The sequence below is a fragment of the Lygodium microphyllum genome, chromosome 26 (assembly GCF_053477565.2).
Source record: "Lygodium microphyllum isolate KBCC chromosome 26, Lygodium_microphyllum_v1.1.10, whole genome shotgun sequence".
NCBI classification, from domain to species: domain Eukaryota; kingdom Viridiplantae; phylum Streptophyta; class Polypodiopsida; order Schizaeales; family Lygodiaceae; genus Lygodium; species Lygodium microphyllum.
Window position 1 is genome coordinate 117,391,354 of NC_141160.1, and position 144,179 is coordinate 117,535,532.

Consider the following 144,179-nt stretch of genomic DNA (forward strand, 5'->3'; position numbering starts at 1 on the left):
ATTACACTGATGGCCATCACAGGTGTTGGTTTTTGGGGATTCTACATGTGACGATGGTCTTGCATGATGATAAAGGACAATATTTTAAAGTTAAGTATTGATGAAGAGCTGATAGCACTTTCATTGGAGTCTTCAATACCTACAATTGAAAACCTCTCATATGATCTCTCCCTAGGGGTTAGTGCTAGTCTTCTTATCATGCACAAGATGTAGTTTGAGTAGTTTGGGAGACAGGTCGAACTCTAAGCAAGCTGGGAGTAATTTCCTGCACTTGAGAATCCAACCTATGTATAGATTGTGGTGCAAATATTATGTGAGTGCATGTGCACACTTAGATATTACGTAGTTAGAAGATTGTTGGTCAGGTTCCTCGTAGCAATGTGTGGATGAAAAAAGGGTTCAATGGGGTGGAAAAAATTATTGATGTTGAGGAGAAGTACACTTGAAGACTTCTTAAGACATCATTTGTGATTTTGACAACATGCTGTAGCATACTTGAGCTCATTAACATTTTAGCTTTTTGTAGCTGGTGGCTACTTATAGTAGTTGAAGAGTACCATGTACTTTCCACGGTTTTCCATGCCTTTCTTACCACTATTGATTGCAATGACACTTAGATGGAGTGCGAAAAAGAATTGTGCAAATGGTTCAGGGTGACAGGTCTAACCATAGGGGAGACGAGCTCCCTAAGTATGTCTTGCCCTTGATGTGCCCTGAACAATTGTGGGGGATGTGTAAAGGGCTAGGGGACTAGGGATAGAGCTAGTCGACCAAGGTCACTGGGCGTACCCAAATTGAGGACCCCTAGATGCTGTGCTGTGATCGTGAGTGCTTGTTTTTTTCTTTTCTTTTTGTTTTTCTTTTTTTTCTTTTTTTGGGATAAAATGAATACATCCAATGGAATATATTGAGGCTATCAGCCTTTCATTTGGATTGAGAAATGTCGAGATCCAAAGACTATGAAAAATAGATATTACAAATATGATTGTGTTACTAGCCTCGATGCTAGAGGAACAATTGTTGAGATGGAGAGATACACTTGAGATTTTGCAAACCTCTTTGTAACATGTGAGACATCGGTACAATTGAGGTAGCAACTGGAATGAGACAAGGAACAACATAGCAGTTGGTGAATTGAATCCTGGTTGATGAAGAAACATTTGTCATTGCGAAGAGCATGGATCCTACCCTGATGCAGAGTATTTTTGGCCAAGAAAGAGAGAGTAATCGATGACTATGCTTTGGGCCATGCTCAAATGAAATGTGTGCTTTCTATAGGGGTGATTTTCTCTTCTCGTGGGGATTCCGTCATGGCTCTTTGTTCTTGGTATTTCTGACACTTTCTCCATAATGGTTCTTTGTGGGGTTGGTGGTCTGTCATTGAACACTTTCGTACAGAGACCTGTGTCGTCCTGCATTCACTTGGCAACTCATGAGAGTACATGCAAGTCATATGCTTCAACCATAATGAATAGGTGCAGCTCAAAGAGAGATCACTTATTTGAATCCCATGATGTTGACTTCAATGCATATCAAGTGCGCTTGATTATCATTGCTTGTGTTTGTGTTGGCTTTGTCTTTTTTTTTTGTATTATCTATACACAGTTACAAAACACATTGTTTATTTATATACACGTTTATAAATCCATGTCACTTCGTGAGAATAAAAACCAATTGTAGAACTCAAGATTGTACTAGAGTGTGGCACATGCATCTAGTACTTGTGGCAGCCAACTCAATAAAAACAGATATTTTGTAACATCGAGTAGCATGGTACCTTGTCCTAGTCTACTGGCAACATGTATCTCCTCCTCAATGAGAATTTTATCAATCAGAGATTTTCTTGGCTAGTTTTTGGCTAAGTCCATATCCCAAACGGCAGTTAGTACTCGAAAGGAAGTTGGCACCACATAAGTTGGGTCTCTTTGAGATCGCCATTTGGCCAGTCACTCCTCTAAGACTGTCATAATCTGGGCTCCAAGTTCGGCCATTGTAGCACGGTTTTCAAACCAACGTTTTTAAAATTGACTTCTTTGACCCTCTGATTGCTGCTTTAGTTTCTTTATCTCTAAGAGATTTGGCTAGCAAAGCACTTCGTTGAATGCCACAGTTAAGCGTAGTTCGTCGGCCTCCTCATCAAAGATGAGTTGCATGTGTTCATATAGGAGCTTATCATAGTGCTCATTAAGATATTTTCGCTCTTCCCAGGATAGCAGATATGGCAAGTATTCCTCAAGCTGCTCCCTAGGGAATGTGCCCATGTCTGCAAGGACGTAGACACGTGCGAATAATTTGAGTTTAGCATCCAACTCAGTCAAGCACTCTGTGACACTTCTATGTTGAATGAAGGCTTGCTCAGTTGCTATCTCATGCAAGGTTCTGGGAGTTTCCCTAGGCTTTAGCATAGCTCGGGGCTCAGGCCTAGATGAACGAGATTGGTCAATGCTAGGATTGCTCATGTCCTTGAGGTTTTCATGTTTCTCTTGAGGCTTTGCTGCTATTTTGTCATGGTTCTCCTTGGATGTGACTAGTATAGTTTTGTCAACCTATTGTGACAGTGTTGTATCCACTCTTGATTGGTCAATGCAAGTTCTGTTGTCGGTGGATTGAGTATTGCAAGCAACCGTTGATGGTAATGGTTGCTTTGACTTATCAAAACACATGGATATGTCTGAGGTTTCACCGCTATTAGGAGAGATGGCAATGGGTTCATTTGTGGGTGGACTCGATGCTTCATTCCTTAGTTCTTCAGCACCCTTGGTCTCAATCTTCTTGGCGTCTACCACCACTTGCAACTATTGTTGTTTTCATTGTTTTCTCTTCTTTTTCTTGGGCAATTGAAGTGTATCCTTTAAAGACTTAGGACCCTAAACTAGGTCAGTCGTTGATGTGCTTGGTTGGGCCTCAACCTTATCTTTCTCTGGTATGTCCTCATGGGACCTAGCCGCAGCTTGCTAAATAGCCTCGCAAGGTTGTGAGGGTATAACTACCTCTCTTTGTGGAGAGTCTAGCTCTTTAGCCAATTCTCTTTCATTTAGCCCCTCATCCAATTGCCTTGGTAGTTGCTCCTGGTTGAGCATTTGCTCTAGGCTCTTGTCCTTACCCATTGGAACCTGCCTCCATTGCTTCTTATTAGAGCGGGTGTTGTGTTTAGAGCTATTTTTCTCTTGCTCTGGAGGTTCAAGTGACTGTAGTGTAGAACCAAGAGATGGTTTAGGGTTCATGTCATGTAGGCTTGGATGAAACCAGTTGAAGAAGTTAGGGTTGTATTGATGGGAAGCATAGAGATCTAGGATTATAGGGTCTTGAGTGAGGCAAAAGACATATGCACTAACATCAAGAACCATGCTCCCTACTCCTAGCTTACTAGCCACATGTAGGTCTTCTTCTAGAAGAAGCTTATCGCACAAGGGATGTTTTTGGACAATGGCAAAAATTTGGACCTCATGGACCATTGCCAACACTCGTAATGAGGTTGGGCAACGTACGTGGGATCATGTATTGATGTCCAAAGGACTTTCCTTTGCTCAACGAGTGTCATTAGTCGGTGGCCAATTTTGGCTGCCAAACTCTGATTTGAGTACCATTTCTGCACAAAGTTACATGGTCCTTTCCCTTTTCGTTCGATTGCTTCAATCTTTTCCTTGTTTGTCTCACATTGAGCAGTATAGAGTGAGAGTATCAGGTGCAATTCTCTAGTTGTGGCCTTTGGGATATCCTTTATGACTTCTTCAATGATGGCTACATAGCGAGAGCAAACATGTTGTTGCTCATCCCAAGTCCCAAGTCAAGGGTTCAGCTATGAGCTTTGTGTGCTCTGGTGTTGCCCTTCCAACATGGACGTATGCACGTGTGATGGCTATCAGCTTTTGATAAAGCTTCATCATGCACTTCATCTTTGGTTCATTGGTCAAATGCGCCATCTCCTTGGCCAAATCCTTGAGAGATTTCTCCTCAAGCCTAGGCTTTAGGTGCTTTGGAAGTGCTGGAGGTGTCAAGGATGTTGATTGCGACACCTCTTCCACAGGTGAATTGCTAAGGACATGCTCGCAAGGGGCATTGTCACGGCCAAAGGTTGAGACTGCTGTGATTCCTGATTGGAAGTAGTAGTAGCTAGTTCAGTGGATTGGCTACTATTGGTGGATTGCAGTGTCAATTCCTTAGGCATATCAAAAGTGGTCATGTCTTTTGTTGCCCTTTGAGCATTCACTTGTGCAAATCGAGCTAGCCACGGTGGATTGTATAGGCATATCCCTAGGTTGAGAATTAGGGGTGTTGTCATGTCCCACACCTTGAACATTTGGAAGCTCAGATGGAGATAGGGATTGGGATTGAGCAGCTGCACTTGATGACTGTTGTTGTGCTTCCTGTGTCTGTCTAGGGAAAGAGGGTGTAGGAGACTTGGGACTCCTAGATGGACTTGGCACCGCGGTTGAAAGATTTGCTCATGGCTATTAGAGGATTCTACCATTTGCTTTATTGAGCAATTAGCCTTATCATGAGCAGGATTGTGCCTGTGGTGCTCATTATCCTCTTAGGAAGTCATAGGCTCCTTGGGCACTAGTGGCCCTTGTGTACACTCGGCGATTACAAATGATATCCCCTTGTTAAGCACGCTAGGCTGAGGATCTACCCTTCGAATAGTCCCATTTGGTTTCTTAATTTCAGTCATGAGGGGCTCGATCACTTCAATGTTTTTGACTCGAGACTTGGTTTTTCGTTTAGATTTACTCTTACGCTTCTTCGCTCTTGATATGTCCTAGCCTTCAGCTAACAAAGGTGGTTTAGTAGGGGGTTTTGGTACCCAAATCCATCGGTTACCTGCGTAATACCCTTAAGCACTTAGCAACACTTTGGATATCCATCGCGGCGTTGTGCTGGCTCTCCATCAATACCTTTGTCTATAAGGCTTGGGCTTTTTTTGTGACCTTCTACAATATTTGTAAGTCCAAAGTCTGTGTTCTTGGAATTGTCTTTTTACCTTCTTGTTTCAAGCATGGCCTTGCTCACTGGTTCTCTATGTTCAACAGGTGCTCGTATTAACTCTTTCAACAAGTCCTTACTCTCACCACTAGACTTGCCTGGTATGTCAAAATGTTCCTTGTCCTTCCCTCGAGGTTTGATGAGGTCACCCTTACTAAAGGTTGTAATTATCCTCACACTCGGTAGTGTCAAGTGTATCCTCTATACTATATAATCAGCCTTACACTTTGTCACCCTTTTGAAGGGTCTTCCTAGGAGGGTTTCCTTTCCACAATTAGAACTATTAGGAGGAACATAGAATATGATATGCAAGCTTTCCGTTTCAATAGTTACAAGGATTTTGTACTTCCCTATAAGTGCTTGTGAGTGTCCCGTGTAAGGACTAAGAGTCGCATTAGTCGGTGTGAGCTCTAGTTGGCCTAGTCGCGTCCATGCTTCATAGGTCAAGATATTGAAATCTACTTCTTCATCGATGAGAGCATCGATACTATGCTCTGTATTTGCAGTGAGTTTGATCCTAAGGTAAGAAGGTGGTACTATGTCTTCATCTTTCGGGTCTTGGTGTTATAAAATCCGAGATACACGCTCGACTTTCTTATATGCTTAAAATATATATGGCGAATATTATGTTGGCACAGAGGGAGAATAGATGAGAGAAAAGAAAGATATATAGAGAGAGGTAGAGAAATTGGCAACACATTAGGGACTAGAAGATGGGCCAGCCCCCCCTCCCCCCCCCCTTGTGGAGTCATATTATTGACAAGGAGCAAGCTCCTACGTTACACATAAGCCAGTTCTTACTTGTAGATCTCAGAAACACGATTAGGGTTCCTTGCATGGTATACAACCGGCTAACACTTGCACAACTTGGAAGTTGGCACTTTTGATCCTTCTTGAGTCTCCTTCTCTCCTACACAATATGTGTAGGGCTCTCCTCCTGGCACCTAATTTTAGCAGAGCTTTCGCAGTACTTGTACCTTCTCTTCTCCTCTTGGAACTTGATTTCAGTAGAGCTTCCGCAGCACTTGCACCTTCTCTTCTCCTCTTGGAACTTGATTTCAGCAAGGTTTTTGCAGCATTTGGACCTTCTCTTCTCCACTTGGAACTTGATTACAGCAGGGCTTCTGCACCACTTGATTTTAGCAGGGCTTCCGCAGCACTTGCACCTTCTCTTCTCCTCTTGAATACATGCAAAGTGATGCTTCCTTCACCCCTCCCTTACATCCAAAGAGAGCCTCCTCTTTTATAGGCTTTCAAGAGCTTCTCTTCTTGGAGAGAGAGTTGAGTTGTTCTTCATGGAAGATGTGGTTGTTCCACTCTGCAGCACTAATTTCGAGACATCTCTTTATTCGTTGTTTGGATGAGAAAACGTCCAACACGAAAGTTGTAGATCTCGCTGTTTCCAATAACCCTCACGGCTCGGTTTTAGAGATCGTTTTTCTATTGCGAGATATCTTAAAAATGGATTTTCCAAAAAACAGCTTTTTAAATTGTACTCTTAACTTGTGGTCCATGCAACCACTTTGAGTCACTGATAAGGAGAGTTCATTAGATTGCCTTGGGCCTCAATCTTAAGATTGAATTCCACACAGAATCTTGTGTCATTTTAGACCTTAGAAGAGAAAATCACTTCTCTCCTCACTTCTAGAGGATCACGTTCTCTCGTCTTTCTTAGTGAGAGAATTTCCTCTCTTGTCTTTCTTAATGAAAGAAAAGACCTTAAACCTTGACTTGTAGGGGAGAGGATGGCCCCAAATGAATGCAATGCTCATTACACACAAGTAAAACATTTGTAGGTGTCCTTGGATGCACACATAAATACAGAACACAATGCTAATGCACTTCCTTTTCTTAGAACTCAATCCATCTTCATTTATGTGTAACTCCTTGGTTCTTGTGTACACTCTTACACTTGGCAGACACTTCTTTCCCCCTTCATAACTTGTACTGCCTGTACCAGATATCCCCGTCATCATAGTGCTTTGATCACCCCATTAAGTGATACACTAGGAATACTGGTCTCTAAATGGTCTCATGGCCAAAAGAAAAGTGAGTCATTAATTTATTGACATGAATTTATTAAATAGAGAATGCGTAATAAGCAATCAATTTAGTGACATCCCTCTGGCTTCTAAACAATTGACCTCAACTGTAGAGGGGATACATAGTCCTTAAGAAGTTCTGGAAAGTCTTGTAGTTCTCTCTCAGTCATAAACTGAGCATCCAATGGGGGATAATTCTTAAACTTAACCAGATACTTTCGTAATACCTTACCTGACCTTAGAGTATTGTCATGATGTTGTAAAATTCTTTCAGGCACAAGGAACTCTTCTGTTTCTTCTATGTCAGGTAAATCTTCCTTGATTGGTTCCATTGGAGGTTCTCCAATATAGGGACATAGCAAACTTATATGGAAAGCATTATGAATGTTCCAATGACTTGGTAGATCCAAACAAAAAGTCACATCGTTTATCTTATCTGTGATCTTGAAAGGGCCATAATAGTGATTAGAAACCTTAACCACTTTACCCTTTTGACCTTTCTGCTTCTTCAAGTGAGCCTTTTCAAACTTAAGAAGAACATACTGTCCCAACTTGAGATCTAACTTATGACGATGCTTATTTGCTTTGCGTTTATGCTTCTCTTGTGTCCTTTGGATAGCAGATTTTACTTGAGTGAAAGTTGTTACGCATAACTTCCTTGAATAATCATCAATAAACATGACAAAGTATTTGCTACCACCAAGAGATATTTTATGTGTAGGCCCCAAACAGCTGTATGCACAACATCAAGTATATTTCTACTCTCATCTGTGTCATGCAAAAAGGATTGTCTTGCCTGATTACCAAACTGACATGCTTCATACACTTTATGAAATTTCGCAACAACCTTGTAACCAATCCTTTGGACTGCATTAATTTCAGTCTTTGCACATTTGGATGTCCAATACGTCTATGCCATATTTCAATGTCTACAACAACTCCTTTTCCTTTAGCATACATAGTAGCATTCATTGTAGGAATTCCAGCATCTAAAGTGAACATCCGACCAACTCTACTTCCTTTTGTGACTAACTTGCACTTATCATTAAAGTTTTCTACAAAACAATACTTTGTATTAAATCGAACTTGCAACCCTTGCTCTACCATTTGGCCAAACATACAATGAATTATTTGTGATTGATGGTACATGTAATACATCTGTCAGAATCTTTGTTTGACCATCATGAAAGGACAAGGGAACCTTTTCAATGTGTGAAACTGGGTGGCATGAATCATCACACATTTGCACATAACATGGATTCTGTAAGTCTTGCACTTCTCCAAAGCATTCAACATGACTAGTTATATGATTAGATGCACCTAAATCGGCATATCATACATCGTCATGTGTCTCCTTTCCTATAACAACATTCATTATATGTTGCATAACAAACATACACTCATTTTTGTCATCATTCTGTTCTAAAGACGATGCATAGTTTTCTTGCTACAATTTATCACTATCGATATCATCCTTCTTGGCATAGAAATGGGTTATAATATGACTTTTTTTTGCCACAATAATGATAACAATAGCAGAATATCCAGAATCTTTATTCTACCATCCACCTCTTTCTCTAGAGCTCCCCTTGCCTCTAAAGTTTTCACAACCTCTTGAAACCTGCATTTCACCAAATTGCCCTTTTAAACAAATTTTACTGGTTATCACCAGCACATCCTATACCACGGCTTCTCAAAGAGTATTTGCCATGTCCCCTTCTTGAGCTTGAGTAATTGGAGCTATTCACCATTTCTTTCAGATGAGTCAACCTGTATATTGATCTCTTCGGTAATCATGAGAGAGACCAACTTATCAAAATCTAGAAATGGCTTCCATACATATATAGAAGTGACAAATTATTTTCAAGTCCCCTTATTATTAAGGCCACCTAAAGTAGATGAAACCAAATCATCATCATCAAGCATTGCATCAATCGATGCTAAAGCACCTACAATGCTCCTCACCTTCAAAACATACTCATTGATAGACATTTTTCCTTCTTTGAGGTATTCAACTCTTACTTGAGTTGAATCTTTCATGCTTTTGTATTTATTAAAAACATATTCTCCAAAATTATATAAGCTGCATGTGAAATTTTTGCATTATTGTCAATGGACTGCAAATAGCCTATGCATCACCTATTTGTATTTTGCATTCCGTTCTTTCCATGCCTTTAATTAATCTGTAGTTACAAGGATACTCAATTATGGTACCTTGTCTGAGTCTACTTGCAACATGTAGCTCCTCCTTAGTGAGAATTTTATCAATCAAAGAGTTCTCTTGGCTAGTTCCGGCTAAATCCATACCCTGATTGGTAGTCAGTACTCGAAAGAAAGTTGGCACCACATAGATCAGGCCTCTTTGAGATCGTAGTCACTCCTCTGATACTGTTGTCATAATCTAGGCTCCAAGTTCGGTCATTGTAGTGCATTTTCAAACCAATGTTTTTCAAATTGACTTCGACCCTCTGGTTGTCACTTTAGTTGCTCTATCTCTAAGATATTTGGTTGGCAAAGCACTTCATTGAATGTCACAATTAAGCATAGCTTGTTGGCTTCCTCGTCAGAGATGAGTTTCATGCCTTCATGTAAGAGCTTGTCATAGTGCTCGTTAAGATATTCCTGCTCTTCCCTGTTGTACACTTCATTTTGTCAGGATATTTCTTTCAGCAATTGCTTACAATATGCCCTTTCTTATGACAGAACGAGCACTTTGTAGAGGTTGTATGGACTAACACTTGCTCACGGGAAGTAAATGTTGAAGTTCCTTCATTATGGTTCCTCTTCTGTTCATCCAAGCATGATTGGATGGTACTTGCTAAGGTTGGGTTTGGGATATTAGTTAGGGTAGTCACAAGAGTTGGAAGACCTTCTTCACAGACTTCAGAAGGATGGCAATGGCATCTTCATAATGAATTGGTGCTTGAACAGAGGCCAACTGTGCCATAAGCCCTTTCATATGTGAAATTAACTTGCTTAGATCTTTTCCTTGTTTATACTCCAAGCTAAAAAACTCAATCTTTAGAAAGATCTTGGAGTTCTTCCCTATAGCACCGTAGAGCCTTTCAAGTTCATCCCACTTCTCCTTGGCAATGGAGAGTTGGTCAATACGATGAATTAAAGATTTATCTAAATAAAGCATAATGATGGTCTGAGCTCTTTCATCATCTTCTACATCAAGGGGATTGGATGGGTCAATAACTTTGGTCCCTTTTATGAAGGGCCAATAGCCTCGTTCCATCGTCTTATATTTTACCACGACTTGCCAGGGATGGAAAACTTTTCCATTGAACTTGTGAATTTAAGACCTTACATCTGCATAGGCCATGGCCATTATAGGAAGGTTTTACATATTGCCTTGAGCAATGGCAGTGTCTAGTCCTTTATAAGTGGCCAAGTATAAACCAAATAGCAGAACTGATAGCCCTAAAAATCATAACCAACTTTAAAGTTGTAGAGATGAAAAAGGTTGGAAAACATACATATGTAATATCTCAAGATAGGATTTTGGAGGTCCTGTTCTTCGAACAACCTGTGATTTAAGTTATACTGTTTTCCTAGGTTTCAATGAGGTGAGCTTTGACTAGACTTCAAGCTCCTCCTAATAATGTGGCCTATTAGAGGAGTTCTTGATGGAGCACGACTTATCAATCAATTCTATGCTATGGGATGAATCAGAGGAGAGTACAATAACACTCATTTCTCTGATTTACCAGTAGCAAACAGTAAGGAGCATCAATTGAATGCATTAGTAGTGCTAAGAAGCACTCTTACCAACATCCATTCTAATACTCATAATGTAGGTTGATCTTTACAAGCTTAATATTACCCATGGAATGAGAAGCACTCTACATTTAAGCTCCACAGGGCAGTAACAAATCTTGAAAAGGATTTTTCAGTTATTAAAATCAATGTTGATAATGCCTAGATTGAAAAAAGATGAAAATGAGTGAGCTTGAAGCTCCCTGGCTATGGCTACCAAAAACCCACAGTTAGGGTTTGGCTCATAGCCACCAACACAGGAGGAATTTATCCAAACCCTCTTAGAGGGAGATGGCCCACTAGGGGGGCTTTGAAAGCCCTATGGTGGCCTCAATTGTGCCCTCTACTGGTCATGGTCCATATCAGGTCGCCTACAAATTTGTGCTGATTCATGCGTTTTCAGCAATGTCATCCTATTGCATGGCCAATGTGGGGGTTTGTGGTGATGGGATGCTATCTCTTGAGCTGGGGAAGAGTTCCTAAGAAGAACCCTTGGGCTGAAACCTCCTCCTTTGTTCTTCCCAAGTCCTCCATCAGAGGTGGGTCTAGTTGTGGATATGGTGGCCAAGAAGTAAGAGGTAGAAGGCTCATGTGCACTTAATGATGTAGGGAAGCTGAGGGAAGCTGAAGGATCAGAGATGGCTCTGATGCCATGTTGAAAATCAGAGTTGGAAGCATGAGAGTTTGTGCACAAGAGGGAGAGAGAGAGCTCAAGTACAAGAACAAGATCTTGCTTAGTCAGTTGTTCAAGGTACAACTAGTACACTCTCCTCTACATTGAGTGTGTACTTTAGGCTGTTTATATAGCCTCTAGAGAAGTTAGGGTTAGGGTTTTCCCTTGCTCCCCTATCCTCCAGTCCATTTACACCTAGCTATCCTTATCCTCTCCAATATAAGGAGAGTTCCCATGCTTGCTTCTCAACATTCCCAGGATAGTGGATATGATAAATATTCCTCAAGTTGCTCCCTAGGGAATGTACCCATGTCTGCAAGGATGTAAGCATGTGCGAATAATTTGAGATTAGCCTCCAACTCGGTCAAGCACTTTGTAACACTTCTATGTTCTATGAAGGCTTGTTCAGTTGCTATCTCATACAAGGCTCTGGGAGTTTCCCTAGGCTTTAGCATAGTTGGAGGCTCAGGCCTAGATGAGAAGATTGATAAGTGCTAGGATTGCTTATGTCCTTGGGGTTTTCATGTTTCTCCTAAGGCTTTGTTGTTATTATATCATGGTTCTCCTCGGATGTGACTGGTATAGTTTTCCCAACTTGTTGTGACAATGTTGTATCCACTCTTGATTGGTCAATGCAAGTTCTATTGTTGTCGATGGATTGAGTGTTGCAAGAAACCATTGATGGTAATGGTTGCTTTGAATTATAGAAACATACGGATGTGTCTAAGGTTTCATCACTATTAGGAGAGATGGCAATGGGTTCATTCATGGGTGGACTCGATGCTTCATTCCTCAGCTCTTCATCACCCTTGGTCTCAATCTTCTTGGCATCTACAGCCACTTACAACTACCATTGTTTTCGTTATCTTCTCCTCTTTTTCTTGGGGAATCAAGGTGTATCCTTTAAATACTTAGGACCTTGAACTAGGTCAGTCGTTGATGTGCTTGGTTAGGCCTCAGCATTCTCTTTTATGGGAGCTTTCGCTCAACCACCAAGACCCACGGACCGCTTATTGTTTCAAGCATTCCAAGCCGAGCACTAATGACTACCTCTCACATAGCCGACGCGCCATCCACATCTATGGGTGTAGTGAGCTTACCTGTATGCCGATCGAGTTATCTCCTCTCCCGTGCACTCCGGTAGCTCCACGATCCAAGTAAGAGCTTCAAGCGAGCTCCATCCTCAAGCTCCATTGTCGTGAGCAAGACAAGGGAAGAGAAGAGAAGAGAAAAAGAGAGGAGAATATGGAGAGCTTCTCCTCCTCGGTCCCTCACCCTCACACACTCTCACACTCCCTCTCTCAAGCACAAGCTCAAGCAAGCAAGAACAAGAACAAGAACAAGAACAAGAGAAGGAGAGCCACTTTTGCCCACACACAAGAATGAGCTTCTCATTCACTTTTCAACTTTATATACAAAACCCTAAATCCCTTTTGGGCGGTCATCCCCTTATCCCCTTTTTTACATGGCCGGACGTGGCCTAGGCCCTTTTCCCCATTGTCCTTCTATCTTCCTAGCTTCCTTTCCACCGCCCATCTACATTTACAAATTGCACAGATGAGAGTCCGGTGCTCCTTAAATTGAATCATGATGCGCTTGCGCTCTTTTACAAAAGTATTGACTTGTGATTTTTCATATGCGTTTTTTTCCTTATTTAGGACTTCTCTGTGCTTCTTGTATTTCTAATTTTTTCTTGGTACGCCTTTGTATTCCGTTTCACTTTTGCCTTGGCCTTGTCTTCTGCTTCAGCTTTTCCGAATTTTCCACCTTTGTTTGTTTGAGGGTTAACATTACTCCCCTCCTGGATGAGTGCTAGTCCCATGACACTCACCGTCGTAGGTAGCAGGCTTTGGCATGCACTGAAGACGTGGGTGAAAGGGACATCGATGATTGCCGTGGAGGAGTGTTGGTGGTGGTGTGGAGGAAGGTCGTTGGGGACACTTTGGTGGCCTAGGTGGCTGGTGGTAGGGTTATTGGATTTGGTAGTAGGGCTGTTCTTTGTTGGGGATTGCATTGATGGCCAGCAAAAGTGTTGGTTTGTTGGGGATTCTGCACATGCCGATTCTTGGCGGGCTTGCAGGATGAGAAAGGATAAGAGTTCAGAGTTGGGTATCGATGAAGAGCGAATGACACTTTTGTTGGAGTTTCCAATACCTGCACTTGAAAACCTCTCATAGGTGGTCTCTCCTTAGGGGTAGTGCTAGTCTTCTCTATCGTGCACAAGACATAGTTCAATTAGTTTGGGAGACAGGTTGAACTCTAAGCAAGCTGAGAGTATTGTTTTGTACTTAAGGACCCAAGCTGTGTATATATTTCTGTGCAGATATTATGTGAGTGCTCGTGCATACTTAGATATTACATAATTAGAAGTCAGCGAGACTGGTTTCTCGTAACAATGTGTGGATGAAGCAAAGTTGTCCATGTTGAGAAGAAGTACACGTGAAGGTGTAGAAGACATCCTTTGCATTGTGACTGCATGACGTAACATAATTGAACACAGGGACACTACACTGTTGGTAGTTGGTAGCTATTGGACCTACATGATGAGGACATTGTACTTTTCATGGCCATTCGTGCAGTGCTTACCACAATTGATTGCAATGGTACTAAGGCAGAGTGCAAGAGGGAATCGTGCGACTAGGTCAGGGTGACAAGTCTAACCATAGGCGAGACAAGTTCCCTAGGTATATCTTGCCCTTGATGTGCCCTGAACAATTGTGGGTGATGCTAAAGGGCTAGGGGACTAGGGACAGAGCCAACCGACCAAGGTCATTGGTCGTACCTAATTTGAGGACCCCTAGGTGCTGTGCTGTGATCGTGGGTGCTTCTTATTTTTCATTCTTTTCTTTTCTTTTTTCCTTTTCTGTTTTCTTTTTTGTTTCTTTTTCTTATGCTTTTTTCTTTCTTTCTTTCTTTCTCTTCTCTTTTCTCCTTTTTTTTTTGGACTTGCCTGAGTACAACCATTGCAATATGTTGAGGTTATCAACCTTTCAATGGGTTGGGAAATGTCAAGCTTCGAAGGCTCAGGAAATGGATATTACAGTGATGATTGTGCCCTAGCCTCGTTGTTAGAGAAGCAGTTGTTGAGATGGGGAGATACACTTGAGATATTGCAAACCTCTTTGCGATACACGATGTCGGTACAATTGAGGTAACAACTGTTGTGAGCCAACTGTAGAGCTTCACCCAAAAAGAGAGCGTAGCCCATGACTATGCTTTGGGCCATGCGATGTGGGTGGTTGGCAAGGGTGATTTTCACTTTCGGTAGTGTGGCTTTGTAGCGGCTATTTGTGGGGTCGATGGTCTTGCGGTGACTTGGGCATTGAACACTTTCGCACAAAGACCTGTATCATCCTACATCTTGTTACTTCATGAGAGTACATGCACGGTATATGTCGCAACTATAATAAACCAGTGCAATGCAAGGAGACATCACTTATCTGAATTCCATGGTGCTGACTTAAATACTTATCACCTGCACTTGATTAGCTTTTTCTTTTGCTAAAGACGTGAAATATATTAAACGCAGATATGAAAAGTTTGTACAATGCGAAAACATGTCAATACTTAACCATTTAAAGACAAAAAGTCATGGCCAGGTAGCATTTGATAAACCTTTTATACAACATGGGGCTACTCTATTTGTACGAGGCGGGCGAGTCTGGGTGATCGGGTGACTGACACTGTGCTGGTGAGGGGCTCCTATGAGGCTGCGCGGGGAAAATGTTGGCTAGGACCTGAATGGTGTAGTCCCTGGCTGCAACTGTTTCCAGAATGCTTTTAAATAATGCGTCAAATTCCTGCTTGTCTCAAGCTACCCTCTCCTCTTTTGAGCACCTGGTGGGAGCCTGCATGATCGGTGTTGCCATGCCCCTTGTGCTCCCTTGAGCTTCCATTGCCCTGGCTTGGGGATTTTTTGGCCTACATCTAGGGCATGTTGCTTGGGGCATCGTTTCTTTGCATACCTTTTAAGGTTAGGTACATAGCGTTCCGATGGAGGAGCTTGTGCTACATGCTCCCTTCGACGGGGACGGATAGCATCCTTGCAAGCCAACTGCACTGGGTGCTCCATGTCGGCTACCGTAGGGGGACCTACAATATGCGAACCAAGGATTAGGCCTTCAGGTAGGATAAAATTGTTCACATGGAAGGGATCATACAGTGGGTTATCAAGTGCACATGATGAGAAGGCGGGAGGTGAGGCATGCAGTGTTTGTTGTAGAGGGATGGCCCCCATGATGATGTTCATTTGGTCTCCAGCCATTAGCAGATCTTGGCTCATGCTAAGTTGCGTGGACTGGTTGTCATGGAGTGGGGCAGGGCTCATCCTCGGAAGGATAGACCGGAAAGGAGGAAAGGTGTATAGAAAGGAAGGGACCCTGTCTACACCATAAAAGATGTTGGTCAAGGCTTCCTATGGTGGTAATGAGGGTTGCATGCCCTGCACCTGGAGGTGGGAATGGTCACACAACTTCTAAATGTGTGGTGAGAGGAGGACCTGAGGAGCTTAGCCTGTTGAACCCAAGTCTTCTCCTTGCGCTTGACTATCATTGCTTGTGTGTGTTGATATTGTCATAGGGTCACAACAGTCATTGTTTATTTATATACATATCTACGAATCCATGTCACTTCACGAGGATAAAAGCCAATTGTAGAACTCCGGATTGTACTAGAATGTGGCACACACAACTAGTACTCATGGCAGCTTACTCAATACCGATAGATATTTTGCAACATCGTGTAGCATGGAACCTTGTCCGAGTCTACTGGCAACATGTAACTACTCCTCCTCAGTGAGAACCTTATCAAACAGAGAGTTCTCTTGGCTAGTTTTAGCTAAGTCCGTACCCCGAATGGCAGTCAGCATCGAAAGGAAGTTGGTGCCACATAGGTTGGGTCTCTTTGAGACCGCCATTTGGCCAATCGCTCCTCTGAGACTTTCATGATCTGGGCTCCTAGTTCGGCCATTGCAACGCGGATTTCACACCAACGTTGTTCAAATTGACTTCGACCCTTTGATTGTCACTTTAGTTGCTCTATCTATAAGAGATTTGATTGGCAAAGCACATCATTGAATGTTATAGTTAAGCGTAGTTCACCGGCTTCCTCGTCAAAGATGAGTCGCATACATTCATACAGGAGCATGTTATAGTGCTTGTCAAGATGCTCTTGCTCTTCCCAGGATAAGGGAAATGGCAAGTATTCTTCAAGCTGCTCTTTAGGGAATGCGCCCATGTCTGCTAGGACATAGACACGTGCGAACACTTTGAGCTTAGCATCCAACTCAGTTAAGCATTCTACAACACTTCTATGTTTAATGAGGGCTTGCTCGGTTGCTATCTCATGCAAAGTTCTAGGAGTTTGCCTAGGCTTTAGCATACTTGGGGGCTCATGCCTAGATGAGCAAGATTGGTCAACGCTAGGATTTCTTATGCTCTTGGGGTTTCCATGTTTCTCCTGAGGCTTTGTTATTGCATCATGGTTCTCCTTGGATGTGACTGGCATAAATTTGTCACCCTATTGTGACAGCATTGTATCCACTCTTGATTGGTCAATGCGAGTTCTATTGTTGGTGGATTGAGTGTTCCAAGCAGCCGTTGATGGTAATGACTACTTTGATTTTTCAGAGCACACGGATGTGTCTGAGGTTTCACCGCTATTAGGAGAGGCATCAATGGGGTCATTGGTGGATGGACTTGATGATTTATTCCTCAGCTCTCCAGCACTCTTGGTGTCAATGTTCTTGGGGTCCACAACCACCTGTAACTGCTGTTGTTTTCGCTATTTTTTCCTCTTTTTCTTGGAAACAGAAGGTGTATCTCTCAATGACTCAGGACCCTGGACTAGGTCAACCGTTGATGTGCTTGGTTGGGCCTCAATATTCTCTTTCTCTAGTGTGTCCTTATGGGACATAGCCGTGGCCTGTTGAATAGCCTCGCTAGGTTGTGAGGGTACAATTGCCTCCCTTTTTGGAGAGTCTAGCTCTTCCCTTCTGTTTAACTCCTCCAACCTAAACTTTAGGCGCTTTGGAAGTGCTCGAATTGTCAATGAAGTTGGTTGCAACACCTCCTCCATAGGTGAACTACTAAGCACACGTTCCGCAATGAGCATTGTCACATCTAAGGGCTGTGACTGCTGTGATCCTTGATTGGAAGTAGTAGGAGCTAGTTCAGTGGACTTGCTATTATTGGTGGATTGCGATGTCAAGTCCTTAGGTCGATTGGAAGTGATTGTGTCTTTTGTTGCTCTTAGAGCATTCACTTGCGTAAATCGAGTATCAGTTGAGCTAGCCATGGTGGATTGCACAAGCATATCCTTAGGTTGAGAGCTAAGGGTGGTGTCATGTCCTACCTCTTGGACATTTGGAAGCTCTGATGTAGGTAGAGATTGGGATTGGGTAGCCACACTTGTCAACTGTTGTGCTTCCTGTGTCCATTTAGGGGAAGAGGGTGTAGGAGACTTGGGACTCCCAAGTGGCTTTGACACTAGCTGGGAGATTTGCTCGTGGCTGTTAGATGATTTTGCTATTTGCTTTGTTGAGCATTTAACCCATGAGCAATGTTGTGCCTATGATGCCTACTATCCTCTTGGAGAATTAAAGGCTCCTTGGGCACTAGTGGCTTTTGTGTATCCTTAACGATTACATCTGATATCTGCTTGTCAAGCACACTAGGCTGAGGATCTACCATCCGATTGGTCCCGTTTGGTTTCTTGATTTCGACCATGAGGGGCTCGGTCACTCCATGTTGTTGACTTGAGACTTGGTCTTTCATTTAGATCTCCTCCTACGCTTCTTTGCTCTTGATACGATCTGGCCTTCAATCAATAAAGGAGGTTTAGCAGGGGTTTTGGTACCCAAATCCATCGATTACTTGCGTAATACCCTTGAGCACGTAGCAATGCTTTGGATATCCATCGTGGTGTTGTGCTGACCCTCCATCGATGCTTTCCTCTATAAGGCTTGGGCTTCTTTTGGGGCCTTCTACGATATTTGTAAGTCCAAACTCACACTCCCTCTCTCAAGCACAAGCTCAAGCAAGCAAGAACAAGAAGAAGAAGAAGAAGAGGAGAGCCACTTTTGGCCACACACAAGAATGAGCTTCTCATTCACTTTTCAACTTTATATACAAAACCCTAAATCCCTTTTGGGCAGTCATCCCCTTATCCCCTTTTTTACATGGCCGGCCGTGGCCTAGGCCCTTTTCCCCATTGTCCTTCTATCTTCCTAGCTTCCTTTCCACCACCCGTCTACATTTACAAATTGCACGGGTGAGAGCCCGACACTCCTTAAATTAAATCATGATGCACTTGCGCACTTTTACAAAAGTATTAACTTGCGCTTTTCCTTGTGCGCATTTTTCCCTTATTTAGGACTTTTTTGCGCTTCTTGTGTTTCTAGATTTTTCTTGGCACGCCTTCGTCTTCCGTTTCACTTTTGCCTTGGCCTTGTCTTTTGCTCAGCTTTTCCGAATTTTCCACCTTTGTTTGTTTGAGGGTCAACATCTTTCTCTAATGTGTCCTCATGGGACATAGCTACGGCCTATTGATTAGCCTCGCTAGCTTGTGAGGGTACAACTGCCTCTCTTTTTGGAGAGTCTACCTCCTAAGCTAATTCCCCTCTGTCTAGCCCCTCATCAAATTGAATTGGCAGTTGCTCCTGGTCACGGGCATTTGCTCTAAAATCTTGTCCTTACCCATTGGAACATGCCTCCATTGCTTCTTATCAGAGCGGGTGTTATGTTTAGAGCTGTTTTTCTCTTGCTTAGGAGGTTTGAGTGACTCTAATGTAGAACCAAGAGATGGTTTAGGGTTCCTGTCATGTAGGCTTGGATGAAACCAACTGAAGAAGTCAAGGTTGTATGGGAAGCATAGAGATCTAGGATTGCAAGTCTTGAGTGAGGCCGAAGACATATGTGCTAACATTAAGTACCATGCTCCCTACTCCTAGCCTGCTAGCCACATGTAGATCTTCTTCTAAAAGCATTTTATTATACAAGGGATGTTTTTGGACAGTGGCAAAAAGCTGGACCTTATGGACCATTGCCAACACTCTTAACGAGGTTGAGGCAACGTACATGGGATCATGTATTAATGTCCAAAGGGCTTTATTTTGCTCAACGAGTGTCATTAGTCGGTGGCTAATTTTGGCTGCCAAACTTTGGTTGGAGTACCATTTCCACACAAAGTTACCTTATCCTTTTCCTCTTTTTTTTATTGCTTCAAGCTTTTCCTTGTTTGTCTCACATTGAGTAATATAGAGTGAGGGTATCAAGCACAATTCTCTAGTTGTGATCCTTGGGATGTCCTTTTTGACTTCCTCAGGAACAACTACATAGCAGGAGCAAACATGTTGTTGCTCGTCCCAAGTCAGGGGTTCGGCTATGAGCTTTGTGTGCTCTGGTGTTGGCCTTCCAATGTCCACGTGGAGGTATGCACGTGTGATAGTTGTTAGCTTGTGATCGAGCTTCATCATGCACTTCATCTCATTGGTCAAATGCGCCTTCTCCTTTGCCAAATCTTTGAGAGATTTTTCCTCAAGCCTAGGCTTTACATGATTCAAAATTGTTGGAGGTGTTAAGGATATTGCTTCTGACATCTCTTCCATAGGTGAATTGCTAAGGACACATTCTGCAAGGGGCGTCGTCATGGCCAAAGGTTGTGACTGCAGTGATTCCTACTTGGAAGTAGTAGCGGCTAGTTTATTGGACTGGCCACTATTGGTAGACTGTGGTGTCAAGTCCTTAAGAAGATCAGAAGTGATCGCATCTTTTGTTGCCCTTTGCACATTCACTTGGGCAGATTGAAGCTAGTCATGGTGGATTTCACAAGCATATCCTTAAGCTGAGAGCTAAGGGTGGTGTCATGTCCTGCATCTTAGACATTTGGAAGCTCAGATGGAGATAGAGATTGGGATTGAGCAGCTGCACTTGACAACTGTTGTTGCGCTTCTTGTGTCCGATTAGAGAAAGAGGATGTAGGAGATTTGGGACTCCTAGGTGGATGTAGCAGTGGTTGGAAGATTTACTTATGGCTATTAGATAATTTTACCATTTCCTTTATTGAGCAATCAACCTTATCATGAGTAACATTGCGCATGTGGTGCTTATTATCCTCTTGGGAAGTCAAAGGCTCCTTGCGCACTAGTGGCTTTTGTGCACAGTCGATGCTCACATCTCATATCCGCTTGTTAAGCACGCTAAGCTGAGGATCTACCTTTCGAATAGTCATGTTTGGTTTCTTCATTTCAATCGTGAGGGGCTCAGTCACTCCAATGTTGTTGACTCAAGACTTGGATTTTTGTTTAGATTTCCTCCTACACTTCTTCGCTTTTGATACAGTTTGGGCTTCAACTAATAGAGGTGGTTTATCACGGGGTTTGGAACCCAAATCCATCTGTTACTTGCGTAATACCCTTGAGCACATAGCAACAATTTGGATATCCATCGCAGTGTTGTGCTAGCTCTCCATCGATACCTTCATCTATAAGGCTTGGGCTTCTTTTGTGGTCTTCTACGATATCTATAAGTCCAAAGCCTATCCTTGGCATTGTCTCCTAACCTTCTTGTTTCAAGCATGGCCCACTCACTGGTTTTCTCTATTCAACATGCCCTTGTATCAACTCCTTCAAGAAGTCCTTGTTCTCATTACTAGGCTTGCCTAGTATGTCAGAATGTTCCTTGTCTTTCCCTCAACGTTTGATGAGATCACCCTTGCTAAAGGTTGTGATTATTCTCACACCTGGTAGTGTCAAGTGTATCCTCTGTGTTACATAATCAATCTGGCACTTCGTCACCTTTTGAAGGGTCTTCCTAGGATGGTTTCCTTTCCATAATTAGCACTATTTTGAGGAACATGAAATAGGATAGGCAAGCTTTCAGTTTCAATAGTTACAAGGAATTTGCACTTTCCTATAAGTGCTTGTGGGTGTCCCTCGTAAGGATTAAGAGTTGCATTAGTCGGTGTGAGCTCTGGTTGGCCTAATAGGATTCGTGCTTCATAGGTCAAGATATTAAAATCTAATCCTTCATCGATGAGAGCATCAACACTATGCTCTCTTTTTGCGATGAGTTTGACCTAAGATAAGCAAGCGGTACTATGTCTTCATCTTCCAAGTCTTGGCTTATAAATTCAAGCCTTCTGATGCATGCCTTTGAGTCCCCAACCGCACTGCCAAATATGGATTCTCTACTGATATCTTGGGTCATCTGTGTAGTGCTGTTCAAGATGCATCTATCGTCAGGAATGTCATGTCTAGTCATCCTCGCAGTTGTAGCTTGATGTTGTTGCATTCCGCTTTGACTAGATGCAATCCAAATGTAACCTATATATATTTTTGTGGTGTGGCCTTTTTGCCCTTGTTGGCTAGATTGGCCCATTGAGGTTCTAGGGTCTCTGTTTGGGGTATGGCCTTTTGGTTGCTATTTTGTAAGTGAGATTCTATGCTTGTGTAGAGCCATTACTACACTAGGATCTAATTTGGAGGACCTGTCGCAAAGCGCATTTTCGCTCCCAGCCTACTTGGGGGAGGTGCCCATTTGTAGCCAAGTTTTGAACTACTTGCTCTAGATTTTAGCCAAGTGATGGATCTATAATGTGCTTTCGGTCTCTGGGTCAGTTTTAGGGGTTAGATGTATCAAAATTGTATTATGTTCGCATGTCTAACTTTGATAGTTTTCTGTCCGATTCTGAAAGGTCCGATTGTCACGATCGGACTATGTCCGATTCTAGGTGATCCAACTCTTAGAGTCAGATGGTCCAGACTAGACTCCAACGAGTGGTTTGATCGGACAGCTTGGTTCGATTCCTAAGATGGTCCAATTGTTGGTCCAACTATGCACATCCGACTAAAATGGGAGAGCTTGGTCCGATTCCTAAGATGGTCCGATTGTTGGTCCGACTATGCACATCCGACTAAAATGGGTGTCCAACCAAGAAAGGTTGTCTGATAGAAGTGGGTGTCCAATTGGACGTGGGGTTTTGGTCCGATCGGACCACGTGGTTTGATTGAGTGGTCTAATTAAACTAGTCAGATGGTCCGACTCTCCGATTCTGAGGGTCGGGCAGACAAGGACACAGTGGTCCATTGGACTATGAGCCCGATGGCGCAATGCGATGATTTTTTGTCGATTTTTTTTTGCCCTCATCAGGGCCCCCTATCATACCTTCCAGATCACATCAATGGCATATAAAGAAGATCGTTACATACCTAGATCGGTAAAAAACACCAAATTCAAAGCATGTGATCTCCTCTGTGTGATCAACAGATCTCTCTCTCTCTCTCTCTCTCTCTCTCTCTCTCTCTCTCTCTCTCTCTCTCTCTCTCTCTCTCTCTCTCTCTCTCTCTCTCTCTCTCTCTCTCTCTCTCTCTCTCTCTCTCTCTCTCTCTCTCAAGCTCTGCTTAATCTCTCAAATGTGAAGTGAGGTCTTCCTTGCCACTCCTGGCCTCTTATTGCCCTGCCCAAGTCTGCATTCACCTTAACCTTGCTCCTATTACCAACATTTAACCCCAGATTTCATTTTTTGCCCTTCTTTTTCTTGTTTTGGTCTCTTCTACAACAGAAAAAACCCTACTGTGTGCTCACACGGTTTTGCTCCTATCCTACCTAAATGCAAACAAAAATCACAAAGAAAATGCCTACATTACTCCAACGTACTTTTCCAAATCCAGAAAACCAAAAACCTACTTGCTAAGGAGATCGAATACGTCTTCAAACTCACTCGCTTTCTACCTATCTACCTCAAGCACCGGTTTGGGGAAAACCCTACTTCAATGCTCGATTCGAAGTGCGCAAGCACTCAAGGCTTGAATCCATTGGTCTCGGCAATGGAACCAAAATGTAGAGGCAAGCTCAATCTCAACCGCCAAGACCCACTGACCGCTTATTGTTCAAGCATTCCAAGCCGAGCACTAATGGCTACCTCTCACATAGCCGGCTCACTATCTCTCTCTATGAGTGTAGTGAGCTTACCTCCATGTCTGATCGAGTTGCCTCCTCTCCTGAGCACTCCAGTAGCTCCACAATCCAAGTGCAAGCTTCAAGCAAGCTCGATCCTTAAGCTCCATGCTCCAAGCTCCATTACCGCAAGCAAGACAAGAGAAGAAAAGAGAAGAGAAGAAGAGAGGAGAAGATGGACAGCTTCTCCATCACGGTCCCTCACCCTCACACACTCACTCCCTCATACTCCCTCTCTCAAGAACAAGCTCAAGCAAGCAAGAACAAGAAGAAGAAGAAGAGAGCTACTTTTGGCCATGCACAAGAATGATCTTCTCATTCACTTTTTCAACTTTATATACAAAACCCTAAATCCCTTTTGGGCGATCATCCCCTTATCCCCTTTTTTACATGGCCGGCCATGGCCTAGACCCTTTTGTCCTTTGTCCTCCTATCTTCCTAGCTTCCTTCCTACCACCCACAATACTTGAAGGTCTACTGGAAAGATAAACCAAAACTAAGCTCCTTACAATCTACAACCAAACATGAGCTAAAAACATAGATCCAATTACAAGGTAGCTTCTCAAAGCATATTGTTGACATTAAAATTAAATGCATCCTTGTTGTTGCGGATCCTACGAACAAGAACCATATCTATGGGCTTAATAGTGATGCGTCGGGCATGAATGGCTAAAACTTGAGAATCACCCATTAGATCAATCAAGTAACTTTCAGCTACTTCTTGGAGAGCAAGCAAGACTTGGCTTGACCATCGCCCCACATTCCTTGCCTAGTTCCTTGAAAATAACTTGTGATGATGCCCTAACTGCAGATCTTGTAGTATTTCTTGCACCAACCTAGAGAATGGTGCCTTAGGAATAATCAAGTTGGTACTCTTTTGGAATTTCCTTATCTCACGTAGCGCAGTTGTGCGTGGTCTTCATCTTCGCTTCTTATGTGTTGGAGGACGTATATTACCAGCTAGAGCAATAGTGGGAGGTGAAGCAACTGGAGCACGTGAACCACCATTTCTGGACAATGGCAAACGATCATTATTGACCACACTAGGGCCACTATTGTTGGACATAGTAGCACCACCATTATTAGCTATAGTAGGGCCACCGTTGTTGGTCACCAAGGGACCTTCGTCATTCACAGTACACTCACTAGATTCGGAAGAGTGTTGAGCTCTTGCTCTTACAGGCGCCTTCTTGATAGGAAGCTTGGAACGTGCCATGGTTGTGATAATGAAGGATAGAAAGGTGGAGGGTAGAGTGAAGAGTAATGGAAAAAAATGAAATGAGAGACTTGACTTAAGTACGAAACTTTTAAACTTGATGTGGTGTAAATGACTTTTAAAATTAAAAAACATAGTTTGAAATCGACTTTGAAAAACATAGTGACAAACTTTCAAAATTTTAAACAAAATTTGCAAGACATCCCATATTAAAGATAGGAGTATTGATGTGTCATACCCTAGGTACCTATGCTCTCTGGTGGACTCTAAATGCATCAAAAGTATTATCTTTATCTAGGTCTCCATTTCTTGCCATCTCTCTCTTAGGTTGCCAACCATTCTACGTGGTGTTGTCTAGCTGTGCTGTTTTCATATCTTGCTTTTCTCACTTCATATATTGCCCTACTTATAAATTTTGCTCGAGAGGCTTTTCTTTTTCCTCGTATCATATCTCTAATCTCTTATACCACCATTCTAATAATTGCCTCATAGAATTGGAATCATTTATGCCACCTCCATAATCAGTTGCCTTTTGAAAAGCATAGCGAGCTTGCCAATGAGATCGTTCCATGCCTTGAGTTGACCATACTGCCAAACTTCCTTGATCTACAAAGTACGGACCATGTGCTTCAAGTATATGTTGCACAAGAAGAGAGATTAGAAACACAAACTAATTCGAAATGATGATTTTTTTTTGTAATGGTGACAATACTAACCATGTAGTGTGTTATACTATTTGTAGTCCATGCCTCCATCATGGACTTATGAAATTTAGCAACTGTCTCTTTAAATGTATTCGCATCACCATCCCTAAACCTCAACTTTTGTAAGAGAGCTGCTAATCTATCTAGGTGTATCCGCACTTCTGCCTTTGCAATCCTTGTTCGTCCCCCATTGCTCCAATCCAGAACAGCAAGGTGCAACTTTTTCCATGCTTCATACTTCTCTGGTTGTTTTACAAGTATATTACCTTCCTCAACTCGAGGTGGATATATAAACTTCCTAGCCTTGGGTCCACCAAAGCATGGTTTACAAGGGATATTTCCACTCTTTCCCGATTTTTTCTCGTCCTTTTTTATTTCTACTGGACCCCATGCAATCCAACTTCAAAGAGGACTCGTTCTACCTTCTTGCATGTAGCATCAGTTTCTGACATAAGCTGCATCTTGTATGCAAAGTATATATATTCATATACTAGCTTCTCAATCATTCTAACCAAACAATGCAATGTGCAAAAGTGAACCCTTGTTAGTGGTATTTCCAAAATAGGGCGCCAGTTTGGATCCACTCGAACTAGCATTCCATTTCTCATGACTTTTTGATCACATGTTGGAGCACCTTGTTGTCCTGCCTTGGCAAGCCATTCTTTCTTTTCATCTTTCCCTTTCTTCCTAGTTTGCATATAGTATATGTACAGAAATTTTGCATTCACTGCATTTGGTAAACCAAACATACATTTCAATGTTTTTAAATCGCCTGCAAGATGCCATTCGACTTGATAGTCCCCAAACCTCTCGATGTGTAAAATTGCTCCATTATTTTGCTGTTGAATAACACCGCGTATATTAGTGAGGCTTTAAAAAACTTTAAGTACTTCATGGTCCTCCTTTGGTACTTCAAATGCTGCAAGCCACCATATTTCATTCTCTGACTATACATTGAAGTATAAAGGATGGTTTTCATCAATTTGGGAGTGTTATACTCACACGTTTAAGTTTTTGCCCCTTAATAATCTCACTCTCATCAAGTTTGAGGACAAACTTAAGCTTACCTCTACATTCTTCCATAGATATATTGTAGAACTTGACCATAGCAATCTGAACCCTACATATATCCAATGCAAAGTTGTTGGATGGATTTAATACAAATGCAACTTCTTTGGAACCATACTTCAATATGTGTGTATTTTCCAGATGCATTGGCTCACCAATTAGTTCTAAAACTTTCTCATTTAGTTGTTTTTGAGCCTTCTTCATGTGAAATGGTTTTGGCACAGGCATTACTCGCTTAGTTTTGAAGACTTCCTTAAATCTTGCATCCAATTGTTGATAGAACATACTGTATGACTCAGAACTCATTCTCACCTTGTCACATAATCCCTGAGCATCTGTAGTAGTAAACAAGTCGCTCACATCCCTAAGATGTTCACTTGCAACATCATCTACAATATCCCTGAATTTATGATTTTCCAATGCATTTTTGACCATATCCTTGCTTAGGACTTTGGCAATAGTATCATTCTCTGCATGAGGGAACATATTTCTCATTGTAGTAGATTGAGCATATATCCATCTATGATATTGTCCACTTCCTTTGGTTAATTGGTGAATTGGTTTAACTAATCGGATGCGTCGACGTACTTCTGTGGTTTTTAAAGTGGGCCCAATCTCCAAAGTTTTTGTGAGCTTCCTCTTTATGTTTCGATTCTCCTTCTCCGAGTCCATAACTTTAGACTGTAACTCCATTTTGCACATGTGTAGCTTGCATAACATCTTCAATGACAAACATTGCTTGTTGTAGGCTCTAGTTCTCCCTATCCTTCTCAGCCAATAATCTATCATTTTCCATCAAAGACTGCATATTCCCTTGTAATCTTGTCTGCATATTTGTCAAGGCTTGATGAACCCCTGCTAATCCTTGTGTGACAAGTCTGCATGTGTATCCATACAATCCTTCATTGCCTTCACAAACAAACTTTAGAAATGATGTAAGCCCTTCAAATTGTGGTGACCTTTGAGTGATTGGATTGGGTGGATAAATGCACCCATCAACCCAAAGATCCACGCTTTTTTTTCCCCTGCATTTCTTTCTTGTTGCATCCTATATCTTATTGCATCATCCCTTTCTACAGTTCTTTTGAACATTGGTGCATATCCATCCTCCAATTGAAAGTGAATATCTCTCTTTCTCTTGGTACGTCCTCCACCTGCATCCTGTAAAGAAAAATAATGCCAATTTTAACATTACACAATTACATCCCTTTGATTAATAGTAAGGAGTCGATGTCAATTTTCTGATCAATAGCAAGAACGTCTAAATATTTGGGAGCTACATGTCAGCATCAATCCAACAGTATGTAGCTAATTCTGGATTAGCTCAAATCACACAATTACACCCCTTTGATTCACTATATTTGCGTTCTTTTTTACCTAGTTGGATCTTGTTTCTTTCTCTTGATTTCAGTCATAATAGACCCTAATCAACCCCTAATCTACCTGTAATCTTAGCTTTTAATCTACCTCTAATCAGCATCCAATCTTATCTTCTATTCTATCCAAAATATTCTCTCTATCTCTCTATCTCTCTCTCTCTCTCTCTCTCTATATATATATATATATAATGAATTGACACTTAAGGATTAAACAACAACTATGAAGAATAATAACATCACAGAGATTAAAAAAATAAGGATACCTCTATTATCACTTGATTGCTTGTAGTATAGAGTGTTGAAGAGAAAGATATTATATAGCATAGTACTGAAGAGGGAGATTGCTTGTAGTAGGGTAGAGAGTGTTGTAGATAGAGATTATTTGATTTTAGCAAATGCTATCAAAACCAATCCTGAGATTGCTTGTAGCAGGGTGTAGAGAGTATTGTAGATAGTACTAAGTATTGCGAGGAGTACACAAAATTTTGGACAAAACTAGAGCTTTGAGAGGGAATGAAAAAATGCCCAAAAATAGGCACATTCTTGTCCAAAAACAATAAAAATGTTGGGGATAAAGGCACCTCCGCCTAGCTGCCCGTGTATTACTAAACTGACATTACCCGCCACTGCACACTGCAGGTGGCGAGCGCCCGTCACAGTCACTTATTCTTTATTCTTTTAATGACAGTTTGAATAAAGGAAGGCCCGGCCACACAATGTGGTTGTTGGAGTTTCCACTTTTGAGTCTTTCTCTCTCTTGCTCTTGCTTTCCATCTGTCATAGCTCTTACCACCAAGCTTCTTCCTCTTGGGTTCTACTTCCTTTCAACTGGTATCAGAGTGAAGGCATTGGAGCTTGCCTGGCATTCTCTTCAGCCCAAAGATTTGAAGAGCTTCAACTTGAGCTTTAGTGGTAGCCATGGCACCTTCATTTCCAAGTATGTTTTGATCTCCTGTCTCCTCCCCGATCTTCCGACCTTCCTTCGGCACTTTGTAGGGCTACATCGGAGCCCCCTAATCCTTGCCAAGTGCTCAGTAACACTGTTGAAGACCCCCCAGCCCTTAAGAGCAGCCAGCGCAAAATGCGGCGCATTTTTAGAGGGTTGGGCTGATCTCCTCCTGACATTTCTAGCTCCTTCCCCGGCTTCCCCACACTGTTTGCAACCTTCTCGATCACCTTTGGACTCCCCGGAATCGGATCTTGGCTCCCGACGATCAATATGAGTGGTTCCACCTTCAGCCATTGTTGTACACACAGTCCCAGGACTGTCACAAACAGGGCAACACTTGACATTTAATGTTTGATGCTTCTCAGCATTGCCCGTTTGATGTCTATTGATGCTCGATGATGCCTGATGATGCCCGGATGTTATGGGATGCTATATCTATACTTTGGGATTGATTTGGACAATGAATATGTTGCTGTAATATAGTGGACTAAAGCTCATTTACTTGGTGTATGCATTGTCTCTTGGATACGGGGTGCTTATCGGAGATTTGAATGATCATATCGATGTATTTGGAGATTGTCAAATGCTTCTTTTTTGTTTCAAAATGCTTTTGAGCTTAAATTAGGCTCCAACTTGGTCATCATTCGTGCATTTGGCTTTGGTTGGCATGCTTTTGGACCGGTTTATGCCTATTGTCTGCTTGACATTTAGGCTTCTTGCATTTATGCTTTGGTCAGATATGGATGCCCCTTGGTTTACCCATGCTTGACAGTCACTTGGAGCTTCATCTTTGGATGTATTTGAGCATTTTGGACCTACTGGGCATTACATTTGGTTGTCAGTTACATGGTGTTTGAATGCTTTCATGCTTATGCTTTACGGGTCTGAAATAGTTTGGGATTTATGTTCGGATGTACCCTACTGGGATTTGGAATGTCAGATGCTATGTACTAGATGTATTTGAGCATTGTTTGCTCTATTTGCTTGTGACTTTACTTCCAGTGGTGGGAGCCTCTTGGCATATTCAGATGTACACAAAGTTTTACTTACACTTGAGCTTGAGCTTGTGGGATAGTTACATGCGTTTGCTCTCTTGAGAGCTTTATGACTATAGTTAGGCTTGTAGTGGGCTGATTTGATACGCCTATTGGGCCAAGCACCTATCTCTATCACAGGTTTGTTAGTTTTGTATGCATCTTGGATAGTTATGCATTGAGCTCCTTGCTCTATCAGTTGTGCTTGTGCTTGGTCCCTTCTCTTACCCCGAGACCCATTACATGCATGACTTCTAGACCCATGAGATGTCTCTTGACTGATAGGTTATTGGTTTGATAGTTCTTGGTACCTTCTTGCCCCTTGACACTCATTGTTGGATGTATCTTGCTACCAGGCAGTTCCAGTGACATATGTATCAGTGATTGCTTCACTTTGAGACAATTTTACATACTGTTGTCATTTATTCCAACAAGTTGAAATCTATAGATTTCGAGCACTTGTATGAGGATAATGCTTACTGTTTGACGTTCGCTTGGTCATATTTGGTGGATAGGTGGTTCTCTTGGTCATATCCACTCTTTTAGCCAGTTTTAGTAGTGATTTTAGTGCATTTTTTGCTCATTATAGCAACTTAAAATTTTGCATTTTTGCTTTGATTTGGGATAGTATGGCTAGTCATCTGAAAGACACAGCTCTCTTTAACATTGCCAAGTTGGATGGTACCAACTATGGGTATTGAAAGTCCCAGATATGGCAAGTTTTAGTGTAGAAGTTACAGATTAAACCCTTGCGTTTCAAAGGTGTTAAACCTAAAGATATGGATGATGATGTTTGGATGGAAGTTGATGAGCTATGAAAGTCTACCATTATCTTGTCACTCTTAGAAGAGGTCCATCATAATGTTGTTGAAGATGAGAATCAGAGTGCATGGGACTTATGGGAGAAGATTCAGGAGCTTTATGCATAGCACAGTCCTGTGTCACAGATATATTGGCTAAAGCAGTTAATGGACCTTCGCATGAAGGAGGGGACATCCCTATCATCTCATTTCAGTCAGTTTCATGCTACCATGAATAATCTGTTGTCAAAGGGTATTGAGTTCAAAGACAATTTGCACCCGTTGTTTCTGCTTGGCACCTTGCCTAAATCATGGGATGTCTTTCGTACTACCATATGCACAAACAAGCTTGATGGGCTGAAAATCAAAGATATTGAGAGTGCTTTATTGACTGCGAAAATCAACAGCAGAAACAATGATGCTTCCCGCTCTTCACATGCATTGACCGCTAGAGGTAGCAGACATGGCAGGTATGATAATGATCATAAGGGCAAGGACTCTTAGAAGTCCAAGTCAAAGTCACGTGGCTGCAGTAAGTCCAGTGGACGGAAGTCTAATCTCACCTGTCATTATTGTGGGAAAGCATGACATATTAGGCTGGAGTGCCATAAGATGTGCGATGATAAGCGCAAGGAAAAGGGAAAAGAGAAAGTGCAGGAAAAGTCTTCTGAGCACAATATTGTACCTGCAAAGTCTAGTCTAAAGATAGAAGAGGTTAATGTCATGCAAGCCATTGATTTAGATGAGGATTACATACTCGCAACTTCTTCATGTGATGCCTTACAGGCTTCTGAGACACATTCTATGTATGCGCAGTGTTGGCTTTTGGATTCAGGTGCATCATTTCATGTGACACCCTATAGAGATTGGTTTCACACCTATCGTACCATCTTTGGTTTTGTGCATCTTGGTGATGATAGGTCTCTTGACATTATGGACATTGAAGATATTAGGCTGCAGTTTCCTTCTGGCATTTCTTTTGTTTTGCATGATGTACACCATGTACTTGCGTTGACTCGCAGCCTTATATTAGCTGGACAGCTTGATGATGCAGGGTATTTTGTGTCTTTTGGAGACTCTGCATGGAAGATTACTCATGGCAGGCTTGTGCTTGCAAGAGGTGCCAAGTTTGGTAGCCTCTATCCCTTACTTGTATCTGGAGCTACATTGAATCATGTTTTGTTTGTGGGTTCTATCCCCCATGTATCCCTCTGGCATGCTCATTTGGGGCATATGTCCCTTAACGGAATGAAAATGCACCATGCTTTGCAGTATCTTTTGCATTTTAACTCTTCGCATTTTGATTCTTGTGATCATTGTTTGTATGGCAGGCAGACTAGAAATACATATAAAAAGTCTGGTAAGAAACACATGGGTGAGCCCTTGGCTCTTGCGCACTCATATGTATGTGGGCCCATGCCCTGTCAGTCACTCGGTGGGGCAAAGTATTTTGTTACTTTCATAGATGATTACTCATGTAAGGTTTGGGCTTATCCCATAAAGAGAAAATATGATGTCTTAGACACATTCCAGCGTTGGCTTGCATTAGCAGAGAACCTGACTGGGAAAAGGCTAAAATGCCTAAGGTCAGATAATGGGGATGAGTATGTATCATGTGCTTTTGAGCAGTTTTGTAATGAGCAGGGTATTAAGCGTCAGTTGACCGCCCCTTATACCCCTCCCTAGAATGGTATGGTTGAACGCATAAATAGAACCATTCAGGAAAGGGTCTCTGTAACATGCTTAGCTAGCAGGCTAGGTTACCATAGCACTTTTGGGCTGAGGCAGTTACTACTGCAATGCATCTCATTAACAGGTTGCCTAATAGTGGCATTAACTTTCAGGTTACAGAGGAAACATGGGCAGGCAAGCCCCCCTCTTATGATCATTTATGTGTCTTTGGATGTGAGACATTCTACCATGTACCCAAGGATAAACGCAATAAGCTGGATCCTAAAAGTGTCAAATGCATTTTCATTGGCTATGGAGATGCAAGAGAGATGGGTTACTGTCTATGGGATTCACAGGCACGGAAAGTGATCCACAGCCATGATGTCATCTTTCATGAGGACAAAATGCACATGAAGCCTGAGAAAGTGGTTGAGGTACGCAGAGTTATCTTTCAAGAGGAGCCACCTGCTCCCGTTCAACCCGCTCCATGGTCAACTAGACAATGTGCAGCATCACTTGATGCTCATGGCCCAGATGTTAGACATGTTGATGTTAGACAGGATGTTGGTCAGGTAGCAAAGCCTAGGTTGAGGCGTTCTACTAGAGATAGACGACCTCCTGACCGTTTTGCGCCCTCTATGGATTATGTATTAGTTACATATGCAGGAGAACCTCTCACTTATGATGAGGCTATGCATAGGGATGATTGTCACTCTTGGGAGAGGGCTATGTAGTCTGAGCTTGACTCATTGTATAAGAATCAAACTTGGGATTTAGTTTCCTTGCCTCAAGGTAAGAAGGCTTTGCCATGCAAGTGGGTATACAAGCTGAAAAGTACCCCTAGACACCCCAAGCTGGCATACAAGGCTCGATTGGTTGCTAAGGGCTTTCAGCAAGAGCATGGTGTTGACTTTGATGAAGTCTTTTCTTCTGTGGTCAAGATGACCACCCTACGCTTAGTCTTGGCCTTGGTTGCACAACTTGACCTGGACTTGTACCAAATGGATGTCAATACAGCTTTTTTACATGGGGACTTACATGATGAGATTTACATGGAGCAGCCTAAGGGCTTTGCAGACCCTGACAAGGAACACCTAGTATACAAGCTAAAGAAGAGTTTATATGGCTTGAAGCAGGGACCTAGGGAATGGTACCATAAGTTTTATGCATTCATGCAGTCACAGGGCTATAGCCGCAGTGCTATGGATCTGTGCTTGTACATGAAGAAAGCCCGTGATGGTTCTTTACTGATTTAGGTACTCTATGTGGATGACATGCTTTTAGTAGGGACAACTCATAAGGAGCTCGACACTCTTAAGGCACAACTCAAGAAGAGCTTTGAGATGAAAGATCTGGGACATGCCTCTTATATACTTGGTATGTGCATTACGCACGACAGATCTCAGGGACTACTCTATCAGTCATCAGTACATTCATAAAGTCCTTGAGCGCTTCCATATGCAGGATGTTAAGCCTATCGGCTGTCCATTACCTTCTCATGTGAAGGTTTCACAGGCTGATTGTTTGCAAATAGATGAGCAGAGGGCCGAGATGGCCAAGATTCCCTATGCATCAATCGTGGGCAGTCTTATGTATGCTATGATAGCCACCCGTCCAGATATTGCTTTTGCAGTTGGGGTTGTGGCACGTTATATGGCTACACCTAACAAGAAACATTGGGATGCAATGAAGGGTATCATGAGGTACCTGAAGGGCACAATAGATATGTGTATTTGGTATGGCAGACAGGATACAGGAGTCGTGGGATACACTGACTCTAATTATGCAAGACATGCATATAGTAGGAAGTCCACTTCTGGCTATGTGTTCACTTATGTTGGAGGGGCTATCTCTTGGATGTCCAAGGCGCAGAAGTGTACGGCTCTTTCTACTACAGAGGCCGAGTATATTGCAGCCACAAAGGCTTGCAATGAGTCTATCTGGTAAGGCCATTTGATTGCAGACCTTGGTATGACAGATGCTATGCCTACACTGCATTTGGATTCTATAAGTGCCATTCAGCTAGCCAAGAATCTGGCCAAGAATCTGGTCTTCCATGCGAAGGCAAAACATATTGAGGTGAGGTATCAATTCATTTGCGAGGTTGTTGAGGACAGGTCTATTGACCTTGTCAAGATTCCGACTGAGCAGAATCTTGCAGACTTGCTCACGAAGAGCCTCACTATAGAGCGCTTTGCCTTCCTCAAGAGATTGATGGGCGTTGGGATGAGATGACGTCTTTTTCCTCATCCTGTTGTACATGTGTACATATTGTATTGTCTTTTCTTTAGTTTTCTCTCTCACTGGGAAGATTTGCCTTTAAGTGGGAGGTTATTGGGGTTAAATCCGCCCGTGTATTACTATACTGATAGTACCCGCCACTGCACACTGCAGGTGGCAGGCGTCCATCATAGTCACTTATTCTTTATTCTTTTAGTGACAGTTTAAATAAAGGAATGCTTGGCCACACATTGTGGTTGTTGGAATTCCCACTTTTGAGTCTTGCTCTCCATCTGCCATAGCTCTCACAGCCAAGCTTCTTCCTCCTGGGTTCTACTTCCCTTTCAAAAATTTACAAGGAAACTCTTGAGTCAAAAAGGTGTCTCTAGGTAAAAAATAATCTTAAAATATGATGTGTACATCATTTATATCATTTTTTAACTTCTGCCCTTTTAAGAAGCAAGAATCAGAATGATTCTAAAATATTTTCATGTTGAAAAGTCATGAGGGCATTATAGAGTCGTATATTAATGATTGGCTCTGTTTTTACAGAAAATGGAATTGTATTTTTTTAGTTATGAGGATTTTGAGAAAAAGTGACCTTATCCTACAGTAATAGGTGAAGTCTATTGAAAATACAAATACGAGATTTGCTTGATTGTAGAAGATCTCTTATTCTAATATTATTTTGGAATCTCTTTTTAGAGAGAGAGAGAGGTGAGAGAAACCCCTTAAAGGGCAAAAAAGAGAGTCCATATTTCTCCTAATGTCTATGTTCTAAGATTGACTATCATGATACTTTTTAATGTGAGATTGAAATATGACAATTGACAATCACATGAGCTTTTATGTGGTAAGGAGGGAAGGGCAAGATAGAGCACCTTAGTCATAGAACATCAACACATGTATCATTGAAGTTAACTTCAAACTATGGACCTAGCTTCAATTTGAATAATATGAATGCTCACATAATGTGAAAGGTAGCCTAACTTGACATGGTTTATGCATGCATGGTTGGATGGTGGAGTGTGCCCAATGCAAGTACTATCTATTTAGTCTTTGCTTGGTGAATTATTCAAGGATCTCGTCACTTCTAGTTAACAGGAGCTAAATGTCTTATTGTAGAATACAATGGAATGGAGAAAATAAGAGGTGCCTTGTAATGAGAAGTTGGAGGAGATACAATGGTAATTAGTGTGATAGTGTTTTTATAGAAAGATACCACTCTAGCAACGTTCTCATAATTTAGTCACATATATTAACATGGATTATAGAATAGCATACACGGTCTTTCTCACATCTAATGGATGACCTAGTGATATGCTTATCAGTCATCATGGTGAAATATTACCTTCAATCAATATGAAGAAGCATAAATCTCTTTATCCATGGGATGATGTCACAATGGTAACACAACATTAAAATATATAACTAAAGCCATGTATTTGACTTTTGGTTACAATTTTAGTTGGAGAAAAGGTCCCCTTAAATCAAAGAGATATTTTTTTGTTATTGCTCTAGATGTGACTGGTTTTGCAAAGTGAATATCTCTCAATCCAACCATTAACTTTTGAGGTAATAAAAAGACAAAATGTTTTTCTTTGTATGTACTACGACTTGACTATTGGGATTGTCTTGATCTAATCTCTAGAACGTTTTGCACGGCCATAAAGTTAGTTGGTCACCTAATTGTAGAAATCTAGGACTACACCTATCTACCTACTTTGGGAGTTGAATAACTAGAGCTATTGTTGTTAACTCGACATGAATTGTGAAGAAGACTCATTTCTCACATTATTGACCACCTAGTTACCAAAGGTTTCCCCTAGATTCACCCATATTGGAGAGACATATTAGCTATATTGTGTAACTAGAATGTAGTCATCGATAATTCTACATTATAGATGTGAGCTATCGAGAGTATGGAGTGGTGTTGAGTGTACCGCACACTCTCGACTTTGTTTGAATTGTAACATCAAAGCTAGTTGAGCTCCTTAGTGTTAGGTATTGGTTTTTGAAATGAGCCTATTAATTGTACTTGGTAGTCATAGCTGCTTCATAGCTGCCACTTCTTTATTGAATGAAGTCTACTATTGTTTTTTGTACATTGTCATTGTATTGCAAGTTGCTATTCTATCTCATTTCCTATTTCTCACAAAAATTTCTTGTGGCGGGTTTATTAAGATCTAGCCTAGTGTAGACCTTTTGTATGTGAAAATCCCCATTCATTGCATTGCTTGTTTGATGTTGGAAATGGCACCTAGAGTATGTTGCCTGCATTTAGAGGGAGACGAAAAGCTCAATGGCACCAACTATGCCAATTGGAAAGTGAAGTTGGGGTTACTCCTCTTCTTCCAAGATTGCTAAAAGTTGGTCTCAACAATGAATAAATAAAAAGAAGATTAGAATTTTGAAGAAGAATTGGCCAGATGGGACAAAAAGGCCTTGTTTACTATCCATGTGATGAAGCTGATTGACATTCTCAACCATCTAATGAACATGACAACATCTAAGAAAGCTTGGGAGACCTTGAAGAAACCATATGGACGAAAAAGTACATCAAGGCAAATAGCATTGAGAATTGAGCTGACCAACACAAAGAGAAATGAAGGAAAGTGCCATAGAGTTCATCAAAAGAGTCAAGGATTTACATTGGCAATTGATTATTATGGGAGATAAAATGATCAATAATGAGCTGTATATAATCATCATTCATGCTTTGAAGGAAGGATATGAAGGACTTATCTAAGGCCTCTTCATTTTGAGACAAAAATCCCCACTTGATGAGATGGAGCATATTGTTAGAGTCTAATACCAAATATAAGTAGCTATCAAGAACATTCATAATGGAAGCTTTACAAGTACTTCAGTCAAGCACACTTGATAAAAGTATTCATGGTTTGAGCTAGAAGGCACAAAGGACATGAAAGGATATGTTTCACAAGTGATTTGAATTTAGAGAGTGACATTTGAAAATGGATTAAATGAAAGCTAGTTTGTATTGTGTCACATAACAAGGTAATTAGTGAAAGAAAGATGTATGGGATGTTCAATCACTTGAGATAATCAATTTACAAAGTGGTAAGGAATTCTTTCCACAAATTAGAGTTGGATTGATTAACTCAAGTGCTTTATAATAATAAAGAAGTTCAACCTACCTCCTTTCTTTTGAATGACAATAACCCCTTGCAAGACTAGGTCAATACCAAGCCCATCAATGAATACAATGATGGGAGAGTTGACATTAGGGTTCAACATGTGGATTGAATGTTCAAATTTTAAAAAGTTTAGAAGCTCGTAGATAACTTTGCTATATATTGGTATTGGTTTGCGCATGGATGTTTCTCTTCGGGCATCTCATTTAGGCTATTGGATTCATGTTTCTCATATCTTGGCAAGGCTATTGGTAGGAATTGATCGAGCCCCTGTAATAAAGTTTTATCAAGCTTTTTAATGAGAATAGTAATGCTTAAAATTTATTCCTATAAGATGGTTGGTTGAGTTTTCTATTACTTTTCCTTTTCGCGCACGGGTCTCACGAGATGGATGGGAAGAGTTGATGGAGAGTGGAAATAAATATCATCTTATAATGTGTTTTTTGGCGGATTGCAATGACCAAATTGCCAATCAAAAGTACGTTGAGCTTGGGTAGTTCCTAACACAGTGAGAAGATGAACACACATATCTTCTGGATGGGTTTCAAGGTTTAAGGGCATGTAGAAGAAAGTCCAAAGGTTCTTTAAAGTGTTGGGGTTGCATTGCATTATCTCAAAGAAAGAAAATATTGGCTAGCCTTAGAAGAAAGACAAACGAATAACCTTAGAAAGTATGTACTTGTTTGGGTTTTTAGACCTATCCATTTTTGCAGGATGCACATATGCTTCATGGTTTAGTATGCATAGAAAATAAATAAATCAACGTGTCACCATGTTTATTTGGCAAAACTTATTAATATCCATGCTCCTACTATGAGGGTGAATGGCAAAACTTATTGATGTCCAAACTCCTACTATGAGGGTGGTACTTCCCTTAGAGACTTGATCATCTTTATACACAGAGTCTCATTTCAATCTCAAGGTTGGACAAAAGGGGGTACTTAGTTTTCCAAGTGCATTAAAGTTGCAAGGTAACGTGTGAGTTTTTCATTTTAAATATGCTAGACCTATGGCAAAAATAGTGTGAGAAAGAGGTCAAAGCCATGATCCTACAAAATGCAATAAGAGGCTTGGGCAATAATAGACTGATGGCAAAGCGATGATGCTATAAAGCCAATAAGAGGAAATGGCAACAATAGATCGATGGCGTTCTCACGGTGGGAAAGCGTTGGCAAAAAATAGATTGATGGCGATCTCAGGGTCGGGTTACGGGTAGCAACAATGGACGCGTTTGTTAATTAAAAAAAAACGATTTCAGTACATGGTCTCTTTTCCCGGCCCTCCTCCCCTTCTCTCTCTCTCTCTCTCTCTCTCTAGAGGGAGAATTGATGCTCATCGCTCTTCAAGCAACAAGACCATCCTCCCCTTCTCTCTCTCCGCGTCGCCATAGCCTATAGCCTAGGTCCTTCATTGTCATAGCGGCCTAGTAGTCTCTCTCTCTCCCTTGCTCTCCTTCTCATCCTCCGTCTTTCTTCTTTCTCCTCTCCACTTGGAGATCTCAAAGTCTCTCATCCTCCATTCTTGCCGCTTCGAAGTTCTCCATTTCCTCCTCCTCCTCCTCCCCCTTCTTTATCATCATCATCTTCTTCGCTTCCATTTCAGCTCGACCTTGAACAAATAGAAGCGCAAGTTTTGCACAGGTAACACTCTTTTTCTTTCAATCTCTTTGCAACATGTCTTCTAAATCCATGGTGTCCTTACAATAGCTCTATCCTGCCTCGAAGTTTTTTTAAAAATTCCTTTTCCTTCATCTTCTTCAATGTCGTGATCTCCGTCTCAGGAGGCGCGTTTTTTCTCTGCATTACGTAACACAGCTATTGTGCATGTACTCGCTCTTTGCAGCACGATCACAGGCTTTATGTTGTCCTTCTCCTTTCCATCATTTCCAGTACGCTTGTTTTTAGCCAAAATCGTTTCGTACAATCTCAATGTTGTTGATGAAATTCATGGTGGTGTTATACCCGGCGGCAGGACGGCTGGTTGTGATTTGCGAGGAAGGCAACAGGCAGGCCAAGATATACAAACGTACCTACAGCAAGTCCTCGATCCGTCTGCAAAGCAGACCTGCAGATTACCTGTCCCGCTATGAAGCGCTCCAGGGAGGAATACGTGACGGGAGTACCATCTAAGCGGCCAGCAAATATTCGTGCCGAGAAGTATATTTCTCTCTTATTTTGAATGACCTGATTATAGCACTTCTAGTTGGTTAATCCGCTTTCGAAGTTTCTGCTGCACTCTACGTAAAGACGCGGAAAACAAGCAAATTTCGCTCACTCCTAAAGCTTTCGCATTCAGACCATCAAGTTAGTTTTGGAGGCAGCTAACAAGAAAATAGCGCGTTAGCGCGTTTCAAGCTGCCTGTTGAACCAAGCGTCTTCCAGTGTTCAATGAAAAAAGTACTGACTTTGAATCTAGTTAAATTGTGCAGTTCTTTGAGTTTCACCCGCTCTGCTACGTTAATGCAGTTCTGGTCCTGTACATGCCACGGGAATGTCTCAGCCACAGGCAACAGATAATGCCTTTTTGTACCTCAGATCAGTGAAGGACACATTCAAGGACCAACAAGCAAAGTATAGTGAATTTCTGGATGTGATGAAGGATTTCAAATCACAAAGGTGATTAATTCTTGCATTTACGCCGCTTCTTTCAGTGTATAGAAGCCTTAACCTTCATTATTGTTATATGGCTGTTGCCCAGGATTGATACTGCAGGAGTGATTACAAGGGTAAAGGATCTGTTTAAGGGACATCGGGACTTAATTCTTGGGTTTAATACATTCCTCCCCACTGGCTATGAGATTACTCTTCCACCTGAAGAAGAACATCCAAGGAAACCAGTAGAATTTGATCAAGCAAGAAATTATGTTAACAAAATCAAGGTGATCTGGTGCTTTTAGTTGTTTTTCCACTTTCTTACTATCCTCTTAAAATATTAGAAGTCACAATGCTGTTACTATCCTCGGCTGGAATACCAACAGAATGCTCCTTTTTCCTGTATCCAGACTAGGTTTCAGCACGATGAACTAGTATATAAGGCATTTTTGGAAATTCTCTATAAGTATCGGAGAGGGAACAAGACCATAAGTCAGGTTTACCAAGAGGTAAGGAACATCGCCTGTGCTTATGGTGCCTATCTAGTTTCACACAGTGTACAAAATAACTCGGCAAACTATCACCATCAGAATTCACGTGAACTGGTACATTGAGTTTTGGGATAACTATATCCTTAGAACCTGGTATCCATATTTGATAATACAGACATAAATGCTTGGGGAAGTATCAATGCATTTATTACATGCAAACTGCAACAGTTCCGTTAAAAACTTCATATTTTTGTATATTTGTTCACTATGTGAGATCAGTGAACTGCATGAGATTGTGCAACAGTGTAGCTGTATTTACAAAGTTGGTGCATTGTTCTTAATTTATTGTGATTTGTAAGGAATCATCTCTTATTCTACAGGAATCTTTGTAAAGCTGGTGTCTATTAGTAACATTGAGAATGTGGTTATTATTGGGTTTCCAGGTTGCATCCCTCTTCAGGGAGCACCAAGATTTGCTTCAGGAGTTTACCAACTTCCTTCCTGATCATGGAGCTGTTACGGGTCCATCTCCAAAAGTGTCTGGGAACTCAATGCCTCATAGGGATGATAAGGTGTTGGTCTCAAAAATTAATTACAAAGCTCTCAAAAGCCAGATGCTCTAGTTGACTTTTGACCACTCCTTGCTTTGCACTTAAAACTGACCTGCTTTCTTGCTGTGGTGCCATTTTAGAAAGGGAGAATGGTTGGGGCTCCGTCAGATCATGATCGAGATTGCCATTCATCTAAACAGTCTGAACAAGATCATACTGAGCACGCGGGCAGAATTGACAAGGAACAGCGAAAGAAGGTGGATAAAGAGAGAGAGAAAGAAAATCATGACAATAGAGAGAAAAATGGAAGGCACATAGAGGACATGGAGCTAGAGAGAGATTTTGATGGCTCTCAACAGATTTCGAGCAAGTGCAGGTTGGCCTCGAAAGCAGATGACTTTGTCCATAAAAAATGTGAGGTCGGAGGAGGTGGTTTCATGCAACACTCTGTCCCTGTGTTGTCTACGGAAGAAAAGAAGGCACCAAAATGTACGTGCAAACTGGTATCATTGTGTTGTGTTTTGACTGGTCTTGATTGAATGCATGTATCTGCTATCTGTATCAAGATGATGGATTTGATGAATTTCCCACTATAGCCAACCTTTCACTTTTTTATCACTTGGTTCTTTAAGCTCATAAGGATTTTTCCTGCAGTTCTGCAGAAAAGATTTTCTTTCTTTGACAAAGTGAAGAGCAGGTTGCGTAGCCATAAGTCTTACCAAGAGTTTTTGAAGTGCCTGAATTTATACAACAAAGAAATCATTTCTCGTGCGGACCTGTACAAGCTCGTAAGTTATTCTCTTTTTGAAGCTTTTTTGATAAAATAGCTGGCTGCAGATCATCATAGAAACAGCCAGTACTTGAAAGTGTACTACTTTCCTAGGTTTCGTTAATGATCATTGCTCTGGTGGAAGGCATTTACAACTTTCAGTGCATGCTTGTCTGGGGATCATTTCAGTGACCTCATATAGCTGTGCTTTCTTGGGATGTAGGCTGCTTGTTTATGACACACAGCTGTGTATTTGTTCCTCATGCCAGTTGCTGGATTTGATTGTTCTTCAAATTTTCAGGTTAACGATCTCCTGGGAAAGTATCCAGACCTGGTTGAAGGCTTTGATGAATTTTTAACATACTGTGAAAGCCGTGGTATGGTGTGTATTTTTGGAGGGTACTTGCATGAAAGAATTTGACAGTCATAATTCTCTAACTTTGTTTATCTTGCAGAGGGATTATTTGCAGATGTTTGTAAGAAAAGTAAGTAAAGTTGTTTAGGAAAATAATACTGGTCTTGAGCTTTACTGATGCAAATATTTTGTTGTATGACTTATCTATTGATGCATGTAGAGTTGGTCGATGGGCCTGTCTTAAATATGAAGGTTGATAAGGACAAGGAAGAGCAAAAAGCCAGAGAAAGAGAGAGAGCAAAAGATGGAGGACAAGAAAAGGATAGAGATCAAGACAAAGCTGCATCGGGTAACTCTAGGGAGCCACCTAATCACAAAGCCTCTTTACCTACAAGTAAAGAGAAGTTTATGAGTAAGCCCATCTCTGAGTTGGACCTCTCAAATTGTGAGAGCTGTACTCCAAGCTATCGGCTTTTACCCAAAAACGTGAGTTTTCTCAAACAGATGTTGTCACCTAGCAGATGTTTGAATGTGATTGCTTCAAATTACCTAGTCCGTGATGTAAGTCTCCATGTTGTGTAACCGAGAAATTCTGTATAAAGTTGCCCTCTCCATGGACAGCTCTAGATTTGGCAACTTCTTTCTTCAACGTTGATGGGTTAAAACTCCCAAATGACACTAAGTCTAAGTGCTCTCATTGTTGGCTTGTATCCCCAAAAAGAAGAGGTGCTTTGCAAAAGTTTAACTGCTTAAAGCTTTTGATTTGGACCTACTGTTCTTTTGTAAGATTCACTCTGAAAGAATGCCTCCTTTGTGTGTCCCAAAGCCAGTCATTTGGCTTGCAGTTAAAAAAGAAAAAAACAGGATTTGTGGTATGTTACTTCTGTTCTGTATTCTTGGTATTATAGAGGATAAGAATGCGTGTTGATTGAGAGTGTAGCACTTCACAAGTGTAATATATTGGCACACAAGCTAGGCACAAGAAACTTGAAGTGCTGATAAAGAGATTCTTTGTACAGTGTTACTAGTTTCACATTGTTTGGTGCTCATGTTTTGTCTGATAGTCTCTTGTTTTACTTCCACAAGCAGTATCCAAGGCCAAAGGTAAGTCATCGGTCAAAGTTGGCACATTCTGTTCTCAATGATGTTTGGGTCTCTGTGACATCTGGAAGTGAAGACTACTCTTTCAAGCACATGCGAAAGAACCAGTATGAAGAGAGCCTGTTTCGATGCGAAGATGATAGGTAGGAGGTTATAATTACAAGGTGCAGGAGTTTTTGTGGAGTTGTTGGACACCATTGTTCTTAACTATCTCTCTGTTCCATTTTGTCAGGTTTGAGTTGGATATGCTTATAGAATCTACTGCTGTCACCATAAAACACCTGGAAGAAATGATGGAAATGATACAGCAGAATGGGAAGCAGCAAAAACAATTACAGTTGGAGGAGTGTTTGACAGGTTGATTTAGTTCATGTAATGTAATTGTGTGCAATAACGTGTTACAGCTTGTTTTATAGGCTTACAAGTTTGCTATCATTTTGTAGCTCTGCATATGCGGTGCATTGAACGCATCTATGGTGATCATGGATTTGAAGTGGTCAGCAGTTTGCAGAAGCATTTACCACTTGTTTTACCCATCATATTGAGCCGTCTTAAGGGAAAGCAAGAGGAGTGGTTAAGGTTTCAGATGGACATGAACAAAGTCTGGAAAGATATTTATCTTAAAAATTATCACAAGTCGTTGGACCACTCCCGACAACAAGATAAAAGAAGTTTAAGCAGCAAAGGTAACTTAGCTTTTGTAACATGCCATGACTTGGGTATTGTTGCTATACAGAGAAGGCCCTGTTATGCTCAGGCATATCAAAATTGCAGAGGTGCATGCATAGCCTTTGTGCATTAGACCCATAGAAAGGATTCTGCATAGTTGAAACCTGAGCTGACTGTGACTGCTAGGCTTGCAAGACTACATACTTTGTTTGCATTGTATGTTGCGCTTTTATTTTGAGTCATGCATATTATAGTGGGAGATTTGGTTTTTTTTTGTGCCCTTTCTGTTTGGAATATCTACTGCTAGAAGTGGATGCCACAGGAACATTTCTTCCTGCTGTTTTTACCTGGACTCCACTTCAATTTTAGGCATATGACAATGATTAGGATAGATTTTGTTTGCTTATTAAAGCGAATAATTTTTGCAAATTGTTGACAAGCTGAAAATAAAATTTAACTGCATGTGCTAGTGGCTATGTAAGTATTTTGCTCCCAAGACACAAATCTTTTGTGCAATTGCGGTAAAGAATTGCGATTTTAAATGGTTTGTTGTTGTTTCCCTGTGAACAGCATTATTGGCGGAGATCAAGGAGCTCAATGAGAGAGAGAGGAAAGATTATGATGCTGTCTTAAGTACTGTTGTTGGAGGTGGAAGACCTTCAATACCTGAATTAAAGTTTGAGTATCGAGACACCTCGCTATATGACGATCTGTACCGTTTTGTGAAATACTCAGCTGATGAGATGTATGGAAGTTCGGAGCAGTCTGATATAATCATGCAGTTATGGACAGATTTTATAGAACCATTTTTTGGGGTACCTTCTCGACCTCATAATCCAGAGGAAAATGAGGAGCTTCTAAAAGCAAGTACTAGCAGCTCTAAGGAAAATGGGCTGAGCAATGGTGATAGCGATGGTAGTGCTGCCAGTCATGGAACTATTATGAATAAACAAGTAACATCAACTATGAAAATGAATCAGGGTGTTTTTGAGGTTCACCAAGATGATGCTATGATGGACTCTCCCATAGTTGAATTAGAGGGCATTAACAGATGTGCTGCTGCTATACCTACCTCAACAAGTTCAGAGGCTGGACCTCTTGATAGTGTTAGATCAGGTAAGAGGAGAAACATTGCTTTACCTTTAGAAACTGCACAAGAGAAGAAGCAGAAGCTAGTGTCAAATACATGCATGTTAGAGTGTCATGATTCCTCAGCCTCAAAGGGCACCAAGTGCATCGAGAGGCTGGGGAACGAAAATTCTAATCCATATGGTCTAGCAGTACGACTGCCGAGACCATGTTCTCAGGCCTTTTCAGGTACAAAGGTCAATGTGATGATCTTTCACATTGATTTGTTCTAGCAGTTGCAGTAAAGTTTGATATCTTTGTTCTGTTTTCCTGTCAAGGTGGCACAACTTCAAGACCTCGTCATGGGAGCCCTGATAGAGCGTTTCCTATCCTGGAGGTATGTCTGCAATTGAAGGCATTTCCTATCTTTTATCTTTTTGATTCCCCCTCAAAGTCCATGGAACATTTGATAAAGGAAAGTTGTGAATTAAACAATTTGGCAGATTGAAGGCACAATGTATTCCAGGGTAGGGAGAGAGAATGAATTGTCAAACCTTACACTAGATACTGTAAAAAAGATTGAAAGGGAAGAGGGTGAATTGTCACCCTCATTAGAACTTGACCAAAGACAAGTGTACTGCTCTGGAGATAATCTTACATGTATGACAGGCAACAAAATTGCATATGTATCAGAATCTGATATGCACAACCATGTCTTAGATGATTCCCCAGAAGCAGGGGCAGAATGTGAACATGATGCAGATGCTGATGATGAAGGGGAGGAGAGTGCACAGAAAGCAAGTGAAGATAGTGAGAATGTGTCAGAACCTGGGGAGGAGGTTTCTGCTATGGAGTCAGGAGATGGCAAGGATTCACCTAGAGACCGTGAAGAGGATGATGATGAGGATGAAGAAAGAGGCAAGAAAAACAAAATCCAGTGTGATGCAGGAGAGGTCCCAAATGCACATGAAGGCAAAACGGAAGGGAGCTCTTTGGCGTCATTGGATAGATCAGTAATGTCATGCAGGCCTATTTCAGTCTATTGTCCTTCCATTCCCCCAAATTCAACCTCAAATGCTAAGTGCGGTGTTTTTTATGGCAATGACACTCTGTATGTGCTTTTTAGGCTTCATCAGGTAATTTTTTTGATTGTCTTTGAGCTGAGTGAAGGTGGGTATTTATCTCCACTGATATGATCAACTGAGTTGTTCTTGACTGGTTGTTCAACTTTCCAGACGCTGTATGAACGTTTACTTTCTGCTAAAACACATGCAAATGCATTGGAGCAGAAGTTGAAGCCCAGTCAAGTTTCTGCTTTTCCTGACCTCTATGAAAGGTGGGTGCTACTTGGTTTCACAAGTTCACATATTTGGTTGGTCTTGCAGTGATGGTTACTTTGAAGTTTTCCCTCATTACTTTCTAGGTTCATGCAAGCATTGGAGAATCTGCTAGATGGATCAACAGATACTGCAAAGTTCGAGGATGAGTGCAGGGAACTTCTTGGTACCCAGTCATATGCTCTTATTACTTTGGATAAATTGATCTTCAAACTTGTCAAACAGGTGTTTATTCTTGAGAACCTAATATAGAGCTTCCACATGTTTTTCAGCATAGCTGGAGCCTGACCACGTTGACTGACTGCTGGAATGCATTGTGTAACTTTTGCAGCTTCAAGCTGTAGCATCAGATGAGATTGCAAACAAGCTTATTGCTTTATACTCCTATGAAAGATCCCGCTCGTCTACTAAGGGTCTTTTGGAAGGCGTTTATCATGCAAACACTTGCACAATCACACATGACGAGAACATTTACAGATTAGAACATGTAAGCAGGTCTTCAAGTTGTATCTCCACACATGTACATCATTCTTGCCAGCTGGTCAAGATTGGTACTTTATCTGTGCTTTTAGTAAGTTTTGCACGTGCGTAATTGAACAGTTATTAGATTCCAATCAGCTTAGTATACAATTGATGGAGGGTGGCTCTGAGAAACTGGAGGTTGCTGGAAGTGCCATTGACTCAAGGTTTTTGAAGTATTTGAATAGCTTCTTACTTGCAGTCAAAGATTTGAAAGGAAGGCCTCCTGTTTTTCTTTTGAGGCAAGATTCTCAAGCATGCTCTCTCTCTCTCTCTCTGTGTGTGTGTGTGTGTGTGTGTGGAGACATCCCTTTTACTGTTGGAAGTTATAAAATTCTTTTTGAGATTTCAGACAGCTTCTTAGGTTTTGAATTTTCAACTTTTCTGATACATGTGTGTATACTGGAATTGATCATAAACATACTCTATCAATGTCCAAAATATACTCAAAACCTGACGGTGGGCATTTGAGGGTTCTCGACATCTTAAAAGAAAAAACAATTGCCTGCAGATAACTTAAATATGAATTTTAATGAGCTCTAACTAATAGGGCTCTTGTTGAAATGTTGCAATGTACCTTCATATGGTGTGTTTACAATATTTCAGTTTTTAGAGCTCCCACTATGTTTGGAATTTTCAATTTGCTTGTTGATCTTCTTGTTGTGGTGCACAATCTGTATCTTGGACATTTAGCATTTCTAGTTTTAGTATGTTGCAGAAGAGTTGCCCATTCTTAGCGGTATGCTACAAAGCTCCCAATGGTTGATCACATCTTTTGAGATTTGATAGGCTTTTTGTGCTAGTATCTTCAAAAGAATTATGCTCATATGTCCTTCATTGACTGTTCACATATGAAGTGGGATTGAAGTGAGGCTTTGTTGCATTTAGGAAACACCACCACACCCATTGGTAGCCATGGCTTGATACATCATATCATATTTACCCTTGTCTATGGTTTATACTTTAGTCTATGTTGTGTTTTTATGTAAATGGACTTATGCTATGGGCAGTTCTTGATCAAGCGTGGCTTGAAAGGACTCTCTCATTCTCTCATTTGCTGATCATGCTCTATTGTAGTATGGAATTTTGTCAATATAGATCTGTCCTGAAGATTTGCGCCATGTTTCTGCTTCATTTCTGTGCTTATTGTAGCAGTATTCTTTGTCTTTTGTCTTTATCATGTTGTGATACATGATATTCTCTCATGGTTCTATGAAGTTATTTTGTGTTTCATACTTATTTCCTGAAGTAGTAGGGCTATGTTTTGCAATACCTATAGTAGTATGCTACTTGCATATAGCAAAGCGGCCCTATTATGTAGCATGCATCAATTAGAGGCTATAACACCTCGAAGATCCTGCCATTGTTGTCCTGAACCTTTGGTATGAAACTCAGTCAAAAACGACTTTGTTTGATGAAAGAAATCTGAATTTATTGTGAATTTTTGAAGCAGAATGATGCAATTATCCTTTTCTGTTTCTCTGGTTTAAAACTCCATAAAAAATGACCCTGTTTCAAGACAGAAATATGAATTTTCTGTAAAGCCTGAAGTAGTAAAACCTTTCCTGAAGCAAGAAGATGCTGTTCAAAGGCTTAATTCTACATTTCTGTTTGTAGGATGATGCAGTTACGTTTCTCTATATTTCTGGTTTAAAATTCCAGCAAAAGAGACATTCTTTATGCAAATATTCTATTTTCTTGCAATTCTTGAAGTAGTGGATTCCACAAAATTGCAAGAATTGTGAGTAAGGCAACAACAATAGCAATTACTGTAGAATGAAGGAGAAGAAATAGAAGAATCTTCATTCATGGGTGAGCATAGATTACCCACATAGAGTTTTCAGAATGCAAGTATCCTTGCAGGGATAGTGGAGAAGAGAAAGTAGTATGTTTTGTCTATTCTACAGAGAGCCTAGATTGGTACAACGGAAGGAATGCAATACTGGACTAGATTGATAAATATCCTAAATAATCATATTTGTTTTGAGAATTTTGGTTTTTTGTTCAAGATATCTGAATGAGGAAGGTTTTTGTTTGTCTAGCCATTTTAGCAGTTTTTATTACAACAACAGTTCTTTGCTATCCAAAGCCCAAGTAGTGGTAGATCAGAAGAACATGTTTAACGACCTGCAATATGTTTTCTTTTGAATCCTTTAGAGTTCTAGTAATAGCACCAAATTTGAAGTATGCCCTTCTACGGCAAGAAGCAGAAGGAGTAGTGGCCCAAGTATGGAGGAAAGAAGTTGGAGTAGCAGAGGTAGAAGATTGATGATGGCATTTTACAACCATCAAGATGAAGAAGAAGATGTAGATGAAAGATTTGAAAAGAAGAGGAAGAAAAAGCTCACATGTGGTGGAAAGAACATACGTAATGTTGAGTGCGTTATTTGAACAGAAGAAGACAAGGATAAAGATCATACTTGTTTGCGAGTACTTGAAGATTTGTACCTTAGCTTTGTTTATGATCATGATTTCTATGGATGGTTTTTTATGCAATCACACTCATCAACATGTTTTGGGAAGAGTACACATGGTGGCAAATTTGTAATGCAAAGCCTAGAAAGCATTGAGGTTTATGTAACCTTTGAGTTTAATACAATGGGAAAATCCAAAGAGACAAAAAGGTGTAAAGTTTGCTTCGGCATGGACATACCTCAAAATGTTGTCCTTATGTTTATGAGCCTTGCGAAGAAAGTAAATCATGCAAGTATTTTTGCATGGTTGATTTATACAAAGAGTTCAATGGTATTTGTAAGAAGTTTTCAATAGCAGCAAAAGGATTTAAGTTTCAAGATGGATAAAGTTTGGGGAATGTTGATTTCTTTTGAGAATATACTTTATGATGCTTATGAATGGCATGATGATCATGAAGGCAAGAAAGTGAGGTCTTGTTCAAGGGTTAAGTATGTTGGGAGAGTGCTTATAGCAGTTGAAAAGCTCAAGGAAAGATATGAAGATGTTTTGGATTCAGATTTTGAATCAAGTTCAAGTGATGAGGATGATGGTTAGTGCTCTTTACCTATGGTTTTGCTGAAGATTGAGGTAAAGAAGCGAGAGAGGATAAGAGCCAAGGATTCTCCAGTGCCTCAAACCTAACAAAGGAGCTTACCAACAGGAGAGTGGAACATTGCATATCTTGCATCAAAAACTTGAAGGTATTTTTCATATTTTCGTATCTTTTAAACTATCATAATTAATCTTCTATCAGCTTTACTCAAGATGGAAGGAGGAATGAAGTTGTCGACAACAAGGAGAATAATCAGTTAGGTGATTAAGAGGATAAGCTATGCATTCAAGAAGATGCTATTGTTATGGATGACAAGCTTGAGGATAATGATTTGCTCAATGAACATGTTATTATGAGCGATATTCTTGGTTCTTTTATTGCTTTTGAGGAAGATAATGCAATTACTAAGTTTGATTTCGGTGAAGAGGCTTTGCAAGTGTTTGAAATGTCTCTACCCATAGGTCAAAATGCACCATCTTTGGATGTATTTATTTAGGATACACATGTTTCCAGCATCCCAATTGCCTTTTCTAGTTGTAAATTGGAAATATTTAAATTTAATTATACTTATATGGAGAAATTGTGCCTTGGAATGGTTTTCGCAACAAAGAAATCTAGGCACTATATTGTCTATGAGAAGATGGTATTTTTTATGAAGGCAAAAGGCATAAGACTATTGATAAACAAGTTGCAGTTGCCTAACCATTTAGCAAAGTGGTTAGTCACTTTGGAGGAGTTTCATTATGAGATTAGGGTAAGCCATCGAAGCTACAAGGGATTGTGGAATGTCTTACAAATTTCAAGGAGCCAAAGGAAATTCAGGCTCAAGGAAGTGACATTGAAGGTTTATTCAAAATTGATACAACTTCCATCCCCTCTCGATATGCAGCTATAACATATTATTTGTGTGTAGGAGAGGTTGGGGCTCCTCTATCAAAGTTGAAGAAAAAAAAGATTTAAGTAGCAAGTACTATTTCAGGTCATTGTGTTGTTCAATCAAAAGAACAAGTCAGTGTTTTGTTGTAGAAAACCGCAATTCCATTGCAGGAAATTGTAAATCCATTGTAGGAAATTGCTAAACTTATGTAGAAAAGAGATAATCTGATGCAAGAAAGCAGTAACCTGATGTAGAAAAGTAGTGGTTTGGAGCAGGTAATCAATACTTCCATACAAGAAACTCAAGATATTGATGAAGAAATTCAAAAAGTGTAGGATATGCAACAAATTGAGACTAAAGAGGTTTTAGAGAAGGCTAATCAAGAAGCAATAATTTATGCAAAATTGAAGTTGAGCAGACCATGATTGGTACTACATTGCCTATGCAAGAGTTAGTAGTTGAATGTCAAGAATTGTATGATTCAGTTAGTTTATATGGTTTTTTTGAAGTCTTGCACAAGGTCTATTCAATCAATCAATCTCCAACTTAGCTGATTCAATGGCTTTCTTTTGAGCTTGAAAAGGAAAGGAATGGAACAAAAATTGCAGCAGTTGAAGCTTTATGTGTCATTAATAAGCTTTCGAAAGAGAAAACATTGCTACAACAAGAGGTTTTTGAAATGAAGAATGTAATGAATTTGCAAGTTTCTCACTATGTTGAGGTTACTAATGCTCTTGAGGAAGTTATTTTGCAAAAGGATAATGGAATTGTTGATTTACATACTCAGTTTGGGATTTTCTCATATTCCAAGTCAGGGTGTCATTATTGAGAATTTATATACATCAAATGATGACGTTGTTGATGTTTACGTTCGGACTCATATTTCCGAAGTTCTTGAGGACTTTGATTGGTTTATCATTGAAGTTGAAGCATTTGGAAGTATGCAAGTACCTACAGTGGATATTTATGCAGTTCATATTGCAATAGGAATGGCTGATGTTGTTAATGATGATCGGTTTTTGAGCATGATAGTGATGGTTTTGAATGAGCTAGATGCTAGTTGCAGAACTATGTTACAGTTTTTTGTATTAAAGAAGTTTCAAGTTCTCTATTCGCAATGTATCTTTTCAAGTCTACAAGAGATTCCAGCAATTAAGAAGTCCTACAATTACTACAACAATCTGCAATCCTACAATTCCTATAGTAGCAACTAGCATTCTTGCTATTCCTAAAGCGGCAACCAGTATTCTTCTTGTTCTTACAACAACAATCTACATTCTTGCAACTCCTACAATAGCAAGAAGTGCTATAGCAAGCTAAAATACAACAATTACAATAGAAATTTGAAGATCAATAGTCTCAAGAGCTTGAAAACCAGCATTTACATATTATATTAGTTTGGGTTGATGCTCGCTCGGAAAGATTTTGTGAATGATCTAATGCAAATTGAAGTCATAGAAGATTATGATGTAGATGTTAGAGTGATCGATGTGGCTACTCTTTACCATTAGAGTAGTGATTTACTTATTCTATTATAGTTATATATCTTTATTCTCTATGATATATTGTGGATGTTATTCTACTTGATGGGTTTTCAAACTTGGGCATGTTGAGATTGTAAAATTGGTGGGACGAGGTATTTTCATTTTAGTAATCTTGCAGGGAGACATTATCAAGCATGTAGTAAATGGTTTTTTGCTTAGAATATTAATCCAACTAGATCATCATGACCACAAGAGTGATTCACAAGTTTAGCATGAAGTGGAAGTTGATTTCATTCAAGTGACCATTGTAGTCTTGCAAGTAGGATTGTAGGGTTCAATGGATACTTATGTGGTAGTGTAGAAATTTCAAAGCATTACCATAGTTTTGCTTGCGGAAAGTGTAGTTTTCTCTCATTTTGAAGGATTGTTTTTGAAACTTGTTATTTTATGCTGTTTTGGAAGATAGTACAAGTCAATTTAAGGATTTCCTTAAAGCCTCCATCGTGCAAATGATGCATGTACTAGTTGATTATGAGATTGAAGCTTTCAAATGGCAAGTTGATGAATATGGTTCCATGCTATAGAAATATAGGATTTTATCAAGTATTTTCAAAGAATGGACAAGCAACATGCGGGGTAAATTTCAATATAGCAAAGTCAATTGGTTGTTCAAGACAATGCTAGGTTGAGAGCTAAGAGTGTTGCTGGATGCACAGATTGAGCCCTTAATGTAGGAGAAGGACTCTTTGAAAGAGAGAATTGATATGTTTCAAAAGGAATATATGATAAAATGGTCACGGCTCTTTCTAATTTACAAAGTGATAGTACAGTTGGAAAGGTTGTTAGTATGCATGCTTTGGATATAGCAAAGTTGGATATTGATGAAGTACTTTTAGACATAAATTGGCAGGTTAAGATAAGGGAGCTTACCCCTGGAAAGGTTCATGAGATGGATATTGTGCTATTATTCATACATGAGCCACATGGAGGTGATTTACCTCATGAGGGTTCAGGCTGTGATTCTCATGGGATTCATGAGCATTGTAGTTCATGAAGTGCTTGGAAAAAGTGTCTGTGTTTTTGTATCCCATCATATTATGGTCTATGTATAAGCCTTTGTTTTGATGATTCTCTTGAGTGAGTCATGTACCTACCTGCATTAGAGTGCTACGAGTATCCTACTAGAGAGGCTCTACTCATTGTTTCTTCATCTGGATTATTTTGAAGTGCAAGGCTTTGAGTAAGGCATAACTATGTCTCACTTGATTTGTCTACTTTTTGGATAAGGCATTTGACTTTGAAAGGGTTCGAGTCATGGCTGTACCAGCCATCCATTGGGTTGTGCTAGCTATATTTACCCTTGTCTATGGTTTATACCTTAGTCTATGTTGCGTTTTTATGTAACTGGACTTACAAGATCATGTGATTAGTGGTTATGGGTAGTTCTTGATCAAGCGTGGCCTATAAGGATTCTCTCACTCTCTCATTTGCTAATCATGCTCTGTTGTAGTTTGGGATTTTGCCAATACAATTCTGTCTTGACAATTTGCACCATGTTTCCACTTCATTTTTGTGCTTACCGTAGTAGTATTCTTTGTTTTTTGTCTTTGTAACACTATCGTAAATGCTTTACGGTATTCTCTCATGGTTCTATGAAGTTATTTTTGTGTTTCATGCTTATTTCGTGAAGTAGTAGGGCTATTTTTTGCAATATCTGTAGTAGTATGCTATATTTTTGCACATAGCAAAGCAGCCCCATTATGTTCTATGCGTAAATGGGAGGATGTAGCACCTACCACACACACCACCACCACCTTGAAAGAAAAAGGAAAAAAAAAGAAAAGAAAATATCTACTAAAAAAAACCTTAATATCTACTCAAAAAAACCTTAGTAAAAAGAGTCCAAGGAAAACTCTGATCAAAGCCTTGTAGAGCAATGGCACAACACAAAATTACAAGAGAGTGTTTGGTATAAGGCTGTGAAAAGCCTATCTAGAGGTCTATAATGCTAAACTATATAACTGGATTGTTTATCATATCTGGAAATGGAATGGATGTGCTTTTTTTATCCTTCCTTTTTGTTATATACTTCTTAGCCTTTCTAGAAGTCCCTTATAGGGCTAACTTTGTGCTTTGCCATGGAATATTTTGTGTTGTGGAGATTTATTAATAGAATCATTTTTTCCTTTAACAAAAATGTATGCTCCCTTTAGCTAAATAGTTTTAAGGGAGTATCGAGAGACGAATCTAAGCGATGTTGCTTGGCACTCCCATGGAATGGTACGGGGTTTGTCACTTGGTGTTCTTGAGTCCAATGTTCGCGGTCGAACCCACTGGGATCGATCTGAAATTTGGATTTCTAGTCCCCTAAAACGGCATGAATCGGGGTTCTAATCTAACAATTTCTAAGGGTCGGACATCGCTAAAATCTTGTGTGAAGCCTCCCAGTTCTCTAGGACCACCCTGTCGTAAGGCGGACCCGTCGAGGGTTCCGTCCACCTGCTTCCCTCATTAGACGTTCTTTAGTTATTTAATTAGATCCTACTACAATTATGTGTGATTTAAAATTAGCTTTCTAAATTAATCCTTTTAGGGAACAGGGTTTGTTTGCGTAATTTATAGCACAAATATGAATATAGAGCAAGTAGTCCTTTTGACAAACAAGTTCAAACAAGTTTTTAAACTTATCTTCAATTTAATCTTTGCCTCCTGCCCATATAGGAGAAATTATATGTCCCTTCTGCTCTATAGAAGTAGCTGGTCCAAATCACATGGCACCACAATTTCCATCCTTTATCTAGAATAGGATATTCCAACGCCATAGACGTTGGGGCTGTTGAGAAACCCTTCATCCACAGTTTGTATTTTTGCGTTTTTGCGTTTTGCGTTTAGGGTTTGCAGTCCCAAAAAGGGGTGCCATCCTAGACTGACTGTGCCTATTTATAGGCCACTCTCTTATTTATTCCTCACGGTTGATTCATTCAGTCCGTCACCTCTTCTCTCCAGCCTCTCCACTACCCTCACACCCCTTAAGGAGGACATTGTGGTTCGTGGTTCGTGGCTGTCTTCATCATCTTCCTTGTGCTACGGCACTCTTGTTCCCTTGTATCACATTCACTCCATGATTCAGATCTTCATCATTCCATTCATTAGAGTTTCTTCTCTCTTCTCTTCTCTTCTCCATGTTTGCTGACTTCACTCCGTGTTCCTTCCCGCAAACCCTACTGTCTCGCTCGTATGTCATCTTTTGACATGGTATCAGAGTTGGATCTACTCTAACAACGGCAAAGATCCTCCACTCCAATGATGGCAGAGAGTGGTGGTGGGTTCGGCATCCACTTCTCTTCTTCCGCTGCATCAAATTCCATGTTTCAGGTGTTTTCAGCTTGTTGCCCACACCCCTTTCGCGGAGGACATCGCAGTCTCAGCTGTCCCTTGTTGTCATCTACAGTCTGGCGCCTGTTTCCAGCCTTCCACCCGCAGTTTGTAGCTATTTACAGCAGAGCGACTGTTACTGATCACTCTCCATTCAGAAAACAATCTCGTTTTTGCAGATTTTAGGTATTTCAGCTTGCTGCCCACATCCCGGACACGGAGGACATCGCGATCCAAGGTGGCCATTGCTGTCTACAATAGTTTGGCACCTGTTTTCAGCCTACCACACACTTTTCGGAGCTGATTTCAGCATACTTATTGTTGCTGGTTTTTCTTGCGTTTTTAGTCTTTCTCTCTCCTCACCTGCGTTTTTCTACTGGTTGCAACCTCTTACTACTGGTTGCATCCTCCTCCCACTTACAACTCACTTCTAGCCCTTCCACTGCCCTCCTAGCCCTTGAGGCGGACATTGTAGTTCATGGTTCGTGGCTGACCTCTTTCTTCTTCAGCAAGTCACACTGGTACCCATGGCTTCTTTACCAACAGATGACTAGACTACTGGGTGTTCCTACTAGAGCACAAACGGTCATCCCACCAGAGACAGTCGACATCGACCTTTGCTCCCGACCCCTCCAGAGTTTATGCGTCTTCCACCAGGCACTCCTTGTACCACCTCTCCTTTCTGGGCCACAAAGATCGTTCTGCATCAGCTATTAGAGTATTATGATTAAGGTAATAAGCCGCACCTGACGCGCACTAAGTCCTTTCGAGTACATGAAGGCTCTAAGACCTTACGAGGCGATAAGCCTTGCTAGAGACCACCCCACTGTGAGGAGGTTTCCCTCACCCACTTCTGAGTACAGTGGCTTCCACGGCTTACATCTCCTCCATAGTCCATCCTCCTGAGAGCCCGTGACTGTTCCCCACCCTTGGCTCATCCTGAGCCTCCTTCCCCACCCTCTTCCACTCAGGTTCGAGAGGCCACTTCTGGGTGCTTTCTGGCTTCTTCTTTTGAGCACTAGATACCTTCTTCGGCACGACTAGTAGCACTTCCTTCGTCATCAAATGCTTTGCAGTCTATAAGCCATGAGTGGTTAGATTCCCTTTCTCTCTCAGTCTGGGATTCAGAGGGGGATTTTTTTACTTCGCTCTCAGAGGGGGACTTCCAGTTTTTCTTCGGCTTCAAAGAGGGCTCCTACTTCTACTCCTTTCGATTTAGAGAGAGATCCTATGTGCCATGAAGTTCTTCACACACCACCACCTTTCACTTTTGAGGAGTGGCTCTCCTTTGAGCAGTCATTTCCTCTACTCATACCCAGGATCTAGAGGATCTACCTAGATCGGGACCCTTGGATCTTCAGCAGCGACTTGGTGGCTAGGCCTTCGTATTCCTTCTAGCATGGAGTCACGGAGTTAGTGGCTTCTCTCCCAAGGTCGAGTTTCAGGTTCTATAGTTCATCCAGTCGCTTGACTATCTTCAAAGGTCTCCTTTCAAGTGGTATTCTCAGATTATAGGGTGGATCTTCTTTGTCCCTTGGTTAGCATGGAACCACCTCCTGAGATCGAGTACAGGCATATCCTTATGGTTCTCGGCACCACACAAAGTCCAACTTTCATCCTATGCATTGCATGTTTTTATCATCTTTGTACTAGGGTGCTTCGGTAAGTGAATAATTTTTCCACGAGGAATACTGTCCAAGTGGCACCTGTTGCATGAGCATTCTTTAGCATGTAGCAGTACATCTTCACGTCACTTTTCTCGTCTCCCTTTTTGGACCTGAGAGGGGGTGCTGAGAAACCCTTCACACACAATTTGCATTTTTGCGTTTCTGCGTTTTGGGTTTAGGGTTTGCAGTCCCAAAAAGGGGTGCCATCCTGGACTGACTGTGTCTATTTATAGGCCACTCTCTCATTCATTCCTCACGGTTGATTCATTCGGTCCGTCACCTTCTCTCTCCAGCCTCTCCACTACCCTCATACCCCTTCAAGAGGACATTATGGTTTGTGGTTCGTGGTTGTATTCATCATTTTCCTTGTGCTACGACACCCTTGCTCCCTTGTATCACATTCACTCTATGATTCAGATCTTCATCTTTCCATTCATCAGAGTTTATTCTCTCTTCTCTTCTCTTCTCCATGTTTGCTGACTTCACTCCGTATTCCTCCTCGCAAACCCTATTGTCTCGCTGGTATGTCATCTTTTGACAGGGGCTACGGAGGTCTTCAACTCCATTCCAAACTTGGCAAGGGGTGTCCAGAGCTTCCCTGACCCGCAAGCTGCCTAGGAGTGAAACATTATTCTCGTGGTTGGCCTTTTCACCACTCGACCTTCGGCCTGTGAATTGAGCAGTGCCCTTTTCGGGTTGGAGGTGATCCACCCATACAAAGAACCTTTCCTTAATTAATTCATTTAAGAATCAAGCACAGTCAAGGCAGTCAGTTCTAATATCGTCTTTTAAGAAAACATTCCTTTATCCCCATGGCAATTTGTCATCACAGATCCCTGTCATGAAATTATATAACTAATCAAGAACTTGGATGATTGTCCCCAAAACCCCAACCAATAATTAGTTTGAAAGCACAACTATTATAGCAGATGTTCGTTTAACCATCAAGACCATTGCATTTCTTCAAAAGGTGCGTGAATAAGTACAATATCACTTTTCCCTCATGTTCGCTCTCCACCTTGGGATGCGAGAGCAACACTATGCAAAATTTTACTTAACACTCCCTCCCTTCGGCCAAGGTGTATGTCAAGGTCTTATACAGCTATACAAGATGTAAGTTCTATTGATCACTTATATTGATCGACAATCCAACATTCTTTCCATCAAGTATAAAATTATTGGTCTTTCCTTTAACTTGGGGTTTTCTAATCCTTGAGCTCCTCACTTGCTTTTGAGGCTTGGAGTTGCTCTTTGTATCTAGCCTAACTTCGAATTAGATTGATGAAAATAGTAGTTATTAAACGGATCTCAAGGCATCTTAGTTTTGATCCTTATGATCATTGCTTGTACTAACTACGCATATCATCAAGATCCCAATCTATCAAACATTAGCTATCAGTTCATGATATTAGCAAGAGCTTGGGCAAACATCTAGAGTTTCAGAAATGAATTTCTTTTAGACTAGGTTGCTTACCATGCAATCCATCAGGTGTGCAAGCTACAACATATATCTTTAATGCGGTGAAAACATAACTACTATTTGCAAGAAAGGGGAGTCGGCAATACTTTGGAACCTTATATGCTATTTATGCTATGTGTGAATTTATCGCATAGCATCTAGGTGCAATTAACTTCTCTTGATACTTGCATTTTGAAAACTCAATCTTTTGAATATTTGAGATGAAATTTATCCATGAACTATTCTTATGTGGTATAGTACAGGACTTAATGTATCTCATGCGGAAATCAAAGCAAGCATCTAACAATTTGGAAATGTATTACTTATATCCGGTACGGTAGTTGTTTGAACAGTGATACCCTTGCTCGAAGCTTTGTTACTAGTTGTGGGATTGCCACCCGCATGCGACATTCTTTGCTTGGGGGTCATTCTCAATCTTCTTATCTTTTAGGTGCAATCCTTGCAAGAACTTTAGTAGCCTCTTGCTCAAATAGAGGGGCAAATGGGGGGAATAAGCTCGTGGGGTAGAAGGGAAGGGGAGGTGCATGTGGTCTCCCTCTTAGGAGGGGGAAAAAAAAAAGAACCTTTTGGAACCATCTTCTCTTTCTCTTTTTTTCGTAAAAGGTAATTGTATTAATTACGAAAAAAAGTACAAGATTACATGATTACATGAGTACAAGAGACACGAGGGCCCTAGGCCAACGTGTGGGAAATCCTCGGACTAGTATACTAAAAAGGTTACACCAATCATGGCAAGGACCCAGAGGCAATTGCCAAATGCTAGGAATGCAAATCCTCCCGAGGGAGCAAGTCAGAGTGCCTGATGAGATCTAGCTGCCAATGCAAGAGCCCTTTAAGCCTTGCAATATGTCGCGGTACATTAGAAGCCGAATCAAAGAGAAAAGCATTTCGGGTGGTCCAAATGTGCCAGCATCCCCAGTATCTGAAAAAGTGAAATAAGATCTTCATATGTAACGGTGGCGGTATGGGATACTTTGGGCGTACAAAAACCCAATCGAAAGGAGTCAGTGAGGACCCCACCACTGCGCGCCAGATTTGCGACAAAAGTGACCAGATATTCTTGGCGAGCGGGCAAGAAAGAAAACGATGTCGGGCCGATTCCGCTGTAGTGGTGCAGAAGAAACAATTGCCATTCGAGATTCGACGCTTGGAAAGGGCCGAGGCAAGAGGAAGACCACCAATCATTACCCGCCACAGAAAGACCTTGCATTTGAAAGGAGCCTTATTCTGCCATCCCTCCATCAGCGTTGCCTGCCACCATGACAATGATTTCCGCAGGCCCCAAACAGTATTAGCTTTCACACCCAGCCATTGGTGATCTTTTATGAGAAGATGATACACCTGATTAGTAGAGGCCTTTTCCAAACTCAACCGGCCTGCAAGGTCCCAGTCCTGCCAAGGGCGATCCATAGCCAGGGCAGGAAAGGGTTGCCTACCCTAAAGTTCCGACGAAAGCTTCCCCCATAAATCACGGTATCCGCGCGGGATCCTAAAAAGTCTCCTAGCAGTCCGAAACGATGCGAGGACATTGCGAGTAGCAAGGGTAGCATCCGCAATCGAAGTCACACCCAAACAGGCCATGCGGTTAAATCTTGGTCTGAGCTGATATTTATCTTCCCATGAAAGTAATCTGGATACCGCCAACAATTCCAGCTGAAAAGAATTAGTTTGCAAGCGGTCCCCTACAGGATGCCAACGGGCCTTTTGGAGCACCACTTTCCAAGAGCCGACCAAGTGCAGTAACAAAGAGGAAGAGGGACTGGAAAATCGAGAGTCAGCATTAAGGACATGCCACCATGAGGCCCGAAGCTGTGTGTTACCCTGGCGGAGCCCGCTGTCCTCAAGAAAATAACGGGCTATGATGGTCCACGGGTGATGATCCACACACATGGCACGAAAAAGAGACCAACGAAGAGCCAGCATATGAGTTTCCGCGTCCAAAATAGCTCCACCACCCATGCGCTTAGGGGTACATGCATGTGACCATGAAATCCAGGAAATGCCTGCCTGCAGTGAATCTTTCTTCCATAGCATGAAACGAATGGGATGAGTGAGAGCCTTCAAAGTAGTGGGCGTCCATGGCAGTAGTGGCAGGAAATACGTCAGCATTGGTAGCATAATTGTCTGAGCCACTTTGAGGCGGACATGGAATGGCCACGCTTGCGACTTCCAATACATAAACTTCGCGGCTAGTTTTTGTGAAATCCACTCCAGCAGGTCCTTTGGCCGTACATCCACCCCCAATGGGTATCCAAGATGCCTGACAATGGAGCCACGGGAAACCACCTGGCCCTGCCAGCCTAATGACTGTAAATCAGGCTCCGTGCAACTGAGAATGGCTGACTTAAAGGCATTGATGCGAAGACCAGAAGCTTGACCAAAGAGCGTCCAAACATCTAATGCCTTGCGAATGTTGTCCCTGTCCGCCTGCAAAATCATAAAGGAGTCATCAGCCAAAGATTGGCTAATGAAGTGCTGCCCCAAAGGAAGAGACAACCCTGCCAGCTGGGCAGAAGCCGCCATGGAGGATAACATTGAAAGGACCGGGTGAGTCGCCAAGGCAAAGAAGAGAGGACTCAAAGGGCAACCTTGTTGGACCGAGCGTGCAAGGACAAAGGGCTCTGTAACCCCACCATTAAGCATAACTCTTGAAGAAGCCTCAGTACTAATGGTGTAGATCAATCGGGAGATCCGGATACCAAAGCCCATAGCAGACATGAGATCTGCAAGGAAAGACCAGTCCACACAGTCAAACGCCTTTTCCAGGTCCAATTGAATCAAGACCACTTGCTGATTGGAGTGCCGCGCATAGTCAATAGCCATTTGCACATTTAAGATATTATGCAAAATGTTGCGGCCCTTAATGAAACCATATTGGAGAGGGTGCACAATAGCTGGAAGGTGCTTGTGGAGCCGATTTGCCAGCATTTTGGAGAAGATTTTATACATCGTGCCCATTAACGAAATTGGTCTCCAGTGTTGCAGCTTTGACGGCGAAGGGACCTTGGGAATCAGTTTGATAAGGCCGTCTTTCCAAGAAGAAGGCATGACCCCTGTTTCCCAAACCTGCTGAAACATGACCACCAATGGCTTTACCAACTGCGTGGCCGAGTGCTCAAAAAATTCATTAGTGAAACCATCCTAACCAGGACTTTTATCCTTAGGCAGGTGCAACAAAACATCCATAACCTCCTCTTCGCAAATATCCGCCTCCAAAGTGGCTTGCATATCAGATGGAACGTGCTGGCAGACCAGATGATAGAAGACCGAGCGGGCATGCGTAACCTGGCTAGAAGGCAAGGGAGAAGAACCAAAAAGATCCATAAAATAATTTCTGCACATATTGATAATGGTCTGCGGATCAGTGACCATGCGACCTTCCGAATCCTGGAGTCGAGTCATATTTTTGCGAGCCGGAGAAGCATGCGAGGCGCGAAAGAACTTATGAGACTGGCAGGCACTATCTTGCAATGTGTCAGTCAAGTTATGCAGCTTGGCCTGCTGATAAGATTTCAAGCTAAATACTTGAATAAGATGGGCCAAACGCCGCTCCAGTGACAGCAGAAAATCATCATCTGGAGAGTCCAGGAGCAAGGAACGGACCAAGGCCAATAAGTCCTCTGCTGCATGTCGACGTCGGCGACAAAGAGAGGCATTATGAATCCCATACTGCCGAGCAACCCGCTGCACATTAGAGAGCAGGCGTGCAAATGAAGCCAAGTCCTCAGAGGCGAAGTCCAATAAGAACCTCTCAATCAATTGCTGCATATAACCTTGAAAAATTGGATGCTTCAAATAAGAGGAGTTGAAGCGTAAAGGGAGCTTATCCAGCAACTGCATAAAAGGTGCAATAGATTGTGTCCGCATCTCAAGCTGGAGGGGGAAATGATCCGACAACGCATATTGCTGCAAGACCTTCATCTCCAGCATCTCGGGAAGAAAATCATCCCCCTGCATGATATACATTCTGTCCAACCGCGACCAAGTGGTTGCATATTGTGCGGAATGAAAAGTAAAACTTGAAACAGAAGGGTGAAGCCACGACCAAAGATCTTGCTTAAGTACGTGCAAAGCAAAGGAGTTCCACACCCGGCTTTCCGGCGTATCCATTACCGAATGCCCTGAGGTGGACTGAGAAGAGTCAACACACATATTGAAATCTCCCATCAAAAACCCCCTACGGCCAAGTGACATGGAGCCCTGCAAAGTCGACCATAGATCCCGTCGGGATGCGGGATCATTCGGAGCATAGAGTCCCAGCAACCATAAAATCTCTCCTGCAAATAAGACTTCGATTACCAGAAAGCGGCCCTGTACATCATTTTTAACAAGAACAGGCTGGTATTTCTCATGGACAATCATCAGCACGCCCGAATAGTGCTTAGCATGTGTCCCTGCATAAAACAGACGGAATCCATGACAATCCACAACTTTTCCTGCCTCACCGTGACTTTTGTGCTCCACTGCACACAATACATCCCACTGGTTCTCATGCAAAACAGTCCACATGGTATGTTGCTTATGGCGAGAGCAAATGCCTCGCACATTCCACGTGGCAATCTTCATATATTTTCAAAAAAGGAAGTCAGGAACAAGGCGCCTGTTGCCTCGATTGCACCTTTTCTGCGAGAGCATCCTGGACACCCTCATCCAGAAAGTCAGCCAATACTGCAAACGAATTCGGGCGACCTGCTTTAGAGGTAGAAGGTAAATCCACTGCCTTGGGAGTGGGGCGGGGATAACGCCTATCCCAAGGTGTAATCACATTACCTTTTGCATCAAACGCCAGCTTAGCAGGTGGGCCCTTAGGGCCCTCTGAATAGACTTTCCTTGAAGACGGATTACGGGGGGCGGACGGGGCCCTAGTACGTGCAGCCTGCTGTGAGGTGACCATGTCTTTCCTGCGCGTGTACGTGCGCACGGAATCCGGGGAAGCATTAGGCCCAGGATCTGCCAGGCCTGCATCCAACTTTTTACATTTTTTTTGTCGTGCCTCAATCCAGTCAGTGCTAGGGGAATCCAAACCCCGGACCTGTTGTTTGCCTTTATCCATGACAGTAGGTGGCTGAAGGGTCTCCTGTGTCGGGGCATCAAGCACCATGTTATCCTTGGGCTGCACAACCTGCACCTCCTCAGAAGACGGTTGCCGTTCCGGGCATTCGGCCATAAAATGCCCTAATTTACCACATGAAAAGCAGTGTCCGGCAAAATTGCCCCATTTCAGGCGAAAATGCAAAGGATGCATGCCAGAACAATTGAGGCGAAGCCACGCAGGCCTTTTCCTGGCCGTATCCCATAACATGCATAAACGGTTTCGGTTCATAGCCCTGAGGCTTGGGGGAACCAGCACTGTGCCCACAACCGCCATCGCGTCCTTCAACAATGGCCAATAGACCGCTGGACAATTTTCCACTTCCACCCACACCGGGCATTCTCGTTGAAGCAGACGTTGGAAGTCAGCCATAGGGCGCCATGGTACCACATGGACCAAGCGGCGATCAAAGAATAGTGGCAACCTGGACATGAGCTCAGCTCGATGCGATTCCGATTTCAACAGCACCTCATAAAAGCCGCGAGGTCCAAGGAAGATCCCCTCAACACACTCCCCTTGCAATAAATGGTGCATCCACTGGCGAATATGCGAGAGCACTGGGATCCTGCCAGTGAAAAAAAGTATAACTGCACGGTCATAAAACACCGAGAAGGACCGCAAGACTGATTTTGGGTCCACTGTGGCTTCCAGCACATCATCCGCAGCCGCATCAGAGAAAGTTTCATTATTATGCTGGACATAATCGCCAAGCAGAGTATTGGCAAAGTCCAGCAAATGCTCCCAGTCAATTTCCTGCGAATCCACAGGTTCAGAGGCAACCTGCGCATAGGAACGTTCCTGAGGACCCATTGGCTCGTCTGAAGTATGCTTGGAGCGTTTGCCTGCAGGCGGCAGTTCAGAACCCGGAGGCGGCTCCTCCGTGCATGGCACCATATCCTCCGGCTCCTCTGTATTGGAATCAGGGCCAAGGGCTGCCACCTTCCGGTCTAGAAAATCCATATCCAGGCCAGCCATACTGCTGTCTTTTCGCTTTCGCTCGCTCCCTCACTCTCTCTCTCTCTCTCTCTCTCTCTCTCTTTGTGCAGGTCCTGAAGACCTGCAGAATCAGGGAACCACCCGGCTGCAGCAACAGGACTGCAACAGGGCTCCTGTGGAGAACAGGACAGACATGCGCAGATGAACCCCTGACGAACAGGGCGTGTGAAGGCAGGCGAGTAGCTGAGAGCGCAAAACCAGGTGACTATGGAACGTCCGAGGGGGGATGTGAGGCAGGACTGCGTGCAGTGGGGCACCGTCGCACAGCAGGGGGCGAGTGGTCGCAACCTGAAGACCACAGCAGACGACTCGACAGCAGCAAGAGACAGGGACGAAGCAGACCTGGCCAACACGGGCGTCGGCGGCGAAACCTGCGCCTCCACAGGTAGGCGCCCGCGCGCAGGCGGACGTTTGCAGGCGGGAAGCGAGGACGACGGGCCAGACGGCGGCTGCAAATGGCTACGAACAGGCGCTGACGATGGCGGGCTTCAGAGGCAGGCGACGGGCCTGCGGGCGACGGCGGCTTCAAAGGCAGGCGACGCGCCTGCGGGCGACGGCCAGACGGCGGCAGATAGCAGCAGAACAGGTACAGGGGCGAGGCGGCGTCAGATCGAGCTCCTCCATAGCCTTCCGCGACCTCCTTTCTCTCTCTCTCTCCACCTCTCTCTCTCTCTCACACCTCTCTCTCTCTCTCACACACACAGCTAGCATACCCTGAAATATCTTCTCTCTCTCTCTCTCTCTCTCTCTCTCCCCCCTTGCCAGTGCAGCGTGCTAAGGTGTCCTCTTGCCATTGGTGGGGGGGGATTTTATAATGGGGGAGGGGGAGGTAGTATGGGGTGGTGGTGGTGCCTCACTCCACCCACCACTCATGGATGCATGGCGGTGGGGGTTCTCAGTCCCCCTAGGTGGCCCATGGATTGGGGGAGGTGGCGGGGCGGGTAGTAGGCCACGTGGCCTCCTGCCTCATCATCGTTATCTTCTCCTCTTTTCTCGTCACCTCTTGTTTGGCGTTGACAGGGGGAGAAGGAGATAAAAAAATCTGCCTTAATTTTAATGGAAAATTATAGAAGGGGGGGGGGGTTTCCTATGGAACACACGAAGGGGGGAGGGTTTATTGCACATGTTCCCCCTTTGGACAAGGGAGAGAGAGAGAGTGTTGCACAAAGATTAGAGGGTTTACTTATTCATATTTTTGGAAACCTATGTTTTAGGCACCTTCTTGCTTGGAGGTATTGTCATGAAGGGGAGTGGTGTAATAAAAAAGGTCACGATCTTGGCAATATTCTCATAGTCCATAATAAACCTTCGGCTGCCTCAAAAAATAATATAATTTTCCTTCCCTTGCTTTTGCTTGTTAGAGTGCAGTGAATGCAGAAGCGTATGGACAAGATTGAAAGAAAATGAACACAAGAGAAAGGGAGAGAGAAAAAGTAGAATGTAAGAATCTACAATCAATGAATGTTGAAATGAAGAGGGCAGATATTCAAGGACTGTAGATGTATCTCCTCGAGCCGAATCTCTCCCACCAGCACTTAGAAAACAAGTGTGTGCAGCAGGTTGCCAAGTGGGCTAAATAAGAGAAAAGAATGCAATAAAATAATGTAGTTGGCTAGCAAAAAACTATCCGACCTGATTAGAAAGATACCGAGTACAACATTAATGAATAAAATAATCAGCAATCAGTCCTCAAGCTGCCACATGGCACCATCGCTTGCTTGACAAACTGCCCGTACACATTGTCTGTTGAAAATGCCCACTGACTGACAAGAATATTGAATAATGCCCTTCGAGCATTGATTGCACCAATGGTAACATGAGAAATGCTAGTCCAGGGGATGAGCAATCTCTAACACCCCCTCTCAGATCTTGGACGCGGGATAAGGCTCAGGGATTTAGAGTGGTGCCATAGAAGAAGTTGAGAAAATGCCTTTGTAATCAAATCTGCAAGATTATCCTCCATCTTGTAGTAAACCATATCAATGGTCTCACCCAAGATCTTCTCTCAAATGAAATGGTATTGAATCTCAATGTGGTTCAACCTAGCATGAAACATTGGATTTTGTGCTAAAGCAATGCAACTCTCTTTGTTGAAATGAAGTGTTGTAGGACTTGTTTGAGTACTCCGCCTCGGTGGAAGAAAGGGCAACAATGGACTGCTTGTTGCTACTCCACGAGATAACACATGCATTCAAAGCAAAACAATATATTGTCTTTGATTGTCGGTGGTTAACATCTCTGGCCCAATTGGAATCTGTCTAGCTTGTAAGAACCAAAGAGGAATCTCGAGTACTTGTTGGATAATGAATATCAAGATCGAGGTTCCCCTCAGGAACCGCAAAATCATCATAGCAGCCTACCAATGTACCATCTTGGGTTCACTCATGAACCCAGCCAATAGACCTATAGAAAAGCACAAATCAACTGGAGTGTTAATAAGCCAAATCAAGGACCCAATCAATTGCCTATAGCGGGTAGCATATGCTCTCAACGAATTTGCATGGGTTGTACCCTTCCAGTTCGGATCCATAGGAGTAGAAATGACTTTACATCCCTCCATCTCAAACGTGGCCAAAAGCTCTTGTACATGCCACTGTTGGGAGATGAAATTCCCACTCGGAATGTGGTAAATCTCATGGCCTGAACAGAAATGAAGAAGGCCTATATTTGTAATCTTGAGCACCTTGTGTAGTGCTTCCTTAGTCTCCTTGACCTTTTGGGCATGGTCACCTATCAAAATAAGATCATCCACATAAAGCACGAACAATGCGTATCCTCTAGTTGAGGTGTGGACATACTATTGGGGATTGAAAGAGGAACATCAATATCCCAACTTCCCTTGGAGGAACGAGTCGATCTTCTCGCTCCAAGCACGTGGAGCCTGTTTGAGGCCGCAAAGGGCCTTCTTTAACCTGTACACTTGTCCATCTAATGAGGAAATCTAGGAGGCTACTCAACATAGATCTCCTCCTTTAAATCACCATTTAGGAAGATAGACTTCACATCAAGTTGATAAACCAGCCATCTCTTACGGCTGGCTAAGGCAAGAACAACTCTAATGGTAGCCATTTGAGTTGTAGGTGTAAAGGTGTCATGGAAATCCACCTCTAGACATTGTGCGAAGCCCTTTGCAACGAGCTGCACCTTGTGCTTATCTAGAGTACCGTCACTATGATATTTGGTCTTAAAGACCCATTTTACACCAATCACCTTCTTATGAACGGGCCAAGGCACAAGATATGAAGTGTGATTCCGCTCAATAGCATCCAACTCTTGCTTTGTAGCCTTTTTCCAATGTGGTGACTGCAAAGCCTCCTTCATGGAGGTGGGCTCCCTATCTTGTATGGCACAAGTCATCAAACAATAGTTAGTATAAACAAGCTCTGTAGCATGTTCCTGGTTTCTCTGAGATTGCTATGGTCCATCCTATAGGTGCCACTCCTTAGGGACACCCTCAATCCCTGAATCACAGTGTGTCTTGTGCCCAATGAGGAGGCTGGATCTCTCCTCTACCTGCACCATTTGTTGAAGTCTTTGGAACATCCATTGGCGGTGGTGCAGGCAGGGAAGGTGATGGGGAGCAAGGATACTGTTTTGTCGGCGCCCAACTATCTCCTGGATCTCCAAGCACGGGGTGCTCCTCACCCCCCTCTAAGGTTGGAACTTTCACAAATTGAACATGTAGACTCTTGTAGACATTCCGCTTAATGGGATCATACAAATATTAACCTTGGGACTGCGAGTTGTAGCCCACAAACACCTGTCTTTGGGAAGCTACTTCAAATTTATCATGCTATGTCTTCGGAATGTGGACATAGGCGTCACACCCAAAAACCCTGAAATTAGAAACATCAAGCTTAGATCCAAAATACGCCTCATAGGGTGTCATATCAACAATGGTCGAAGTAGGAGATTGATTTAGAATGTGGACTGTAGTAGCCATAGGCTCGGCCCAAAGACACTGAGGTGTCTGTTGAGGCTCCATCATGGTGTGAACCATCTTAATTACTCTTTGGTTCTTCTGCTCTAATATGCCATTCTCTTGGGGTGATGTGTGTTTGCAAACTCCTTGTGGACAGCATGATCTACACAAAACCTAGCAAGCTCATGAGAAACTAATTCACCACCCTTATGTGATCATAATGTCTTTAGTTTCTAGCTTGATCGATTCTCCTCAAAGAGCAACCAATCCTTGAAGTGGGAGAATGCATTTGACTTAAACTGCAAAAAATAAGCCCATGTCATCTTGCTAAAATCGTCCACAACCATTATGAAATACAAGCTCCCCTTAAGGGACTCCAACCTCATAGGTCCACACAGATTTGTAGATACAAGCTCCAAGGGTGTTGAAGACCACCTCGAATCCTTGCTAGAAGCCTTCCGAAGAGGTAATCATAATTTAGGTGGCCAAACCCAACATGCCAAAGCTCGGACTGTGTTTGAGAGATAAAAAGAAGAGAGGTCAAGGCAAAAGGAGACCTTAACTTGTAGACTTTGTTCTCCTCATAATCGGAAGTATGCATGTGTCTTGATCCATAATCAAGAATTTAAAAGGAATCCTCATCAAACTCAACCAAGAGACTAAGGGTACAAATCTTGTGTACTGAAAGCAAGTGGTGATCCAGGCTTGGCACATAAAGCACCTTTGAAGTATGAGCATCAAGTTGCATATTACCCCTCCCTTGAAAAGGGACAGAAGAGCTATCGTTGATGAGAATTTGTTCATGCGAAGGCTATAAATGTGCAACACTTGCAATAGAAGGAGTCATGTGCTGAGAGGCACCACTGTCAATAACGCACTCATGAGAATGTGGGGTCATCAACGTAGCATCAAAAGCCCCAAGGATTGACATCTCAATCACCTCCAAGCGGAGGAAGGCAACTGACGAGGGAGCAACCACTGCTCTTGAATCCTTTGAGGACTTCTCCTCCTCCTTGTCGAGGCAATCCTTCTTCCAGTGACTCGTCTTGCCACTTTTTGTCCTTCTTCTTTTAGTTCTTCCCTTTTTTTTGAGAGGATTGACTTATCAATGCCTCCAATTTGGAAGCATTCTGTCATTTCAATTGCTCTTCTTGGTCCAAAACCATAGGAACCAACTCTTTCCAATGAAGAGAATCTGTCTGCCTCTGAAGGAATCAAGGTGGAGTAAAATGCACTGAATCGGGGTAGTAACTGAGAAAGAAGAGATATCGCCCATGTCCTTTGGCATAATTGCCCTTCCTTGTGTTTTGGACGTGCATTTGCAATTGCGGAAGCTTATTAACATGCTCCTGCATAGAAGAAGACTTGTTAGGACTTAAAGTCCTCATCTGAACCTCTAGGGACACTCGCTTCATCACGGTCATCCAATTGTACATCTGATTAAGCTCCAGTCATATGTCCTGAGCCACAGTTAAGTGCTTGATGTGAATAATGACGGCTAGAGTATAGGAGAGAAAGAGGAAAGAACGGGTGCAGGCATTCAATTTGTCCCAATGCACTTGTACCTTCACCAACTCGGCTTTCTCATCTGAAGAAGCTTGGAGGAATCATGAGCTGTAGGATGGTCTATAGCCTCGGTCACATGCTCTGTCAAATCATAAGACTCCAAGATGGCAAGCATCATTACATGCTAGATGCGGAAATTCTCCCTATCAAGCTTTTGATCTATAGGAAGAGTCAGCAACACGGACCGTAATCGGCAACGGGGACCTTACGGTCCATAATAGCTTGAAACTCCGCGTCAATTTCGGTTGACATTGTAAATAGAATGACTTGCACAAAAACAAGGGCAGCCCCCTCTGACTCTGCGCATGGTGTCAGTGCTTGCTAGAGCTTCCTCCGCTCGTCCTCAAAAGAGTTTCACTCGTTGGAGGTGATGACAACTCAAAATTTGCAGCAAAAGGCTGAAAACGCAGCCTTTCCTCCTCCATGAACAGAAAAGATCTGCAAAAAACAGCAACTTTACTCCTCTGCGCACCACCTATTCAGCACAGCCTCCAAAGGCTGAAAACTCAAACTTTTGTCACGAAGAATCCTCCTGATCAGGTCTGCCCACGATCAATTTGCCCTCCTACGTTGCTTTGATACCATGTTAGAGTGCAGCGAATGTGGAAGTGTATGGACAAGACTGAAAGAAAATGAGCACGAGAGAAAGGGAGAGAGAAAAAAGATAGAAGAACGCTGAAATTTGCAGTCAATGATTGCTGAAATGAAGAGGGCAGATATACAAGGACTGTAGACGTATCTTCTTGAGTTGAATCTCTCCCACTAGCACCTAGAAAACAAGTGTGTGAGGTAGGCTGCCAAAGTGTGCTAAATAGGAGAAAAGAATGCAATAAAATAATGTAGTTGGCCAATAAAAAACTAGCTGACCTAATCAAAAAGTTAATGACTATAACATAAATGAATAAAATAATTAGTGATCAGTCCTCCAAGTGCCATTTGGCACCATCACTTGCCTGACAAACTGCCCATACACTGCGTTTGTTGAAAATGCCCATTGACTTACAGATAATGAATAATGCCCTCTGAGAGTACCTCTGAGAGAACCGATTCACCAATGGTAACTTAAGAAATGCTAGTCTAGGGGATGAATAGTCTCTTAACACTGTTGGCTGGGAGGGAGTCCACAACATGAATTTGAGTGTACTCCCAAATCAACCTTTTTTTCAGTGTCATCAAACTCCTTGGCTTCATGTTCATCTCCTTGCTTGTGGGACTTAAAGCTTTTCTCTAGCTTGCTAAGTTTAAACTTTTTTCATGTGAGAGTTTTTCATGCAACATTGGCTTTTGGTTCGTCATTCCATGTGAAGATTATTTGATTCTGTAATGTTTCCCCCCTCCTTTGCGTGAACTCAAGCCTAGGAGGGGGTGGACTTTAAGATTTCTTTTTAGAACCTTAGTGTCGAATTAGGAATCTAGATTCAGGTCTATCCTTATGGGTCACGGCTATTTAGGAGTACCGGGCGGTGTCGCTTAGGAAAAATCTCTCGATGGACCACTAAATCATGCCGTTGAGGGATCCTCAAGCGAGCACGTTATAGATTCATCCTTTATAGGGAACTCCAATTCAGCAGCATGTTCGTCCATTAGGAAATAATGTACAATGTAGTTCTTATGGATAGCAAACAATTCCTCAACCATGTATGCATTTGGGGGTGAATCAGTGTAATGTCAGATTTATAGGGAACTCTACTTCAGTAGCATGTTTCTTATGGACTGCAAACAATTCCTTACACATCTATGCATTCAAGTTATCTCGGGGGTGGATCAGTAGACTATGGTTGCCTCTGCACCTGCGAATGTTGGCATGCAAAATGTAGATGGTTTCAGCCATCTATGCTGGGTTTTCATGGGAGTTATCATGGGGCATGTTATAGATTCATCCTTTATAGGGAACTCCAATTCAGCAACATGTTCGTCCATTAGGAAATAATGTGCAATGCATTTCTTATGGATCCTCATGTGAGCACGTTATAGATTCATCCTTTATAGTTGAGGGATCCTCATGCGAGCATGTTATAGATTCATCCTTTATAGGGAACTCCAATTCAGCAGCATGCTCGTCCTTTAGGAAATAATGTACAATGCATTTCTCATGGATAGCAAACAGTTCCTCAACCATGTATGCATTTGGGGGTGAATTAGGAAATAATGTGCAATGCATTTCTTATGGATAGCAAACAATTCCTCAACCATGTATGCATTTGGGGGTGAATCAGTGTAATGTCAGATTTATAGGGAACTCTACTTCAGTAGCATGTTTCTTATGGACTGCAAACAATTCCTTACACATCTATGCATTCAAGTTATCTCGGGGGTGGATCAGTAGACTATGGTTGCCTCTGCACCTGCGAATGTTGGCATGCAAAATGTAGATGGTTTCAGCCATCTATGCTGGGTTTTCATGGGAGTTATCATGGGGCATGTTATAGATTCATCCTTTATAGGGAACTCCAATTCAGCAACATGTTCGTCCATTAGGAAATAATGTGCAATGCATTTCTTATGGATCCTCATGTGAGCACGTTATAGATTCATCCTTTATAGTTGAGGGATCCTCATGCGAGCATGTTATAGATTCATCCTTTATAGGGAACTCCAATTCAGCAGCATGCTCGTCCTTTAGGAAATAATGTACAATGCATTTCTCATGGATAGCAAACAGTTCCTCAACCATGTATGCATTTGGGGGTGAATTAGGAAATAATGTGCAATGCATTTCTTATGGATAGCAAACAATTCCTCAACCATGTATGCATTTGGGGGTGAATCAGTGTAATGTCAGATTTATAGGGAACTCTACTTCAGTAGCATGTTTCTTATGGACTGCAAACAATTCCTTACACATCTATGCGTTCAAGTTATCTCGGGGGTGGATCAGTAGACTATGGTTGCCTCTGCACCTGCGAATGTTGGCATGCAAAATGTAGATGGTTTCAGCCATCTATGCTGGGTTTTCATGGGAGTTATCATGGGGCATTGCAGCCCAAATTGGACATTGGCATATATGTAACATTGATATGTAGCCAGCAATGCAAACTGGACTGTTTTGTCAATTGGGAGGCCCATTAGGCATATGTTAAATACAAATGCAGCAATGGTATCATTGAGGCCACCATTTTTGCAGCCACAATGTATGGTAATTTAACACCTTTGACCTTTGGGTAAAGTTAAAGACTACAAAGAAGGTGAGGCACTAGTTGAATTTGAAACCTTTAATAGGGTACACAATAGATTTAAGTCTTTGGCCTTCATTCAACAATTTGATGTAGCCTACTACAGGAACAATTTTTCCCAAGAGGTGCTGCCATATATATACTTGAATACCTAGAACATAATCCTAAAGATCATGTTAATGACAAGGATAAAAAAGGCAATGTGAGAGATTGTCACATATGAGTTTTCTTTGATGTAGGTGACTTGGGCATTAGAGATGATGAGATGGGTCCCATGGGTGAGGCTAGTTTGGCTTGTTCTAGACATGCAGAGCTGGTCACCCTTATAATTGGAAAACTCTGTATTCATTTACAGTCACACGTGGACAAAGAGGATTTTCACATTATCTCATTAAGAGGGTTGTGATGTATCATTGGATATTCCATGGTGTCATAGAGTGCATGCTATAATTGATGTAAGTGATAGGAAAATCGTTCTTGCTCACGAAGCAAGGTGGCATGTTCTTGATTGTAAAGACGAAAGAGAGTTAATTCCTATGGGGTCTACCTCAAAAATTTGTTCAGCAATTAAAATTCATCTTTCCACATACTTGGTTTTTCCAAAAGATGTCAGTGAAGGTTATGGTAAGTCTAATATTTCAATGCTAAATTAGAGTGGACAGAATTTTTAAATGAATTCAAGATTGTTTTTTTGACTCTTTATCAGGGAAATTACCACTTGTAGGCTAGAGGATTATCCCATTGATCTACTGCTTGGTACTATGCCTTTGAACCAGCGACTCGGAGTGAGTGTTACCCAACAACATGATAATGAGCTGTTGGGAAAAGGGTTGATTCAGCCCAGTTCATCACTCTCTTACTCACTTGTACTTGTGTAGAAAATTGATGGTTTATGGCGAATGTATATTGGTTACCTTGCCTTGAACAAAAACACCACTAGAAATAGGTTCCCTATACCGAGGATTGATGATATCCTTGGTTGATTAGAACGAAATGGAATCTTCAGCAAGATGACCTTGTAAATTGGTACCATTAGATATATATTAGGCCAAAAGATATACACAAGACAACTTTTAGGACCACTTTTGGGTTAAATGAGTTCTTGGTCATGCTATTTGGGCATAGCCTCATGGAACGGGAAACGAGGAATGCGATTGGAACAAAGGGTCCATTCTAGGAATAGGAGGAACAGAAATGTGATTGGAATGGGAACTTTCCATTTCAGGATTGAGGGGAAGGAGAAATTAAAAAATAGACAAATTTTAGGATTTTTAAAATAAATTTTCAAAAGACAAGTTTACAAGTATTCAAAACACTCTAAAAGTGTACTTCAAACATCATATTGATAATTGCATGTGCCATGAATGGTGCAAGTTATATTATATCATTAAGGCCAATTGATGCTGCAAAATTGAGAACTTCAAATGAGACTAGAATACAAAGTTCACACAATCAAAAAAAAGTTAAAACTCTAATGAGTAAACTTTTAAGTCCCAAGAGCCATTCTTTATAAATGTAATGGGTAGTGAGTACTCAATAAATTATAAACTATCAAAAAGATATGTCACACTAGTAACTGGACTCTAGTTTCTAGTACATAAAAAAGATACATCAATGATCATATATCATATATCATATATCATACTCGAAGCTGATATGAGTCATGAGATGGATATCAATGTGGCATGACAATATCCTCAAGGTTCAAGTCCTAGCCTCTAGGACATAAGACTCATCTACCATTTCATTGGTGCTCTCCTTTGCCAGCTTGTGTGGTACCTCCTCAGTGTCTGGAGTGTGGGACTTGCCTTGTTGTATGCTCCTCCTCTTGTGTCATCTCCCATTCAGTAATAGGATTGGCCTTCGAAGTTATATTGTTGTAAAGCATATGTAAGTTTGCATTGACGAACACAAGATCACTAGCCTTCTGCACATCAAGGTTGTTTCTTTTCTTGGACACAATGCGCCTATACGAGCTCCACAATTGCTCCAAACAAGAGGAGCTAACAGTATGGCTCAAAATGTGAAATTGCTAGGTGCTGAAGCTTAGCGCCATCGTATCCTTAATCCTTCCACCATAGAGGAGTGCTTCTAGTGAATGTATCCATCTTTGCATCACTATAACCATATGAACCAAAAAAATACTTTTAGAGTGCGAGCCAATCCTTCACTATGTGTCTCATCTCAATATCAAGAACCAGTGTGCTCTAAGATGCGCCTCCAACCATCACTAACCTCCTTGTTAGTCTCTTGCCCACGACCTTGAAGCTTTGGGTCCAACATATATGTTGTTGAATGCAAAGGAGACCCATGGACATCCCAACGTGTTACACATAAGGTGTGTATCTCATCATATTGATTCTCATCTAGCACCAACTCCTTTAGGTGCTTAATTATCCTGTTCCTAACCTCGTAGACCTTGCCAATACATGGCTACATTGTGTCTATAAGGCGCAATAAGTGTGTAATGGGCTGAACCATGACATCAATCTTGTTCTCCTTATTCCAAAACCCCATGTTCTCAGTTGTGTCTATGCATGACATCCCTGTAGGAGTAGAAGCCAAAGGGGAGCTCTTGAACTCATCGGTGATGAGTACTTGTCTCAATGCACCATTGCACTCCCTCAAGTGATCCAACATCAAGAAGTTGTAAGCAAAGCAAGTGTCAGAGTACTTGAGGAGAATTTTTTTTAGATTTCATTGAAAATTCATAGCAAACATATTGATGGTTGAGCACGAAGGTCACCATCTTAGTAGCTTTAGTAATGGTTGGTTCAACCCATGAAAGTTCACCTATTAATATCCGTGAGAAGATTATTTAAACAGTGAACCATGCAAAAACAACTTGTAATGTGGGGATAGTAGCTCTCAACTATGGCATTGGTTGCTCTATTTGTTGGCTCACCATCATCCATGAATGCCATAACTTTCTTTAGCCCAACCATCTCAATTCCTTATATCCATTCATGGGCAAGTACATCGACACTCTTGCTTGTGCCTCAAGCATCATGAGATGAAACAAAGTACATCTCACCACGAGAATATGCTACTAGCCCATGAATGGATCTCTTACGATTGCCACTCCATCCATTTGCAATCAGTGTCACACCATGGTGTGCCCAAAGCATCTTCGTATCCTTTGCATCTTGCTGAACCTTGCATCTCTCCCTCTCCAAGAGAGTGGGATACAAGTGCTCTAATGATGGTTGCGTGTAAGTAGGGTCATATTCGACAATCTTCTTCAGCATTCCTTCGAAGAACTCTAATCTAATTGATTATTAAACACAATTCATATCATGATTTCACACTCATCAATAATCACATGTACAATATTGGATACAAACTTCAAAGATCAAAATGAGGATTTGTTCTATTAATAGATAAATGGTAAACATTTATTATTGTTTAAATTTTACCTTCCAATATGAAAGGTTATATGATTTGCATAGAAGAAGTGAGCGGCAACATCATTGATTTCCTTCTTTTGTGGATCCCTTGAAGCCTCAACTTGCAATATGCTTTGGACATGGGAGGATGAGGGTGTAGTTGTAGCCGATATCGGAGAGGATGCAATTGATATTGCTCATGGGATGTGTGTGGCGGGATCAATAGCCACGTCGCCTTGATTGAGCTAAGGCATCCTAATTTGCTGCACGTGTCTCAAGCTCTCGCCTCTTCTCGGTTGTCAATCATGTGCAAAAGCACACCTCTTTTCCTTCCTCTCCCGAGAAATGAGCGTGCACCTTATCAGTCCCACTTGTGCTCCCATAAGGGTATAGCTTGCACGTCCATCGGCGTGCTCCTCCACCATGAGCAGGGTGCTCAGCATTCGCTTCATTCCACCATGACCAATCTTTAGATGCATTGCGCCAAGTTTGGCATGGGGAACTGATACTACCATTTTGTGACAAGCAAGTGGGATAGGCTATAAAGAGAGGTTGTGAGAGGTTCCAAGAAAAGGGTCAAATACATTAGCATAGCATCCCGAGATGATGCAGCATCAAATAGACATGAATAGGCATCATATGACCATCACCAATGAGCATGAAGCATGAAGACATGGGGCTGCCTTGTTTCTCACAGCCTGTGGACTGTTATTCACAGTTAATGGAGCTGAGGTATGAGTTCAATGTTAGTGCCAAGTGCTGAAGCGATGCCAAGACTTAATGCTGAACATCCAGCAGTGGTTTCAAGTGCTTAGTGAGCTGCCAATGAGGAGAAGATGCTGGTGAAGTTGTGTTGCCCCAACCAGCCTGAAAACAGGCACAAACTGGCATGATGTTGCTGCTGCCTCTGCTGCCCACAATAGGGCTCAAAACAATGATCAGTGACCTCTAACACGGTCCTGGATCAGGCCTCAAGAGATCTTGAGGAGTTCTGGAGCAATGGATGATCAATACAAACCTCAAGTGGTGAGGATATGGCTGCCAATGAAACCTGGGAATTGTAGGTATGCTCCACAAGCTAACAAGGTCGAGTTGAGCTCCTCAATACCGGTGCAATGGCTTCAGGGAAGCACAGAGCGGAAGTAAGAGCTATGGAGAGAGAGAGAGATGTGGGAACTCTAACAGTGACAATGTGTGACCGGCCTTCCCTTTATTCAAATGTCATTGAAAGAATAAAGAATAAAGCGACAGTGATGGGCGCCCACTACTTGCAATGTACAGGTGTGGGGGTAACTAAGACACGGTACAAGTACTGTTAGCGTAACGAATACACGGGTGGCTAGGCACAGGTGCCTTTACCTCCAAGAGTATATCATAGATCCTCTTCTACAATTGTGTTCAAAGGTACCGTGACAAAAGCCTCTACAAACTTGATTCTTATTGACCAATGGCTTGTTGGAAATAATGTAGATCATGGTTTGCAACAAACATTTAATGCGATGGATTTGCCAATTTGGGCCTACTTCATTATCGTTTGGGCATTGAATTTGCCATCAAGGGGGCCATTATTATGACACAATCCATATAATATTGGAAGCTATCCAAATATATCGAATAATTTCTGCAACGCTTTTACTTCATTGTAAGCTAGTGTCCACCCTTTTGGAGCTTGGTTTTCAATCCTCTTTTAATGATGATAGTGGGTCATTTGACACGACCCTTTATCAGTAGGTTATTGGATGTTCTATTTATTTGTCACACTAGACTCGATCTTCGATTTATAGTCTTCCAAGCATTGAAGTGCATTATTAGTATGTTTGTGAGCACATGTTGGTAGGAGATATTGCAGTTGTTGAATGTACCCATTGAAGTCAAGTTGGTAGATCTTTTTACAAAGGCTCTTCCTTCACTGGAATTTTGAGCTTTTTGACAAGCTTTAAACTTGATACTTTTTGTTGCATGATCGATCCTTTTGTATAATCATATGTTGCTATACCTTTTTGATGAATTTGTGTAACCATGACTATATTTTTTAGTCCATACCATGGAGGGGGGTTTACTGGTTATCTCATTGGCCACTGATTGTCTGCCTTTGTCTTTTGTGTATTCTAGCACATCATTGTGGACATCATCACATTTTGTTCACAATATAGGAGATAGGTAGGCTAGTGATAGACAAATGGTTGAGCTGTAGGTTTTCTTGACCTCTCTTGGAGGAGGAGCTGCATCATTGCGATGTAGGGAAAGTCTTGGAAGCTAGACTTTATCTTTCCTTGGGTGGGCATTAATGAGCGGCAACTATGGATGTAGGAGGGTTGAGCTGTGAATGAGTTGGATTGGGATCCACAAGAGTAGAGCTGGCTAATCTCTTTCATGGAATTTAGTGAGTTTCTTTGCTTGTACCCCGTGGATTGGCTCATACAAGCTGATGCAAGATTATATGGACTCAGCCTCCACCTGTAACCAAGATTGGGCAGAGCAAAGCATCACAAAGCATTTTAGATGTGCCTTTTGAAGGCGCCTATGGGATGATTGGTGTCTGTAGAGGGTTTCCTTCCTCTGCCTAGTGGTCCATGGGGGTCATATAGTGGGCAATTGGTTGGCACAACTGCAGCAAGAGTGGTTTGCTAGCTTTGTAATGCAATGCATGGAGACCCCAAAGCAGTCTATGGTTGTGTGAGATAGTTTTTTTGGTGGGTTATCGCTTGGGTTGCAGCTCGCTTATTGAGCACCTGTACTTATTTGAGTTTCCGAAGTTTTAACATAATAGGACACCTCATTTTGCCAAAAAGGTGTCTTTTGTACCTAGTCCTTATCTAGTGGGGCTTCATGTGTATGGCCTGTTTCCTTGACGAAATACTTATAGCACAAGACATGAACAATGCAACTGGAAGGAATTGACCTTCATGTGTAGTCTGGCTGATTGTATCTATAGGACTTTGTTAACCTCTGGCCAATCTGCCATCTGCCTTCTCTGTTTGGAGAGCTGAGCAGTCTATTCTAAAGCTATGTAAGGCTCAATAGAAAAATGCAAGGTTATGTTGGTGAATGTTGCTGTAGGCTCATCAAACCTTTTTTAAGATGCATGAGAGTGACTGTTTCTGCTGATAAGCAATGAATCTCTGGACTTGTTTTTTGTTTGTCTCAGTTGTGCTGTTCCGGGATTGGGGGTTTCATAGCTGATCTACTTTTATGTTCTAACATCTTTCCCAGAAAGAAAATTCGCGTTAGTCAAGGTGATGATGATGCAGCCTTGGTCAAGGCTATGAGCAATGTTCATGTCGCAAATGGGCTTGAGTACAAGATATCTTGTAACAACTCCAAGGTTGGTTTGTCAAAGTAGTTTTCTTTGCTCTACTTAGATCGCACCAGAAGTTGTAGTGCTTGGAGTTTGTTGAAATTTGTGGTGCAAGTCATCTTTATGAGCTGTGTTTTTTGATGCCATTTTTGTAGTCAGTAATGCGTTGTGTTCCCTCCCAGTTGCCTGGGAAAATTTTATAAACTATCTGTCATGCTGAAACTTGTTAATAGAGAAGTTTATGATTTTGAAGGTGTCATATGTCTTGGACACGGAGGATTTCCTTCATCGGAGGAAGAGAAGAAAAAGTAGTTTGGATAACACAGCCAAAATAAACAAATTCCATCGGTGGACAGATGGTATACTCAGTTGCAGTGAGGACAGGTATATAATCTATGGCAATCCCATTGATGTTGTTACTTGTGAAAGCTTTTACTTTGTTTTGATGTGGACTTCATGGATTTCTTGTTGACGTTTGCTAGAGCATGTTAATTGTTTTGTCTTTCTGTCATGAGATGGGGGATATTCCACAGGGCTTGTATTTTTGGTAATCCTCGCCGAGTACTCTAGTAAAAGAACATATACTTCTTGTCTGCTGGACAGTTTTGCTACTGGTATGTTGTTGTTTTAGGTTTTCTTCTTATTTCGATGCAGAATAGTTGCTGCTGATAGTTACACCATGGCTTGGTTTTTCCAGTTTATAAATAGGAATTCTTTTTCCAGAAATATGTTCCTCCTATCAGTTTAAGGGGAAACTTGCAATGAGCTGAAAGAAAAAGCATTACACTGGTATCCAGAATATAGATAGAAGGCCAAAGGCTGTAGGATTGGGTTTTCCCCCTAGGTGTGAGGGGAAGTGGGGAGCATGCACATACTTATGACGGGAGACATTGTTCCCAATGAATTCCTTGATATTGACATCAAAAGTGGGTCAGGTATCCAGGCGTCAACAAAGGCCCTGTTTTATGTTGACTGTGAATTCCTCAATATTGCCATCAAAAGTGGGTCAGGTATCCAGGTGTTAACAAAGGCCCTGTTTTATGTTGCCTGGCAACTGCTTTATCATTGAACCACCCTTTCTCATCTTAATCTCTCACTCAGCAAGGTTGCTTCAAAAAAATTTCCCCCCCTGTATTTTCTTGGTAATGCCTTTGTTCTGTTTGTCTGCACCTACGTTTAGACAGAACTAATGCTCTCATTGATGAGGGATCTGATTATAACACCTTCCCATACTACTATTGGAAGAGCCTAGGGAAATTGCATTACAACTGACCCATGCAAGGCTTAACCCCTATGAAGGATGACCATACTCCTTGTTGGGTCACTGCAAGGTTAGAATCACAATTGAGATAGAAACCATTCCACTTCTCTTCTATTTTCTCCCAAACATAGAAGGAGTTGGTACCAAGATTCTCTTGAGATGCACCTTCAAGTATCATAACAATTGTCAGCAACTACCTTGACAAACGCATGTTCAGTTGACTGATACTTATGTGATTACTATGTGTGCCTCCTACGGTGGACAGCCCAAATCCAATTCAGATACTGCCCTTATGATTACTGTTGGATAGATTCTAGTTACATTATATGAGTGGGAGTAATGAGTGTAAGAAACTGAACCAAACACACTTATATGTGCCAAAAAGTAGTAAACCTTGAGATCAGGAGAATTTTTGGTGCCTTTTCCCCTTCCTTTATTCTTTTCTTTTCAAGAACTCTTCATTGATATCTTTTCCATGGTATCTTTAGTTATCCTTGGCCGGCAACAAAATTAGATTTCCTTTTCTTCTCGTAAGTTTCTTGGAAGGTATCAACATCTCCCAAAAGTCACATGTACTTGAATGATAGGTTTATGCATCAAGAGATAAAGTCCTCTCGGATGACAAGCTAATGGCTTACAACCCAACCAGAGACTTCAATGTCATAATGCCTCAAAGGCTTCCAAGTGGTAATGTTCCATTATCAAGTATCATTTGAATGGCTGTGACTGCCTACTTATGGAGTCTGGACACTAATTGCACTGGTTGAACGCGACAAAATCTGCCACATAGTGGTTTATGTGTAGAATTCATTTGGCTTACCATCGACCTCTCTGCATTTGGTTATGGATGGTCTTGAGCGATAGGCTTGGGATGCTCTTGCAGCGGCATCTTTGAAATAGGACATGTGGTCCTGGATGTATCCATCACAAGCCGGATATACTTATCACTCTTTGCAGCATCCAAATACTTGGGCCGGACTGGATAGAATCTACATCTGCCAAAGTGACTCCTTTCTTCCCATAGTCATTGATATGCGGGTGATAAGACAACATGTTCTATCAGATCATTACCCTTTGGGCATTCAAGGCTCTCCTTGCCCATTTGTCTCTTCGGTTTAATCAATCTTTTTTGCAGCAAAATCAGTTTTTGGAAGATGTTCAACACCTGATAGCTTCTTTTAGTTTGAAGGTTCTATCTAGAGGGATGGAAGCATGGGTGGTTTTTAGGGATAATGCGCGAGCCTTACCCCGACAATATGGTATTCAGCATGCTTTCTTGTTTCGAGCTGAATTGCAACATGCTCAAGCTTTATTAGCTCATTTCTTGGCTTTGTGTCAGACTGGCAATTCCAATGATGACTTGCTCACTTGCATTGAATGGCTGAAAGGCACGGTCCAATCTCTTCAGGAAGAGGAGTATGCAAAATACAAACTGTTAGCCAGAGCTGAAGCTTTACATGATAACAACAGTCAAACTCATCAATTTTTTGCTCGTATGCATCATAAATATGCTTGGGAAAATATTGTGTACTTAAAGGATGGGCAAGGTGATATGGTGTTTGATCCTGCCTCCATTATTCGGATGACTGTTGACTTTTATAGGGCCTTGTTGGGTCTGCAAGAGATCCTTTCAGATGCTGTTCTCCGCTCAAACATACATTTGTGACCTGGTTAGTAATTAGGTCAAACCATAATAGGTGAATTTAATGGAGGCCGATATTTTTGAAGAGGAAGTGGAAGAAGTGCTATCTCACTTGCCTCGAAGGAAAAGTCCAGGCTGGGATGGGCTTCCTAATGAGCTGTTTTCAGCCAATGTGCAATTGCTTAAGGACCCTTTAACTCGATTGTGTCAGCAGGTGTGGAACTCGGGTATGATGCCTTCAGATTGGAAATGGGATTGTTATATAAAATCTTCTCCAAGATTATTTCCAACAGATTGTAGAAAGTATTTCCGCACCTCATTCATCCACATCAATATGGTTTCATTAAAGGTCGGAATATAATGCACAACATTTTGAATGTCCAGCTGGGAATCGATTATGCCAAAGCTTCTAGCCAACAGGTTGTTATGCTTCAGCTAGATATTGAGAAGGCATTTGATCATGTTAGTTGGTCATTTTTGCGGCAATAAATGTCTACAATGGGTTTTGGCCCCTGTATGATTTCTCTAGTTGATACCATTAGTCAGGGTGCTGTGGCCCATATTGCTCTTAATGGAGGGATTACGGAGAAAATCGCCGTATCTCGGTCTCTTCGGCAAGGCTGTCCACTCAGGCCCTTGCTGTTTGCTTTGGTAACTCGCCTGATGCTCTTATTATTGGATAAGTTGGCAGCTCAAGGTGAGATAGTTGGGTTATCTCTTCTTGGCGGTGATCAGTTGGTGGGCCAATCTTTGGCAGATGATTTTTTAATGTTTCTCAAGGTGGATCCTATTAATGTCAATCGGGCAATGGTGGCGTGGAACCTTTTTGCTTTGGCATCAGGTCTTTACATTAATACTCAGAAATCCACCCTTCTCTCCTATACGGAGCATGATTTGCAGGCCTTGGGATGGAATGGAATGATGATCTCAATGGCCTTGAGAATGATGATCCCGAGGGGCAATATAACTAGACACCTGGGATATCCTATTGGTGTGGAGGTTGCTCCCCGTGCTTTGTTGGATTGGATGGCATTCCGAATTCATGACAGGTTCATGTATTGGAAATCTCAGAGTTGGCCTCTTCACGTTAGGCTAAAAGTGGCTCAATGCATTATGATTAGCATGATTTCCTTCTTTCTGCCATTGTTGCTTTGGACTAAGAAGTCCCTTTTGGATTGTTGCTTTGGACTAAGAAGTCCAGCCTATCAGATTTATGCTGTGGAAAAAGATAGGCAATTGTTTGGGGCAGGTGTGGATCTCTTGGCAGCATGTCACCACTCCGAAAAGGATGGGGGGTGCAACTTTGTTGGATGTTAATTTGCATATGGCCGCTTTGAGGCTGTCCCTTTCGCAGAGTCTATGTATTCAATGTTATCCTTGGTCAGATATTGCCAAATTCTTCATAGAAAAGATTGGCATCTCTCATGGAAGCATGGTTATTCATGCTTCCTGGTGGCATGCGCTTAATTCTACGAGCATAAAGGTCTCCCAGTCTTTTCTCCTTTCTCATTTAATTGCTTCCTGGTAGGAGATGCTTTGTTTTGCTGTCTAGCGTCCTCTGGATATTTGTAAGGAGGAAAATTCGATGCAAGGAGAAATACTGGCTTCCTCAAGGTTGTTGGATTGGCCACACAAATAATTGTAGCGAGATAAGTTTAATTGGATGACTAGGTTAGGGTTGAAGACAGTCTGCGATGGGGTTATTCCTGGGGAGCCCCGCCTTTATTCTTTTAGGCGTATTCGTCAGTACCTTAGGGTGCCTCGTGGATACAGGGACATTTGGTTGTCAATACAAGACTGTCTTCAGAGGTTCTCTCCTTTGCCTACGTTACGGCCATTGCATCCATGGCATGACTGGAAGTTTGTGTTTCCTGATGACTTTCAGAAAAGGTCAGCGAATCAGATATATCATCGAATGGTGGAAGCTAAAAGATGGGTCACAGAGAAGGTTAATAAGTTCTGGCATCTCAAGGATAGCAAAAAGAAGTGGCGGGACAGATTTGTCTAGCTTTGGAAGTCTAAGGTTCTGTATCAGGGTAAAGTGTTCATGTGGATGCTGCTCATTGGGGGTCTTCCAACGGGAGAAGTGCTCCGTGCTCGAAAGATCTATGTAGGGCACTGTGTTTTTTTGTACCACACGCGATGAGACATTGCTTCACCTCTTTGTCTCTTGCCTGTTGCGCGATAGATCTGGAATTTCATTTCCTGTGTGTGGTTCTCGGTGACCTAGCACTACATACCAGTTCGTTCGTGGATTATGGGAAATATGTCCTCTATGCCATCTTTGTCTTTAGATTGTTCCTGCCTATTCCATTTTCTTAGATGGACAGCCCTGTGGCACATATGGCGTACTCGCAATGCCTTTATTTTTGATTCGGCATCGAACATCCATGGGCATGTGGCCCGTGTGCGTGGATTGGTGTTATGGCAAATCACTTCTATGATGTCAGTTGACTTGGTCCTTCCGGACATTGCTGCTCCCTGGTTGGCGATTGTTCGCTCTACTCCAGCTGTTCTTTCTGTCTGATTTATTAGAATTGGTTATGTAATAGGTTGCTCTGAGAGCTTGCTCGCATCTTGTAAATTTCTACAGAGACAGTGTGAGAGAGATTGAGTATGCTGACTTGATGGTTTGATGTAATAGAATGTAAGAGATACAGAGAGAATGTTGACCTGATGGTCTCATGTAAATATTTACTACTTAATTCAATTATCTTCACGAAAGAGAGAGAGAGAGAGAGAGAGAGAGAGAGAGAGAGAGAGAGAGAGATGCTTGGCACACTGTAGTTTCTTTTGCCCCCCTTTGGTCACTCTGCTTCCTTTGTACCTTCACTGTGATATCTCAGATTTTATGCATGATGGCCTAGAGCAATCCCATATCTTGTAACCATGTAACCTTGTACTTTGTTTTGGTAATTAATTCCATTACCTTTTACAAGAAAAGGGAGAGAGAGAGAGTCCCTTCGGAGACATCTAATAAAATTGGAATGATATGGAGAAGATTAGCATTAGCATGGCCCCTTGGCAAGGATAACACACACACACACACACACACACACACACACACACACACACACACAGAGCACTCTTGCAAGTCCACAACAAGTTGAATAGATTGATGTGATAGATGTTGAAAGTATAATGGTTAGGGCCTCATTATATGGGCCTAGGGTTTCCCCCAAACGTTTGACCCTTACTAAATGCTAGGAGATGTAAAACGCACTCGCATCCAAAACGGGGATGTGTATAAACTAACAAACTCCCCTTTGGGTCATGGGTGGCTTAACCCGTCACACGAGACAGACAAAGAAATAAAATGGAAAGTTCTTACCTCAAGGAGGTAGCGTCTAGTTTTAAAAAAAACTCTTAATACAATTGTAAAAGGAAAGTATCAATCTTTTCTTTGATGACTTGATTGTCTACTCAAAGAATGAGGCGGAGCATAAAAAGCATTAGCACATTGTTCAATGAGTTGTGTAAGCACAGCTTGGTTATAAATGATAAGAAAACTGAGTTTTTCATGCATGAGCTTCACTTTTTGGTGCACGGTGTATTAGCTAATGGTGTTCATACGCCTTGCAAAGATTGAGGCAAAATACTCTTAGCCACTTGTTAAGAATGTGCACGAGATCTATAATTTCTTAGGCTATGTTCCTATTATAGGGAGAGTGCGCACAATTTTACTAAAATTGCATCTCCATTGCATGCTTTGTAGAAGAACAGTGTGGCTTTCAAATGGACAGTTGAAACTGTGAGAGTGCGTGACGGAAGAAGAAACATGAGCACACAGAGAGAGAGAGAGAGAGAAGGAAATAGAAGATGAAGGAAGAAATACTGCAGTGACTGAAGAGGAATGTTGAATACAATGATGAGGACTGATCAGTCCTTGCATGTAGCATGGAGCTTTGATGAGGCACCGGATCAGCAGGCTGAGATGATGAGGATAGCACCAATGACAGAGAATGTTGGAGAGGAGTGTGCTGAAGATAACTTGTAGAAGAAGTGAGCGAGTGATCAATGAGGTGGCTATAAATCAGTCCTTGCATGTAGCCTAGAGCGTTGATGAGGCACCAGATCAGGCTGAGATGATGAGGATAGCACCAATGACGGAGAGTGTTGGAGAGGAGTGTGCTGAAGATAACTTGTAGAAGAAGTGAGTGAGTGATCAATGAGGTGGCTATAAATAGCCAACACCCTCCAAATCTGGCCGACCGTTGGAGGAGGCCCTAAATCTGCATGATTGCAATAAATGCCCCCAAACATTTGCATTTAATGCAATCTGATTGCTGTAAAAAATGGAAAAAATAATGACAATAATAACCAACATTCGTGGAGCAGTTTGACATTGACCGAAGGTGGAAACCTTCTAACAGACTAGGGAAATGCATAAGAAATGTGCCTCAAATGGGAGAAATGCACATTGAATTGTCAGAGCTCTCATGTCTCCGTTAGACTCTGACAAGAGCTCACAACCAGGAGATGGCAGATTGACATGACTAAAGCAGGCAAGCTAACATCCCCTTTGAGATCCTAGGAGTGTCTGAAGACCCAACAATCTCATGTAATGAAGCATAGAAGCCTGAGGCAAAGGCTTCGTGAAGAGATCTGTTGCATTGTCCTCCATGAAACAATAGGCCACTGCTAACTCGGAATCCACGATCTGCTCCAGAACATAATGATATTGAACCTCAATGTGCTTCATGCAAGCATGAAACATTGGGTTTTTCGCCAAAGCAAGGGCACTCTAGTTGTCCATGTGCAGCTCCGTAAGTCCTGTTTGAGGAAAGCCAATCTCTGCCATCATACAATGGAGCCAAACCACCTCCATGGAGGTAGAACAAAGGGCACAATACTTAGCCTCCGTAGAAGAAAGAGCCACAATAAGCTGCTTCTTACTGCTCCAAGAGATAGCTCCCAATCCAAGGGAGAAAGCATAACCTGTACTAGACCGTCTCGAATCCACATCACCTACCCAATCAAAGTCACTCTCCCGAGAAAGAGTAACCCCTCTTCATACATGATCTCGTAGGACAGTCCCCTATAAATACCGAAGAGCGCACAAAGCTGCTCTTCAGTGATCTTGGGTAGGAATCTTCATAAAAGAAGACAGCAAAGCCACCATAAAAGAGATGTTCAGCTGAGTATAAATAAGCCAGATCAAACAGCCAACAAGGCACATGTAATGGATAGCATCAGTAAGGGGATCTCTTGTTGCCACAAGCTTGGACTTAGGGTCCATGGGGTAAGAAAGACGTCGACACTCTGCCAAACTGAACCCCGAAAGAAGCTCCGAGATGTATCTATGTTGGGAAATAAAAATGCCTTGTGCCATCTAATAGATCTCCGATCCAAGGAAGAAGTAAAGGATCCCAAGATCCATCATGTCAAACTCTCTGTGTCAAAATCTCTGGAGTCCAATCAACCTCTTGTGTAGAGCTCCCAATGATGATACGATCATCCATAGATAAAATAATCAAAACATAGCTGCCACCCTCAACCTTGTAGTAAAGGTTGGGGTCATGTACCGATCGATGGAAGCCACTCTGTAAGAAGAATCGATCAATCCTTTGGTGCCAAGCCCTGGGAGCTTGCTTCAAGCCATAAAGGGCCTTGTGTAACTTGTAGACATGATCCTCCTTCCCCCGCACAAGAAAACCTGGAGGCTAGGAGACATAAATCTCCTCCTTGAGGACGCCATTAAAGAAAGTGGACTTGACGTCCATCTAATAAACAAGCCAATGATGATGGGCAGCAATAGTCAAGATAGCCCAAATAGTAGACATCCAAGCTGTAGATGGTAAAGTCTCATAATAGTCCAATCCTACACACTACGTGCAAAACCCTTGGCAACAAACATGTCTTTGTGCTTGTCCAAGTTACCATTTGCAAGATATTTGGTCTTAAAGACCCACTTCACACCCATCACCTTCCACTTTCGAGGATGTGGAACCAACTCCCAAGCTTGATTGCGCTCGATAGAATCGAGCTCAGTCTGCATAGCTTGCCACCAAACATCATGTGCAAGAGCCTCATCAACTGTAGTGGGCTCTCTATCTTGAAGAATCTGTGACATAAGAGCATAGTTCACACAAAGGAAACTATCCCTCTAGGCCTATAAGCAAGCTGATATGCGTGGACTTAAAGGGGTAGCAAGAAAGTAAGAAACCAGAATCTTGCATAAGTGTTGATACCACAAAGGATGTGGAGAGGCTCATCCTACTACGAGGGAGACAAGGAAGTTTTCGATACTTGTAATGCACCCATTGAAGAAAGGGACTCTCCCTCCTGAAGTGAAGGGACATCCTCCGAATCTTTGGAAGGCTCCAATCTTGACGATGAAGGATCCCTAGAAGACTTTGGAGAGAAGGCTAAAGGGATGGAAATACTCGGTAAAGTGGGAGCATCCATCAGGGGTGGAAGGGAAGCAAGGGAGGATGGAGGTGTAGGAGGGGGAGGAGCCAATGACAAGGAAGGGGTGTTAATAGAGAACTTGGAAGGAAGAAGAGGTATAGAGGGTAGGGGAGGGTCAAGCAAGGATGAGGTATCACTTGCACAAAAACCATCAACTAGATCGTTGGAGACCGCAACCTCATTGAAAATAGATGGGGTCATCTCCAGCATGGTTTGATTTGCTTGCTCTGCCACACCATTCTCAGATGGTGTGTTCGGATGGGAGTACTCCACGCGAATCCCGTAATCCTTGCAAAACTCAAAAAAGAGAATAGAAGTAAACTTGCTGCGGTGATCTACTTGTACACCTCGGACCTTGGAAGTGGTTTGTGCCTCCACAAACACTTTCCACTCGTAGAAGTAGGAGTACACATTGCCCTTGTACTCCAAAAAATAAGGCCACACATAATGATTGAAGTCATCAACAATCAGCATCAAATACTTGGCCTTCCCAAGGGAGGCCATGCCCATAGGGCTGCAAAGGTCGATATGAACCAACTCAAGCGGAGAAGAAGCCCGCCGTGTGGCAACTTGGGAATGTGGCTACCAATGCTGCTTGCTCCTCAAGCAACTAGGGCATAGGGTGTGAGTAGGAGGAAAATCAAGAAGGCCCTCCACCGTCTTCCTCCTAGAAGCCCGTCATATCACATCCATATTCAAATAACCAATCTCACCTCCATGCTCTTGGTTAGGCTCTGATACCATGTGAGAGTGTGTGATGGAAGAAGAAACATGAGTGCGCGTGCACACACACATACACACAAAGAAGGAAACAGACGAAGGAAGAATTACTGCACAGACTGAAGAGGAATGCTGAATACAATGATGAGGATTGATCAGTCCTCTGCCAAGGATCTCACCTCCATGCTCTTGGTTAGGCTCTGATACAATGATAGAGTGCATGATGCAAGAAGAAACACGAGCGCACACACGCACACACACACACATAGAGAGAGAGAGAGAGAGAGAGAGAGAGAGAGAGAGAGAGAGAGAGAGAAGGAAACAGAAGATGAAGGAAGAAATATTGCATTGACTGAAGAGGAATGCTAAATACAATGATGAGGATTGATTAGTCCCTGCACGTAGTTCAGAGCGTTAGTGAGGCACCAGATCAGGCTAAGATGATGAGGCCAGCACCAATGACAGAGAGTGTCGAAGAGGAGCGTGCTGAAGATAACCTGCAAAAGAAGTGAGAGTGATCGATGAGGTGGCTATAAATAGTCAACACCCTCCAAATCTGGCCAATCGCTGCAGGGGACCCTAAATCTGGCCAACTGCAATAGATGCCCAAAATGGCTTTATTTAATGCAGGCAGATTGCTGTAAAAAATGGGAAAAATAATGACGAAAATAACTAGCATTCGTGGAGCAGTTTGACACTAACTAGAGGTGGAAACCTTCTAACAGACTAGGGAAATGCACAAGAAATGTGCCTAAAATGGGAGAAATGCACACTGAAGTGTAAGAGCTCTCATGTCTTTGTCAAACTCTAGCAGGAGCTCACAACTAGGAGATGATAGATTGACATGACTAAAGCAGACAAGCTAATAGAAGTAGCCTTCCTCCTTGGAGACGGTGGTAATAACATGGTTCATCAATAATTACAGCAAGCATTAAATTCACATAAACTACAAATGCACACTTTCCCGCTTTAACCTTGGACAATGGACAGCCTACAGGGCCCGAAACTAGTACCCGTTGCGGTATTTCTTTAACTTTTATTACAAATGGATAGAGTACAATTGAGATCCTCTAATCTCCTCTACTAATCCAAGTACTACTTGCTGTCATAAATGAGCAACATGCCTTCAAACCAAATTTCCCCTTGGTTTACTTGGGGATTGGCCTCCACCATGCTTCTTGAAAGACAAATTACGCCCCAAGTTTGATATAGGCTGGTTTTCCTTTTGAATCTCCTTGGAATTCTTTTAATTTTAGCTACTAGATTTCAAGTCTTGGGCCCTTAATTCTAAGCACGTATCTCGAGGTGGTTATCGGACCCTAATTTCTACTATAAATTAAGGTTTACAACAGAGATTTTGTGCTGACTCAAATGGTTAGATTTTTGCTGAGATAACTTGAGAGATGGCTGCAAGATGGGAAAGAATGCTGTAGGGACAAAAAATTCAGAGTTTCATCATGAGAAAGGCTGAAAAACTGCTGCTGCCTTGCTGAAATAACCATTGAAGCTATCACTTATAGCTTAGGACCACCAAAAATATCGGTGGATCCTCCTATATGCTATCACCTGCACCAGAAGGGCCTTGGTCTATTATTGCTTGCACTGAAGGGCTCCAAATTGTTGTCACTTGTTGTAGGACCAGTCCTGTTAACTGCAAATAGTATAAGCAATATCTCCTTGATCTCTAAGCGTCTCCTTCTTTCTCACAATGGCTAGAATAGACTTCCACCAGTCCCTAAAAACGTTTTTTCCACTTGCATGGGTAAGTTTTGCCAAGTGACAGCTTTCTTATCCCATTTTTTAGTATTATCCAACTTATTACATTAATTTTTAAAATACTAATTTTGAAAGTTAATTTAATAATTATTCTAGTACCCAACAAAAATTCCACCAACCAATACTTAAATTGACCAGGCCAATCTTTCTTCCAAGTATCCCTGTGCAGTTATTAGTCCTTAGACGAACATTAATTAAATAATTAATGCCTAGTCTATGTCAAAATTTGACATTGGTTGCTAGACATAACTTATTATAACTTTTATCTTTGGCACTAACTAATATTTTGGGTTTTGAATCCCACACTATGAAATAAGTAACTTGCACCTTACATGTGGAAATCACATTAGCACATTTGGTTAACTTTTAATCAAATGCTAAGCAAAACAATAAAATTTCATGTCCTCGTGACATACGACCCTCTTAAAATCCTTGCAATCATCCTCTATTGCATTGCAATGTGCCAAAGCATCCGTTGCTACTACTGGAAATGCATGTTGGTATCATAGTAAAACAACATGTGCACCTATTGCTTAACCATGTTCATGCCCTTTGCATGGGAAATTCCAATCACTTAAACCAGTTACAATCCACATACATGAATCATAACTACTCTCCCAACCATAAGGGATGCATCCACATGCCAAAACCCAACATTGTACTAACCACCAAGGCATTGTAATGCAAAAGCTGAGCATAACCAACACCTCATAGCAATGATGTACCACATGATAGTCATGTAAAGCATATATTGATTGCAAATCACATCTAACTTATGCAAATTTTTTCTCTTGCATTACCTACAAATATACACTACATACCATCCATGTATCCCATACATGCGCAAATGTACATCACATCCAAATGTACATTCCATGTGTTCCATACATGCTAGCAACCTTGCAAATGCATATTTTTCAGAGCCTAGGTATAAACCATACACATCTGTATATCAACTCATGGTGACTAGTACACTAAATAGTGATCCCAATGGTAGAAATATTATCAACACATAGTACCCTAGATACAAACCAAGTACATCCCGAATCCACTACATAACGGAGATGTCCATCACTAGGGGAGTGGAGATGCAATCTCCCCATTGAGTATCTAGCAATATTCTAGACCTTCTATGCTCTGTTAAACCTGAATGACGCCCAATCCAAAGTCAGCTTCAATTGAAACTTGTTAAAGGTAAAGTGCAACACCAAGGATAATTTGCCAAGTTTCCCTCCTCCATCCATTTGCATTCTTTTATAGGTGAAATAATGTTGAATCTTCACCAAGAAACACATTGAAACTTTAACTTTACTTGCCTCAGTACCTCTATAGGTTCTAGGCAATTTTTTTTTTCTCTTAAGCATTACAATTCTTTATTTCACATTGTTGCGATTCCATCTTAACTAATATGCAACATTGCATTCAGTTGACTAGCCCCTCATGTGTGTCTAATATGCTAGGAGCACAAGATGCATTAGGAAACATTCTTGTTTGCATACTTTGGACTATTGCAATGTAACTATATATGGGAATTTGCATGCTACTAGCCATACCAAGATACATTCTTCCATACATTACATGTATGAATAGTTACATTTTTTCTCATGCAGATATTACCAACTGCATTTTTCCTCATGACCAACACTATATCAAGCATTTGCATGACCAACATCAATACTATGAGTCTCAAACACAATGTATTGTATATATACATTGCCAAACTTGCCACTTTGTGTCCTAGCATTATGCCAACATTGCTACATATGGGGTTATGCATATTATCAACCATACGCAGATACATTGGACCTCGAACACCACGCATTGGCTGTTGCATACCATAAAGAGTTGTACCATACATCTCTCTATGCGTTCTCAGACCCGCCATAGTATGGAAACTAGTGTCACTACCAAAGTATCCTATATACCCCATCATTGCATGCATGCCCTACTATCCAAAAGGCATTGGATTGGCACTTTCAAGTTGGCCTTGCATATGCATCAACTACTCCACTGGCATCATTTGCTTATGCTTGCTCACTACCTACATTTGCAATATCATGTTGCTGTATTAGCTCTTCCTTTGGTGCATCTTGCTATCCCAAAGCTCTTGAAGACCATTTCCTCTTCTTGCCTTTGTTGCTCTCTTTCTAGGCGTAAAAAAAATGCATGAACTAAGGATCTTTGTCAATTGCATAAACATTTCAACTACTATTCTCAGCTAATCTTTACACTGGTCATTGAACTTCTCTCCCTCTTGGAGACCATCAACTTCTAAAGGCCTAAAAATACCTACATTTCGGTCTAAACCAACATTATTAGCTTGGTGTTAATGTTGCGTACCTTATCCAAGATTAGGCATTACATTTCATCCAACACTCCGTGAAATTTTCAAATTGATAGCCATTATCCTTGCTTAATCTCATCTTAGTTGAATACAATGTCAACACTAGAGTAAAGCTTATAACTTTCAATTAGGTGCCTCGAACTCACGCAGTTGAGGAATTTAATGGTATTCCAACAATGGAACCTTGAAACCAATCTTCCTCCACGGAGAGGGTGGTAATAACCTGATTAATCAATAACTACAACAAGCATAAAATTTGCATAAACTAAAAATGCGCACTTTACCACTTTAATCTTGGACAATGGACAACCTATTTTCCCCAAAATTGGCACCCCTTGCGGTACTTCTTTAACTTTCATTGTAAATGGATTGAGTAGAACTGAGATTCTTCAATCTCCTCCACTAGTCTAAGTGCTACTTGTTGTCATAAATCACCATCAAGCCTTCAAATCAATTTACCCATAGCAACTAGAAATGTTAGAAATGAAATGTTTGAAATGCATTTCGTAAGTTTCTTTTAAGAGGAGGCAAAATAAGAAACTCGACCTTTTTAATGTAGGGATTTTCTGTAGTTTTAACTTGGGAAAAAGATTTTAAATCTCTATAGAACTCTTTTTTAAACAAAGAAAGGCCAATGAAACTTGAGTGATAATACATGAGAGTCGATTAAGTATAATACATTACATATCCATGATCGATTATTCGTATGTCAAAGCTATACTATGGTTCAGACATAACTCAAACATCACGTTTCATACATATCACACAAAGAAAATTTAAATAATCTTGTAAATAGCCCATGTACAAAATGGACTAAGTCAAAGCAAGAATAGATACTACATTGATCGAGTTCAATAACTAAATAAAATCTCGAAAAAGTAAGTCTCTCATCCAAAATCTTGAGCTCTCACAAGTCATTACTCATCATCATTATCATATTTAATATTGCCCAATAGTTTTTGTAAAAAAAAACCATGATTTTGGGTAGTTTCCACCACAAACTCTAAACACCAATACCAACAAAAAAAAAAACCTCACGTTTTTTACTATCAGAAATGTTTTATAGGTTTCAAACTTAAAGAAAGACATTTCTTTGTTGCTATGAATTTGCCCCTTGGTTTGCACAAGGATTGGCCTTCACCATGCTCCTTGAAAGACAAATTAAGCCCCAAATCTAATATTGGCTCACTGGCCTCTTGAATCTCCCTGAAGTTCTTTAATTTCAGCAGCTGGAATTCGAGTCCTGGGTCCTTAATTCTAAGCATACATCCCAAGGTGACTATGAAACCCTAATTTCTGTTGTATATTAGGGTTTATTGCAGAGATTTTCCTATATCTTCACACTTGATGACTCAAATGGATTGATTTTCTAGAGATAACTTAGAAGATGACTGTAGGATAAAAGAGAATGCTGTAGGGAAAGAAATTTCAGAGTTTCATAATGAGAAAGGCTGAAAAATTATTGTTGCCTTGCTCAAACAACCATTGAAGCTATCATCTACAGCCTCGTACTACCAAAAAGGCTGGTGGGCCCTCGTATATGCTATTATCTATACTGAAAGGACCTTAGTTTGTTGTTGCCAGCACCTGAAGGGCTCCAAACTATTGTCACCTCTTGTAAGACCTTAGTTCGTTCTTGCTAGCATCTCCTTACTCTCTAACAGTCTCTTTCTTTCTCACAATGGCTAGAATAGACTTCCACCAGCCCCCAGAAATGTTTTCTCCACTTGCATGGGCAAGTTTTGCCAAGTGGTAGCCTTCTTATCCCATTTTTCAGCATTATCTAGCTTATTACATTAATTTTCAGAATACTAATTGTGAAATTCAATTTAATAATTATTCTAGTATCCAACAAAGTAATTCCACTAGCCAATAATTAATTTGGCTAGGCCAATTTGTCTTCCAAGTATCCCTAAGTGGTTATTAGCCCTTAGATCAACATTAATTAATCAATCAATGTCTAATCTATAATGCCACCATTGACATTAGTGGCCAATAAATTGGTCTAGGCCAAAATTTGACACCAGGTATCACCTAGCACTATAGCTTATTACAACTTTTGCCTTTGGCACCAACTAATATTTTGGGATATTAGGTCCCATACTATAAAATAATTAACTTGCAACTCACATGTGCAAGTCACATTAGCATATTTGATTAGCTTTCAATCAAATGTTAAGCAAAGCAATAAAATTTGACATTCTCGCGACAATAGTTTTGAAAATTTCAGCATTTGAGAAGCCAAAGGAAAATATGACTTCAAATCCTTTGCTTATGTTGCTTGATCTAAGGAAGTCAATGGTTGTTCATTGTGATGCATATGGGAACAATGTAGGGGCTATTTTGATACACAATGGCCGAGTTGTGGCATATGAGAGTCGTATTCTCCGTGGTACAAAAAGGAATTTGCAGGTTTATTCAAAAGAATTGCTTGTTGTAATTCATGAACTTTTGATATGGAAACACTATCTTTTAGAGGTGGATTTCACAATGCAAATGAAGCACCATACATTGCGTTATTTCTTGACTCAAACTAAGTGGACTGAGAAGCACATGTGGTGGGCCAACTCCTTATATATGTTTCACTTTCAAATTGTGCACATAGATGGAAAAAAAGCATGTGATGATTGATGCATTGTCATGTAAGCCTCAAATTGCAACTCTCATTATGGTATATCACATTGAATTGAATGCCATTTAGGATTAGTATGCTGTTGTTTTGAACTTTGCGAATGTATATGGTTAACTTTGCAATGGCCAAAGGCATAAGCACTTTGTACTTAAAGATGGTTTTCTAATGATGTATGAACGATGGTGTATCATAAAGCAATTGAGACCTAAGGTGATTATTGAGAGTCATACTCTGCCTTATGCAGCACATAGAGAGATTGATGTTGTAGTTAAAGTGATGGAGTATTCCTTTTATTGGCCTTCTTTGAGAGTTGGAAAATGGAATTAGAAGAGTATCACTTAGCAAACCTTGCCCATGTGAGTGAGGAGAAGGCTATTGGAGGCTAGTGGAAGACTTGCCAACCATTCTGAGGGAGGACAAGGCTGTGAGCGAGAGAGGAGATGTCGAAGGCTCTCCAAGTCCAAGCAACAGTAGCCCAAAGGCTTCCAAGTGCAAGCAATAACTCACAACAAGGAACAACAACATTCGATGTCCTCAACTATAGGCGATAACTTCTAAGGCTGCCACAACAAGGCGATAGCAAAATTTTCCTCTTTCACACAAAGAAAATAAAAAATTTCTCTCTGGCATTCTCTCACATCGTCTAGCCATCTCTCAAGTTATCTCAGTAAGATCCAACCATTTAAGCCATTGAAGGTGGAGATTTTTGTTAATCATTGTTGTAAACCTTAATTTAAAGCAAAAATTAAGGTTTGACAGTTGCCTCAAGAAGTGTGCTCAAAATTGAGGGCTAGAACTTCAATTCCAACAATTGAAATGAAATAATTTGAAGGAGATTCAAGGGACTAACCAACCAACATGAAATTTGGGGCTAGATTTGTCTCGCAAGGAGTAGGGTTAAGGCCAATCCCTGAGCAAACCAACAGGAAAATTGGTATGAAGGCTTGTTGGTTATTTATGACAACAAGAGACACTTGGATTAGTAGAGGAGATTAGAGAATCTCAGTTGTACTCTATCCATTTAAAATCAAAGATAAAGAAATACTGTGAGGGGTGCTAGGTTTGAGACCAACAATCTACCGATTGTCCAAGATTAAAGTGGGAAAGTGCGCATTTCAATTTATGTAATTGATTTACCTGTTGTAAGTATTGATTAATCAAGTTATTACCACGCTCTCCAAGAAAAAAGGTTGGTTTCATGTGTACTATCTTTTCTTTAACCTGCTAAGTGAGTCCACCATAACCTATGACCACTCACTAGTGGCCAGCTCCAATATACTTTTCTTTGTATCTAGTATGTGCAAAGGAAACAAAATATGAAAACAATTAAATATGCAAAATAATAGGAAGGATAGAAATTTCTTTTCTATTGTGTTATGATAGGCTTGACTTTGTGGATTGCTTCTATATCTTTGGTGCTTTCAAAGACTTTTCTTGGACCATGGTGGCTACCATTTCTAGTCCTTGAAGATTCTTGACGAAAACTATTCGACAAAGTTGGTAGTGGTCCTTGTGCTATGCTATCAGGTCGCCATCTTACTTACTTGGTGATGACTGTGTCGCAAGATCAATGGTATTGATGTCTTCAAGAAGGGTAATGGGGTTCTCCTTCAAGCCTCTTGGAGATGAACTATGAGTGGGCAACTACTACAGTAGATGATATCAATGTTGGAACAACAAGATGGAACCCAAAAATGCAAACTTAGGCAGCAAGAGTGGTGGGCAGCCTTTTTGCAGGCAGCCTGGGGTAGAGCAGAATCCCAGGCAGAGGCCGAATGCACGTAGGGCAAGGGTCTGCCTCTAGTTCCAGCATATAACATAGCAAGGCTGACCAGCCTAGGGCTGGCTGACTGCTCTCTTTCCCAGCCCCCACTCCTGGCTATTTAAGCTCCACATTGATCACAGCAGTCTTCAGTCTTGCACACAGTTTGTGAGGTTACCGGCTGCTGTTATACACACATAGCCTTTGTATTCTGTCTGCCCTGATTATTCAGATTTTTCGATGTTCAACACTCTCAGCATTATCCTCTCTCTCTCTCTCTCTCTCTCTCTCTCTCCACTCCATGTTTAGCATCTACAATCAGCCCATTCATATGCTTTTGCATCGCGGTACTCTAACATGGTATCAGAGCAGTATTAGGGGCTGATCAAGTGTGTACAGACCTGAAGAGGAGGATTCTGCATGACACAGGTTGTGTTTTCACACTATACAGGTGCTAATGGAAGGGCAGCATATCAACATACAACTGGAGAGAGCAGAGGCACGTCTGGACACTTTTTTGCTGTTTATTTGTGCAGGAACAGCTGACAAAGCAAGAAAAGGCTGGATTTTGAGCCTTTCATAGCAGATTTGAGTTTTATCGCCTCTGGCAGTAATTCTTCAATGAATGCACAAAAGAAGTCTTGTCCAGCCGCCTTTTCGGAGCCATAGGGGAGCTCCCTAGCACATGCAAGGTTATTCAAAGATGGAATAGGATGTCTTCCAAACTGGACATGGAATCCCAAGCCCTTTTGGACTGCAAGGTCCCCGTCCTTCTGGTTTTACCCTAGCATTAGAAGCTTGATGACGAAAACTTTAGCATCTAGAAGGTGATGATGGAGGCCATCTTGGCATCTTATGATCTGGTGGAGCTCATGACCAAAGCCATTGATCATTTGACAATCAAGGAGTCTTCAACCCCTCATCAAGCCGAGAAATCACAGTTGGAGAAGGCCTAGGCACATTAAGAGAAGTTGAATGCTCACATTTTGCTCATTCTTATTTCATTCGTGTACACCAGCTGTCGTTGCTCACCTCAAGCATATGAGCAGCACCCTTCAGATATGGCTACATCTTGATGAACTATACGATAGCATGACACCTGTGAAGAGCATCTCCTTGGAGGTACAGAGGCATACCTTGGACCCAAACACATGCCCACATCCACAAGAAACACAGGGAGCTTGGTTGTCCTCAAACCCAATCTACCACTCTCCTATGCAACAATGAGACTTGCATAGCCCTTGCACAAAACCTAGTGTTTCATGCACGAATGAAGCACATCAAGATTTAGTACCACTATATCTGTGAGAAGATCTCAGATGGTACTATTGATGTGGAGTACCAAAGACGGAAGACAATTCATCATATCTCTTCACCAAAGCTCTTCCTTTGGCCATTCTCAAACAGCACTCTAGATGGATCTGAGAGGGGGTGTTAGCATGTGACACCAACTAGATGGGCAGGCAGCATGATAAGGCGGACACTGGATTCGGCAGCACCAATTGGGACAGGAAGTGGTAGCAGGGTGCGGGCAGACGGTTCGTGACCAACCTAGTCTCAGGTACAGCAGGACAGTGTAGGGATCTGCCCAGCAAACCAGTCAGCCTTGCTTGTTGCCATGTGGAAAGGCTGACCAGCCTGCCAGTCAGACCATCCTGGGGCTGGCTGACTGTTCTCTTTCCTAAACCCCATTCCTTGCTATTTAGGCCCCATATAGGTCACTGCAGTCTTCAGTCTTGTACACAATTTGTGAGGCTTCTGGCTGTTGTTATACGCACACAGCCTTTGCATTCTGTCCACCCTGATTATTAAGCTTTCGGTGTTTAGCACTCTCAGCATTCTCTCTCTCTCTCTCTCTCTCTCTCAAATCTCTTTTTTTCTATACCTATACCAAACGACAATGTGGAATGTAGGAGTTGAACCCAAGACCTTGTCACCACACATTCAACTCAATCAAATGAGCTATACGTGTTTGCTCTCTCTCTCTCTCTCTCTCTCTCTCTCTCTCTCTCTCTCTCTCCCCCCAGGTCTTGGACCTGCCCTGCCCTCACCCTTGTCCTTGCCCTTGCCCCACCTTATTTTGCCCTCCCCTTGTCCCTGTTTCACCCTCGCCTTGTCCTAGTACACCCCGCCCTTGCCCCACCCTGTTTCAAACTCACCCTGGCCCTATTCTCATTGGGTTATCAATTCATATTGGGGGAGATAGTACTCATTAGGGCTAATACCTACTAGAACTAGGCTCATGGCACCATCTCGTTATCTACAATGGGATGAAAAAATGATCCACATCCGAAGGACTCTTTACTTCCAACCCACTAGCTTGAGGAGAAGGTCACCAACTGTGGAGGAAGCACCAAGATGTCAAATGCAAGGATGTGGGGCCTGGGGATGATGATGCCATTTGATGATAATAGATGCCAGATGTTGGAGGAGTTGCCAAAGTGCAAAATGTGAACTCTAATATGACACCTAAGAGATGAGAGCTATCATCGAGCTGGTGAAAGCTAACTCTAGGTGAGGATACGCAAAGTGTATGGCTCAAGGTAGCTGTTGGCCATTGTGGAGGATAAGCACCAGCAAAAGAAGAGGGAGGTTGCCACCAACAACACAACCCAGATGGTAGTGGAGACTAGCACCTGCCAGCAGGAGATGATAATGGAGAGAGAGAGAGAGAGGGAGAGAGAGAGAGAGAGAGAGAGAGAGAGGTATTTACGAAAAAAAAAGAGAGAGAGAGAGAGGTAAAGAATGAATGGAAGGTGTTAAATATAATAGGCAAGAACAATCTCAAGTCTCACCCAACCACTAAAGTCTCTCAAGCAGCACTCCAATTCTCTCAAAAGGCCCTAGACAATCTTTTTGGGGTTGGAAATAGAAATCAAAAATTGGGAATGAAGAAGGGAAACTATACAGAATGATATGGTTTCTCAATAGGGCTCACACAATTCGAGCATACTGACTCCCTAGACATGCTCACCTCCCAACTCACCTCCATCCTGCACTCAACCGCTCTCCATAGCTTCCCACACTCCACACACCCTAGCAAACTCACAAGACTTGGGACCATGTCCTTGAATAGACGGTATAGTGATGAGTGCAGGGAGCGAGGATCCAGAGAGGACTAGGGTCTATTATAGAGAGGGAGGGTTGCAGGAAGATGAGGACCTTTACTCACCATAAGTGACAAGCACATGAGGAAGCATAGTATTGGGATCTATAACATTTATTCATCAATGTAGACATGACCATAGCATGGCGTAGACTGTAGGAGCCACAACGCCCCATACCCATTAGTGACCCAAAGACATGGCGCTCCAATGGTGAGGGACTTTAAAGTTTATGATCACACCAACCACCACCAATTCCTCACCCATCGGAGCCTCGCCCCATCACATCCACCTCCTTCACACATGATATGGTCACAAGAGTGATAGTGCATCTACAACATAGACAATTGATGGATCGCACAAGTATACAAGGTGAGCGCTTCATTTATGCAATGGACATTTTGGCTCCTCTCCTTGCTTTTATGTTCAATCAGCTCTAGCATAACTCACAGTAGTAGACCATACATACCATCATGCCTATCCATAAGACTAGAGATTTCCTATATCCTAGTAATTACAGGACCATCATGGTGGACCACACATTGGCTAAGATACATGGAGCAGTGATGGAGACAAAGCTCAACATATATGCAAAGAGAAGGAGAATAAGGACAGTAGGACAAGCTGGATTCAAACTGGGATTCTCTACACTTGACTACATCTTCACCTTGAGGTGAGAAAGAAGAGACGCTTTTGCTCTTTGTGGATTTCCACAGGGCCTTTGATACAGTCCCATGAGATAGACTACTATAGAGGTTGCAAACATTGGGGATCCCATCGGACATGATCCAGGGCACTGTGCGAGAGGGTGCTAGGCTAGCTAAGGTGCTCACATGCACTTTCAAACATGGTCTCTAATACCATTGGAGTGAATTTGGATGTCCCCTCTCCTCTACACTCTTTGGACTCTACATTACCGAGATAAAAGCCCACATCACACGGGGAGGAGTAATCGGGTGGAGATAGCAAGTAGATTGGTCTCTATTATGCATTAAGCTGATGACATTGTTCTGGTCTCTAAGTCACGGGAGGGTCTACAATGACATCTCCATGCCCTTCATGACTTTTGCACACAACGTGGATTGATGATTAATCATGGGGAAAACCAAGATCCTAATCTATCAACCCCAGTGAGGAGGAGATCAATCTTCACCCTAGGAGCAAGACAGGTGGAGGTTGTGAACTCATACATCTACTTTGGTGTCATATCCACTACATCTATCGAGAGATTCACCATGGCACAGGCAGCTAGAGACCGACTCACAAGAGGATATGTAGCTTTGGCCACGATAAAGAGACAGTGCTGTGGAGCTAAAAAATCATTAGCCTTAATTAAATAGCTTGCTGCATGGAGCATTGTATATTCTGCAGTCATTCGCTTCACATTATTAATTGTATTCATTGTCTCTGAGTTACAATAACTATGTTGTATTATCAGTGTGTGCTTTGTCGTGATTGTATTTGTGTTTGTGTTAGGGCATTTCTTTACAAGTGCCACTGACCACACTTCCAAGAGCTCCACACACCAAGGTGGCTATCCACACTTTGGACACACCAACCATGACGTAAGGTGCACCTCTTTTGACCATAGTTGCACTGTACCACATACAAAAGGGTTCATACTATACCATACTTTAGGTACCATACCTGATGTATTAGTACCATAAGGTACCAACCTAATGGATACATCTTTTCCTGCTCGAACTACACTTTAGGATGAGCTAAATGCTCCATATACTAATATGATTCTCCCGTGAGATTAGGTTATTTGAGATCCAAACAATTTCTCTACCTTGTTTTGTCAAAAAGAACTAGGTTTTAAGTTGCTTTTAGGATAAAGTAACATATTTTTATCTTGCCATACCTTAGAAAATCTTAAGGTACCATTTACTACCGTATTTTATCGTACCGTATTTTCCATACCTTACAACCATGCTCCCAACATACATGGGACACACCTCACATATTGTTTGAGATGCACTATTGATTAGGATTGCACTCCATCACACAGGTTGTGGACAGAGACAAGGAGATACTAGGGTACTGTATGAGAGGACCATATGCACTAGTTATGCGAGGCGGACTTGGAGTTAAGAGGAGCACTGCATATGCCATTGCATTGTTTACAATGAGATCAGGGGGCAATACCATTGCATGTTTTGAGAGGGCTTTGGATCACTATGATTGGTCATGGAATTTGAGGACCAAAGATATCTTGGACTGTTCTTACTTAAGCTTTAATGCTACAAAGAGACCGCCTTTAGAGACAGCAAACTGCTACCCCAGAGATACGTAGATAGAGGATGTTTATAAAATGGTGCACCATAGCTCACCAGTGCATGTTTTGAGAGGGCTTTGGACCACTAGGCTTGGTCATGGAGTTTGAGGACCAAAGATATCTTGGACTGTTCTTGCTTAAGCTTTAATGCTACAAAGAGAAGGCCTTTAGAGACAGAAGACTGCTACCCCAGAGACATGTAGATAGAGGATGCTTATAAACTGGTGCACCATAGCTCCTTGACCCCCAGGGCAACCATCCCACTGCCCTCATCACCTACAGATTTAAGCCATTAGCACCCACAACAGGGGCACCTGCCGAGGCCCCTCTGCCCCCTTGATTTTGGGATGATGCATTATAGATATGCTAGACTTACATCTTCACGTTGTACATCTTATCATTGGATCTTAGGATGCCTTCAATTTGTTGTACCTTGTTTAGTCATATTTTGTTTGTACTCTAGGAAGAGATAGCACTTCAGTTGTAATTTTTGCCCGTCAGATCTTAGGCGGTTTTGGGCTCTTGCAAATGTTACTGTATCTCTTTTGCTGGACAGGCTTCTGGACACAAGTGCTCCATGAGGAGTGCTGCATTTGCTAGACCTCCAAAAGGATTCATGATTTCTCTGTCCTAGAGAGTTTGTGCACCCAGATCTAGCTCCAGGAGCCAAGGGTCACTTTTACTGGATGCAGTCTCTCCATGAGACGCAAGAGGGCTGCATATGCTAGACTCACCCAAGGATTTGCAGCCCTCCTGGCCCTACAGAGATAGTGTACAACGATCTAGTTGTAGGATCCAACTTTGGCTTTTTGATACACTCCTCAACTTAGCCTGAATGTATGGAGTTTTCTTTTCAGAACCTGATCATTACTTTGTGCAGAGCTCCCATGGTGATTCAGGCTCCCTATCCGGGTGGCCACATACATCCACAGACTACATCAGCTGGCTCTAGATAAGTACCTTCAGTTGGCATAGCACCATCAGCAACCAAAAGCGGCATCTGTAAGTTTGTTTGAGGATCCAGGCTATCATCTCTTACCACGTTCGTATAATCTCAAGGAGATTCACTTCAACAAACTTTACCCTAGAGGAGCTGGGATCACTCCATCATAACCCCAAAATCATTGATAGATCTGGCAGATGGTGGGAGAGCCAGGAGCTCTTGTACACACTTGTTGGTTTGTCCCTGTTTTGTTTAGTTGTATTTTTTCTTTCTGTCTATGACGAGATATCACATGGATCAATTATACTCACCATTTTGGCCTCATAGTTCATTCTCTGTCTGTCAGGCTCTGTCAGTCGTACACATGCATGTGTGATACATGACCATGTTTGAGCTCATTTGTCTATGCATGTTGTGACAATATATGCAACAGCTGTCTGTAAGGTAGTGTGACGTTCCCATGTAAACGACAATGCTCCTGATCGGATATATTTTTCCATTTCTGAATCAGGGTTTCCATTACAAGCTTTTGAGTACTCTGTTGCTGTTCTGGCGAGAATCAGTTAGAGTCATGCTGGCACTTCCGGCTCGAAATCACACTGCAAAAAAAAATCACATTTCGATGTTCACAGCCCTCTTCCATTGTGTATCATAAACTAAAGATTTAGTTGTACTTGAACTGCTGAGTGTTAGTGGACCTCTTGCACTCCTTGGAACATTGGTGGAGCAAATTGCTCTGACAGACAGCTTATTCTTTGTTTCAGTAGCAAGGCAAACCTGGAGCATTTCAGGCCCACTGAAAACTGCTGTGAAATACACTTACCATGAGACATGCATGTGGTGATGTACAAACTTAAGTGGTGGCCATGATACAAGAGCAATAATGTAGGGTTCTAGAGACCTCTATCATTGAAATACAGTTCATATACCCCTACAGACTGATTAGTGGAGATGAAGGCAGAGACATGCTTGAAGTCTCTCAATAATTTTGTTCCTCTATACAACTGAAATGTCTAATCATTATGATGCTCTATGGGGGCAAGTGATACAATAACCCCACCACAGTTCTGTGGTATTTTTGTATGTACTATATTCTTGTATACCCCCCCCCCAAAAAAAAGGTCAAGCTGAAAATGCTGGAGTTTTTCTCCATAGTGTGACCTGGCTACTTTTTCTGCTGTTTTTAAATAGAGTGATTATCTCACCATGAGGCATGTGGATGTATTATAACATTTTAAAATGAAACAATGCTTATATTAAAAAAATATATTTGAAGAGTATCTAAGTGAATCAGTTCTCCAGTGCTTGGATTATATATTTCTTGTGCTTGCAGTCTCTCTCTCTCTCTCTCTCTCTCTCTCTCTCTCTCTCTCTCTTTTCTTGTGCTTGCAGTCTCTCTCTCTCTCTCTCTCTCTCTCTCTCGTGCGTGAGCACCCTTGCTCTCTCACCCAACTAGACACCAAAAAGGACATGGTTAGCACCTGTGCAAGAGCTAGGGATGGAGATGGCTTTCTACAGAAAGCATCTTCTCTATACGACTACTGATGATGGATTTATTGTCCGCCCTAGGTGCATGGACAGCCACCTCTCACATGCGATCATGTGCTGTTGGTCAGTTGCATGTCTTCTCACCGTGTGGAGATTGGGATTGGCAAATACAGATCCGTAGCACTAGAGGAGTGCATATGCTAGATATGTTAGCTAGAGCCACATACAAAGGAGCATTATATTCGTTGTTGCTCAGGATATGAGATTCGAGGCCCGTTCCACTGTCTGTTAAGAGATGGTTTAGAGCCGCTATCCAGGGTTGTGGATTTCACTGATCAGCATTGCCTTGGTGTCTTCCTCCCTAAGATAGGATGGATTCAAGACATGCTCCTCGGGAGTGCAGTAGATCCAAGACATTGAGGTTATACTTGGTGGTAGCTTACAGATATCTTTGTGAGTGAGACTCAGGAGAGTTCATCACAGTCACAATCTTAGTCGCCTACACATAGGAGGGACATTGATTGATCAAGGCGTCGAGCTTGGTTGATCTAGATGTCCTAGGTCTTGGCAGAATTATCGCTAGTACTTTCATAGATGGATGTAGAAGATTATTGCTCAGGCTAGAGCTAGGCCGTTTGCACCTCCATGAGATTGTGTAAGCTAGAGCTTTCTATGTATTAGATAGAGTTCTCCTTGAAGCTTTTACCCTTGCTCATTACATTTTCATTTTTTTTTTCCATTTATTGTTTTTACCATATAGTTGTTTTGTCATACATATGATTGTCATGCTAATATATATGTCTTACTCTCATTCGCACACGCACACGCGCGCACGCACGCACGCACGTACACACACACACATACACACACACACACACTCTCTCTCTCTCTCTTCATAATGAGTAATTCTATTAATTACATGAGAGATACAAGAGTTATGGCAGAGTAGTAGATGAAACTGTTGCATACTAAGAAACTAAATCCTCCTTAAGAAGAAGGTTAGCATGCTGAATAAGATCCTATTGTCAATGGAGAATACCCTTTAGTATAGTAATATGACTTCGAATCTTGGAGGTAGAATTGAAGAGAATAGGCATTTTGGGTGATCCAGATGTGCTATGACTGCCTAAGTAAATGAAACAATGATCTTCATATGTGGCTATGCACGAGTGGGATATTTTGCCTTGCTAAGAACCCAATGATAGGAATGCAACAAAAGTTCCATCATAGCTCTCCAAATGTCAAGAGTGACTCTCTCTCTCTCTCTCTCTCTCTCTCTCTCTCTCTCTCTCTCTCTCTCTCTCTCTCTCTCTCTCTCTAGCTAATGGACATGAAATGAATGTATGGTGGATAATTTTAGTGCAAAAAAATAGTTGTTTGAAAAGTAGCGCATGGAAAGGATCAAGATGAGGGATAGGCCACCTATCAACATTCTCAAGAGAAACTTTGCATTTGGATGGAGTCTTATTGGGCCACTCTTCCGTAACGACAGTGCATTGCTTTTATGTAGTTCTCGGACATCATTGGCCTTGGTCACCAACCAATGGTAGTCTCTAATCATGAGGTGATCAATATGGTTGATTGAACATCTTGTAGACTCAGTTGACTTGTGAGGTTCCAGTCTTGCTAAAGATGATTTGAGTCAAGGGTGGGAAAGGGCTATTGGTCCTGTAATTGCATTGAGATCTTGCCCCACAAATCATGATATCCACTAGGAATCGGAATGCTCGTTTGGTTGTGCGGAAAGGTGTCCACACATTGAGCCGATAGTGTCACATGTAATAGAAGCCAAACCCAAATGTGCGATCTGTTTGCACTTGGAGTAGTTATCTTGTTTCCTTTCCCAAGAGAGCATGTGAGATGGCCAATAATTCAATTGGCAAAGAATTAACATATAATCTATCCTCCATTAGATGCCAACAATTTGCCTTTTGAAGGACAATCTCTCTCTCTCTCTCTCTCTCTCTCTCTATGCATGCATGTGTGTGTGCATGCTGATTGCCATGGTGCTTGTAACAAATTTTTACGAGTTGCCCTTGTGATATTGACCAAGAGCCCAACCCAAAACACACATACAATCGTCTTGGGGTGCTTATACGAAGAGCTGCAACTTTGTAAGTGGAAGATCTATTAGACCATGTTTGCTAAATTTACATAATGGTTTGGTTGTACAAAGAGAGTTCATGAGCCATCACTTTATGTTGGATGAAGACTTAACTTGAGGGCATATCATAGAGGATAGGTATCATTCAATGAGAATTTTTGTAACAACCTCCATATAGCTTTGGAGCTTTTTAACCTGTCTACAAGGCATAAGACTCATGATAAACAACGTGTTTTTCAACCTAACTAGGTCCTATGAATTCTATATAGGACTAGACAAAGACCAAACACAGGACAAGCTTGCACCCATGCATGCGTCTACAACATTTGTTTATCATATGCATCCAAAGGTTTCATGAGTGTCTCTTGGTGCTACATTGTTGCAAAAAAGCTTCTCTAGATATAAGCATGTTCTGTTACAACATGGTTGCCTATTTATTCTTATTTTACTTAACTAAGAAACAATGAGAAGAAATGTTGATAAGGGTCAACCAAATCAAAAGCAATCTATGAAGGTAATAACCACAGTTATGTTATAAGTGTGTATGTGCATGTGCACGCACGTGCGCGCGTGCACACACATGGGCATTCATGAATTGCTATAGTAAAGTCAAACAATTGGTTACTTTAACCCTTCTTTCAAAGTATTATGGGCAACTTTGGCCTCCGAGGACCATTTTTTCTAGTTCTTGATTCCAACAAGGTTAAGCACTGTTTTCTAGTTAACCTCTAAATAACTTTTTGGTATTGTGGCTTCAACCTTAGTTATTGTAGCACTAATTCTCTCCCATAATAATCTCAAAGCCTTTTGAAGAACCCTCCCTCTAAATACTACCCTCCATAAATGAGCTCATGGTTTATGATTATACTCCCTAGAAACTCAAAAACTTGGGAATACCCTTTAGGTGCTTAAATCTCACTCTTAGCCCTTGATAGCATCAAACTATGTGCTTGTTCTCTTTGCAAAGAGCAAGCGATCTTGATACCTCTCCTTGATAGCCTCATAAATGCAAGCAAGGTAAACTTGTTTTATGATGGTTGATCGAGAAACCAATCAAATGTTGCCATTGACACTGGCAATATGGGTATGATTATCTAGTTTTGTAAAACAAATAATCTCGATGTTCAATTTTGCAGATAATAAGTGACGTCCTTCCTAGTCAATCTTATTTACATTGCTTCATTGTGGCTATATTTTTTTATGTTTTTAACTTGGTTGTTGATGTCCTAACATACAAGTTGTACATTTGTATTGTTTACATTGTTAATAATATAAATTTTTATGTATTTTCTTGCAAGGCAATACATGCCTCTAGTTCATTTTGTTGAAGTATGCACGCATTCATGCACATATAGATTTTCATCTTTTTATTATTCTTCAATCCATCAATATACAAAGGGGTAAATCCTAAAAGCAAGGGTTATTCCAAAACCCATTGATCACAATGGTACATCATATCTCGAGGGATTTGCATATAAAAAACAAAGATCTATTATCAAAGAAATTGTTGTATTTCTCATGCATTCAATGCCAATGCATTCAACCCATATGAAGGGTTCCACCTCCTTGGCATGCTTATACTAAGAGCTCAACCCATGAAGCTGGATGTCCATTATATCATGCTTGCTAAATTTCATGGTTTAGTTGGACATAAGAGTGCATGGGTCATCACTTTATGTTGGATGTCTCAAACTTGAGGGTTGACCATAGAGGATAAATTTCGACCAAGGAGAACTTTTTACGATGGATCTCCATAAAGCTTTGGAGCATTTTGATCCCTTTTTGGTCAAACTAGGCTCTATGTATTCAATATTAAGGGGACCTTTTTAGGATTGTACAGAGAGAACACTTGAAGTGGCTTATTGCATAGTTTGCTCGGTTAGAATACCCTTATACTCGTTCAAGTAACTTGTAAGATTGTCTTTTGGGTTGAACTTCAAATTATAAAGTTGCATTTGAAGTTTCACATTTGAATGCTTGGATTTGGTGCCAAAGACTTTGTTGAGCTCTTCCCATGTTATCTCTGCAATTTGAATACCATCAATATGGTGTATGCATTCATCACCTAAGCGTGTTACTATGTATCCCAATGCTTTCTCATCGCTTTCTTCATGTTCCTCTCCCAAGCTTGTTGTGCCTCTTGCAATGAGGATGTCCCATAAACTTTGATACCACATGAACAAATTATAGAGGGTATGAAAGAGAGCCATTCATGGTAAGAATGTATGCCAAAGAGATGATTGATTTATACTTGAGCATGTATATGAATTTATAGCTTTTGAGCTTGTGTTATTACGCGAGTGGTGATTGAGAGCAAGTCTCACTCACAACTTGATAACAAGACATTAAGGAGTGCCGGTTAGAATAATTGACTTTGTTCATGAACAACACAAACACAAGAAAAAATAAAATTTTGCAAACACCGCACAAGCCACACTCGAAAACAAACGATCAACAATGCCTCTCATAGTCACAATATTTCAAAATCAAACACAAGGTAGAGCATCGACAAACATAAAAACATTAGAAATTGAGTCCGAAAAACTACATCATACCTCTTTGAGATTGATATAATACTTTAATCCTTCGGCATTCATTTTTTGAATACTTTGTCCAACATGACAAGTCTCCTCACACTTGCGTGTGACCCTTCACTCCCATCTCTCACAAGATACAAGTTTGCATACCAAGGGAAGGGCCCTTATAATTTCTGTTTCCCCACCCCCCCCCCCCCCCCCCCCTTTAAATAGTTTTTTTCAACATGTTGAGCTTTCAAAACCTTAATGCCTTTTATTCATTTAAGATTTTGTAAAGCTTAAAAAGCTTAAAATGATGTGAACACTCGAAAGCCTCCAGGCTTTTAAAGCTTAAAAGCAAGCTTTTTAGCTTTTTGTTGGTTTCTTTCGCCATCTTCTACATTTGCTTCCAAAAGTTGTGAATCACTCTTGTCCATAGGAAGGTGATTTATGGTATTTTCTAACAATAATGGAGAGGCAAAACGAAGCCAAAGGTGCGATCCATGCTTTCCATAATCAATGTTACTTATTATTAGAATAGAAATCGTAGTCTTTGTGTCCACCTTGTGCTTTGAATAGTAGGCGTAACATTTGCTAGTTGAAGAGGCATCGAGAGCCATAGTTTCTAGCTCATTTAGACATAATGATCACCTTTTAAAAAATTCATTGTTTGCATCTAGCACTGCCCTCCATTAAATGCCCTTTTAGGGAATGCTAGCCTCGTAGTTCTGCAACATGCTGTGCATGCCATTTTGTCGGTTCGAACAAGAATGACATTATTCCTAGCAACAATTGATGTTACAAGCCCATGATTTTCTTGATAGATTCCTTTCTCAACTACAAAGAGCTAGCTCATACCTTAAGAAGGTATTGTAGAGTGCAAAACTTCATGTAGTGTTTTTTCTATTCTAGTACTTGTGCGTACCACTGCCAAACCATGTCTCTCGCTACGATCAATGAACACTCAGAGAATTGCTTACTTAGAAGCTTTAGTAGTATTCAAATCAAATTCCAAGGAAAATTCCTCTTTTGAGAGTCATTTTAAAATAAAAACTAGGCATCTCTTGCGCCAACTATGTCACACATAGTCATTCCTAAGGTGGTCAAATCCATGGCTACTATTGCCATATGAATAGAATTACTCCCTATCAGTAGATACCTGAAATGAAGTGCCACAATCAAGTACCCAATATTAGTTCAAGTGTTGATTTGATGCAACCAATGCATTTGCAAGAAGATTAGAAATAAACAACACTTTCCTACCATCTTGATGTGTAGTTATTGAATTCACTTCCTCAACCTATGCTTTGCCTTTCTCTCTTTCTTGTTAGCACCCTTATCTTTTTTTTCCTTATATATTTGCTCTCACTTCCATTCATGACAGTCCTTGATTTGATATGTTTACGATATGGGACACATTTGATGCCTTTCTTGGCCTTGGATTTGCTATCTGGCAACCCATGGTCATGATTCTTGCCTTTACACTATTTTCTATCTCTTTTTTCTTGAGTTGTCGATGCCTAACATTTCTACCTTGGCTTATGTATTTTCTATATTCTGTCAATGAACTACCCACAATATCATTGAACTTCAACTCACCATCTAGAGTTGAGTTATTGATGGTTTGTCCTTAAGGTGTCCCATGATGCAGGTAAGAACTTTGCAAAAACATCACCCTAATCTCATATTCAAAATTCAATTTTTTTTCTTCTTGCATTTGGTTGAATATTACAATGAAGTCATTGAGGTGGGAGGCAATACTAGTACCCTCCATCTACAACTCAATCAAATGCTTCATCATGTGCACTTTATTTGAGATAATCTCCTAATATATTTTGCATAATGTTTTTCATAAGTTATATATAATGGTTTCATTCACAATAGCAAAATAACTTAATATTGCAAGGTGCAATTTGATCGTAGACTTAGCTAATGTATCCAACTCCTTCCAATCCTCTTTAAACATATTCTTAGGTTTTGTATCTATACCTCTTATTGACTTTAATAGCTTTAGCAGTAGGACATCTTGGATTTGCTCTTTCCACCACAAACTAAATTTTGTACAATCAAATTCCTTGATGTTATATATTCCACTGTCCACAACAAATAATGAAGCCATTTTCACAAAAGACAACTAATTGTCAAGTAGAAGTAATCATAATAAATTTTTTAAACCAAAAGGTTACAAAATTTGTGCAATAATGGTTCACTGTAGTTAGAGCTCAGAGTAAGGCAAATGAATCGTTGATAAGCAATGCATCATATAATACTATCCAAAAACTATGTAAATCACTACGTAGAATCATTACAATGTATTACTACATCAATATGTTCTCATAGACATAATAGCATAATAGCATCAAGTTATTCAAGTGTGCATCAAAGACTAATTTTGTTGATATCACTACAATAAATCCAAAGCAGTGACTAAAAAATTGCTCATTCATAAGCACATATCGTAGACTTTATCTTGTAGCAAACAATATATGCAGGTCATATACTGTAATTATACATACATCATAATCTTGGCTCCAGTAAAACAATTATTGCACATAACAACAACTCATCACAAATTGCAAAATTTGCAATATGTGACCTCTATAAAAAATAGTTTGCATATCTAATACAACTTGTATCCAGTAGGCTCACTGTGAGTGTTTTTCAACCTCTTCACACATTGAATCTCATCCAAAAATGGAGATCATGAAGATTTATGCTAGCCATGTTGGTTAGAGACTCCCACCAACTCTGATTTAATAGAGTGACACAAAGCATGGAGAATGCACAAAAAGAGCACGAGAGAGAGAGAGAGAGAGAGAGAGAGAGAGAGAGAGAGAGAGAGAGAGAGAGTATGTGGCACCTTGATAGCTCTCTTGTGAGCCGCACCTTATTGCCTTACCACTTAACACATAAAGAATGAGTGTATACATGTATAGTTAGTGTTATTTAAGCGAGATGGGTGGCCACCACATTAGGCTTTACCATAACATCTCATTCATACATTTTGGATTGTCTAGTAAAACTTTTGACTTGATAGATAGGATTCAAGAGCTAGAATAACTATTAGCATAAGCGTTAACCCCCATTTTATTGTAGGTTTATGATATTATTTTATACGAGTAACATTTTGACTTGATAGACATGATTCAAGAGTTAGAAGTACCATCTAGATGCCCTATGGGCTCTTTCCGATTATTAACCTTAAGAACACATAGATCATAATCTTTAATGGCTCTATTAATTAGATTCCTATTTAGTACTACAATTCCCATACTACATAAGTGAACAAGTACTGCGATTCCCATACTACATAAGTGAATGAGTACTTGCATTTGAATAGCTAAAACATGGGAATCTTCCACCCAATAAAGAGTAATATCTTATGTAATAAATGTTTGAAAAGGAAGCACATGATCAGAGAGGTGAATACAATGAACTACTTCATGTAGTCACTAATCATCTTGCTCAATATGATATGCTCCTTTGGGTTGGGACATTCTTAGGATGTAAGTACCTAATAAGCATTCTTCATTAGATTTGAAGGTAAGGAGCTTATGATGTATTAACACTACAAATTCTAGAGAGACAATGGTTTAACAATTAATACATTATTTGCATAGAACTATACTATACAATAAAAATTCCTTTCTCCATAGGGACAATGGTTTCAAAAGATGTCACTCCATGCTAATTTGCGTCCTCACTTTCTACATGGACTAGTTAACATGTTTTCTCCATAGGGACAATGGTTTAAAAACATGTCATTCCATGGTAATTTGAATCCTCACTCCTACATGGAGACCCTGACATTGTAATCGTACTTCCTCAAATGAGTGATCACAAATTTCATCTAGTCCCTTTTTATCACAACATGCTCTTCTCTAGGGTGATGTAATTACAAGCCTCTCCTTCTCCATATAGTTGTCTTCAAGATCAAATGCACATATTTTCCCTTTTTTTAATGAAAGATATTGGATTACAAAATAGAAATGTTTTACAAAGGGCTTTCTTTTCAAACAACAACATTATATATCCTTTAAATATTGCAAGACTAGTCCAATGAAGCAATTAAAGAGACATAGATGCTTTGGCTTTAAAGTGGCAATAGATGGCATGTTGCCTAAAACCAAAAAACAGAAATGTCACACCCACACACATATCTGTGCATGCATGCACATATGATCTCTCTCTCTCTCTCTCTCTCTCTCTCTCTCTCTCTCTCTCTCTCTCTCTCTCATTATAAACTTATCATGTACACACAAATGGTTTTCAATCCATTGGTTGTTTAATAGAAGGTTAGCAAGTTTATATAGTATACCAATTACAATATGCTATGGTGATTATGGATCAAGGTGAATAGGAGTAACCTTTTCAATTGGTTGTTTCCTATTTAGGGATGGTTCATTGATTTTCCTTGTGTGGCAAATGCCATAACATATTGTAAATAAAAATTATTGTGATGATGTGCACATATGTTATGTTTCAAGAATGCCATGCTTGCTCTATCCTATTTCCCTCCAAATTCTCAAGAATCTTACTTTGTATTTGATCATAGCTCAATGCTTATAACCAACTACTTACTAGCAATCATCAAATCTCCAAAAAGAAAGCCATTACCCATCATCCTTTTGAGTGAACCAATTTTCACATTTCCTCCTCCAACCATTCACCCCTCTAACCATTCACCCATGAATCAACAAGGTTTTGTAATAATATATTTTAACTATGTACTTCATGGTGGGTTTTCACCCAATTTAGGTATCAGCCACATAATTGCTGAAAACTTTTAGACCTTTTATTAAGCGTCAATGAGGTGCCACAAATAATCCTTGTTCCTCATCCCTCATATGGGTTGATAATCTTCTATGGTATCTTCTTCAAAATCTCCCAAAATTTATTTTCTTTCCTCTAGGCCAACCAAAATCTTTGTATTCATATAATGGGTCTCTACCATTCCTATAGAAGTTAGATAAACCCTAATCATATATTACTTCTTTCATTCAATCGTGCTTGATGTTGTAAAGAACCTTTATTATGCTCCCTCCACCACTTATCTATTGTCCAAGTTAGTCAATATCCTAGCTACTACCAATACCATTGAGATAATACTCTAACCATAAGAATATGAAATTACCAACAAGAGAAGCTTTTTCCTCTAGCAGAGGATCATCTTTGAGCTTGAGGCTAAGATAATATTGAGGAATAGCCAAAGTCCAAGAAGTTGCTAAAGCATTAGACAACATAAAAAATTATGACCGTGTTAAATTTATCACCACACAAAATAATTAGTTCCTTTCATAAATAGCAATGGAAAAGTAAAAATTTTTTATGAAAGGAAACTTCAATAATTAGTTCCATAACAAGGAGGAAAAATTCATGGCTGCCATGAAACCTTGAGCTAAAGTTTTGAATCCAAGTTGAAGCAAAGGATAAAGAAGCTCCTCAAATACCAAGTCTCGCACTAGTTGAAAGGTAAAGCCCGAGTGGAAGTACATGAGTGGAAGCTAGTGCAAAACAACCAGCTTAGAATATTCCTTAGTGGCAACAGACTAGGGAAAGTCCATAATATGGTTAAACAATGCAACCAAACTACCTTTCCAAGCTGTAAAAGGAAGATCCCTCCAAATCCATCATCAATCTATATTTCACCCAATCAAAGTTCTTTCAGCTAACCTTATCATTTGTTTGCACCATCTAAGCTTCATAATGGAAGCACACGAGTGGACAGAGCCATCTTTATATCACAACTGATTTAAAATTAAAGTAGTTTCTATTATTCTCATATATGCAATGTATTCTCTACTCGTTGTTCGGATTTTCTCTATAGTATCATGTATATTATTCTCATATATGCAATGTATTCTCTACTCGTTGTTCGGATTTTCTCTACAGTATCATGTATATTATTCTCATATATGCAATGTATTCTCTACTCGTTGCTCGAATTTTCTCTACAGTATTGATGCAAAATACTTCATGTGGTGGATTAATGAGAATTCCTATTTGTTTTGTATAATCCAATAGACATTTGTATGGATTTTCGAAAATGTGGCTAGGTTCCTATGCAATTTCTTGGTAAGTTCTTGAATAGCTATGTCCAAAGCCTTCAAGGCTTTGGCTAACAAGGAATTCGCTGATGAAAAGAGGCGATTGTGGGTGACCCACCTAAATGAATTTTATGAATTTTAAAAAATCCCATGCCAATTGGGATGGAGAACATTGTTCGAATATGCAAGTTTAATTCACTAAAAATTGGGATCTAACTAGTGAAGATATCTACTTCATCTAAACTACTTTCAACAAATTTGTGGCCATTTAATCAATTTAAATATACTAACTAAATTAATCTTTTACACATGAATAATGGAGTTTGGGAAGCTTTGTCCATCCTTGAGATAAAAATATGTTTGGTCACATTGTAATTCATCTATTATTCTTTTGTCTTAAATGCATGCTTTTTTATTTTATTTTTATCAAGGGAATTTTTCATTGAATGCAATGAGAATAATACTTTTGAGGAAACTTTTCTATGCTTGGCATGTTTCAATATTTAATAAATGATGTAGGGGATCGACATGCAACCCAAAGTTCATCTACTAAGTTGAAAGGATCTAGAGGAAATACTGGAATACAATTGAGATCCTTGCTCAAATTGTCTTTCCAAAAGGGATGGTGCAATATTTGAACATCATTGGTAATAATGTATGTACCAAATTCATCTACTTTTCTACAAAATGGTCTAAACATTTTAAAGGAGGTAGAAATATTGAATGGTTTCTCAATCACTTCTTTGGGTTTATATGTTATTCTACTAATGCTATCAGTATATTTCCAAACACTTCTTTGGGTTTGTATGCTATTTTACTAATGCTATTAGTACATTTCCAACCAAAATCTATTCTATCATTGAGCGAAGCATACTATAACTTGAAATTAGTGGCAACTTCAATAAAGATGTCTTTTGGTTTTATTCAATCAAAGCCCTTGTTTGTGAATAGAATAATGGCAACTTCAATAAAGATGTCTTTCGGTTTTTATCTCAAGGATGGACAAAGCTTCCCAAACTCCATTATTCATGTGTAAAAGATTAATTTAGTTAGTATATTTAAATTGATTAAATGGTCACAAATTTGTTGAAAGTAGTTTAGATGAAGTAGATATCTTCACTAGTTGGATCCCAATTTTTAGTGAATTAAACTTGCCTATTCGAACAATGTTCTCCATCCCAATTGGCATGGGATTTTTTAAAATTCATAAAATTCATTTAGGTGGATCACCCACAATCGCCTCTTTTCATCATCGAATTCCTTGTTAGCCAAAGCCTTGAAGGCTTTGGACATAGCTATTCAAGAACTTACCAAGAAATTGCATAGGAACCTAGCCACATTTTCGAAAATCCATACAAATGTCTATTGGATTATACAAAACAAATAGGACTTCTCATTAATCCACCACATGAAGTATTTTGCATCAATACTATAGAGAAAATTCGAGCAACGAGTAGAGAATACATTGCATATATGAGAATAATATACATGATAGTGTAGAGAAAATCCGAACAACGAGTAGAGAATACATTGCATATATGAGAATAATAGAAACTACTTTAATTTTAAATCAGTTGTGATATAAAGATGGCTCTGTCCACTCGTGTGCTTCCATTATGAAGCTTAGATGGTGCAAACAAATGATAAGGTTAGCTGAAAGAACTTTGATTGGGTGAAATATAGATTGATGATGGATTTGGAGGGATCTTCCTTTTACAGCTTGGAAAGGTAGTTTGGTTGCATTGTTTAACCATATTATGGACTTTCCCTAGTCTGTTGCCACTAAGGAATATTCTAAGGTGGTTGTTTTGCACTAGCTTCCACTCATGTACTTCCACTCGGGCTTTACCTTTCAACTAGTGTGAGACTTGGTATTTGAGGAGCTTCTTTATCCTTTGCTTCAACTTGGATTCAAAACTTTAGCTCAAGGTTTCATGGCAGCCATGAATTTTTCCTCCTTGTTATGGCCTAAAAATACCGAAGCAGAAACAAAGAAACACCAATTCTACTTGAAATATTCTTATTGCTACTGCGGACAACTTCTTGAATTGGTTTACATACATATTAATCATTTACTCTTCAAGACTAATATGCAAACATAAAATATACATTAAAATCACTCATAGAACAAAGAATACTTTCATCATGATTGTTCCTAAATAGATAACTTATTACAAACATCACTAATTTTCAAGAAATAAGAACAACATAGTAGAATCAAGCATCACAACAACCCGATATAGATGCTACTTTGAAGACCTTTCCTTCATCACAACCAAAAAGATTTGAAAAGATACCATTAAAAAACCACAAGATAGGCACCACCTTTGTAGATGAAGTCTCATGACATTCAAGGTCGCTTTACATATGTTGATTTCATGCACCTACATTCTTACAAGTGCTAAGGTGAAAAGTACTAAGGTGGCCAATGCAATTTGAGCCTTAACACCTAGCACAATCATCTTGATTGGGATAGTCAAGACTTGAACCCACCAACATGCAGCTAATTGGTATGAATCATGAAACTTAAGTAGCATGATGACTAACTCATAGAACATAGTTATACCTTGCTAGAGGCCTTGCATCCCTTAATAAGCCACATTGAGCAGTAATGAGTAGGATATTCAAAGCCCTCTAGTGTAGTTGTATAACTAGTCCTAAGTGTCTACAAAATGAGACTAATAATTGTGATGAAACAAAGCAGAAAATAGAATAGAAATAGAAACTAGAGACCGTAACTAGGTATATAAGCTATAATGGCCATAAAGAAGACACCTCAATAACTAACCAATCACCACTACATCCTAAAGAAGAATCATGTTCCATCCCCTTCAACTCTATATTCACTTCATGAAGAACTTCATTAATTATAGCATCATTGTCACCAATCTAAAACTATTTCTATTGCAACAGAGAAGCAACATATTCATCACTTTTCCTTTTAGCATCTAAGGCATTAGCAAATCTTTCACTCAAGTCCAAACATTTAGTCTCTAACTCATGCACCTTATTAACCAATGCTTCTTTTTCCTGCAACAATGAATCATTGTCAACTGGGACAAACAAATCCTTGAGTATGGTATATGGTTGAGATATATCACCAATAAATCTCTCAACTACCATATCCTATGCATTTTTGACATCAACCAATAAAGCATTTTTTAATATCTTGAAGTTTAGATTTCAACACCACGGATGCATCAACATCAACCTCAATGTTTTTCAAAATTTTCTTCTCAACCTCTTGTAGAGGTTGAAACCTGTGCGACAAACAGCCTCTAAGTGTCTCATTCACCCTCGGGCCTGATAGGCTTTGTAGATCAATTCTTTGGCCATCTAGACGGGATTTAGGGGCTTTCGGTTACGTTGCCTTGCCGTTTTTGGGCTCGATCAAAGTTTTATGGCTCGGCGGGTTACCTCTAGGTCTTTGGGTTTCTAGGTATTGCAATAGCCCACTCAAATTGTTAAGCAGCTATGCCTTACGATTTTGTTTACTCGGTGTGCCAGAATCAGGCTCTAAACGTTAGGAGAGCTTACGACAGGTTGCGTTGCTAAGCTCCAGTTGTGTCAAGTCAAATCTCTGAGACTGAGTTAGACACACACTCGGTCCAACTGGTCCGAATTGCAGGGGCCGAGCGAGTGACTCGGATGCGGGCTGAATCATGCTTGTCCGAGTGCAAAAAGTTTTTCATAGGTTGAGGTCTGAGTGGAGTAACTTGGACAGGCCGAGCCAGATGTTGGGCCAAGGGTCGAGTCAAGTCCTGGGCTGAGTGGACCTCGGGTCGAGTGGACTTCAAGGTGAGTCAGTTTGGTCAAAGGGCCGAGTGGAGTAACTTGGACGGGCCGAGTTGAGTGTTGGGCCGAGGGCTGATTAGGGTTTTCGGGTCGAGGTCCGAATGGGCGGGTCCGAGGGCCGAGTCTGGGACTCGGCCTAACAAAGGCCATTCGGACGGGCCGAACACGGCGTGACAAATGCTGCGCAATGATGATTTCGATCGAATCTCCCTAGTCAGGCAATCATTCCAAGCACAAACTTCCAAATCCTGGCTAAGGCACCAAGGGAAGTGATTTGTATACCTGGGGTGAGCAGTAGGTTCTCTGATGACGCGATTGAATCGAATCTTTGTGGGGGCTCTCTCTCTCTCTCTCATTGCAATGATTGCAAATGAGCTCTCCCTTGGCCTCCTAGCTCTTAAACCCCTTTCCGGGTAGGGCTTTGACATTCTTAATCATTCACTTGCAAATGAGCTCTCCCTTGGCCTCCTAGCTCTTAAACCCCTTCTCGGGCAAGGCTTTGACACTCTCAATCACTCACTTTCCGACATTAAGCATCCCAAGCCAACTTTTTGCCATTTTTTGCACGTTTTATGCCCTATTTTGCCCTGTTTGCAACAGTAAACCCTACCCTTTCCCGGTTTGATTTCCTAATCCTATCCTATACTAAATGCAATGAGAATCGAAAGCAACAAATTGAAATGATTTCTCCCTATTTTCCAATCATCAAACAAACAAACTAGCCCAAAATACTTGTTTCAAAGATCAAAACACCCAACCTTCTTGTTAGAATATCAAGCTCTTTTATGTGCGTTTGACCGGACACAGCTAGTCTGGCTAGATCTGTTAGAATATCAAGCTCTTTCATACATGAGCTGGACACAGCTAGTCTGGCTAGATTAGTTAGGTACATTAAATAAGTCGGTTCTACTTCTGGTGTGAATGGTCTTTATGACCTTAGGTTGTATATGCACTAAAGTGTGTGTTGAATGTATAATGAGAAGAATGGAGAGAGGAAGCATGTTGCTTCACTCTGGGTTGCTCTCTTTTCTACATCCATGAAAATGAACATGGTATCAGAGCCATGAATGGGCTCACTAGTGGAATGCACTGAAGAAGAAGACTTGAAGACTGACTTGAAGGGCTGGAAAAAGAAGAGGACTAATTGTCATTTCCATCAATGGTCACACAGAGGTATGCATTGTTGAGCATTGGATTCCTATTGCTTGAAGGAGGAGTTGTGGCTTGCTGAGGAGCCTTCCAAGGCTTGATTGAGTATTAGTGTGGGCCTATCATGACATTATCATCGAATGGTGCTGCTGTACACTCTTGACAGACCTACGTGTTTGAGCCTGATGAAGGCATGACTCCTGCTGAAGCCAAATCGACATGAGTGCTATATAAGAAGTCATCAAATGCTTGTGAGCATACATTGGAAGGTAGTTCAAGGTTACAAGAAGCCATTGTTGTGTTGGAGATCTATTATGAGCTAAAATTAGAGTACATAGACCTGGGACAGAAGGTTGAACTGCTGTATACAAAGTATACATAGCATATGCAACACTTTGGAAGAGCCTTGAAGCTCTCTGACATGCTTTATGGACCTCATTGGAGCCTAGGAGCATTCTGGAAGACATATGTATCAGTTCTCATGCCTTTGAGCTGAAATTCCTTGAAGAAAATACTCAGATCTGGAAGTGTAAATAGGCTGGAAACCTATCTCAAAATAGTGGGCAGCAAGCATTAGCTTCCATTGAAGCATTACATAACACTTGGCTGGCATTTGTCATATGTATGACATGGGATATGTCTGCTGGAGGTTTTATGGATTGAGTTGAGCATTAAGTGATCATGGAAGTTTAAGTCTAAGGCTAGTAATTACTACAGTGACATTGTCTTAGTGGTTGCAAGCAGTAAATGCAATCTATGACTTGGATTCATGAAGACAGGATGCCTATAGTTACCCGAATGCTCATGTATTGAACCTAACACTTCAAAGTGAATGTCTGACATGATTTGAGGCTGTTTTGGAGCTGGATAGACTTTGGTTTACTGAGAAGTTGCTGATTGCAATCTGTAAGCAGAAGGTTTGACACTTATACCTACTATCTATGCACTGACTTGTGCCCCATTGGTTATGCTTGGACTGTTACATGTACTAGCAGAAGTCTATGAAGGTTTGGGACATGTATGACATGTATATCACTCTATTTTGGGCTTGAAATCACTACTGGTCATTCACAAAATTACAGTTTTCAGATTGCATGTATATATCCTGGCAGTGAGGTTGGAAGAGTTTCAACTGAAGTAAATACATTGAATCTGTATTGACTGTTTTGCCTACAGGTTAGGCCACTTGGTTGTGGGCTGTTTTGGATTGTCAGTGGGCTGAAATACCCTATTTTTTTACTGCAATTAATTGCAAAAAACTTGGACAGCGAACTCGGTATTCCGATAGTCTATATGCCTGGCACAAGGCAGAGCAAGTATATTCTGCCTCATGAGAGAGGGGAATCGAGTAGTGCATCATAGCTTAGACACTCGCAGAGGGTCAGATACCCTATTGACAGGTTGACATACAGTGGCTACTCTGCAAAGCATTATGCTTACATGACAAAAGTGATGGAGATTAAAGAACCAGGTACATATGCTGAAGTAGTGAAAGATGAGGACTGGTGTGTAGCCATGGATGAAGAAATGAATGCCTTGGCTGAAAATAAAACATGGGATTTAGTGCCACTACCTGAAGGGAAAAAAACCATTGGCTGCAAATGGGTCTACAAAATCAAATGCAAGTCAGATGGCAGTGTGGAGAGATACAAAGCCAGGCTGGTCGCAAAGGGGTATGCCCAACAGTATGGACTTGATTATGAGGAAACATTCAGCCCTGTTGCCAAGATGGCAACCATACGCACTGTGATTGCCTTGGCTGCTGCTAAAGGCTGGAAATTGCAGCGGATGGACGTTAAGAATGCATTTCTTAATGGTGACCTAGCAGAGGATGTCTATATGGTTCATCCGGAAGGGTATGTTCACCCTGATTTTCAACATTATGTATGTAGGCTGAAAAAGGCATTGTACGGGTTGAAGCAGGCTCCGAGAGCTTGGCATGCTAGGATCAGTAACTACTTGCACAGATTGGGTTTTGCTATTGGCAGGGCTGATCACAGCCTATTTACAAAGAAGACTGACAGTGGCTTGGTAGTGCTGGTCATATACATTGATGATTTGATAATCACTGGTGATGATGACTTGGGCATACAGTATGTTATGAAGATGCTGAAATCTGAATTTGACATGAAAGACCTAGGAGAACTGAAGTATTTCTTGGGCATCGAGGTAGTTCCAGTTGAAAATGGTTTATGGCTGATTCAGAAGCACTATGCCATGGACATGCTGAAGAAGTATGGCATGGCTGAATGCAAACCGTTGGATACACCTCTTGATCAGAATGTCAAGCTGGACATGAACACTAGGGCTGAAGTAGAGGATGTGACTATGTACAGACAGATGGTTGGCAGCTTGATTTACTTGATCATCACTAGGCCTGACTTGAGCTATGCTGTAGGGCTCATAAGCCACTTTATGCAGAAGCCTAGAAAGCCGCACTTGGATGCAGTTAGACGCATTATGAGATATGTTAAGTCCACTGTAGAGTATGGGCTATTCTATGTCAGAGATAAGCCCTTGATATTGATTGGATACACGGATGAAGATTGGGCAGGTTGCTCATATGACCGTAGATCTATGAGCCCGATAGCTCCACGATCCTAGATGCTAGCTCAAGCATGCTCAAGCCTCCTCCATCTCCAAGCTCCAATCGCCATAGCCACGCGCGCAAGAGAAGGAAAGAGAAGAGAAGAGAAGGGGAGATGGTGAAGAGCTTCACCCTCTTGATCCCTCACTCCCACTCACTCACTTCCTCACACTCACAATCACTCCCTCTCTCAAGAGCACACACAAGCAAGGAGAGGAGAAGAAGAGAAGAGCTCTTGTTGGGCACACACCAAAGAATGAGCTTCCATTCACTTTTTGAACTTTATATATACAAACCCTAAAACCCCATGGGTACCCATCCTTTTTTACATGACCGGCCATTGTGGCAAGGTCCCTTTTTCTAATTCCCTCTTTTTGCTTCATGCCGTAGGCCTATATTCGACTATTCGTTTACAGGTGGCACAGGAGGGAGCCTGGCGCTCTTTTACAAGAGTTTTTGGAGTTTTTGAGGCGCCTTTTATTTAAAACTACGCTTTTGGCTGCGGCTTAGCTTTAGAGACCGCCTGCGTGTCCTTGCTCCTTTTCCATCTTCTTTTGGCTTTTTCATTCATCCTTCTACCTTCTCGGCTTGGGGTTAACAGTGTAACTCATATATTGTAGCTTGCACCAAGTTGTTCCAACTATAATAATCTTATGTAGATCCTTACTTTATCTTTCTTTATGGGTTATAATGCCTAATTGATATATTTGGAAAGTATAATGAAGTGAAATGAGAAAGTTTGCATTGCCTTCTTTTTGAAGGTTATATTGATGCCAGGAGGCATATTCCACAGTGGATTCCGTAAAACTAGAGGCATATTCCATGGTGGATTCTGTGAGATTTTTCAGTGGATTTTGTAAAACTATATTTGTTTGTCGGGGCTCGTACACAAGGTGGATTCCTTGTGTGAGAAGTTGACGGGGACGCCTGCCCTTTTTGGGCATCAGATTAATTTAATGTGCACGTGGGTGATTCCACAGCGGGTGATTTCGCAAATACATATCAAATCAATGGACGTTTATGAGTTTAGAGTGTACACTCGAATTAAATTAAGGTTAGGACATAGTTCCAACCTATTTAATTATTTTGTAGTTGAAGACTGCTAGATATTCACTTTTGTTGGGTTTTATCTTTTTATTTTCTAACTATTGTGAATGCTTCAATTGATGTGTAGAGCAGGCGGCAATGGCATTAGGTAGCACCAAGCGATGGTATGAATTCAAAATGCCTAAAAAATTTGCTATTTTTGATGGGCGCGTGTCTTATCACTAAAGACGTGGCACTAATATATATTTAGGTGCGCTTACTTATTATAGCACTTGACAAAACATTTATTATTTTGTATGCACATAGATGCTCTGTTTAATATTTTATTTTTTGACATTGTATTTGAATACATCCGACTTTTGGACACCCAAACACTTTACTTTATAATTGGGCAAAAGGAAACACAAAAGCCAAAAGCATGCTATTTGTAAAGTGGGCTATTATTGAGTTTGGAGATAAATAAATCTATGAATACATGCCTTGTGAAGCCCTCACATAAGGCATGGGGGGAGATTGCATCCAATTTGCCTTTTTGTCTCATGTCGTGCAAACTCTCTTTTTGCTTTTATGAAGGTTTTGTAGAGTTCTTTGTTCTTGGGGACCTTTTGGCATTCGATACTACGCATCCATACAACATTCGATCTGTGCACTAGTGGTATCACAGCGAAGCTGAGATCAAGAGCTTCCAATCGCTTACCATCTCACACGAAGGTAAATCTCCTCAAACAAACACGCTCTACAGGCTGTCTCACGATGAACTGACAATACAAGCGTGTTCCTAGCGGTGAAGAACCCCCTACTATACTCTCAGATTGTGAAGGACCTCTCCACCTCTGAAGTTCCTTTGCAAGTTGTTTTGTTGGCAGAGAAACAGATAAGAAATTTCATTAAGTTTGGAGTTTATAAGCTTAATAAGCTTAAAAGGAGCTTAATCCTCCACAATTTAACGATTTGCAATGGGAGTATGAAGTGGTCGTCATCGATTCTGATTAGGACGTGCTTCCGCCCGCTGTCCTGCAACAAATTGTTAAAATTACTAGGCTTTTTTAAAAATGTAATTTATTAAGCTAAAACTAAGGCCTAAAGTTCAATTGTTAACCTCCTCCATAGCGGGTGTTCACACTATGGTATTTTCGAATCAGTTTCGAAGGTCCAGCAAGCCTCTGTTCCCACCTACAACTTGGTAGAGCTGATTCACAACAAGCAGGCTGTCAGACACAGTGTATATGGAAGACTTTTTCGCTTGGAAGAAGACTGTTATTAATTGCTGTACCCGAGAAAAAGAAAAAGGCATATTAAAAAAAAAACAAGCCTTGTAAACCCAAATTTGAGCTATGCTTATCCTTTTAACGAGATTTCGAGTGTGTGAGATTGTTTGAGATTTTTGCAGGATGTCTGATCATCACATGGATAATTTAATGGGCGAAGGTGATTTGCCAGAGCCAAATATGGAGCAAAAATCGGATCTAATCATGATGCAACTTCAAGAAGAGCGAAGGGCACAATGAAGGGGATGTCAATGTTTACAAGCACAATTGGCTATAGTTCAACAATCCATTGTTGATCAAGACAGAGCACAACCTAAAGATATTATTCAATGCACGATTGATGCAACACTGCACAAGCTCTTAGGAAAGAGGCCAAGATAAGTAGAATAAATTTCAAATTCCATACTTTTAATGGGCAACATGATGGAAAAATTATTATTACTTTCATCAGTCAGTTTGACAACTATTTTCATGAAGAGCAATATGCTGAAAAAGATAAACTTAAATGTGTCACTAACCATCTAGCAGATAGAGCATCATTATGGTGGACTATTGTCTGCAATAGTGTTGATTGTCCCTCTACTTGGGAAGCCTTTCAAAAGATTTTTTTGCAAAATTTTCTTCCACCTCAATTCCATGAAAAAGCTATCAAACAGTGGGATCTCCTGCAACAAAGAGATCATGAATCCATTTTGCAATACACTAAGTGTTTTTGGACTGCCTTACTTCAACTTTGAATGCATGAAGATGTTCTTGAGGTGACCCACAAACGCAAGTATATGACCGGTTTGCTTGGTCACTTCTACGCGGAAGTGAATATGTTGAAGCCAAAGACTTTGGAGGATGCGATTTCTTTAGTGCATGATGCATAGGATAAAATTCAAGGATGAGAAAAGCGATCACAACAATTTTCGATTAATGGTAACTTTGGTACTAAGCAATTCAATTCTAACTTTTGAAGATTCAATCAAAATCGCTTTGCTCCTTTTTGTAAATCTTGGACTCGACCTCCTACTTTACCATCAATCGCTAATTCAAACCCTAATCCTTTTCTCCAACCAAATCCCAATATACCCAAACTTCTAGCCCTTACCAATAATGTCTCCAAAGCAAAACCTATGGTTTGCTACAAGTGTCATCAACCCGGATACTTAGCAGTGAACTATCAATCCAAGAAGAAAGCTATTCAATTAATCACTTGGGAGCATTTAATGACAAGGACCATGAAGATATACCAGACTTCATTGAAGATGATGATGATATCGGTGATAGTTGTATGATAAATCATATATTTTTGAAGTATCAGAATTGTGTGATTGTTTTCTTTGACGATATATTGGTTTTCAGTAAGAATGAGAATGAGCATTGTGAAAATCTATCTTTAGTTTTCCAATTGTTGAAAGAGAATCAATTGTATGCTAATCCTAACAAGAGTGAATTTTTTCAAACCCAAATTGAATAGGTCACATAGTTTCTTATGATGATATTCTTGTTGATTCTAAAAAGATAGAGACAATTTTGAATTGGCCAATCCCTAAAAATGTGCATGAGTTACGTTCTTTCTTAGGTCTTGCTAGCTTTTATAGAAAATTTGTGAGAAAATTTTCATTGCTTGCATTGTCGTTGACGAAATTGTTAAAGAAAGGTGTTGTGTATCATTGGTCTGACAATCAACAAAAGTATTTTGATTTGTTGAAACATGATTTAACACATGCACCTGTCTTGCAATTACTTGATTTTAATCGACCAATCTTTCTAGTAGTCATTGATGCTAGCGGATCAGGAATAGGAGCTGCTCTCATGCAAGATTCACATCCCATAGCCTATTCTAGTTGCAAATTTAAACCTTCTAAGTTTAAGTATTCCACCTATGATAAAGAATTATTAGCTGTAGTTCAAGCCTTACATCAATGGAAACACTATCTAATGGGATCCGAATTTATGATTAAAATTGACTAGCAAAGCATCAAACATATTCTTAGCCAGCCACAAATTTTTGACCGTCATATTAAATGGGCCGCTTTCATTCAAAGTTTTCATCCACTTATCCAATATCACCAAGTAACGCCAATGTTGTTGTCGATACATTAAGTAGAAGACCAAGTATCCATAATATTTTCGTTTTATCGTTTGATTCCCTTGTTTCTATGAAGGATACCAATGACCATGACCCCATTTTTCAAGCTGATTGGAACAAATTAGATGCTAATAATTGGATTCTAATTGATTCTTTGTCTCATTCTGATGGATTTATGTTTTATGAGAAAAGATTATGTATCATTGTTCGACATCCACTTAGTAACTCTTGGAGCATTTTCAGCAGATCACAAAACCTGTGGAAGCAATTGGGAACCAGTAAGTACTACAAATGGTTTTTGAATCAAGTATGATTTCCATCTTTTAACTGCATATACCAGCCCCCATACCAACAATTCTTCTTCTATTCAAGCTTTTTCAATTGCTCCAATGGATCTTCTTATATAAAACACATGCCTCATATAAGACATCCCTTTTTCCTTCTGCATTAAAATGGCTCCCACTACATTTTTCCCAATACTAATACTAATGAAGAAAGATTCATCCCAGTTTGGAGACATAAGAACTGGCAAAGTGCTTAGCTTTTCTTTAACATGCAAGAATGCATCCTCTTCAACTTGCATCCAAACTAAAGGATTCCTTTGAGTTGCTTTTTGTAAAGGATATACATACTTGGCCAACATATGGAGTGACCTTGATAGATACCTTAACTTTTGAACAAATCTCATCCGTTCTTTTACAATTTTTGGAGAATCCATTAGAAGTAAAGCCTCCACTTTACTAGGCTCAGGTGAAATACCATTAACAGACACTTCATGACCTAAGAGTATCACTCTAGTTCTTGCTATTTTACATTTATTGGGGTTTAGGTAACCGCCATCCTCATCAAGTCTGTAGAAAACTTGATCAAGTTTTTGAGAGTGTAATGCTCTTGAGTTGTACACACAAAAGTCATCCATAAACACCAGCAAAGATTTCCCAATGAAAGGGGCAAATACCAACTAACCCATCTTGAAAAGCTAGCATATGCATTCATCAGACCAAAAGGCATCACTCTATAATAGAAGCATCCCCGTGGGGTAATGAACATTGTTTTCTTTTGATCTTCTTTCGCTATTCTGATTTGGAAATATCCAGACTATCCATCACACACACTGTAAAATTCATGACTAGCCACTTGATCCAAGATCTCATCCTGCAACGAAAGAGGATAGTAGTCCCTCTTAGTAGCTATATTAAGAGGCTTGAAATCAACACATACTCTCCACTTTCCATTCTTCTTTGGTCTGATTACAATAGGAGACACCCACTGTGCATCATCAACAGGATAGATAAATCCCACATCAAGCAATTTTTGAATTTCAGCTTTTACATTTTCCTGAATTGTACCAAGTCTCCAAAGTTTTTGAGCCACTGGTTTATGCCCTTCTTTCAATTTGATATGGTGCACAATGTTGTTAGTACCCCTTAGTTGGTGATAGTCTATAGCAAACAATTTTGGGTATTTCTAAAAAATGACTGAATATTCGTCTCTTTCATCATTAGTCAAGTAATTTCCCAACATCTTCATAAGCTTAGGTAGTCCAACATTCATTTCAGGTTGCTGTAACATGTTTCCTGCATGAAGTCTGTACTTCCTGCAGCAATATTTACAACTTTTTCCTCTCTTTTTGAACCCTCGATTGACAACCCAAAGAGGTCAACATCCCTAGAGAGTAGGCTAGCTTCCCATTCTCTATCTTCCTCATCAAGGCTAGAATTTTCTAAATCACTACTTTCATCACCTCCAACATCACTTTCATGTCCATTTTGAATGACAAACCCTGTTTTACCCTCTTATGAATTGGCTTCTCTAGATAAAGTTCCAATTGACCTCTATACCAATCTTGTCTAGATCTCATATCAATCAACCACAGTCGTCCCAAAATGAGAGGATATGCCTCGAGTTTTATAGGCATAACATGGAAATCCAAACATGCTCTTTGGCCTCCAATGTTGATTTCCAAGTTCTCAATGACTCCCAAGCATTTCACTTTTGAGCTATTTGCCATTTTAACCTTAAACAATGACTTCCTTGTCATTTTAAGATGCATTTGCAACATTGCTTCTTTAGTGATTGCACAAACCTGCGCACCACCATCAACATAAACTTGATCAATTTTCTTTCCGTGTATCCATGCGTCCATGACAGGTATAATGTCTTTCACATCTGATAGGTATACCACTCCAACATGCTCAGTTTGGGTTTTTCCTTTCCTGATGCTAACCAAACCATGCCATTGCCTCCTCAAAGATGAGTTCATCTGTAGTATAGCTGACCATGTGTAACATCAGCCTTTTTACCTTTTAAATCCTTAAACAGGTTGTAAGGAACTTGATTGACTCCCAAAGCAAAGTCTCCCATTTGAATCTTCCTTCATTGTCTAGCTTTCCTGCTAGTTTTTGGATTATCTGCAACCCATTTTCCATTTTTAATCCTTGATGCCCTTTGAGTTTTAGTTTCAATATCCCTCTCTCTGACTCTCTTATTAGCAAAAACATCTGCATTTTCCCCATCATCAGACATGCTAGTTTTGATCAAATTCATACTCGATGTGCCTTCACCATGTCTTCTTTCCAACTATTGCCTAGCTAGTTCAAGTGGTCTTTGTTCTTGTTGAGATCTAGCATCTTACCTAGCGTTGCCTTGTGGCATGGGATACATCTTCCCTCCTATTTTTCTTGGATAAGGGCAATCAGGAGCAATATGACCTCTCTCCGTACAATTAAAGCATTCAAAGTTAACCCATATATTTCTTGGAGGTGCTCTAAATCTAGGTTGCATTTGAGGCTGCCTTGCCTACAATAGGCTCATATCAAATTCAGATTTGCCAATTGTTCCTGTAGTTTACTAATCACATAATCATCAGCTTTCTTATGGCCTTGTTGAGTTGCATTCTCCGCTCTTTTAAATGCCCCATGAAGATTCATAGCTTGTTGTCTTGCATTTCCTACAACAATGTCAACTTGATTAGGCCATAAAAATGCGTGCACAGCAATATCTCTTGATTGATTCGACCTCAATTGTATTTTACTTTGCTTTTCTTTGGCCATTTTGATTGCATCTTTATATTTATCAGGGTCTTTGATTAGAATCTTTTCTCTAATTTTAGGTTTTAGCAATGAAACAAACTTGTCCTTTTTCAAGTACATCATGGGAGGTTGCTCCACACTCTATACAATTTCTATCTATTTTGCTTCAAATCTCGCAGCAAATTTAGACACTTTCTCATTTTCTCCCTGAAACATCCTTTCCAAAGATTTCCATAAACTCTCAGGAGTTTGCTTAGTTGCAAACCTCATAAGGAACTCATTTTTAACTTCATTCCTATTTTCCCTTGTCTCTTCATTCAATAAGTTCCACCATAATCTTGCAGAGCCTTCAAGAAACATGTTGATAATTTGAAGCTTATCTACATCAGTGTCCCTTCAAACTTGGTAGGCCATCCACTCCAATCTCTTGATAAACTGATTAGCATCCTCATTTTCAGTACCAAAGAAGGGTTCATATCCAAAAGTCGCCATGCTTGAGTTTGTGTATAGGTTGGTTTCCAAACCTTACACTTCCCAACCGATAAGATCAGCAAGAGATCTGTAGTACGAGAGATCCTTAGCAGGGACACCAATCTATGGTAGGTGAATTGGATAGTTGACCTCTAAGAACCCCCAAGAAAACACCATAGGATAAAGACCTAGGTTCTCACCTCAACAAAACACACGAGATGGCACCACTGAACACCTAATAAAAAATTCTTGATCACTTACTCCTCACTGAGAATTCAACTCAACAACTTGAGTAGTTTAAACCTTCAAGCTCAGAATTACCCTTTTTAGAGAGAATCTAATGCTGAAACAACCATGGTAGAGACTCTGACAACACGAGCTTTTAGATTCACACAACTCCTATTTTTAGGGATGGCAACCCCACACAACAAACTGCCCCATAAAGCGTGATTGCTTCAAGTAGTACAAAATTAGTTGTTGACCCTCTCTATTCTTCTTTCCTCAGAGCACACATAAATACAAACCAAATACATAGGTACTCAAAGCTTTATATGGCCAACTATCATGCCAACTCAGTTGCTATAAGCATTTCACTAGTGTGGACATTCCATTACCACATCAAAATAGATTTTACACTAATATAGAAATGGATAATCATGATGAATTTCATGAGAAACCAATTTGGTGACACTGATGCTGTTGAATTCACATGTTTCCTCATAGAGCACAGGAATTGCCTCATTGAGCATTACACAGAATAGTTCATAACTTTCTAACTAGATCTCAGATTGCCAAGATTCAAAAAGGAAAGTTGTAGATCTCTTTTCAATCTATAATTATTCAGAGCCACTTAGAGTCAAATTCCCTGATTTGCTGCCCTGGAACAGCTCTGCACAGTCTGCAATCCAAAATTCTAGCATGCTCTATACAACAAACACAACTTCTCTGTTCCAAAAGCACAATCTTGCATTGATGAAGAGTCACAGGAGCTTTGAAATTTACAAACTATGATCCATTATTTTCTTGGCTGTAAATCCTTTCAAATTCCTAGTAACTTGAGTTCGCGCATTCAACACCTGACCATAATACATATTCCCTGCTACATACCCAGTTTCAGATGTAGAGACCCTTCACTTCCATTCTTCTTTATTGATGGGAAGCTTCACTCAACGACTAACATGCATCACTCTCAATAGGATGAAGAACAACCCTCTGCTGTCTTTTACTCATATCCATACATCAAAACTGATCTGCAAACTCTCTGCCCCATGTAGTAGTAGAAGAAAACAAGACAAAAAGAAGACTCTTATTACCATCATCTGAAAACTGAGAACTCACATTAGCCCATTGACTTCAGCAGCTATGCCATCCTATTCCATAGCTTCAATAACTTTAGCTTTATGGTCTCATTCTTTTGACAATTTGTTGTTCTTCTTCTGAGCTTCAGATTTCTCCCTTCTTTAGCCTGCAAGAATCTTCTTCTCCCTCCCACCCCCCCCCCCCCCCCCCCCACACACACACACACAAACGGGCACATGCGCGTGCTCGCTCGCACACACACACACACACACACACACACACACACACACACACACACACACACACACACACACACACACACACACACACACACACACACACACACACACACACACACACACACACACACACACACACACACACACACACACACACACACACACACACACACACACACACAAATTGTCTTGTGTCAAACATGCCTGGTAGCACTTGGGATTTTCATCTATAAACCCGACTCCCGCTAAGGGTAAGTGTTAGAAAGAAAAAAAAATGATATTTGAATGTGTAACCCCACTTGACTTCACGTAGCATCATGTCTGTGATCACTCATTTTCACTCACCAACATTACCTTTAGCTAGGAGGTTGTTGGGAATAAAGGGCCACTGGGCCTGCACCCACACTAGGTGTGAATGTCCCTTTATGAGACATTGTACTATATACCTATTTGATGGAATAAGTGGTACATGTTGAAGTACCCAAAAGGAGATAACTGTGTCTCTCCCTCTCAATTTGCATCTCTATTGATACACTCTTGAGGCTCCACCATGCATTGGTCTACATCAGGTGATGGCCACTCCTACAAGGCATCCCAGATACCTCAAGGTTTGGCCATGACCTAAAACTTTGAAACCTAGGGAAGCTAACTAAGGTCCTAGCTCCTTCTAGCTGAGCAACACTAGCTCTATTTTATGTTTGTTGATTTTTGAGCCAGACAGAGTTTAAGAAAGTATTGTAGGTCTCCATCAGACTCAAGATTGATGATTGATCCACTTGTACAATGTTTGAATTGTTGTATATGAAGAACTAAGCCACAAAATTGCTACTTTGATTTAGTGGTAGCTTTTGATTAGCCCTACTTGCACATTAGGGCCAAAAACACTTCAAAAATGGCACTTGTAAGAAAGTGATTAAGTTGCTAATTAGTTGAGGTTTAGGAAGAATAAAACCTCTAAATTTGGTTGTCCAGATGTGATTAATGAGAGAATATTTGGTTCATTGAAGAGGTCGGCCATTAATTGCCCTCATCTTTTAATCCAGGTTAGGGGTCACCTTTTTGGCCGTTTATTGTCTTGGAACTCGAGAGATTTTGTATTTTCAAGATTTTCGTACGAACTTCGCATTTGTTTGCTCCCGCGTTTTCTTTCTACACACTATTCTCTTTTACCATTCCTTTTGTTGCACTTGCTTCCTATCACTGTGAGATTCTTGCTCGGTTCATTTGCTAGAATGCCTAGCAATACTACTTCAAATAACACAGGCGCAAGCACATGTAAATACAAGCTATCTATTCAGCTAGATCTGACTTACACATCTTGGAGAAGTATACATCATCGAGTATTGATAGATGAGATTGAAGCCAACAGGTTGCGAACACAAGGAATGAAGCATATAGATTTGTGGGTGGATGGAAATATTTATCCCAGGGATCCTTCTACAGGTAAACCACCTCCTTTTTTGAATGTCCATGACTATATAAGATATGTTGGAGAAGGTTACAATGGAATGCTTGGCTACTGTATGAGGTTATACTCTGCATCTTACACATATATAGCTCAAATGCACGAAATGAAAAAAGCACTAGAAACTACACAAACAAATATTTTAGAGTTGACAAGTCAGATTGATATTTTGAAAAATGTTAACAAGTCATTGCAGGATAAGCCAACACGCTTGAGAGAAACTCCAGTAGGATTTAGAGTGAGGAAGAGACCATTAAAAAATATAACCAGCTTATGTGAGAGAGCAAAGAAAAGGAGACTAAATCTTACAAAGAAATATGTCTCTAACATACTAGGCATAAATATCCGAGAGAATGAGGAAAGAATCAAACTTTTGAAGGAAACCATGAATAAGAAAGATATTTTGAGGATTCTTAAGTCACCAGAAAATGTGGATTTGAGAGGTCCAACTCTCAGAGAGTTAGTGAAGGATTTAAAAGGCACAGTGAAAGCAAATGAAATCGTAGAGACATGTGATACTGTGGGTATAAGTCGAAAAGGTTATCATGCTATCTCTGGATTATGGTTTAAAAATCTTAAACGCAATAGGGTAACTATATTTGGATTGCCCCGAGCCCTTGCAGTTTTGATTGCAAGAATTTCCATGAATCGCAAGATTCCACATGTTTTTGGAGATTACATTCACATCGAAAGGTCTATGTCCTATGAAAAACAAAAAAAAACAGGCAATTTTTGATTACAATGAGTTTAACAATATATGGGTTGATCTAAAAAAAGTGCAAATTGCAATGGTTCACATGTATAAAATCACAGTAGAAGAAAGTTATGGTGTTCTAAAGTTTGCCTTGAAGTTGGATAAAGCACAGATTCAAAAGGGACAGAAGATGGAAAGAATTAGCATTTGCCTCATGAACATGGCATTGGACCATGGCAATGGTGAGGGCCAAGCTCCATTGCATAAGATCCAATCCAAGATGGAGATTTGGTGGATTGGTGCAGCCTAGGTACCAATTGAAAATCATCAAACGTTGAAATGGTTGTTCAACCATACAGGTATTCCAAATATCATTAAGTCTCAAAGTGAAGGCGAAATGTTGGTAGTTGATGGGGTTGGTAAATTTAATGTGGAATGGCATATGAGTGCTGATTTGAAAACTATCAAATGTATGCTTGGAATATGTAATGGTGCAAATGCAAAATATCCTTGCATTTATTGCATGGAAAGTATTGGATCCAAAGATTGGAGTAGTTTGCGACCAGTAAGAAGAGCCCCAAATAGAGACTCTATAGATTTGAGTAAATTTAAAAACATAGAAGACATCTGGGATCCCATTCTTTCCATCTCTCTTAAGAATGTTCATATTTGTACTTTGCATGCAGAGATTAGAATAATCGATAAGCTTCTCAGGTTGCATCTTGACTACGCATATTCCATTAAGCCATTATCTTTATCAGATGAGTGTATTGATAAATGCGAGGCATTGCTATCGAAAATGGGATTTTATGGGGGCCAAGTTCACTTGAGAAAGGATCCAATACTTTCAGGAAAAACAAGAGATATCTTGGCCGATGTCTCTATGGGAGGCTCAAAAGCTAGACGATTCTTAGGAAACCATTCAGGAAGGCATGTGAATGCAGCTTGGGAGTGTTGGAGAGAGCTATGTGAGATCACAACAAATGTTGCAAGCACGCCGAGGCTTGCGTTTCTTAGAATGGAGGTCTCGATACACCTTGATGTTTTTCTGAAACTCCTCAGGCAACATAAGACAACATATACATATGCGGAAGAGTTCAAAAGATCAATCACAAAGCTTGTTCAGGCGGTAAAAGAGGCATGGGGAGAAAAAGATATCACTTTTTATTTGGTAAAGTAATAATTATTTAATATGGGCTTATTTTGATAGGTTTTTCAATTGGTATAAAATTAGTGTTACTTTGTATTGCAGCATATTCTTCATATTCATGGACCTTTCTTTGTGGAGGAGCATGGCCCCTTAGCAACTTATAGTAACCAAGGCATGGAAAAATCCCACTATCAAGCACACACAAGTTATTTTCGAAGCACAAGGCATGGGGGAGGAGTTACAAAAAGCAATGCTTTGGAGGAGCTATTCAACTGGTTTTTTCGATGACAACTTCAAAGAATGCAGATAAAAGACGGCAATGACACATGAGCAATCGCACTTTTATATATAAGAAAGAATATATACAAAGCTAGTTTTCCAAAACTCTCACATTCTCTTCCTCCTCAGGAATCTTTCCTCTATAACGTAGAAATTTTTTTCTCTTGTAGCCAGCTATAGATTTTACATAAGTTCGGTTTGCAGCTAAGGCATAGGATGAAAACGCCAAAAAGTATCCTGCTCTAGAAGCAGAGTAACCTGGATCGTAGCCAAAAATCCTAATTGCTGCAGTCTTTTCCAAAAACATTACTTTGTGGGCATTATATTGTAATCTTGAGAAACCTAGAAGCCTTGTAAGAGCTTTAATACAAAGTATGGGCCATGCTGCATCCTCTGAGAAACTACTATGAAGTACAAAAAAGGAATTAGGGTCAATCCTAGCCAAGTAGTGGCCGAGTGCAATGTCTTTGAATGTGTTACTAGTAGCTCTCGATCCTTTGCCACACCCCAAGAAGTTATATGTATCAGCAATCTCCAACTGCAAATAAAACCCATACTGAATGAGCATGAAATGTAAACCTACCAATGTGTAAAAGCAAATTCAAAATTATCTTACCACTTGATTTTCATCGTACTCCAATTTAAATGGATTCCATAAATTAATTGATGATGCTGTCTCATTGGTGTTAGTCAATTCTTTAACATATTCAGACTCCTCTCTTCCAAAATTGGAAATCCCAAGTTCGCTTTGAATGCGATCGAAGTCCTCATCAGTAATACTCAACTCTTTCTCAGCTTCTTTGGCCTTTTCAAAACAAAGAGAGAGGGCCTCACCAGCATTAATAAACTTATCGTCTAGAGTTTCTTTATCAAGTTTGAGAATTTCTTTCTTTGATTCATTTTCTGTGTCAATTATCCCATTTGCAGCATCAGAAGCCTCTGCAATAATTGCTAGACAATAATCTTCCCTGAGATTAAAAAGTTTTTGAATATCTGATAGTAAAATGTACTCCTTGTCCTTGAAAGGTATAGATGGTAGAGAAGGAACAATATGGTGAGAACTCTCATCAGGTTGAGGGTTTGTATCTCCTTGGCTCTCCTCAATGATAGTCTCAGCTTTGAAGTGAGCAACATCCAAATTCTCAGTAATAGAAGCCTCAAAATCTGCATCTACAACCTCCTCTGTTTCCTTTTCATCTACCAGATCATCTAACATGCAAAAGCTGGCAGACTTTGCTCCTTCCAACTGTTGCTCCTCAGCTTTCACAGGGTATTTGACAAGGGTGAAAACAATAAAAGCAGCAGATTTTCTCATCATCTTGCAGTTTTTGGAATGAGTGGAGCAAAATATGTCTCTTGAATAAAACCTCTCCAGAGAGTGGGCACCACACTTTTTAGTAAATACTGACTTTTCATTTCCTGTTGACCCAATGGGAACATGGACATACTCAATTGTGCCAACTTCAACAGAAGGACCTGCAAGATTTACAAACTCCAAAAAGTCCTCCAAAATATATTTTTCACAAGATTTCAGAACTTTGTCAAGGTCCCAATCAGGATTAAAGACATTTTTCACAACTCCATAGAATGAGAGATCCATTCCATTCTGAAGGATAAAATCAAGTAGCCTCTCTGATGGAGTGATATCAGTGAGCTCTGATACTCCTTGACCTCTCACTACCGACTTTCGCTTCCCTGGAGATGTAGTTGGCATTCTCACAGTGGTGGCAGAGGATGGAGAAGAAAAAGAATGCACAGGCTCATCACATGTTGATGCCCTTGAGCCTTTTGAAAGCCTTCTTCTTTTACCAGTTCCTAGAGAAACCTTGGATCCTAGGAATTCTACGGGTTCAGACATGTTTATAGCTTCTGCCGATACGGCGCGATAAGAGAGAAATGATTCAGACGGATGTGCCCCCTCGCGCTGTATCGGTGATTCCAGCAAGAAGCGAAAGAGCCACAACGGTGGTCACACGAGCTTGGGCACTATGAGCTTGGGAGGAAAGCTGAAAGAAGACTCTGCAAAACCTCCAAAACGACACGAAGAGACGAAAGCAAAGAAGGCAAATAGTCGCTCTCGCGCCATATTAGGATAAGAGACAAAGGTCCCGAAAAAATCGAAAAAAGCCGTACGGATTAGGGACACACCCTTATGTAGGCATGGAATTATGCCACCTGGCACTATCCGTTGGTCTTCGACACGTGGCAGTAGCCGTTGGCCAACACGTGGCTAATAACCATGTGGCAAACACGTGGACTGGTCGTTAGTTGACATGTAGCATACGGACGATATGTGCAGACACGTGGCACAATCAGCGTTGCCGACACGTGTCATGATTCACGTGGGTATATAAGGGGTTATTTTTCCTACGTGTACACTTTTCATTTCTCGAGCTCTCCCGCCTTGCTTGCCGATATGGTGCGATACAAGTCTTGCGTCTTCTCCGTTTCTACTCTCTCGCGTTGTACCGGTGGTCCTTTTGCTGAGTCCTTTGCTTCGCTGGTCAAAACGAGGTGTGCCGATACGGAGCGAGTACGATCGTTTGAGGCTTTCGTAACCTCCCCCTCGCGTCATATCGGCCTTGTGTCATTGACAATACGGAGCGAGGGCGTCTCTACGCTGTCTTCGTTTCCTGCATATCGTGCCGTATCAACATTGTCGTCTCCAATACGGAGTGAGGGAGTGGTTCCTCCGTCTACGCAATCCTCCTATCGCGCCATTTCGGCATCTCTCCTCTTGTAATCTCCAATACAGAGCGAGGGCGGTGTTCCATTCTCATCGTTTTGTTCATATCGCGCCGTATCGGAATTGCTCATTTCGTCCCTTTTCGTGCCAATTAGCCTGTTGGGTTTGCAGATTTTTGCTATTTCAGTTATTGTCCTTCTGGTTGTTGTATTTGCTTTTCTGGATAGCAAGGACAAAGCAAACTGCAAGAAGAGTGTATCTGGATGGGAAGGACAGTGGAGGTAGAAGAAAGTTACAATTTGATGAATCTGAGGAGGAGCCCTCTTCCAAGTTTCCTGAAGCTGGGCCATCATAGGCCCCAGAGCATTTTACCACAGAAATCCCCCCTACACCAAGTGTTGGCCTAATATCTTCCATGGAGTTAAAGAATTTGAGTGCAGTGAATGTTTCTTCTCTTGAAGTTGAGGAAGCAAAGGGTGAGGCTTGCCCTGTGAAAGATTCATCCCCTACAATTGCACATGAGCCTACATCTGCTGAAGCCACTGAACCTCCCAAGCCACAAAAGAGAAAGAGGAAGTCCAGGTTCTTCTATATGCAGAGATGTTTCAGTGAGATCAGGAAAGCCCAGAGAGCTACACAGCATGTCATTCCAAAGGCTGCTTTTATAAGGGTCGTTAAAGAGATCTCTGATAGATTGTCTCAAGTGGCAACTGTCTCTGGTCTAAATAAGAAGTGGCAACTCTCAGCCATTCTTGCCCTGCAAGAGGCTGCAGAAGATTTTGTTATTGATTTCATGAACGATGCTTACATTGCTGCCGCCCATGCTCATAGAATCACCCTTATGAATAAAGATTTCAGTATCATCAGCAGAGTCAGGTATAGGTTTGACAAAGTGCTGAGGCCCTTGCCTTCCAACGATCAAAAAGCCCTTGAAATCCTTAACATTCCCCCAAAATTGTCCAGGAAAGAGAAAAAGCTAAAGGTTGAGGATGTTACTCACCTTTACTCTACAAGGGGTGCCACCCAGCAGGAGTCTTTCTTGAGTGAAAAAAATCAGGAGGTGTTTGAAACTGAAGACGATGTTTACAAGAGGAAAGCCGCATCACTTGCTCCCGTCAACAGCGAGAGGATGGGCAAAGTGTATGGGTAGATTCTTGTGAATGTTTCTGCGGAACCTGAGGAGGAATATCTTAGTATATCTCCCGAGGACAAGCCCATGTTGGAAAAAAGGGATGTCCAACTATCTCACTCCGTTGTTTTTTGTTGCATAAGGTAAGGCTTATATTTTTTGTTTTTTTTGCATAAGTTAAGTCTTATAGGTTCAAGTATATTTTGGATGAAATTTGTATTGAATAGCTTTTGCTATTGACTGCAGGGCATTGGTCTCCTCTCTCACTCTTGATATCTGAAGAACCATATATATTGTTGATCCACTTCTCTCTGTGGAACTATTTGCAAAATCTGGTTCTAATATTTCACCATTTTTTCGTAGCTTCGATAGTGTGACAAATTACCACATCTTTTTCCCTTATGTAGAAAGGTATTTTTCTTTTCATGTAGAGGAAAATTTATATTCATTTTCTTTTACCCTTCTACTCACCTCTTTTATGAATTTGCAGAGGGCATTGGAGTCTCATCTACATTAATTGTCTTTCAAGAGAAATTATCTTTATGAATTCTCTCAGCGGTGTTCATGGTCAAGCACGAATGTATGTTGAAAGAAAATTAATTACTTTGATTTTATTTATAAAAAATATTTTGAACTTACAAAGCTTCCTTTTGCAGTGCTGGTAGACTCGTTTCTACATTTTTGGATACAACATATGAGGATCTTGCTGATCCTCAAAGGCCTTATACTTTTCTTCTACAAGAAGTTCCATTGCAAAGCGATGCGCATTCTTGTGGATGGAGAGTTATCTCAAACATTTGCAGAACAGTGGATTCAAAGTTGTTACAAATAGAAGGAGTGAATGTAAGTTAATTTCATTTGATGTTTGTGTAACCCTTATCATGATTTCTTTTCACTAACTTATAACATTTATTCTTACAATGTAGAGACTATCCTGATTCATATGTTTGGTGGATAAGGGAGAGATGCATTGAGCTGATTCTAGACAAGGCAATCACACCATTTGATCCTGACTCCTCTCTTCCTCCCAAAACTTCAATGGCCAAGGGCACAAGCAATGGAAAGGGCAGGGGAAAGGGTAAGGACAATGGCAATGGTAAAGGCAAGGGCAAGGGCAAAGGCAATGGGACCACTATTGCAGAGTCTAAGAAAAAAGGAATGTCAATGCTCTCTCCTTTGAAATTTGATCCATCCCCTCTTAAGCCCCAAGAAAAGAGATTACCTATAAAGGTGAAATTTTTTCAACAATCAAAGAAAGGCCCTGTGAGAAAAAATATCTTTGAAGAAATCGATAAAGAATCAAAATAGCAAACATAAGCATACACGAGCCTTATTATTTTGGCTTTGTACATTTATATGAAATTTTTGTACCTCATTGTGTAATGAAAATTTTCACTTATAAATCGAATGTAATGTACATTTTATTTATATACGTTCGAAAGGCAACTTGCTTCATGATAGCTTATGAGTTCCCATTAAAAAATATCTTAAGGACAGTCTATTAAGATAAATTCCTGCAAAGTTTTCATTCTCAAGGCTCAAATCTCACAATTGTGGGAGACAAACAACTCGTACAAGAGAAAGAGCGCTCGGCTCTTTTACCAATTGTTACACCATTCACTTTGAACTTATATCTAGGGGATGTATTGTCTAGCAATTCCAAGGTATCCCTCACATCTTTCAGACTCCAATTGGAAGTAACATTCACCTTCTTTACTTCTTCATGCGGCAAAACGTGCACCACAAGTTTATATGGTGTGTAATCTGTATCGGAATCCAAGGGAACCCAAATACCCAATCTTAGTTTGTATCTCCTGTAATCAAAGCCCAAAGCAAGAGTTTGGCGAGGAATACTGTAAGCCAAAGCCAAGGATTGAGGGCATGCACTGCACCTCAAGATATCACCCTTATGGTCGCACTCTCTAGATTTCCAATGTGTCCCTATAGTGTTGTCCAAATCCTCTTCTGGAAAGTTTCTACTTAGCCAAGATATCTTCGTTCTTTGTAAATTTGTTGTTTTGAAGCAAGCCACGAAGATATGGAGGGGTACAAACCATGATAAACGTATTCTTCTTGAGATCATTCCAGCTGCCATGGACTTTTTAATATCCTGAGATATTTTGAATTTGAAACTCTGCACCGTTACCTTGTCAGGAATCTCCCAGTTTAGAGATGAAAGACTTGGCAATGGCAAATCTTCGATATTCCCATACTTATCTGCTTTAGAGGGAACTACATACTGTGCATAATATATAAAAAACCTTGCATTCACTAAAAAAAGACACAGTTTGATCGGCATAAATAATGTCTGCCAATACCTTATGAATGGCATGGAAAGTCCCACTTAGGCTTTCCACAGGTTGCCATTCAATACTTGTTGACGGAAATATATCTACAATG

General features: G+C 41.0%; 1 protein-coding gene and 1 non-coding gene across 7 annotated transcripts; both read left to right on the top strand.

Annotated features, from left to right (window-relative positions):
- The first annotated feature begins 38,904 nt into the window (after positions 1-38,904).
- On the top strand, positions 38,905-106,461 carry LOC148013735 (paired amphipathic helix protein Sin3-like 3). Of its 6 annotated transcripts, XR_015688925.1 has the most exons (25): positions 38,907-39,250; positions 39,582-39,766; positions 40,076-40,225; positions 40,308-40,488; positions 40,612-40,710; positions 41,136-41,264; positions 41,384-41,732; positions 41,898-42,031; positions 42,314-42,389; positions 42,468-42,497; positions 42,588-42,853; positions 43,457-43,611; positions 43,701-43,825; positions 43,912-44,154; positions 44,708-45,454; positions 45,544-45,602; positions 45,709-46,341; positions 46,441-46,541; positions 46,629-46,767; positions 46,874-47,029; positions 47,143-47,303; positions 80,300-80,411; positions 80,638-80,768; positions 104,871-105,102; positions 105,195-105,750. XR_015688925.1 is itself a non-coding variant. In XM_087668423.1 (24 exons), exons 2-24 carry the CDS (start codon positions 39,696-39,698, stop codon positions 105,788-105,790), a joined length of 4,269 nt encoding a protein of 1,422 aa, XP_087524549.1. In that variant the 5' UTR covers positions 38,907-39,250; positions 39,582-39,695; the 3' UTR covers positions 105,791-106,461. The 6 variants fall into 6 exon arrangements, 5 of the variants coding, with proteins under 5 accessions (XP_087524551.1, XP_087524552.1, XP_087524549.1 ...); XM_087668423.1 differs by lacking the exons at positions 104,871-105,102; positions 105,195-105,750 and adding an exon at positions 105,769-106,461; XM_087668422.1 differs by having other exon boundaries at positions 104,871-105,750.
- LOC148013736 (U6 spliceosomal RNA) lies at positions 86,245-86,352 on the top strand. The gene has a single exon (XR_015688984.1). It is a non-coding gene; the product is annotated as a U6 spliceosomal RNA (small nuclear RNA).
- Positions 106,462-144,179: the final 37,718 nt, after the last annotated feature.

Coding starts and splice junctions, on each gene's coding strand:
- LOC148013735 (XM_087668422.1), top strand. CDS start 39,696: ATGAAGCGCTCCAGGGAGGAATACGTGACGGGAGTACCATCTAAGCGG. Junction 47,030..47,142: donor ACATTTACAGATTAGAACAT/GTAAGCAGGTCT, acceptor GTAATTGAACAG/TTATTAGATTCCAATCAGCT. Junction 80,412..80,637: donor TATCTTGTAACAACTCCAAG/GTTGGTTTGTCA, acceptor ATGATTTTGAAG/GTGTCATATGTCTTGGACAC.